This window comes from Bos indicus x Bos taurus, chromosome 2 (assembly GCF_003369695.1).
Source record: "Bos indicus x Bos taurus breed Angus x Brahman F1 hybrid chromosome 2, Bos_hybrid_MaternalHap_v2.0, whole genome shotgun sequence".
NCBI lineage: Eukaryota > Metazoa > Chordata > Mammalia > Artiodactyla > Bovidae > Bos > Bos indicus x Bos taurus.
This window is the reverse complement of record NC_040077.1, coordinates 95854893-95990645: the sequence shown is the minus strand read 5'-3', so window position 1 is coordinate 95990645 and position 135753 is coordinate 95854893. Positions and strand designations below refer to the sequence as shown.

Here is a 135753-nt window from a genome sequence, read left to right as displayed (position 1 = left end):
CAGAAACCCAAAGCCTGGGAACCTGCAAAGAAAGAGGGACACAGGATCCCAGCGGAGGGTGGCCTGGCCCGGACCACAGCAAACAAGGCGTCAAGCCTGAAATTCTGTTATCAAGTTCACTGAATCTCATCTCCTCTCTGTCCACTCTTACTTCTCCCATTCTCGTCCTCTCTCTCCCCAGGCCATTTCAGTGGCTTCTTAACCAGCCTTCCCACCAAGCCCTTCAGTGCTCAAGTCTGATCTTGCCCCAGCCCCACTTAAAAGTCTCTTAAGGCTCTCAGCTGCCTTGAGGACACAGTCCGAACACCACAGCCTGACCCAGAAGCCCTTGACGGTATAGGCCTGTCTTTCCCTTTAACTTCCTTTCCTGCCATCAGCATGGCCTCCTGGGCTCGTGAGCTGTGCTTTGGCACATTATGGATTTAATGCTCAGCTGTTGCTGTCTTGAAATTCTGAAGAATTTTTGAACAAGGGCCCTGTATTTGCCTTTTGCACCGTATGTGTTCTATGCTGTGCTCAGTCATGTCTGGCTCTTTGCAGCTTCATGGACTGTAGCCCGCCAAGCTCCTCTGTCCATGGGATTGTCTAGACAAGGATACTGGAGTGGGTTGCCACTTCCTTCTCCAGGGAATCTTCCTGACCCAGGGATCAAACCCACATCTTGCATGTCCTGCATTGGCAGGCGGATTCTTTACCACTGAGCCACCTGGGAAGCCTTCATTTTACATGGGACCCATAAAATGTGGCGACTGCTTCTCTCCTTCCTCCCCTTCACATTGCTCTGCCAGCTAACTTCTTACAGTTCTCCAGGTCTGTGCAGTTCCTTCTGTTTGGCACATTCTCCTTATCTATTTGCCAAGCTTTCTATCACTCATCAAATTTTGCTTGCGTGTCTCCTACTCTGCAAATCATCCTGCATTCCCCTGTCTGAAGATTGTAGTGACTCTGTATGATTGTTCACTTTTCAGTTTATCACAGCTTAGTCTGATTTATTTCCTGCTTCAACTTACAGGTTAGGCATGCGAAAATGACAGAACCAGTATCTTGCACAAGTACTGAGATTTCTGATGCTCGTTTGAGTGACGTTGACTCGAGTGCTATATTTAAGAAATAAATGTTTATTGAAAGTATCATTTTCACTCCAATGACCATACCTGTGCTCTGCGTACACCTTGATCTATATTCTCACTGTAGCCTCACTTGGGTCCCTCAGAAACCGTGCACTTAAACCGCTGCCTGGGACCAGTAAAGTGGCCTCTGTTAAGTGGTATGCCTTTGAGTGATGCTGTCCAATAGAACGTTCTACAGTGACAGAAATGTTCCGTACAGAAGCCACCAGCCACACAAGCTGCTGCTGCCGCTAAGTCACTTCAGTCGTGTCCGACTCTGTGTGACCCCATAGACGGCAGCCCACCAGGCTCCTCCATTCATGGGATTCTCCAGGCAAGAACACTGGAATGGGGTGCCATTGCCTTCTCCAGCCACACAAGCTACTGAGCATGTAAAACATAGCTAATGCAACTGAGAGACTGAATTTTTTTAACTTATTTTGTGTACTTGGGTCTTAGTTGTGGCATGCGTGGTCTTCTACTTGCAGATGTGGGATCTAGTTCCCCAACCAGGGATCAAACCCAGGCCCCCTGCATTGGGAGTGCAGAGTCTTAGCCACTTGACCACCACTGAGAGTTTGAATGATGAATTTTATTTCCCTTGAACTCATTTAAAAGTTGATAGCCACATTGAAGCTCCCACATTGGACAGCACAAACCCTTCACGATGTTACTGATCGATTCTCATCATGGCCAGGGAGCAAGTCTGCTCCCAAACCTTGCTGCTTCCAAAAGACCTCTGTGCAAATCACAAGCTTTTGAGCACTTCCTGAGGACAAAGATTTTCAGTGACAGGGGAATCAGTCTTTCCTGGCTTCCTTGAGTGAAACCAGCAACCTCTCTCCACACACAGCCTGCTGACGACCACAATTTGGGGCCCCCTGGTATAGACACATCCGGTCTTACCTGGGAAGTGAGAACAAAGAGCCTTCCACACCTGAGAGGGAAGTACCTGATAGAGTCAGGTATTTTGGTTGCCAAGGGCAATAAGACTAGTCTTCATTCCTTTCCTCCACAGTTGTCAAAGGTTCCTATTCACACTAATTATGGTTCTTCACAGGGCCTTTGAGTTCTGGGTACAGCACCAGTGGAGAGTCCTCTGGGTGCTGGATTGTTAAAGACTTGTAGTGAAGCGACGAGAGAAGGAGAGGATTCCATTATCAGGGTGCACCGTTTCTTTCAGTGAGAACTTCTATAATCAAAACAGGTATCAGTAGATCATCTGGGGACAGTTTCAAAGGTGAGAGCAGCTGGGTGAGTAGAACTCACAACAAAACTATATGGCTGAGATTCAGGATGGCACGGGCGGATCACATGACACAAGAGTGAGCTTCTTGGCTCTTCTGTGTTTAAAAATGATCCACAACCTTCAGCAAAGAGAAAGTCCCTATAGGATTTGGATCATAGTTCCAAATGCTTATAACCACGAAGTGGGGCTGGAGGATGGGTGAAGTAGATGAAGGGGATTAAGAGGTACAAACTACCAGTCACAAAATAAGTAAGTCACAGGGACACAATGTACAGCACAGGAGATACAGTCAGTAATATTGTGATAACTTTGTAATTTACAAAAATATTGAATCACTGTTGTATATGTGAAACCTCGACTGCAAGGTCAAACCAGCCATTCCTAAAGGAAATCAATCCTGAATATGCATCAGAAGGGAGCTAAAGCCCCAAAACTTTGACCACATGATGCGAAGAGCCAACTCACTGGAAAAGACCCTGATGTTGAGAAAGATTGAGGGCAAAAGGAGAAGGAGCCACAGAGGATGAGATGGTTAGATAGCATCACTGACTCAATGGACACAAATCTGAGCAAACTCTAGGAGAGAATGAAGGACAGAGGAGTCTGGCACGCCACTGTCCATGGGGTCGCAAAGAGTCAGCAACTGAACGACAACAACAATACCTGAAACAAATACGTCAATTATACTTCAATTAAAAAGTTATCATCAAAAGGATAGATTATAGGAATTCCCTGATGGTCCAGTCATTAGGACTTCATGTTTTCACTGCTGAAGGTCCGGGTTCAACCTCTGGTGAAAGAATAAAGATCTCACAAGCAGCATGGCATGACCAAAAAATAATAATATAATTATTGATAAATATTTTAGAAAAAGGAGAGATTAACTTTCAGGTCATCAAGTAAAATATGGATCCTTCCCCTCATCTCTACTGCCACCACCTCCACCACCACCATCTTGGGTTCCCTTGGGGCACTCTCCATTTTCACAGGCCCTAGAATAGACATTTCTGGAGAATTAGCTACACCTAAGCCTGGGAAGTTTGAAGTAAAGTTTGAAGTGAAAGTCGCTCAGTCATGTCCGACTCTTTACGACCCCATGGACTCGTCCATGGAATTCTGCAGGCCAGAATACTGGAGTGCATAGCCATTCCCTTCTCCAGGGGACCTTCCCAACTCAGGGATCAAACCCAGGTCTTCCACCTTACAGGTGGATTCTGTACCAGCTGAGCCACAAGGGAAGCCTGGGAAGTTAGATCAAATCAGTCAATCCTAAAGGTAATTAACCCTGAATATTCATTGGAAGGACTGATGCTGAAGCTCCAATACTTGGGCCACTTGATGTGAAGAGCTGACTCATTGGAAAAAAATCCTGATGCTTGGAAAGATTGAAGGCCAAAGGAGAAGGGGACAACAGAGGATGAGGTGGTTAGATACCAACACTGACTCCATAGACATGAGTTTGAGCAAACTCTGGGAGATAATGAAGGACAAGGAAGCCTGGTGTGCTGCAGTCCATGGGGTCGCAAAGACTCAGAGATGACTTAGCGACTGAACAACAACAAGAACCCTGGGAAGTCAAGATGAGAACTGGGAAAATAATAAATGATACTGTGGGGCTTCAGATACACAACTTTCTTCCCAGAAATATAAAATTCAAGTTGAAGCATTCTCCACATCTTTCTTCTGAGAAGTTGTTCATGCTAATTATTCTCAGCTGACTCTATGGTTACAGAGGATCTGAAATGGTTCACTGAAAATATACTTTATCAGTCACTATTTGGCTCTAGAGCTGTATTTAAAGGGAGTTGTGTACAAAAAAAAAACATAACGCAGATCTCTGACCCCAGAGGAATCACTATTTGTCTGCCTATGTGACAAGGAACAAAGTTTAGAGACCAATACAAGAATAAATGCAAGTCCATGTTAAGTTATGGGCTGAAAGCTCCCAGTATGGTCAGAGCTGGGAAATGCAGAGATCTCTGGGGGCTACAGTCAGGAGGCAGCATCCCCCAGGAGATAAGGAGAGCCATTCCCAAGGGATGATAAGTTGGAGCCTTCATGCTGGCTTTAGGAACCTCCTCCAGCCCCTGGATTTGGCAGGGTTTCAGGGAAGCAGTCCCAGGAAGAGGAGGGGCCCGATCAATGAAGCTGTAAACCTCAGAGGGTTAAGGACATGCAGTCACTCCAACCTGCATCCCCACATCCAATCCGGGACACCCAGCAAAACCATGATTCCTCTCCTGCCCGCCTTCCAGGGCAATACACTGCAAAGCCACCTTCTGGCCACGGTGCCTGTCAATAACTCAGATCCAGTGTTAGGGGACCATGAACACAGGGTAAGATAACAGTCAGGAAGATTTTAGTGCCTGTCGCTTATGGGACACGGATGAATTCCCAGCTCTGCTCTTTACCATGAGCTGTGTGACCTCCAGCAAGTGACTTCACCATCCTGAGCCTTTCCCATCTGTCAAATGGGGTGATAAAGTTTCCCTTGCAGGATTTTGATGAAGACCAAGTATGATTAAGAACCACTGGGAGGTGGGAGAGAGGTTCAAGAGGGAGGGGACATAGGTATACCGATGGCTGATGTTTGACAGAAACCAACACAATACTGCAAAGCAATTATCCTTCAATTAAAAACAAATTTTAAAAATTAATTAAAGATTAATAAAAATTAAGTGGAAAAACAAAGAACCACTGTTCCTTTTCTACTCTTTATTCTGGTCTGTGAGTTATTTGATCTCGAACTAGCCTCATTTTGGCAAAACTCATGGAAATACAGATTCCCTGGAGCGCTTATCAAACAGCAGAAATATGATTTACTTATTTCAGAGGCACTTGGCTTTTTTTTTTTCCTAAGACTGGTCAACAAAGTTAAACTTACGGAAAACTGTGCTCTGATGTATCAGTAAGAATTTAGTTCAGTTTCTGGATTTGACTGATCATAGTCATGGGCTGTTCAAAAGTATATTATTTAATCATTTGGTAAATATTTATGGAACACCTACGAAGAAACAGGCCCTGTGTTGCATCCAGATGGCTGCCTGTCTCCTTTTATTTTTATAACAATAAAAACTCTTATCAATAACTGTTCCTTAAATAATCAAAGAGATAAGGACAAGGTCTTGGATCTGAATGATGTAGAAACATGTTTAAATGTGTCTAAGTTGCCATATATACAACAGATAAAGACTACCCGGATTACATAAATACTGTTTAAAGTCCCACTAAAAATCAAACCAGAGAATGGGCAATTTACAGAAAAGAGAACTTGAATTGCCAATAAACATACGAAGTACACAGTGGAAGGTTGTGCAGTATTTAAAAAGAGTGAGTTAACGTAAAATTATCATATGATCCAGCAATTCCACTTCTGGTTATTTTCCCAAAAGAATTTAAAGCAGGGACTCAAAAACCTGCACCCCCATGTTCATGGCAGTGTTATTCCCAAGAGCAAAAAGGTACAACCACCCAAGTTTCCATTAACAGATGGATAGGTAAATAAATGCACACACGTACAATGGGCTATATAATTCAGACTTTGAGAAGAGGGAAATTCTATTACCTGCTACAACTCGGCTGAGCCTCAAAGACACGATTCGAAGTGCAATAAGCTGGACAAAGAGACAAATACTGTATGATTCCACTTATATGAGCTACCTAGAGTAGTCAAATTCACACAGACGGTGAGTAGAATAGAGGCTGCCGGGGGCTGAAGGGGAAGGAATGAGAGCTGGTGTTTCATGGGTACAGAGTTTAGTGGAAAACAAAGAGCCCTGGAAATGGACAGTGGTAATAATTGTACAACAACGTGAGTGGACTTAATATCACTGAATTGTAAACCTAATAATGGTTAAAATGGTAACTTTTATGTTATAGATATTAATCACAATCTTAAAACATTTCTAAATTTGGATTCCAAAGTAACTATTTTTTTAATCTTTAATTAGGTTTACTGGATATTCTTCCTCCCCCTCCCATCACTGAACTTCCTCAGTGAGCGTTTACTGTTAAAAATGCAAGAGGGGAAAAAAAAAAAAAGTACAAGGTAGACAAAGAAAGACGTCTAAGATAAATCATTTTGTGAAAAAGGGTGATTGCAAGTTTGATGTGTACAATATTGTCCCATGTGTATTAAGGAAAAGAAACGCATCATCTGTGCAAAAGCGTAAAGAAGTGTCTCCTAGGAAATACCCAATACTGGTCTCAAAGGTTACCTCTGAGGAGGAGAAGGGGAGATAAAGGAGAACTCCTGATTTATCTTTATTGCTGAATAATTAAAAATAGATCCACAATTTCCCAGTACCTGAGAGGAAGGCTGGGGTCTCCTGCCCAGAGGACTTGGCAAGTGAGGCCTCAGATTGCCCCATTTGACTTTGATAGCATCCTACAAAGTAAAAAACAGGCTACGGCATGCCAGGAGACCACGATGGCAAATATCATGAACCACTGTCTACAAAGATTGAAGCATATCTGTGATGTCACCACTTTCAGTTTTCAGTATGGAAAATACTCTCACCATGGTTCTACCTGGGTGGTAACAGCTCAGCTTTGAGCCAGAAATATAGGAATATAAATACACATTTTATTGGTATGAAGTAGGCAAACTTACTTAACCTCTTCAAGCATCAGTTTTCTCACCTGTAAAATGGTTATAACAAAAATATAGATTTGGGAAGGAGGTGAGGCTTAAAAGCATCTGGCATATACTAAGCACCCAATGAGTACCATTCATATAAAATAATGAGGTCTCATTTCTTTAAAAGAGTATTTAGAGTTCAGTTCAGTTGTTCAGTCATGTCCGACTCTTTGCAACCTCATGGACTGCAGCACATCAGGCCTCCCTGTCCATCACCACCTCCAGGAGTTTACTCAAACTCATGTCCATTGAGTCGGTGATGTCATCCAACCATTTCATCCTCTGTCGTCCCCTTCTCCTCTTGCCTTCAATCTTTCCCAGCATCAGGGTCTTTTCAAATGAGTCAGCTCTTTGCATCAGGTGGCCAAAGTATTGGAGTTTCAGCTTCAACATCAGTCCTTCCAATGAATATTCACGACTGATTTCCTTTAGGATGAATGGATTGGATCTCCTCGCAGGCCAAGGAACTCTCAAGAGTCTTCTCCAATACCACAGTTCAAAGGCATCAATTCTTCAGTGCTCAGCTTTCTTTATAGTCCAGCTCTCACATCCATACATGACTACTGGGAAAACCATCAGATCAAATCAGATCAGTCGCTCAGTCGTGTCCGACTCTTTGCAACCCCATGAATCACAGCACGCCAGGCCTCCCTGTCCATCACCAACTCCCGGAGTTCACTCAGACTCACGTCCATTGAGTCAATGATGCCATCCAGCCATCTCATCCTCTGACGTCCCCTTCTCCTCTTGCCCCCAACCCCTCACAGCATCAGAGTCTTTTCCAATGAGTCAACTCTTTGCATGAGGTGGCCAAAGTACTGGAGTTTCAGCTTTAGCATCATTCCTTCCAAAGAAATCCCAGGGCTGATCGCCTTCAGAATGGACTGGTTGGATCTCCCTGCAGTCCAAGGGACTCTCAAGAGTCTTCTCCAACACCACAGTTCAAAAGCATCAATTCTTCGGTGCTCAGCTTTCTTCACAGTCCAACTCTCACATCCATACATGACCACAGGAAAAACCATAGCCTTGACTAGATGGACCTTTGTTGGCAAAGTAATGTCTCTGCTTTTGAATATGCTATCTAGGTTGGTCATAACTTTCCTTCCAAGGAGTAAGCGTCTTTTAATTTCATGGCTGCAGTCACCATCTGCAGTGATTTTGGAGCCCCAAAACATAAAGTCTGACACTGTTTCCACTGTTTCCCATCTATTTCCCATGAAGTGATGGGACCAGATGCCATGATCTTCGTTTTCTGAATGTTGAGCTTTAAGCCAACTTTTTCACTCTCCACTTTCATGGTTCACGTATTGTTAAATTTAGAGTTATGACCTCTCAAAAGCCAAAGTCAAAGCTATTTCTCTCCCTTTCCCAGTAGCTGGCACTAGAAGTGTTAGTCTCTTAGTCTTATCTGACTCTTTTTGACTCCGTGGGGTATAGCCTGCCAGGCTCACCTGTCCATGGAATTCTCCAGGCAAGAATACTCGAGTGGGTTACCATTCCCTTCTCCAGGATCTTTCCAATCCAGGGATCAAGCCCAGTCTCCTGCATTGCAGGCAGATTTTCTACTGTCTGAGCCAACAGGGAAGCCCCATTTAGAAGGCAATCAATAAATAGGACCCTGTGCCTTACCCATAGGACCCGTGGTTTGCAAACCTCAGTGGGCATCCGAATGATCTGAGGAGCTTGTTAAAAATAACAGATTCACAGGGGGAATTCCCTGGCAGTCCAGTGGTTATGACTCTATACTTTCACTGGCAAGGGTGAAGGTTCAATTCTTTTCTTTAAAATAATTAATTAATTTTAATTGGAGGCTAATTACTTTACAATATTGTAGTGGTTTTTGCCATACATTGACATGAATCAGCCATAGGTGTACATGTGTTCCCCATCCTGAACCCCCCTCCCACCTCCCTCCCCATCCCATCCCTAAGAGTCATCCCAGTGCACCAGCCCTAAGTGCCCTGTCTCATGCATCGAACCTGGACTGGAAATCTATTTCACATATGGTAATATACATGTTAGGGTGAAGATTCAATTCTTGATCAGAGAACTAAGAAGCTGTAAACCTTGCAGCCAAAAGAAAAAAAAAAAAAAAAAACTTGAAAAACAAAACCAGATTCTCAGAGCCCATACTTAGAAACTGTGATCCAGTTGTGACCCCAGAATCTGCAATTTACCTTCGGTGATGCATGAAGCAAAGGTAAGAAACCCTGTTCTAAGAGTCATGTTTGAAAACGGTGGGGCAGAGCTCTCCACCAGAATGTTCTTTTCCCTACTCTGCCCTCTCCTCCTTCTCTATAAGAAAGTGCGCACTTCTTTTCTTCTTCCTTCTTCAGAGCTTTAGGAAGTACACTTTCTAGAAAAGATGCCCTTGCTATTTCTTCACCAAGTCTCAACAGGACAGTTTCTAAAAGAAAAAGAATGGGAAGGAAGGGAAGTGGGGAAGGAAAATAGATAGTTTCTTGGAGTGGGAGGAGGAAGCAGAGGATTTCCAACTTTTGGTATTTAAACCAAAAAGACTAAAAATCCTTACATATCCCATGTAATGGGACAGACAGACCCTTTCCATCCTCTGGGATAAAATCCAGAGTTTTCCAGTTGGGATAATAGTGGAAATGAGAGATACAGAAAAAAAAAGAAAAAAAAAACCACAGGCTGGAGGAAGAGGGCAGGATAGTGGGGGGTGGGGGTTTGTTTTTAATATAATTTATTTAATTATAGTTTATATATTTGTTTAATATTTATTTATTGGCTACTCTGGGTCTTCATTGCTACATGGATTTTTCTCTAGCTACTCCCTAATTGCAGGCAAACTGAGGACCACAGGATGCAGCCACATAACTGGGATGTGAATTCAGGCCAAGGCAAAAGTTCCCTTTTTCAGTATCTTTTAAACCAAAAAATAAATAAGTAAAAATAAAAACTCACCTAATGCTTTTTTTCGGTTTCCTGCTGCTAGGCAAACACCAACTAATGAATTCATCTGCCCAGGACAGCCCCTCCAGAGGGAGGTAAACAGTTCCAGGCTCTTAGACCCTATCTGCTAAGTAAACCAGAACTACAATGGGCTAGGAGTTAAGCAGCTTGTGTGGCAAGAGGCTGCATAAAGTTAATTAATTGTGTCTCGGCTGTAGCTGATAAAGCAGGTCTAGTGGGTGGCTATTTTACAGTCACACAGCTCTAGGTGAAAGTTGAAAATTAACGTAGCTGCTTCAGCAGGAGCCTTGAGGTTCCAGAGTCAACCCCTATTAACACTAGGGCTTCAAATGAAGGGGCGGGTTGATTAGAGAAACACAAGGAGTTGGGGTCAGGGATTGGCAGGGAGAGAAAGAGGGCCCTTTAAAATCAGTAGCTAAGGCAGCTGCTAACCTGGAGTTTTCATTCAAAAGACAAGAAAGACACATGCAGCAGTACAAGGCCTGGATTCTTCCAAGAGAATCCATTTTTCTCGTTCTACATCAGCAGCCATCCAGCTATGACCGACCCCTCCTTCATCATACCTACACCCCCCCCTTCATCCAATATGCTTAATTATTTTAAAAAACTTGTTATTATAGAAAATTTCACGCATGCATATAACCCCCACCCCATCCCTCCACTTCAACCTCAACAACTATGCACTCACGGAGAGTCTTGTTTCATCTAAACCAGTGGTTCTCAAACTTGAGTGGGCATCAAAGTCACCTGAGGAGCTTGTTAAACCACAGATTGCTGGGCCCTGCTCTCAGGATTTCTAATCCAGTAGCCTGGGGTAGGCCCTGAGAATTAGAATTTTTCAAGTTCCCAGGTGTTGCTGCTGTTCAGGCAAGCACATCTTGAGAACCATTTATCTTTATACCCTCTCACTTTTCCCTCCAGTATTATTATTGAAGCCAATCTCAGACAATGTTTCATTTCATCAGAAATATTCAGCACTCTAAAAGATAATGGTATTCTCACACCTAAAAAATAATGAAAACTCATTAATGTTATTAGATACCTAGTAAGAACTCAAATCTCCAATACCCCATAAATGTCATAATTTATTTTTTAGTTTGCTTACTTTAATCAGAATCCAAGTAAGATGTGCGTATTATGGTCATGTGATAAGTCTTTAAGTCTCTTTTAATCTTTAACCATTAACATTCCTTCAACTCTTTTATTCCTTGCAATTAACTTGTTAAGGGACCTCTATTATTTTTGGAGAGGTAGAAGAACATAGCGGTAACCCTCTCTGGAATCTTGGCTCCACCACAAGCCTTGTGACCTTGACCAAGTTAGTCAAGCCTCTGTCAGCACAGGGGTACTGGTAAATGTTTAACAACCAGTCTGGGCATGGGGCAGGGGTAGGGGCGTGGGCAGATTTCAAGCCCTAATTTGCACACTGGTCAATTTTTATGGTATAAATGCCCCCACCATGGTAGATTCAAGTCACCAACATGATGTTGCAAAATGGAAAGCTAGGACGAGACTGTGAAGTTACACATTATTACACAATACTTCCTTCATATGGGTACAACAGACATATACCACCTCCAAAGCACAGATGATAGTGAAAAGTAAAAAAATAATTAGGAAGTGATAAATTTGAGTATCTGTTACCTTTGTAATATAATTTACTTATAGTTTATTTAATTGTTTAATATTTGTTTATTGGCTACGCTGGGTCTTCATTGCTGCACGAGTTTTTCTCTAGCGACTCCCTAATTGCAGTGCATGGGCTTCTCATTGTGGTGGCTTCTCTTGTTGAGGAGCATCGGCTCTAGGGCGCACAGGCTTCAGTGGTTGTAGCACATGGACTCAGTAGCTATGGCCCCCAGGGTCTACAGCACATGCTCAACAGCTATGGCCCACGGGCTTAATTGCTCCACAGCATGTGCGATCTTCCTGGCCCAGGGATCAAATGTGTGTCTCCTGCATTGGCAGGAGGATTCTTCACCACTGAGGCATCAGGGAAGCCCTATATATTTAACAGTTATGTGTAACCACTAGCTTGCCAAACTCCTTAAGGTTTACCAGTCAACGCTGGTTCCTACACACAGCTGTCTCTAAGTCTTATCTTTCTTACCTGTGAAATGGAAGACATAATAGCAATGATGCTTAGTGGTGAGGATGGAAGGAGATGGTCCACTTGAGTGAACAATACAGATTCAGAGCATGCGCTTGGTCTGGTGGACATCAAATAGAGAATTACTCGCCCTGGCTGGTAGGGAAAGCAGCGATGTGGGGCTTGTGATCACTAGACACAGTTTTCAGAATTCTTAGCCACCGAGGCTCCAGGAATTGGCCCTTGGGCCTGCCTTGGTCACCACACAAATTTCAACTGCCCAGAAGAAATGCACTTTCAGCAAGCTGATTCAGGCCTGCTCCACCCTCCACTTTACACAGAGGCCACTTAAACTGTTTGCTAAAATCAAGACCCTTCTTTTGAGGTAGATCAGGTTACTGGCAAGGTGATTATTGCTTCTAATGGTCTGCAAACAGGTTCTCAACTGCTAACCCCTGCTAGCCTCTGGGGACACTGGGCCAAGCCGATGGGCAGAGCCAACAAAAGCACCAGAGCCTCAAGGGTTGAGAGATGCTAAAAGAAAGAGGCTGGAGTTAGGAAGGCCCATTTCTAGTTAACGAACTGAAGCTCAATTCCAAGCTGAGTGCTTAACACCCACAGTAGTTCCCCAAACAGCCTGTGGCCCACTCCTGGAGGTCTCAGATTCCTAGGAGGCCCAGAGTTTAAGCCAGGGGCAGGAAATTTCATAGGCACACCAATCATTGTCCACAGAATAAGTAAATAAAAGAGGCAGGAATGGAGTGGCACTAAATCTTCCAGTTGCCAGGCCACCACTTCCCATCTGTGAGTGTGAGCTTGGACAAGTTACTGAACCTCTCTGAGCCTCCATTTCCTCATCTATGCTATGGTTTGCACTCTGTAAGGTTGTGGGATGAGCAGAAGATAATGTGTACCCAGCACTTAGCAAAATACCTGGCACATAACAATAAATAGTAGCTGCTAGGGACTTCCCTGGTGGTCCAGTGGTTAAGACTCCATGCTTCCAGTGTAAGGGGCATGGGTTCAATTCCTAGTGGGGATCCCACATGCCATGAGATGTGGTCAAAAAGAAAAATAGTAGCTGCTAATAATTATTTAATGCTTATAGATTCTGTCATAATTAATAAAATACAAATCTGTTTAAAGATATTATATTTAATTAAAAGTAGCTTTTTCTTTCCATGTACTGTTTCATTCAAAAGATATTCAAGGGAATGTATATACAGGGAATGTCTTTGGGGTGTTTAGACTTTAAGAAAGGGTCCTTATTCCTGGAGAACCACTGATCTAGCCTCTGAGAGAGCGGCCCTTTCTCCATGCACTTCAGAAGGTCTCGAGCCCACGAAAAGTGACAATGTTTTTTGCACAGTTGACATGGGAAGAAAAAAAAAGCCATAGGGATTAAACAGCATGATCTTAGATATCGAGAAGACAGAGGCTGGGCTGAGGCTGGGAATGGAAAGATGTACCTCTCTTAAGAGAAAAACTGTTTAGAAAACATATCATCAGAGCATTCTTTTTCCCCTTAGTGCTGTCCACAAAATCTTTCTAAGCACTCTCACATGGAAATAATATTTAACATGAAAATAGGAATTTGCTGACACTCAGAAATGTCCATCCCTGTCTTGGTGTTCAAGGCACAAAATGCCTTCCTTTGGTTCTAAGCATTGCCATGAGCCAGGATACAGCCCTGTGGATGGGGTGAGCCCATTTATGTGGAAGTATATGCCCAGAAAGAGTCCATGGAAGGTTATTGCCTGAAATAGCAAACAGTGGTTAGCTCAGAGAAGCAAAATTCGGATATAAGAATAGCTTTTGCTTACTTCATTACTTCAGGATAGTCTTGTGACAGCCATGAACTATGTTTTCTACTTTTTAAGTTTAGCTATAACTTACAATGTAAAAGTGCACAGATACACAGACTATTCTAACAAATGCGTATACCCATGGAATCCACACCTGCATCGAGATATTGAACAATTTTAACACCCCCAAAAGTCCCCTCATGCCCCATCCCAGTTAATCCTCTTCTTCTATACCCCTTCTATCCCCCTGTTCTTCCAGCCCCTGCAAGCAAACACTGCTCTGATTTCTAGTTTTGCCTGATCTAGAACTTCATATAAACAGAACCATATGGAACGAACTCTTGTATCTGGGTTCTTCCACTCATCATAATGTCTGAGATTCATTATTCATACTGATACGTTTGTGGTGAAATTTATCAGTAATTGATTCCTTCTTGCCTAGAGAATCCCATGGACAGAGGAGCCTGGTGAGCTATAATCCATGGGGTCGCAAGAGTCGGACACAGCTTAGCGACCAAACCACACTGTATTGGTGAGTAATATTCCGTGGTATAAATCACAGTTTATGTAGCCACGTGTCAATGGCTACCTGGGTTGTATTCAGTTTTTTTTATTATTATGAATAAAGATGCAAAAAAATTCACATCAAGCCTTTTTGAAGGCATATGTTTTCTCTCTCAGGCAAATGTCTAGAAGTGGGATTGCTGGATTCAAGTTGACTGTTTTATGCATTCCTACTCAGGGCCTCATAAGCCACTGTCAGGATGAAATGGAGGCAAAGAGAGTTGGGGAGAAAAAAGTAAATCTGGAATGAGGAGAACGTGGCACTGTAAGGCAGAAGATACCATAGATGGTAATTTGGGAGACCTCTGATTTCAACCCCAAACTGGCTCTTTGTCTTTGGGCAAATCAGTTACTCAGGGGGACTTCCCTGGTGGTCCAGTGGTTAAGACTCCAAGCTTCCACTGCAGGGGGCACAGGTTTGATCCTTAGTTGGGGAACAAAGATTCCACATGCCGCAGTCAAGTTTAAAAAATAAAAGCAATTACTCAGGGTCCTGGGTTTCTTATTTGGAAAAGATGAGCAATAATGCTAGAGATGGAAGGTAGGAGCAGACCTTTTCAGGTAGACACACCAAGAATGCAGCGGGGATGGGGTCATTATCAGACCTCTTGCCCTTTGAGGTGGGAAAACATGGTCAGCATCCCCACTGCTGAGCATCCATGAGGAATAGACGTTGTTCATCACGGCTTTCTGGATGTGGCCAGGGAAGAAAGAAGGAAGGATGAGTCTAGCTCTGTGCAGTCTCCAGCTCACAGTGTACCAGGACCAATTTCCTGTCTTCTGAAACTCTTTTTCCTTCCTTCGCAACCCAGCGAAGGCAGGGGATTCAAGTCCAGATTTCACAGACCAATATCTAAATTCTCTGGTGGGATGAACTTGGTGCTGATGGGAGTGGTGTGCTATGTGGATGATCCAGGAAGGTCTGGGAAACACCCTTTAGTGCTTGTCCAGGGGAGCATTGCCGGTGAGACTTTAGCCCTGGCCCGGGGGCAGGCAGTGAGAGGATCCCTGGGGGTCATTGATCACTATCTACCAGGCCCTGTGGTTACTCCTGGGTTTGGTCTTCCCTGCTGCACTATGATCTCCTAGATGTCTGGAGAACTGTGTTTGCACTTCGTATCTCCACTAGTTCCCCGGAAATAGTGAGGGTCCTTTGAGTTGTGGGTTTTTTGTTTTGTTTTGTTGGTCCTACCACAGCACGGGGGTTTCCCAGAGCCATCAGCCAAAAAGAACCTGCCTGCCAATGCAGGAGACACCGGAGACACAGGTTCGATTCCTGGATCGGGAAGATCCCTTGGAGAAGGAAATGGCAACCCACTCCAGTGTTCTTGCCTGGAAAATTCCATGGACAATGGCGCCTGGCGGGCTACAGTCCATAGGGTCGCAGAGTTGGACACGACTGAGTGACTGAGCAGGCATGCACACAGCATGCAGGATCTTAGTTCCCTGACCAGGGATTGAACTCACACCCCCTTGAGTGGAAGTGCAGAGTTTTAACCCCTGGACTGCCAGGGAAGTCCCTCCATGGACTACTGAATAAATGAACAAACTATCCTGTTTGTGGCTTCAAGTTGGGAAGAAAAGAAGCTGAAGCAACATTTTTAAGGTCATGTAAGATGGCTGTCCCCCTGAGTGACCAAACACTGGGATCCTTCTTTCCTGAGCTCTAGATTTTCCTGCTGCTCATCCCAATATAAGTCTCAAAATTCTAAGTCCCTTTCCTGAAAATTTTCCCTTTGTTTACAGGCAGGAATATTTCCCCTCTGTGTTCCTGCCTCTGGCGAGATCTTAAACATCATCAGGGCAGAAAATTACACAAAGTAAATAGAACTTGGGGCAGTGGAGGGGGGAGAAGAGAGGTGGATGTGAGCCTTAGGATTTTACAGGTTCCCGCACCTGGCCCAGGGAGTGTCTGTGGCTCTGGTCACAGTAATTTCTCCTGGATCAATTAGCTCTTATTTTATCAAAATGACTTACCCTCGCTTTTCCCTCCTCACTCCTGAAGGCTTGGCCTTGGGAGGGAGATGACTTGGCAGCTGTACGAAAAGCAGGAGCAGGAGGGGAGGCAAGGGCCTGACACTAAAGCCCGCTGCAGCTCCTGCACCAAGGCTGAGGCCCCTCTGATGACAGCCCCCAGGGAGCAATGACAACGTGGACTTAGATTTTCGTTTCAAAAAAAAAAAAATCAGCAGAGCTTGGAAAGTAAGCTCAGGTTCTTTGGATTGCAGTCCTGGCCACTGCTAACCAGGGAAGCCTGGACAAGCCACTTCAAGTCCAGGCGCCGCAGGGAGCCTTCCTTCAGACACCCAAGGAGAGCAGCAAGATAAAACTGACAGAGAAGTATGTCCACAGAAATCATGAGAGGGGCTGAGGACCGGTGTTTAGGGGCATAGGAAAAAGCAACTCATGAAATTACCCCACACTCTGCTACTTCCTGTCTCTTCCCGTCTTAACTCTCAACCAGCCTTCTTGTTCCCTAGTCAAGTAGAACAGCCCTTCAGATGCGTACACATACACACATACACACACACCCACACTGTCATACTCATACTGCAATGATTTCCCACTGGGCTCCAGGAATGCTCTTCCCTCATCCCTGCAGACGTGAAGGCCTCAGGTCCTGGAGCTCCAGGATGAAGGGGGTGTAGACAGGCCTGGGGTGGGAGGCTGGCCCCATTCACTCCTGGGCCTATGTGATTGGGTGAATTACTTAATCTTACTTTCCCTGCGTGTGAAGTGGAGCCGGTATCACCTGCCTTGGAGAGTTCTTGTAAGGACTAAATTAGAAAATGTATATTAATATTTAGAATACTGCCCACACATAATAGGTGGTCAGAAAAATATATAAGTGAATAACACACATCATTTACATGGATCACTTACAGAATGATCCATGGGTGGCTGGGGGGCTGTGAAATCTTAGATATGAAAAGAATCTGAAATTGTGAGCTCTGTGAACTTAGGAATCCTGTCTTATTTACCTGATGCAGTGCCTGGCATATAGTTGGCACTTGGTCAGTGCTTGTCCAATGAGTTATTCATATAGAAGGTTGTTGGGGGGCAAACTAAAAAGTCTGGGGACTGTTTTATGTTTTCACTAAACTCACATTTATTAAGGACCAACTGTGTGCCAGGCAGATTCTGAGGAGAAAGGAAGACAGGCTCTGGCTTCCAGAGGGCTGCAGAAAAGCCAGGGCATAGGATCGAGTTGGGGGTGGGGCAGGAAGGGAGGAAGGCTGGATGAACTGGAGAAGAAAGACCAGGGAGGCTGGGAGCTGGGAGGCTGGCCTGCCAGAGCCCAGTCAGGCTTCGAGTCCACCAGAGGAGTTGGTGAGGGAGACAGTTCAGGGGAGAACTCTTAGCAGGTGGAGGGACAGGGAAGACCCAGGATAAAGTCAAGTTTTGGTTTCCCTGTTCTTGGCCATGGAAAAGTGGACCCTCATTTGCCCTATGGTGACAGGTTACTTGGCCTGGAGAAGGAGGCCTCTACTTCTAGAAGGGCAGCAGCTTTGTCAGAGACCTCAACGGACGGGACTCCAGAACCCCAAAAGCTTGTTTGAATCTGGAAAGCAGGGGTCTTCCCATTGCCCTGGGAGAAGACAGCACCCAACCCCACCCTTAACTAGAAACCCTGTCCTGCCCACAGCAAATGCAGGGAACAATACCCAGCATAACACAAAATGCCACCATCCAAGACCCAAGGCCTGGAGACTTTCAGAGAGGGAGTGGAGTTTGCGGTGGGCTCAGGAGGAGCTTGCGTGCGTGGGTGAATGCATGTTTAATCGCTTCAGTCATGTCCGACTATTTGGGACCCCATGGACTGTACCTGCCAGGCTCCTCTATCCATGAGATTCTCCAGGCAAGAATACTGGAGTGGGTTCATGCCGTCCTCCAGGGGATCTTCCTGACCTAGGGATCAAACCCGCCTCTCCTGCACTGCAGGTGTATTTTACCGCTGAGCCACCGGGGAAGCCCCAGGAGGAGTTTACCTGATTATTAAACAAACATCTTTCATTATACTAACCCAGGGTGTTTCAGACTGTGTCTCCTTTACGCGCAATTAACTGTTCCCACATTATTCCTCTCCCTCTGTCTCTCTGTCTCTCTCTCTTCCTCACTCTCTCAATGGTGTGAGATTTTTATGTACCCACTCATTTAACAATTAATTAGCCATGGAGTGCCAACATGCTGGAGATGAAAACAAGTTAGAATTCCAGCTTTCTAGCCTGCTGCTGCTGCTGCTGCTAAGTCACTTCAGTCGTGTCCGACTCTGTGCGACCCCACAGACGGCAGCCCACCAGGCTCCCCCGTCCCTGGGATTCTCCAGACAAGAACACTGGAGTGGGTTGCCATGGCCTTCTCCAATGCATGAAAGTGACAAGGGAAAGGGAAGTCGCTCAGTCATGTTCAACTCTTCCCAACCCCATGGACTGCAGCCTACCAGGCTCCTCTGTCCATGGGATTTTCCAGGCAAGAGGACTGGAGTGGCCTGGCAATAGTTATTAAAAAGTTAAATATTATCACAGCCTTTGACTCAGCAATTCAACTCCCAAGAATATATTTTAAAGATATACGCCCACCAGTGCCAACACTTCTATGTAAAAAGATAATCCCTGAACTATTTTAAATAACAATTCAAAATTAGGAACAATGCAAATGTCCATCAATAAGGAACTAATAAAATAGATTATGAAAAATTCAAACAATAATACTGTAACTGTAAAAAAAAAAAAACCGATAAATTTTGTGGAATGATAAGAAAAGATAGCCAGGTAAGATTATTCAGCAAAAGAGCTTGTATATTATACCACTTAATTTGTGTAATTATGTATATAAAAAATCTGTCTAGATTCTACAGTTGAGCTGTCCAATGTGGTAGCAATAGACATACATGGCTATTAAACACATGAAATGTGGCTGATCTGAATTCATCTATTAGTGCAAAATTTCACAGATAATTTCAAAGATTTAATATGAAAACAAGAATCTAAAACATTTCAATATTATTTGGATTATAGGTTGAAATGATAATATTTGTATATATTAAATAAAAGATAATGTTGAAACTGGTATTAGTTTTTTTTTTAAGAAAAACTGGATTTTTTTAAATGAATCTACAAGAAAATGTAACATTACATATATGGTTCTAATTATACTTCTATTAAACATCAAGTACCATTTTAGGTCAGGAGACAGCAAACAGAGGTCTCAGGGCCAAATTAGGATGAAGCCTATTTTTGCAAAGCTAGCATTATGGGCACACAGCTATTCCTGTTTATTTAGGTGTTGTTTATGGCTACTTCCCTGCTATAATGGAGTAGAATATGGCAACCCACTCCAGTATTCTTGCCTGGAAAAATCCAATGGACAGAGGATCCTGTCCATTGCAATTCCAATGGACAGAGGATCCTGTCCATTGTGGGCTACAGTCCATGGGATTGCAAGGAGTTGGACATAACTGGGCGACTAACCTTTCACTTCACTTTTTCTTGCTATAAAGATAACGTTGAGTACTTGTGACAATGATCATATGGCTACAAAGCCAAAAATATCTACTATCTGAACCATAGCAGAAAAGGGGTCTCAAAGTTTCCCCAACCTTTATTCTAGAGAAATCTATAGCAACCACAACCTATAGTGACTATCTTTACGGGCTGAGATGAAAGTCTATTTTTCAGATGTTTTTCTTCCTGGTAAGAAGAGGAGAAAACCAATTAAAATAACTTTAAAAGCCTTCTTTTGAGGGAGTACGCATTCTAGTAGGGGGTCAAGCAAGTAAATAACTAGAGAGTCAAGGAGAAGTATAAAGCCATTGTTAGGTGTTGAAATGTCAAGTAGACAATAACAATAATAATACCCAGCAATCACTAAACACCTAGCAGATACTGGCCACCATGAGGAAAGTAAGGCTTTGTATATCTTATTTCATTTTATTGTAACATCCTCACTTTACAGTTGAGGAAATTGAAGGCTGGAGACATAAATAACTTGCTCAACGAAACAAGTGCAAGCTTGTTTCACATTGGACTGAACTCTTCCACACTGGACTCTTCCAGGGAGTCAGCCTGGAGAAGCCATCTAGATGACCTTTATTATCGCTCTCCCTGCTTCTGTTTATTTCTCTAACTAACATTTCCCTCTGTTTTCCTATATAGGCTTGAAACTGAGGAAGGCAACGTGGGGTCCTTCTCTGGGGTGTGCTAAGTGCCTTTAAGAATCTTTTCATGATAAGCATTAACCTGCTGGTAAAACTCTGCAGCTATTCAAAAGCAAAAAGGATCTTTCCCAGACTGTGTACCATTCTTCCCACATCTCCTGTGCCCCAGCTGGAGGGTGACCTCCCAGACTTCATACTTAGAGCATATATAAAGCTTTTAGCAGAAGTAGTGCATAATGATACTATCAGTAAGCCTGCTTTTATTACTTAACAATAGAGCATGGACCCCTTTACATGAGAGCACTCATAATCTAGTTTTTTTTATTAATGGTGTTATTTTAGTAACCCCCTTTTCAATGAAAGCATCAATTAAAGTTCTGACTGAATACTTGAAAAATAACTTTAAAGAATCACTTTTGCCCTGTAGCCTTTGTTTTCAGGAAATGGATTTACCCATGTTTATGATTTCTCTGCCAACACAGCAGAAGGCTGGGCAGCTCTGGGTGTGCTGGAAAACAGCCTCCGTAACAGTTTGCAGTTTGCAGTAGCAATCTGCAGAGGAAGAGACGCAACAGAACACAACTGTCCATTGCCCTCGATGTGCTTACACGATCGACAGTGTCATACACCTGTAAAACCCAACACAGTAACTGTCACAATAATTACAACTTGCCAGGGGAACACCAAAGTCATGTCCAGGCAGGGTAGGGTGAGGAATAAGCCCTTAGTGCCTGCCTCTCTTTTTCTACTCTTCCAGCCACTGACCTAGGTTAGGCCTCTTCCCTTCGTCCCTGTACTCCTATCCAGGTCTCCCGGAGTCTCCTAACCTCAGATGTCCTCTGCTACAATCCACTTGTCAAATGGTGGCCAGATTACACTTCCCCAAACCCTGTCTTGTGCATGTTGCCCCTGGCCCAAATACCTGAGCAAAATTCCAGATCTTTATCTTGGCATCCAAGTTCCTCCTCAGTGTTGCCCCAATCTATTATTCTGATTTTAGCACTGAATTACTCTCTAAACCCATCTCCCTATCTCCAGTTAAAGTGGTCCTGTTGGCCCCCAACTCACCTTGCTCATTGCAGACTCTGCCTCTGCTTGAGTCTCCTGCCTAACTCCCACAATCCTCTTGTAAACTCAAATGAAATTCTCCGGAAGACTGCTGATCCCCTCAAGCCTAAATGTATTCCTCATCCTAACAGGTTGATTTCATGTTCATTCTCTGATCGTGTGATGGTTTCAATTGCTAGTTGTCTTTTATACATAAAGATCATGAACCTCCCCCATGTTTTTCCTTGAGTTTTTTTCAATAATTTGTTTCATAAACAAAATACTGCTAAGCTGCTAAGTCACTTCAGTCTTGTTTGACTCTGTGTGACCCCATAGACAGCAGTCTACCAGGCTCCCCATCCCTGGGATTCTCCAGGCAAGAACACTGGAGTGGGTTGCCATTTCCTTCTCCAACGCATGAAAGTGAAAAGTGAAAGTGAAGTTGCTCAGTCGTTTCTGACTCTTAGCGACCCCATGGACTGCAGCCTACCAGGCTCCTCCGTCCATGGGATTTTCCAGGCAAGAGTACTAGAGTGGGGTGCCATTGCCTTCTCCGAACAAAACACTAAACCACTTCAATTCATGGATTTGGGGATGGAAGACTTGATTTTAGCCCACTCTAAGAAAAGAAGCAGAAAGATCTATAATACTATATTCCCAATTTTAGATTTGTTGATGCTCAGCTACATGTGAAACTACTTGTTCTACTAAACATCATTCTACTATAAATATAATTCTTGATGAATTACTGTTCAGTGACTCAAAGTTCTGTGTTTGCATTGTCCTGCCATGTCTCTCAACAAGAAGCTGTACTTGTGACTAGGATTCCCCCAACTAGACTGTACTAGATGAAAGTACCTATCATTTTATATCTTTCTCATATCATTTTATATCTTTTACAGAACCTACCCGAGCACCTTTCATATGATACATTGTCCATAAAAGTGGCACAGATTGATTAAGAGGAAACTCACTGCTTCTGTGGGGCTTCCCTGGTGGCTCAGACAGTAAAGAATCTGCCCAAAATGCAGGAGACCCAAGGTGGGGAATATCTGCTGGAGAAGGCAATGGCAACCCACTCCAGTATTCTTGCCTGGAGAATCCTATGGACAGAGGAATCTGGTGGGCTACAGTCCATGGGCTCGAAAAAAGTCAGACATGACCGAGTGACTAACTTTCTTTTCTTTCTTTCTTTTCACTGCCTCTGATCCAGTAAGTCAAGCCAAGTGATCTTCTCTTCCTGGAATTTCAGAGACTCTGTCTGCCCTCTTTATGAGTGTTATGATATTATCATTACTTAGCAGGACATCTTGGAAATGTTCCATGTGAACCAGAAAGAGCCTCTTCTTCCCCCTCCTCCTCTCCCTTTTCCCCTTCTTCCTCCTCTTCTTCCTCTTTCTTCTCTTCTGCCTTCCTCATAGTTGCATGCTATTTTATTCTAAGGATGTACCATAATTTATTTAACTGTTTCCTATTGATAGTCATTTAGATTACTTCCAATATTTTACTAGGAATACAACACTGTTCTGAATAATTTTGTAACCTGTGGATAATTCTGTAGAACAAGTTCCTTATGTTAAAACTGTTAAAAACCAATGCATGTTCATTTGTAGTTTTGAAATATATTTTCAAATTGCCCTACTTGAGTGTAGTGTTGTAACAATCTACACTCCCACCTGTAAAGTTGGAGAGATAGTCATTGTATTTAATGTTTTTAAAGAATTCCACTGAGCAGAAAACCCATACTGATCAAGCCATCCCATTATTTCTGTACAGTTAAGCTCTTTTCCTATTCAATAGAGAGACCTACTTCCATAGTCCCAGAAATTGAGAACTTGATCCTTTGTCTTATAAATCATACAGCTTCTCCACAGAAAAACAATAAAATCCAAGCACTGGGCTTCCCTGGTGGTTCAGTGGTAAAGAATCTACCCGCCAATGCAGGAGACATGGGTTCAATCCCTGGTCCTGAAAAATCCTACATGCCACGGAGCAGCTAAGCCCACGTACTACAACTACTGAGCCTATGATCTAAAGCCCAGGAGCTACAACAACTGAGGCCATGAGCTGCCCTAGAGCACAGGCTCTGAAACAAGAGAAACCACTGCGATGAGAAGCCTATGCACCACAACGCAGAGTAACCCCAGCTCTCTGCAACTAGAGAAAGCCCACGCAGCAACGAAGACCCAGTGCAACCAAAAACAAATAAATTGTGTACATATACACAATGCAGTATTACTCAGCCATTAAAAAGAATACATTTGAATCAGTTTTAATGAGGTGGATGAAACTGGAGCCTATTATACACAGTGAAGTAAGCCAGAAAGAAAAACACCAATACAGTATACTAACACATATATATGGAATTTAGAAAGATGGTAACAATAACCCTGTATACGAGACAACAAAAGAGACACTGATGTATAGAACAGTCTTTTGGACTCTGTGGGAGAGGGAGAGGGTGGGATGATTTGGGAGAATGGCATTGAAACATGTATAATATCATATATGAAACGAGTTGCTAGTCCAGGTTCGATGCACAATACTGGATGCTTGGGGCTGGTGCACTGGGACGACCCACAGGGATGGTATGGGGAGGTAGGAGGGAGGAGGGTTCAGGATGGGGAACACGTGTATACCTGTAGCAGATGCATGTTGATATATGACAAAACCAATACAATATTGTAAAGTTAAAAAATAAAAAAAAAGAAATTAATTAAATTATTTAAAAAAAACCCAAGCACCCAACTCTGTTTTACTTTACATACACGGATGTCCTCCGAAAACATGTAAAAATTAATTTTTTTGTAAACTAAATCAAACAACAAGAAGATTCAGCATAATTCAGTAGAATCAACATAGATTTCAGGGTCAAAGGAGTAAGTTTTCATCTTTCTAAGTTGTATGATCTTGGACGAGACACTTAATCTCTCTGAGCTATAATTTTCCCCTCTGAAAAAGAATCTAGTATTACATGTTTTGACATGAATGACAATGTAAGGATAGACAGCTCAGGGAACAAGTCTTACTCACGGTTTCATTCCCTGGGTCCAGGGCACCTCCTGGGATGTTGCATCTATTCAATATGTAGTGGATGAATGAAGCATACTTCCACTTACCCTTAGGATAAGTGACCTGTCCAAGGTCATGTAACAAATGACCAAGAAAAGTTAAAGGCAGTGAAGGTAGGAGCTCACACAGGTATATCTGACTATTACCTTTCCATCTTTCTTTCTATCTGACCAAAGACTTCATAATTGTCCTCAGCTTTGCTTTATTTCAACTGAAGAGCTGTCAGGAAGGCACCTTCTATAAGAATTTTCACAGTCATTTGCTTCCCTTACTTATTCATGCATCTCACACTTTTAAGACAGTGTCTTTTTCTTTAGAGAAATGAGACTTGATTTTATATCTGGGCTCCAACTCTATCTCTTAGCCTTAAATCAAACCTGTTGCTTAAAATCAGCCAATACCCTATGGATCTGACCCTTTCCTTTGAGTATAATATGATGCATATGTGCTAAGTCACTTCAGTCGTGTTGGACTCTGTGTGACCCTATGGGCTGTAACCTGCCAGGCTCCTCTGTCCATGGGATTCTCCAAGCAAGAATACTAGAATAGGTTGTCATGCCCTCCTCAGGGATCTTCCCAACTCAGGGATCAAACCTGAGTCTCTTATGTCTCCTGCGTTGGCAGGCAGATTCTTTTCCACTAAGGCCACATACTTACACCTGAAGAAAATACCTTCTAAACTCTGTCCCATCTTCCATATGCCTTTCTTAACTCTTCACCAATGAGGTTCTGGGACCCATATTAATTTTCTGACATTATCTCAAGCTCTCATAGTTTGAGTCTGCAAACCAGCTCTGTAATTTGATGATAAGACCTAGAAATCTTACCTTTTTATTTTATTTTATTTTTTTTGAGTGTAGTTGATTTACAATGCTGTGTTAATTTCAAGTGTTCAGCAAAGTGAATCAGTTATACATATACATACCCAGAAAATTTAAATTAACTGTCCAAGTTTACAGAGTGAATTGAGGGCCTGGATGGACCCCATGATCTGGGTGGACTCAGATCTTCAGGTTCTAGATCCAGAGCTTGGTCAACAGTCTACCCCCTTATACTCACCCCCTACAATTTTAAGTTTGCAAAGTGCTTTTGTTTCTAGTTGGTTATGTAATCATCATAATAGTCTTGGAGGCATGGCCTCATTGCAATTGCTAGGGGGGCAAAACACCTCAAAATTCAGAGTCTTAAAACACCAAGCACTTCCTACTTCAGCTCCAGCATCTGCAGTTTATGTGAAGTTTCGTTAGGCAGACTTGCTCAACTTGGCTGGGTTTGTTCCTATATCTCTGGGTCAACTGGACAGCTCAGTGCTAGGCTAGGTTCAGCTGGGAAGGCTTCCTTGGGGTAGTTTTGATTTCATCCCCCCGGGACCAGTGGGTCAGCCCAGGGATGAACTTCCCATAGAAACAGAAAGATGCAAGAGGCCAAGGTCCAATGATATAAGCATACTTTCAAGCCTCTCCTAATATCCTATTGAACAAAGCAGGTGTCACAGTCAGAATCAGTAAATTGGAGAGGCTTCCCTGGCAGTCCAGTGGTTAAGAGTCTAAGCTCCCAACGCAGGAGGCATGGGTTCGATTCTTGTTCAGGGAAAATCCCACGTGACCAAAAAAGAAAAAGAAACAGTGGGTTGGAGAAGAGATTCATCTCTTTACAGGAAGAACTACAAAGTCACATGGAAGAGGGTAGAAATATAGGGAAGAATGAAGATTTGGGGCATTAAGACAATCTACTCAAATATCAAGCCATCTTGGCTTAAACTAATTTTTCTTCATGCCTCCAAGCACAAGCTGATGCTCTAAAGCATGGTCTCCACTCATAGATACCAGAGCACATAAGTGTATTTAGAATGGGTTCTGAGGGTACTTCCTTTGCTGAGAACTCCAGCACAAGGCCACGTTTTGGCCTGTTGCAGCAGCGTCAACAGAAAATAAGGGGGACAGACTGGCACTGGCTTCAACCTCCTGGCTCTGTATCCAGCTGTCCCCAGGCTAACAGCTTCTTGAAATGTGATTCACTGCTCTAGGAAGAGAAAAGTAATTGAGGGTGTAATTTATATTGGGGAAATCGCTCTGAAAAATAAAATTAGAGCAACAGACCAAACGCTCTGGCTTGAAGGGAGTCTTATACCAAAAGTCTAGGGGAATTGAACAAAGCAGGAAAAGGGATGCGATGAACTGGAAGGGTAGGTGGGTGCCCTGCAGAGGCGGAAGCTAGAGATGGGGGAGAGATCTAAAACCAGGAAGAACAATGAACAATACCAAGAAACTCTGAAATAATTGCAGAAGAGAAATATGGAAAAGCAACAAGTCTCACAGTTTCTGAGATTTGTTTTGCTTCTTAGAAGGGCTCAAGAAGGAAGACTTCCACGTATAACACCAAGTTTTTAAGAGAAATGTCTCCAATAGATTTCTTGCATATCCTATGCCTTCCATTGTCAAAATAAATACACTAGGAAGCTGATCACCTATGACACGAAATCCAAACAAACTGCTAAACTCAGGGAAACCTGGGAAGATCCAGTTTCCAACTCAGATAACTCTGTGATCATCAGTTCTCTGTCTGGTTTAGATTAGAAGCTCACTATGTTCCCTGGTGGCTCAGATGGTAAAGAATCTGCTGGAAATTTGGGAGATCTAGGTTTGATCCCTGGGTTGGGAAGATCCTCTGGAGAAGGAAATGGCAACCCACTCCAGTATTCTTGCCTGGATAATTCCACGGACAGAGGAGCCTGACAAGCTACAGTTCATGGGGTCACAGAGTCAGACATGACTAAGCGACTAACACACATAAAAAGACTTTCATAATTACACAAATAACAATATTCACATGTGAATATGCTGCTGCTGCTACATCGCTTCAGTCGTGTCCGACTCTGTTCAACCCCATAGACGGCAGCCCACCAGGCTCCCCCGTCCCTGGGATTCTCCAGGCAAGAACACTGGAGTGGGTTGCCATTTCCTTCTCCAATGCATGAAAGTGAAAAGTGAAAGTGAAGTCGCTCAGTCATGTCCGACCCTCAGCGACCCCATGGACTGCAGCCTACCAGGCTCCTCCATCCATGGGATTTTGTTAAATTAAATAATAATAATAATGTCACCAGTCACAAAGCTGTACTGACCAAGGCCACACACCTGTGCATCTGAGGACTGGAGGAATAGTTCAATGCCCACAGCTCCGCGATGAAAGCCTTCCCTAGCCTCTCCACTAAGAGTGTATGGACTTTATTTTTCCCTCATTCAGTTTTTTAAGCTATCCCAAATCTTTTTTCTTGGCCTGTTTCCTCATCTGTAAAAGAAGGAAATAAAAATACATGACCATTGGGCTTCCCTGGTGGTGCAGTGGATAAGAATTTACCTGCCAATGCATGAGACATGGGTTTGATCCCTGGTCTGGGAAGATCCCACATGCTGAGGAGCAGCTAAGCCTGGACACCGCAGCTACTGAGCCCATGTGCTCTGGAACCCATGTGCCACACCTAGAGTTCTCATACCACAACGAAAGATCTTGCACTACTCAATGAAGATTCCACGTGCCACGACCAAGACCCAGTGCAGCCAAATTAATTAATCAAAAAAGACAAAACTTTTTTCATCCTTGTATCTGGGTATTCCCTTTGGTGGGCCTTACCTAAGTCAAGCTAGCTTTGCGTCCCTTGAGAGAAGACTCTAATGTCTCGTCTGCGCTTTCTGCTTACCTCACCAAAGAAGACATACAGATGGCAAATAAACATATTAGATGTTCCATATCATGTCATTAGAGAACCGCAAGTTAAAACAAAATTAAAATTACATGCTTATTAGAATGGCCAAAATCCAAAATGCTTGCAACAACGAATATTGACTGAGATATAGAACAACAGAAATTCTCATTTGCTGTTGGTGGGAATAGGAAATGGTACAGCTACTTTGCGAAACAGTCTGGAAGCTTCTTACCAAACTAAGCGTACTCTTATCAGACATTCTAGCACTCCTTGGCATTTATTTCCCCAAAGGAGCTGAAAACTTCTGTCACACAAAAACTCAAATATAGTTGTTTTTGACAGCTTTATTCCTGTTTACCAAAACCTGGAAGCCACCAACATGTCATTCATTAGGTGACTGGATAAATAAACTCTGGTACATCTAGATAATGAAATGTCATTCAGTGCTAAACAAGAAAAGAGCTATCAAATCATGAACAGACATAGAGCATCCATAAAATGCTACTACTAAATGAACGAAGCCAATCTTAAAAGACTACTTACGCTGATTCCAATTATGACAATCTGGAAAAAGGCAAACTGGATCAGTGGTTACTAGAGGTTGAGAGGAGGAAGGGATTAATAAGTGGAACACAGAGGGTTTTTAAGGCAGTGAAAATATTTCTTATGATACTATAATGGTAGATACGTGTTATAACACATTTGTCAAAACCTATAGACTACAATACCAACAGTGAACCCTAATGTAATCTATGGTTGCTGGTGATAATAATGTGTCAGCGTAGGTCCATTTATTATAACAAATGGACCACTCTGGTGCAGGATGTTGGTAATGGGGAAGGCTGTGCAAGTGTGGGGGCAGGGGGAGTATATGGGAAATCTGTACTTTCTGAACATTTTTGCTAATGTGTTGTAATTTGTTCTTTAAAAAAAAAAAAAAGGCTTTTAAAAAAAAAGAAATGAGCTATCACACCATGAAAAGACATAAAGGAATCTTAAGTGCGTATTGCTAAGTAAAATAAGCCAATCTGAAAAGGCTAGATACTGGGTGACTCCAACTAGACAACATTCTAAAAAAGGCAAAACTATGAAAAGGGTAAAAAGATCAGTGATAGTCAAGGGTCAAGGGTCAAAGCAGGGTTGGGAAGTGATGATTAGGTAAAACACAGGAGATTTTTAGGGTGGTGAAACTCTTCTGTAGCATACTGTATTGAGGGATACATGACATTTTTTGTCAAAACTTATAGAACTGTACAACACAAAGAATGAATCCTAATGCAAACTATGGACTTTAGTTAATAATAGTAAATCAATATTGGTTCATCAAATGTAACTAGTTGTAACCACACTAAATGCAAAATGTTAATAACAGGAGAAATTGTGAGTGGAAAAAGGAGAGGATATACGGAAACTTTCTGTACTATCTGCTCATTTTTCTGTAAACCTAAAACCACCCTAAAAAATTGTCTACTAAGTTTTTAAAAAGTTCAACCCATTGCTTGACCAGTTTTGTATGCACTACTTTCTTAGACAGTAAATTATCTTTGCAGAGCACCTTTGGGCTACAAGCAACGGTGCAGCCTGGCCCATATAGGCAGAAGGTTTTCAAAGCCAACAAGCCTTCAGAATCATCCTCCTGCTAGAGCGTGAGCAGGAACAGCAGAAGGGGGAACAGAATATGGTGTGTGGAACACTGGGTCCCTCTTTTAGCTATGACCAAGGAGTCACTGAGCACAGGAAGATAGCCTACTATGGGTAGCACCTCTCTAAAAAACAAGCCACACTTCCAATTTGTTTCACGCAAATAATCTAAATAAGCAAATAACAAGCAAGTGAGTCAACCTGCATGATCTACCAACCTGCCACTGGTACACTCGACAGTGTTATTCATTGTAGATGCTGCTGTGATGTTTTCAAGTCTTCCTTGAAGGCCTTAACAAGGACCTCAAAACATTCTTGCATATTGGAGAAGGAAATGGCAACCCACTCCAGTATATTTGCCAGAAGAATTCCATGGACAGGAGCCTGGCAGGCTATGGACACAAAGAGTACCATGCGTGGGTCACAAAGAGTCAGACACGACTGAGTGACTAACGCGTTCACTTTCATTCTTGTGTATGAAAGATGGCGCTGATGAACCTATCTGCAGAGCAGCCGTAGAGACACAGACATTGAGAACAGACTTATGGACATGGCTGGTGGGGGAAGAAGGAGAGGGTGGGATGTATGGAGAGAAGAACATGGAAACATACATTACCATATGTAAAACAGATAACCAATGGGGATTTGCTGTATGACTCAGGGAATTCAAACCAGCTGGGTAACAACCTAGTGGGGGTGGGATGGGGAGGGAGGTGAGAGGGATGTTAAAGTGGGAGGGGACATGGGTAAACCTGTGGTTGATTCATGTTGGTGTTTGGGAGAAACCAACACAATACTGTAAAGCAATTAACCTTCAATTAAAAATAAGTAAATTTTTAAAAAGCTCTTGCATCTAATGCTGATGATAAGGAAGGAGACATGCATAATCATACATGACGTATCTTATTAAGGAAAGTGTGGGAGGATTCTTCTTCAGAATATTTCCAAAAAGTTCTTCTAAACACTAGATATATAGTTTTAATTACTTTCACTGATGTTATTCTCCTACTTGTTACCTGAAGTTTTGTCTAAATCTTTATCCTCCATGAATTACAAAGACCTCAGGGGTTTTGTTTTGTTTTTAACATTGCAAAGAGGTTTCTGTTGAGTAGGACCTTGTCATGCTACTTGTTGCTATTGATAGAGTTTGTTAATCCAACAGTAAAAGCAATCTGTTCTCCCAATGCATGGTAGCTCTTCAATAGTGGAAATTCTCTAATAAATTTTAAAATCAGAGATGAGAAGCCTTTCCACCACCTGGGATTGGAAAGTAAAACTTCAATAAGACAAAACTGAAGGCAGAGGGATTTCCCTGGTGGTCCAGTGGTTAAGATGCCATGCTCCCAGTGTGGGGGGCATGGGTTCAATCGTTGGTTGGGGAAGTAAGCCCCTGCATGCTGTGTGTGGCCAAAAAACAAACAACAATAACAAAACCAACCTGGATGCAGAGATTAAGAAGTGGGTTAGAGTCCATGAAGTTCTAAGAATCACAACTGTTGAAGAAATGTTAAGACCAGAAAATAAGCAAAATGAGTCTAGGCTGAGTGAGACTGAATGCTTTCAGCAAATCCACATGGTAAAAGCTTTTTTCCTTTTATATGGAGAAAAAGGGGCTTCCCTGGTGGCTCAGACTGTAAAGAATCTGTCTGCAATGCAGGAGACTCAGGTTCAATCCCTGGGTTGTGATTATCCCCTGGAAGAGGGGGATGGCAACCCACTCCAGTATTCTTGTCTGGAGAATTCCATGGACAGAGAAACCTGGTAGGCTACAGTCCATGGGGTCACAAAGAGTTGGACATGACTGAGCAATTAACACTTTCACTTTCATGGAGCAAAAGGATTGGGGAGAGATTTCAGATTTCTTGAGATTCACTTGAATGGTTCCTGCTGCATTGCTCACTGGGACAATATTCTTTTTCCTCCCCAAGGTGGCATGCAGAGGCAGTTCACCCTATCCATTCATTCTCATTCCTTAGCATGACGTTGTCCCCATGCAGACATCCAGCAAAGGCACCATAAGAACTGATAGGCTCAGGAAATGGGAGCCCTGGGGTGCACCACCAAACTAAAAGGACTCAGGTTGCAAGAACTGTCACTTAACAGTCACAGCAGGAATATATTTTTGGTAACTAAAGCCTAATTTGGATTCTGTTTTTGGAAAATAACATTTGTTTTCCAAAAACTAGGGAATATTTTTGTGGGGGAAGGAGGTTCTTTCCAGTCCTACTTTAGAGCTAAAAAGACAAACTGTTTAGAGGATAAACTTTTCCTTTCCAAGGATTTAGGTAGTAGATATGTACTGGCAAGTATACAGAATTCATAAAATGTTAGAGGGAAAGGGGGGCTCTGGGATCCTCTTGTTGAATCTCCTTACTCTACAGTTGAGGAAAATGAGCTCCAGAGAAGTGTTATGCCCAAGGGCACAGAGCTGGCTTACAAGATGAGACTTGAATCCAGATTGCCCACGTACTGGCCAATGCCCTTCCCACGATACTGTTCCATTTCCCTGCACCACAAGAAGATACCCATTGCATCTTGCAGAAATTAAGACTATTTAAAATTAGTCACAAATTAGACTTGTGATTAATTAGAATACAGTGTTCCACCACCTTTAAGTCACTAGCTAAAATCCACTGCTCCCCATCACAGCACACACAAGGCCTTCTGATCGACCAGAGAAAGAATTAATCTCAACTCAGTTCTCTGTGTCTAGGCACCCACAAAATGGAAATCGTTGTACTTGGGGAAGAACAAGAGGACAAGATGAGATGAAAAGGAAGTATGTTTAAAATGGATAAAAGGAGGTACTTTTTTCCCACTACACACAACTGACCTGGGGAACTCACTGCAGCAGGATATTAAGATCAATGGTGAAGATTTGTGTTTTAAAAGATTAGACATTTCACATGCATATCATCAACAGCCACACTCAATAGGATGAAAGTAAGATGGATGAAAGTTCTCAAGCTTCAGTGCAGAAGTTGATCACCAACTGGGTCAGGTGAAAAGAAAAAAGTTGTCTACTCAAGTAAGATTTCACACAAGGGCAGAACTGGGGGGATTCTAGGCATCGCCTCCGAGTAACAGACCACTCCAAAATAGTGGTGTAAACCAACAGGCATTTTATTATGCGCCTGGATACTGTGGGTCAGGAATTTGCAGAGAGCACAGTAGGGATGGATGATATCTGGGGCCTCAGTTGGGAAGACTTGAACAGCTGGCAGTGACTTGAGGCTGGGGGCTGGAATCATCTGGAAACTTCTTTACTCATATATCAGACACCTAACCTGGAATGACTTGAAAGCTCACTTGGCTGGGACTGTCAACTGGAGCCACATCTTATGCAGGTGTCAAGTGGATGTCCCAACCAAAGGCATGTCCAAAAACCAGGTGTCCCAAGGGAACCACGTAGAAGCTACACGGCCTTTTATGACCTATTTGTGAAAGTCCCATCGCATTACTTCCAACACAGTCTATAAGTCAAAGCCATCACAAGTCCATTGAGATTTAAGAGGAGGAGACTTAGGACCTTTTACATCCCTCTCCTATGGGGAACTGCAGAAAAATATGTCAGATGCGAAAGGTTTTTGCAGTCATCTTTAGAAAAGGCAATCTCCCAAGGAATGGTTGGGTGATGTGAGGTTGCAAGAACACAAAATCTAGTGGAAAAAACTGATGTACAAAGAGATAATCACAGTACAATAAAATAAATATCAAGGTAGTTATTTCCCTTCTTTAAAAGAATCCATTTTGTTTTGGTCCCTTTTATAAGAGTCATCACATTTAAATCTTCTCATTCATTTTCTGTCTTCCACTAGATTGGAATCTCCACGCATTTAGTTCCCTACCATAACCCCTGTGCCTAAAACATTACCAAGCCACAAACAGGTACTCAGTAAATATTTGTTGAAAGAGTAAGTGCTATAATAGAGAAGTAGTGGAAGGACTGAGAAAGGAAAGGCAACAACAAAGAACTCAGCTTGATGGAAATGACATTTGAGTGGGTCTTGAATGCTTTTGAAGGATAAATACAATTTTTCTGGTAAAAAAGGGGGGAATAAATTTTTGTCTTTAAATCTCCTCCAGAGACTTCCATCAGCCCAGTTAAGTGGGCAGATCCTCATCCTAAATGTACAGACTGCATGGAGTAGTTACAGTGTTCTTGGTTGAAAGTGAAAGAGGGACTCAAATGGATTAAAAACTTAGTAGTGTATTGTATCACATAACAAGAAGTTTGGAGGCCTGCAGTTCAGGCAGCCTCAATGCCATCCTTCCTCATGGGGTCAGCTTGGCCCTTTCACGTTTGCAAGCTGGCATCTACAGTGGTAGGCATCACAGGCAGACAAAACAATACCCAGCAGGGAGAGGACTGTTTCTCCTTTGGAATAACTCTTTCCCTTAATCCCCTGACAGATTACCTCACACTGGCCCCCATGGCATCCCGTATTGGCCAGAACTGTGTTCCATGCACATATGTCACCCAAACACTGATAAGAAAAAGGGGAGCAACATGAACAAATGGACTAGTCACACGTTACTCCTAGGGGTGTGCCAGAAGGTCCTGCCTCTCCTAAAACACAGGGCTGTTCAATAAAGGATGGACACCCCAAAAGAACAAAACAAATGATTGGGGTTTTGTTAGAAGAAGAAAAGAGAGATGACTCTTTAGCATGTAGTCAACCGTACATGGAAGTTTCCAAAACTTGAGCCTTGGAAGGTTAAGGTTTTGTTTTCTTTGTAGATAGAGATTATCTAACATTTCTATTTATTCTTTTTCATGCTTTTAGCTCCTTTCGTTTCTCCTTCTGTGTTAGTAATTAGTTGAATAAATCAAGTGCTGTATCACAAGGAAAGACTGTTATGTGTAGAGTGTATATACAAGTGGAATTAGTCAAAAATACGTTGATTAGACATGAGTGCACTTTCAGGTAAAAACCTTGATTCAGATGCTTCTGATGGCCTAGCCACGCCCAGCTGTTCACCCCTTATATCATACTCTTTCATGGCCTTGTGCCTTTTATTTGTACCAATTCTTCTGTCTAGGAAGTCCTTCCAGTTGCCTCACCTGTAGTGGATACTGGGGATTGCCTCTGTAGCCTCCATTCTATCCTTCTAGTAATATACTTAAAGAGATTGGGAATTGCAAAACTACTTTTTTCAGACTCCCTTGCAGCTAGGATCTGGCTCTGAAGTAAGTTCAGTCAATGAGGTACACTTGCGGGAGATTTGGAGACAGATGCAAGAAGAAGGTATCATTCTGCTGCTAGTGCTGCTGGCAAGCAAGGTTTGAGCAATAATTCTAAGGGCCATTTAATGCTGTTGGACTCCAAGTTCTGTTTTGGGGTCTAGTCACCAGTTTCGTGGGTGTGAAGAGCTGTGGCGGCAGAAGCACCATTCCGACTTCTGGAACATCGCTACTGTGGTGGGCCCTTGAACTCAATAGCCCATGAGTAGCCCCCTGACTTCTGCCCCTCCAGCCCATCAATTTTGTAAGCCTCTGCTTGATTCTCAGTTTTAAATCTTTCTCTGTTTGAAATACCTAGAGTGCTTTCTGTTTCCTGTGCTAAACCCTGACTCATAGATCACCTAATTCATGTTTAGCCTGCTAGGCACAAGATTGGGCCAGGTCCCTCCTCTGTTCTCCTTCCATGCTCTGCCTGGAGCCATGCCTCTTCACCTTTGTACCCCTAACACCAGTGCTTGGCTCACAGCATGTGCAGTGTCAATATTTACTGAATTGAAACTTCCTCTGCCAAGATACTAGGATGGTCCTGAAATCTAGACAAAGGTTTAGATTATGCCCGTCTCATGCCTGTTCTGCAAAGTCCAAAGGACAAGTTCATTCTAGACTACAACTGCATTCTAGAGGAATCCAGAGCCCTCAACAATTCCATACTTTAGCCCACCACATAAGAAGTCACACCAGCACTGAAGATCTGACCTGGTACCCATGAAAGGGATAAGGAGCAAGGGAAGCTGCTTATCTCAAGAACTATGATCTGGTGGTTCTCAGATGGTCACCAGACCACCATCTACTGCTGGGCCTACAACAAGGCCTGGAATTAGCAGCATAGGCTTTGGAGTGAGGAAAACCCAAGTTGGAAGGTATGTGCGCTTGTGAAGTAAGTTACTTAACCTGTCTGTACCTCAGATTCTTCCTCTATAAAGTCAGGTTGATAATATTAACCTCACAGGATTCTTGGGGGTAGAAGAGATTATATATGTAAAATGCTTAGCACAGTGTGTGAAACATTGGAAATGCCCAGTATCCATCCATCAGTTGCTATTATTATTGTCTCCACTGTTCTTGGCTGTGCCATCACTGTACAATTCTGTTACATATTTTTTACTTTGCATACATATATTTTCCTTCAGCCCAAACAGACACACACACAATCAGACTAGAATACACTTCTCTATATCCACTCCTGAGATGTTCCATTTTGTATTCTGTTGTGATTAACCCTTTTTTTTTTTTTTTTTTGCAGAAGATCCAGCTAGGCACAAGACTGGGGCTGTGCTGAGAAAAAACAAAAACCATCTTTGTCAGTGGCTCTCAACCCTAGCTGAAGTTCAGGATCACTTGAGAGTTAAGAACAAAAACAGCAACAAAAATAAACAAAGCCAAACCAAGAAACAACGTCTGGGTCCCTCAGCCAGAGATTCTGATTCAATAGGGCCCAAGCATCAGTATTTCTTAAGGCTCCCCACATGCTCGTAATGCGCACCTGAGAGCCACTGCTCAGTGTGGAAAAGATTAGTACGTCTGTCACCTCTGGGAAAAAAGATAGAAGCTCTTACTTTTCTATAATCTCCACCACAGTGGCAGAGGGGAGAGGACTGAAGATTATAGTTGCATGATTCCACTTATAATGTGAACAAGGCATTCTTATTATGAACCTGGATAAATGACTCATCATGTTAATCCTTTGGTTAGTGTCTTGGTTTCTCCTTTAGCGGTGTCTCATGAGAAGAGGAGTGATTAGAAATGCTCTAGTACATGAAAAAGGCTAGTCTGGAAACATCTAGTGAGGGATACATGTTGGCTTATAGGTATTTGTTCTGTGCCAGCCCTGTGCAAGCTTGCACACTTTCGGGCTGGTTGTTGATGTCAGGTGAATGTACTTTGTACTTTGATCCAGAGCAAGTGAAATGATCCCTGCTTTGGCATAAAATCTAGCTAATATCTAAAGACTAGAGATAGTTGGTGACAGCTGGGAGTGTGCTTGGACATAAAGTACAAGCCTACCTCATTTTACTGCACTTTGCAGATATTGCTTTTCTTACAAATTGAAGGTTTGTGAAAACTCTGAGTTGTCAGATGATGGCTAGTATTTTTTAGAGATATTTTTTAATTAAGGTATGTACATTTTTTAGACATAATGCTATTGCACACTTAAGAGACTGGAGAATAGTATAAACATCAGTTTAGACACTATTGGAAAAGCAAAGAATTTGTGTGATTCAGTTTATTGTGATATTTGTTTTATTGCAGTAGTCTGGAACCAAACCCATAATATCTCTGAGGTATGCCTGTACATCTAAAAACTAACTTTTTTCCCATTATTAAAGTGACACACAAAAGAAAATAAAGAAAACTGCTGTGGTAAGTCACTTCAGTCATGTCTGACTCTTTGTGGCCCTATGAGCCTGCTAGGCTCCTCTGTCCATGGGATTCTCCAGGCAAGAATACTAGAGTGGGTTGCCATGCCCTCCTCCAGGGGCTCTTCCAGACCCAGGGATCGAACCCACATCTCTTATGTCTCCTGCATTGCCAGGCGGGTTCTTTACCACTAGTGCTACCTGGGAAGCCCAAAGAAGAGTGGAAAAACAGAAAAATACAATAAACCCAGTAGAAACTAATAATAGAATTACATAGCGTTACAAGGTGCAAGGCATGGTTCTAACCCTTTACCATGTAAATGAATTTACTCCTCACTACAGCTCTACTAGGTAAATAATTATTTGTGACTCCACTTTACAGATGAAGGAAGAGGATCTAGTGCTGTTAGGTGACTTGTCCAAGGTGGCACAGCTCGTAAAGGGAGAGCCACGGTTTGGACTCGAGTTGCATTCAACTGGGCATGGTCAACCTGAGACAGCTCATAATATAAGCTTTATTCAAGGATTCAATACCATTTGCTAGAGTTTAAACAGTTACTCTCAGTTGCCATTCACTCATCCATTTATTTCACAAATATTTATGGAAGGCATCTCTGGGCAGCATACTGTTCCACACTGGATTATCAAGATATTGAAGAGTAACAGAGACTAATTGTCCAGTCATCCCTATAGCACTAAACTCTCAAGTATCTTCCCAGAATACACAGTTATAATCAACAAAAGTCTTAACATTAGAAACACAGTAACTATTCCCTGAATACAATATCCAACACTGATATTTCAAAACTTTTGGAGTGTTACTAGATGGAATGTTTAGCTTACTAGATGGAATGTTTAGCATGATCCTCCATATTTTCATCAATTAATAACTACACCTCAGATCAGATCAGATCGGATCAGTCGCTCAGTCGTGTCCGACTCTTTGCAACCCCATGAATCGCAGCACGCCAGGCCTCCCTGTCCATCACCAACTCCTGGAGTTCATTCAGACTCACGTCCATCGAGTCAGTGATGCCATCCAGCCATCTCATCCTCTGTCATCCCCTTATCCTCTTGCCCCCAATCCCTCCCAGCATCAGAGTCTTTTCCAATGAGTCAACTCTTTGCATGAGGTGGCCAAAGTACTGGAGTCTCAGCTTTAGCATCATTCCTTCTAAAGAAATCCCAGGGCTGATCTCCTTCAGAATGGACTGGTTGGATCTCCTTGCAGTCCAAGGGACTCTCAAGAGTCTTCTCCAACACCACAGTTCAAAAGCATCAATTCTTTGGCACTCAGCCTTCTTCACAGTCCAACTCTCACATCCATACATGACCACAGGGAAAACCATAGCCTTGACTAGATGAACCTTTGTTGGCAAAGTAATGTCTCTGCTTTTGAATATGCTATCTAGGTTGGTCATAACTTTCCTCCCAAGGAGTAAGCGTCTTTTAATTTCATGGCTGCAGTCACCATCTGCAGTGATTTTGGAGCCCAGAAAAATAAAGTCTGACACTGTTTCCACTGTTTCCCCATCTATTTCCCATGAAGTGATAGGACCAGATGCCATGATCTTAGTTTTCTGAATGTTGAGCTTTAAGCCAACTTTTTCACTCTCCACTTTCACTTTCATCAAGAGGCTTTTGAGTTCCTCTTCACTTTCTGCCATAAGGGTAGTGTCATCTGCATATCTGAGGTTATTGATATTTCTCACAGCAATCTTGATTCCAGCTTGTACTTCTTCCAGTCCAGCGTTTCTCATGATGTACTCTGCATAGAAGTTAAATAAGCAGGGTGACAATATACAGCCTTGACGTACTCCTTTTCCTATTTGGAACCAGTGTGTTGTTCCATGTCCAGTTCTAACTGTTGCTTCCTGACCTGCATACAAATTTCTCAAGAGGCATATCAGGTGGTCTGGTAGTCCCATCTCTTTCAGAATTTTCCACAGTTTATTGTGATCCACACAGTCAAAGGCTTTGGCATAGTCAATAAAGCAGAAATAGATGTTTTTCTGGAACTCTCTTGCTTTTTCCATGATCCAGCAGATGTTGGCAATCTGATCTCTGGTTCCTCTGCCTTTTCTAAAACCACCTTGAACATCAGGAAGTTCACGGTTCACATATTGCTGAAGCCTGGCTTGGAGAATTTTGAGCATTACTTTACTAGCATGTGAGATGAGTGCAATTGTGCAGTAGTTTGAGCATGCTTTGGCATTGCCTTTCTTTGGGATTGGAATGAAAACTGCCCTTTTCCAGTCCTGTGGCCACTGCTGAGTTTTCCAAATTTGCTGGCATATTGAGTGCAGCACTTCCACAGCATCATCTTTCAGGATTTGGAATAGCTCAACTGGAATTCCACCACCTCCACTAGCTTTGTTCGTAGTGATGCTTTCTAAGGCCCACTTGACTTCACATTCCAGGATGTCTGGCTCTAGGTGAGTGATCACACCATTGTGATTATCTGGGTCGTGAAGATCTTTTTTGTATAGTTCTTCTGTGTATTCTTGCCATCTCTTCTTAATATCTTCTGCTTCTGTTAGGTCCATACCATTTCTGTCCTTTATCGAGCCCATCTTTGCATGAAATGTTCCTTTGGTATCTCTGATTTTCTTGAAGAGATCTCTAGTCTTTCCCATTCTGTTGTTTTCCTCTATTTCTTTGCATTGATCGCTGAAGAAGGCTTTCTTATCTCTTCTTGCTATTCTTTGGAACTCTGCATTCAGATGCTTATATCTTTCCTTTTCTCCTTTGCTTTTCGCTTCTCTTCTTTTCACAGCTATTTGTAAGGCCTCCCCAGACAGTCATTTTGCTTTTTTGCATTTCTTTTCCATGGGGATGGTCTTGATCCCTGTCTCCTGTACAATGTCACAAACCTCATTCCATAGTTCATCAGGCAGTCTATCTATCATGTCTAGGCCCTTAAATCTATTTCTCACTTCCACTGTATAATCATAAGGGATTTGATTTAGGTCATACCTGAATGGTCTAGTGGTTTTCCCTACTTTCTTCGATTTAAGTCTGAATTTGGCAATAAGGAGTTCATGGTCTGAGCCACAGTCAGCTCCTGGTCTTGTTTTTGCTGACTGTATAGAGCTTCTCCATCTTTGGCTGCAAAGTACACCTGGGACAATAATTTAAGTTGAATCTCATAAATTTCACTTTGGAGTAACATGTTTAATATAGCAGTAGTGTCTTCAACTCAGAAATTTGATGCTTTTAAATGGATGGATAGATGGATGGATGGTTAGATGGAAGACAGATAAGTGAACTAATAGGTGAAAAGGCATGGCAGTGTTCTAGTTGCTTAAAAATTGCATCTTTAAAAATAATTTCATGTTTTCCAGTTTGTTAAACAATAACTATTACTCAGGAGAAAAAAATCAAGATTTCTGTTCTTTCCGTGGACTAAATACGTAATTTCAAGCAAGTCATTATGGTGCCAATTCCATCTGATTGTTGTGAGGATTAAATGAGCTAACTGAAATGAATTAGGTAGCACCTAACTCATGTTAAACAGCATATTTTAAACTGCCTTTAAAGTGAGGTAATATAGGTGAAAAAGCAAAAATTCAAATGACATGGAAAGCTATACAATGCAAAGTAACTTTCTTTTGGCAAAGTTTTCCCACTGTTACTACTATTACAATACTATTATTAGAGATCTCCAAGCAAAAATAACATTTCCCTGTTGACTGAGAAGGGAAAAGTTTACAGACTAGGAGATAACATCCTTTGAGTCAGAACCAAGTGAAATAACACATGTATTCTGGCCAAATTCCAGCATGAGTGATTAACATTCTCCAACTTCAAATAATTTTTATTATTAGCCAACACTTGTCCATCCCCAATAATACACACGTTGCATAAAGGCCACAGAATGAGGCAGCCTCTCTTGGCATGTTCACAATCTGTGCATACTTTCCACTGAGGTTTCCCTTTCTTTTTGATTGCTATTCCATAGCTGAAAACTCCCACTGCTTTCAACCCTGGGATGTTTGCCGACATTGACTGCCAAGTAGTTCCCCAAAACAAACAAACAAACAAAATATAAGCACAGGTACAATCACAGGGAATGAAATAAGTAATATACATTTTAAACGTATTTATTAATAGTTTTGATGTTTGTGAAGCGATTGATATTTAACTTTGAGGCTGGAATTAATACACATATTCTTCATTACAAGTCTTGTTGATAAGCAGGGAGGAGAGGACTGTTCTGCAATTTAGTTTCCCAGTCTATGTAAGTGGGATCCAGGACACAAGAACGACAATAGCCGCGGTGTGTCTCGGTCCTTTAGTCCAGTTCTGAGTACTTTGAGAACTCAGGCCCTCCTGCCTTTTTTTTCCGCCTTCTTCCCAGTAGAAGGAAGGGGTCGGGGAAAGGGAAACAATTCAAACCCTCTTTGTAAGCGTGTGAATGAATTTCAAGAATGCTAAACACCTCAGTCTTCCAACCTAATTAGAACACGTAGAAAAGAGGCATTTTTAGGACATTTAAAACTTGCAGCATAATAACCCATCTGGAGAGCGCCACAGTGCGTCCCAGTGGTTGGGGGAGCCCAGCAGGTCTTCCCGTGGGCTCCCGCTGCTTCGTATGCCCCAGATCCCCGGCGGCGGTCGGCCGCACCGCGAAGCAGTGGGTAGCCCGGGGGAGCGACGGGGGCGGGTCGAGGGGGAGGGGGTACAGCCCCTGCCCATTACACTGCCCGGAGCCAGTGTTGCTTTTCTCTGCAGGCAGCTTCGGAACTGCCTGGATTTTTAACCCGATAAACTGATAAAGGACTAACATGTTTGGAGTCTTCCAAAGACGGAAAGAAAATTACTTTCTTGTTGCAACAGTAAGATTTTGTTACGAAATGCAAAAGTAAAGGTTAAAGCCTGGGAGATAACCGGTAGAATATGGGGGCGGGGAGGGGAAAGAGGTGGTAAAAATTGTGGATGTCGCGACCCAACTATCTGGATTCGAATCCCGGGTTTCCCATTTGAGTGCCTACTCTGCGCCAGGCGCTCGGAATACCGCGCTGAACAACATTTCTTTGTGGTTTTCTTGGGGGTCATTAACATTAGTTCGGTTGCCTTGGTCAAGTTTCTAAACTCTGTTCTTCACCTGTAAGGAGTGTCTGATTCATAGAATTATTTTAAAGATCTGAGACGTCCTGTATTAAGATGTGAATGACTAACGCGCTGTCCGACACAGTAGGGACTCGGTAAGCATTTGTTCCTCTAAATCTGAGCTCACCTGGTGTGAGGGCGGCGCAGAGCGGAGACAGGTGCCACGGTTAAGAGTGAGTCTTTGAGCAGTCTTTTAAACAAGCGCTGGACTTTAAGGGTACTTAGCTGCAGAGAAGAGATCTGGTAGGTGCCCTGGAAGCAAGGGTTCATAAGCTAGAACATTACGGGAAAGTGAGCCCCGCGTAAGTGGGGATCAGCAGAGAACTCGGGAGGGACTTCTAGCCAGGGTTTCCCGCTCAGGGTCTCAAGAAGGCGTGATTAGCATTCGCCCCGCCCTCCACAGCTTCCCGGCCGGCGATTGGCCCGCGCTCCTCGGCTACCCGCTCCGGGCTGGACCCAAGGGCGCCTGGGGAGAGGCCGAGCCGGCGGGGCAGTGGGCGGGGACGCATGGAGAGTGTGGCGGGGCGGCCCACCAACCGAGCCCCGGCGCGAAGGGGCGGGGCTGGGGCGGAGTCTCCCGGCGGGCATTAGAAGCAGGTGACCCGGGCGGGGCGGGAGAGGCCAGTCCGCCCGCGACCGTGACTCTGCTGTGGCCACCGCCGCCGCGTGCAGTTCAATACCCGGCGGAGGTGGGCGAAAGGGTGTTAGAGTGCGGGGGAGGAGCCGAGCCCTGCTCGTCCGGGGAGCGCCGCCACCGCCCCCAGGAGTCCGCTTGGAGCGCGGAGCCCCCTGCAGGGGAGGAGGCGAGCGGCGGGCGGGCGGGACGCGGCGGCGGGCGCGCACCGTGCGGTCCCGGCAGGGCCAGCGCTGGCTGCTCGCGGTGCTGTGAGGCGGCAGGATCCGCCAGTCGCCTTCTTCTCGCCCAGGTGCAGCCAGGCGCACTCGCCCCTCCGTCCGGCTCCCGGACCCTGGTGGAACGCACGGCCTGTCCCCGCCCTACTCCCGCCCGGATCATGCGGGGGGCCCCGGAGGAGGAGAGGGCGAGTGACCAGTCTGCGGCGACCTCGTTCAGGGGGCGACCCCCTCTCTGAGACGCCCCCACCTGCTGCCATGTGCTGCTTCCTCGGATACCCAGCCTCTTGCCAAACTTTCCTGATGCCAGTCCGTCTCTGAGAAACGTGGAGTGTCCCAGAGACGGGGGACCCAGGCTGGCTACGGACTCTGCTTCTCTCGGGATTCTCGGAGGTGAGAGCCCGCGTCTTCCCCTTCTCCCCGTCCTTTCCCTGTCCCTCAGCCCTTTTCCTGGGGGGCTGAGCGCTGTGCCTTCGGGGTGCAGCCTGGAAGGCCCAGGGAAAAAGGAGGCAGGGTGAGGGACGGGGAGTCTGTAGTTGTGTTCCAGGAGGTGGAGGGGAGGGAAAGGAGAAAGGTTAACTTAGAGATTTGGAGACCGCTTGAGGGGATTGTACCGTTGACGCCCCTCTAATTGGGAGTGGTTGCCATTTTTCTTCTCCCCCACTTTTTTTTTTTTCTTAAAGAGTTTTTTCCCCAGAATCGGAGCCTAATCGTCCCTCTCCAGCCCTGTCCAGCGAAGAGCTGAGCGCTCCTGCGGAGGCAGCGCCTTCCCGAAACAGTTGGTCTTTGGACGGATTTCTTGAAAAAGAAACCAACAGGTTGCCAGCCCAGGCGCCACACAAGTCCGCGGAGAGGGAAGCTCCGATCCCGGTTTCCTCCTGCCAGAGCTGGCCCCGCGCGGGCTGCGGGAGACGCGGGGAGGGAGGGGGCTATGGCTCGGCCTGACCCGTCCGCGCCGCCTTCGCTGCTGCTGCTGCTCCTGGCGCAGCTGGCGGGCAGGGCGGCCGCCGCCTCCAAGGCCCCGGCGTGCCAGGAGATCACAGTGCCCATGTGCCGCGGCATCGGCTACAACCTGACGCACATGCCCAACCAGTTCAACCACGACACGCAGGACGAGGCGGGCCTGGAGGTGCACCAGTTTTGGCCGCTGGTGGAGATCCACTGCTCTCCGGACCTGCGTTTTTTCCTGTGCTCCATGTACACGCCCATCTGCCTGCCGGACTACCACAAGCCGCTGCCGCCCTGCCGCTCGGTGTGCGAGCGCGCCAAAGCCGGCTGCTCCCCGCTCATGCGCCAGTACGGCTTTGCCTGGCCGGAACGCATGAGCTGCGACCGCCTTCCGGTGCTGGGCCGCGACGCCGAGGTCCTGTGCATGGATTACAACCGCAGCGAGGCCACCACGGCTCCCCCCAGGCCCTTCCCGGTCAAGCCCACACTCTCGGGCCTGCCGGGGTCGCCGGCCTCGGGGAACGACTGCGCCGCCGGGGGCCCGTCGGTGTGCAAGTGCCGCGAGCCCTTCGTGCCCATTCTGAAGGAGTCACACCCGCTTTACAACAAGGTGCGGACGGGCCAGGTACCCAACTGCGCGGTGCCCTGCTACCAGCCGTCCTTCAGCCCCGACGAGCGCACGTTCGCCACCTTCTGGATCGGCCTGTGGTCTGTGCTGTGCTTCATCTCCACCTCCACCACGGTGGCCACCTTCCTCATAGACATGGAACGCTTCCGCTACCCGGAGCGCCCCATCATTTTCCTGTCAGCCTGCTACCTTTGCGTGTCGCTGGGCTTCCTGGTGCGCCTGGTCGTGGGCCATGCTAGCGTCGCCTGCAGCCGCGAGCACAGCCACATCCACTACGAGACAACGGGCCCTGCGCTATGCACTGTCGTCTTCCTGCTGGTCTACTTCTTTGGCATGGCCAGCTCCATCTGGTGGGTCATCCTATCGCTCACCTGGTTCTTGGCGGCCGGCATGAAGTGGGGCAACGAGGCCATCGCGGGCTACGCGCAGTACTTCCACCTGGCCGCGTGGCTCATCCCCAGCGTCAAGTCCATCACCGCGCTGGCCCTGAGCTCCGTGGACGGGGACCCGGTGGCCGGCATCTGCTACGTGGGGAACCAGAACCTGAACTCGCTGCGCGGCTTCGTGCTGGGCCCGCTGGTGCTGTACCTGCTGGTGGGCACGCTCTTCCTCCTGGCGGGCTTCGTGTCACTCTTCCGCATCCGCAGCGTCATCAAGCAGGGCGGCACCAAGACGGACAAGCTGGAGAAGCTCATGATCCGCATCGGCATCTTCACGCTGCTCTACACGGTGCCCGCCAGCATCGTGGTGGCCTGCTACCTGTACGAACAGCACTATCGCGAGAGCTGGGAGGCCGCGCTCACGTGCGCGTGCCCGGGCCCGGACTCCGGCCAGCCGCGCGCCAAGCCCGAGTACTGGGTGCTCATGCTTAAGTATTTCATGTGCCTCGTGGTGGGCATCACGTCAGGCGTATGGATTTGGTCCGGCAAGACTGTGGAGTCATGGCGACGCTTCACCAGCCGCTGCTGCTGCCGTCCGCGGCGGGGCCACAAGAGCGGCGGCGCCACGGCCGCGGGGGACTACGCCGAGGCAAGCGCCGCGCTCACGGGCAGGACCGGGCCCCCCGGCCCCGCCGCCGCCTACCACAAGCAGGTGTCACTGTCGCACGTGTAGGAGGAGGAGGAGGCCAAGGGACCGGGAGCCGGGCGGGAGTTGAGGGAGCTAGGTTGTTTTTGTTTGGTAGCTTTGCCAAGGTCACTTCCGTTTACCTTCATGGTGCTGACGCCCCCTCCTGGGGCAACTTGGAGAGAGGAGGGAAGAGGCTGTTTCCAGGGGGGCACCTGTCCCAGGACTTCTCAGAGGGGCTCAGCTGATGTCTGCTCTATCTTCCTGCCTTTTCGAGGGAAACCCTGTTTTTAATTTATATGTCGTTTTCTTAATTTTTAACTTTGTTGCATTTTGGCAGCAAAATTTACCTTTGCTTTGTGGGGGCTTTACAATCCTAAGGTTGGCATTATAATGAAGTTCCGCTTGGTTCAGGTTTCTCTGAACTGTGTGGTCTCAATTGGGAAAATGTATTTCCTATACTTGTGTCTTTAAAAATAATGTGAACAGTGAAAGTTCAGGTTGCTGTGACCGGGAAGTTGTCCCGTGGGCTTCTCCAGCTTACTTCTCCTTCCACTGCTTAAAGTGTCCCAGATGCTTTACGGTGAGCTGCTTGACCCTTTCCCTAACTTAGGGGGGGACACCCTAAGTCACACTGAGGAGAGGAAGCATAATGGGTCTGGGGCCTCCGGAAAGTGACAAGGTTAGGAAGTGTTCAGAGTTTCTGTGTGTGTCCTAGCTTTGTTTAGCAAGCTTGGGTTTCTTTTCTGTAGTACTTGTAATCATTCTCATTCTTAACAGTGCCAGCTTTGCTTGAATGACTTAGAGGTAGCATTGTAAGTGTCCAGAATAAATGTTTGGAATAGTGCTAACCTAAGGGATGGTGATTGGTTGAACTTCAATACTAGACTGTTAAGATGGCAGCTTTGTGCTGGAGGAGTGGGTGGTTGTTAATAGACTCCAGTGATCTTACTTTTAAAAAAAAACAACTTGTGTTATATTTTGGTAAAAATGAACCCACTTCCTTCTTCTGAGAGTACTTACTGATAGAGCTGAAGGGGGCTCCTTTTTACATTTAAGGACTAAACTGGATATACCTCCTGTAATTAAGTAAATTTCCAGCACTTCTCTTATCTGCTCCACCCCCATCCCACCTCCTTTATCATGTTAAACAGTCCTTTGGCTTTTCTTATTCCTCCTCTCCTGGAGAGCTGTGATTAGAAACCACACCCATCCTTGAATGAGGTGCTTGAAAGGGGGGTGGGGTAGGAGGGAGGCTGGCTACCTGTGAACAAACATTGGCAGCAATGAGGGAAAATGAGTGTCCCTGGACTTTGGACTAGATTACAGCCAGATATTTCAAAAGCAGCGAGACACTGCTCTCTGCAGCCTCTGACAACAACTGAGACCATAACACACTTGCTTAAGCTTTAGAAACGTGGATCGGTGTAGCAAAAGGAAAGCTGTTTTCCCCACCCCACCTCAATATATGTTTCTTTTCCTCCTCTTCTGAGAAAGCCTATATATTGGTGAGCACACCCTCACACACTTTACTGTTAGAGAATTCTGTTTGCTTTTCTAATCTGTTGAACCATTCCCTCATTCATATATGAAAGCCTGCGTATTGTTGAATACACACGTACACACACTACACACACACACACTTTACTGTTAAAAATGCTGTTTGCTCTCCTAATCTGTTTAACCATTCATTCATTCAAGAAGAGTGTGAGGCTATAGCTGGGGAAGGGAGTGAAAGTGCATTTTACAGTAAAATACTCGGGACTAAATTTAAGAAGCTAAAATGGCAAATGTAATTAAAATTTGGGAGTAAAGATTTGCTCTTCATTTATACCAAAGTTGGAAAAGTAAGATTTAAGCCCAGGTCAGGTTTTACTTTATGGATATTAAGTAAAGACGTATATATTTTCCACAGTGGATTTAAGTGCTATGCTGGTGGAAAGAAACATGATGTTAACAGTTTTCATGAACTTTCAAAGGCTCTTCATGTTTATAAAAATGCACTGCTCTTACACACTCATCTAAATCAAAATTAAATTTCAGTATATTTGACAAAACCTGGTACACCTAGCTACAGAACTTTTTGCACATGTAATTCCTCTACTTATTCTGCAGCTTCTTAGAACCTTGAAATAGATCCCCTGCCTGAGGGCCAGGTCCTCTCCTGTTTTTCAAATGAGGACCTTTTCTGATCATCTTGACCTCTTCCCAGAAAGTACATAGATTATTCTGCTGCCTTCAGTCATTGTGTCTAATTTGGGTTGTTCCTCTTTCTCTTTTTTTGTGTGTGGAAGAATGTAAAGATGATGCAGAATTTATCTAAAAGTTGTGAGAGGATGTGGTTGAAGTGATTTAATTCTTACTTTTAAAACAATTATTTTATTTTGGCAACATACCAAACCTAAAAAGAACAACCAATTTACTTTAAAAAAGAATGTAAGACGGTTAAGAGAAAGGATACTAAGGCAAAGAGCAAGAATAGAGGTAATGCACTGGAGGTTTTTTAGGTTCATCCCAGTTCTTGGCGTTGCCTGTTTTCAAGTCTCTCTCTCTAACCCCTGCTCTCCCTTCTCTCAAAGATTAAGCCCACCTGCTTCCTGAAGTCTTGCATCAACCACCCCTCCCCCTACCCAGGCAGAGAAATCCATGTATTTATGCTCACCCTGTTTCCATCCCGTACTCGATTTTCTCCTGATTTTTATTTTCATTAGGCAGACAATCCATACTCATGAAAACAATTATAAAATGAAAGGTTGTGAGGTAGTTTAGCAACTTCTTCAGAGCTAGCTCTGATTTTAATGAGGATTTAAGGCCCAGTTTAGTCTCATTCATATACCGCTTTTGGGCTGTCCCTTTCACGGTTCAATTTTAAGGAATGTCTCTCATCATAGATAGGAGGGTAAAGGTTTAGAAGGAACTAATATGTGACCTATCAGTGAATCAGTTGACAAAGAGACTTAGGAAGTCTTTTTAATATGTATTATTAACCTCACATTTTGAAGCTGTCTAAATTGACTGGAAGAAAGTTCTCTTGGTGCCTTATCGGTTTATCCTTGCAAACCTTGGTCATATTTTCTTGCGGTCATTTCCAACGACGGGCCCGTGTGTGTGTTGTGTGTCACGTGCGCATGTACAGGCTTAAATAATGTGCCAACAGCACTGTTTCCAAGTTGGTATTCATTAGGCCCTTTCCTCCTGGGTTAGGGCTGCACTAATCCTGACACCGGCTGCCAGGAGGAAACCTCATGGATCCCACACCGAACCTTAATAACAGCATCCGTGACCTGCAGTCTCAAGTACAGAATGGGAACCCCAGAGCTAGGAAATGTAGTTGTATATTTTAATGAACTGCCACCCCTGCTAAAGAGGCTTCTTTCACTTTTGTGCTCTACAGAAAGACCAAGGGGGGTAGGAGGGACAAAGCTTTGAATCACTGCTTTCTAACACCGAATGGGGCCAACAGGACAGAGAACATCACAAATCGAGGCAGGTGTGAGGTGCAGTGGCTGAGAATTGCCTGCTCCCTCTGCGTGCCCTTTCTTGCCTCCAAAGTCCAATCAAGTGATCCTGGGAAAGAAATCTGCCTGGGTTGAGGAGGGTGGTTCTGAAAGAAAAAGCTACCAACACATGAAAGCAGGGTGAAGGGTAGGCAGGATGAAAGTAACTAAGTAACCTGACTCAGAACTCTCAAAAGCTTCTAGCAGCTTGATGACAATTACAGGATTTATTTCAGCCAGGATAATGTCTGTGGTACATTATTTGAAGACAATATTACTTCATGTTGTTACAAACTGTATGTATAGTGTGTATGTGTTGTGGGTGTATATAAATAATATATATTATATATATGGGAGATTTAGTGACTTTTGATACGGGTTTGGTGCAGGTGAATTTATTACTGAGCCAAATGAGGCACATACCGAGTCAGCAGTTTGAGCGCAGGGCATTCATTACTTTTTCTGATTTCCACACATGTGTACTGCCTGTCCCATGAGGTATCGTCGATGTCATGTCAAATCCAGAACTCATAAAGCAACGCCAGTGGTATTTTATTTGTAGACAATCAACTCAAATCTATAAATTATTACTGGCAGATGATTATAATTCTGAATCTCTTAACACTAACAAAAGGAAACCCAGAGCATCTTGATACGAAGTTTTTTGTTTTTGTTTTGTTCCTGGAAGTCAGAAGAACAGCAGTTGTATGTGGTTGTTAGTTTCAAGGTACTTAATTTGCTGACACTATTTCAGAAAAAAAATCTGTATGTATTATATTTGTGGGAAGCTAAAATAATGGTTTGAGATTTTTATCAAATATGGAGAGTAGTTATTTATGAAAAACAAAGAAATGTCTATTTTTGTTTCTTTGTTCCCAATTAATGTAGATAAATTTTAAAGTGCATTAAAGCAATGGTAAAGTAAATAAAAAGATGCTATACAAGTATTTTTCTCCTCATGCTTTTACAAAGAGACACACTGCTTTCTAAGTGATTCCCTGGAGTAGGAAATGGCAAACCATTCCAGTATTCTTGCCTGAAAAATTCCAAGGACAGAGGAGCCTGGTGGGCTACACAGTCCAGGGCATCTCAGAGTTGGACATGAATGAGCATGTGCTGGCTGAAGGTGCTATGTGGATTCTAACTATCATATTTCTCAGATATGAGTGGCAACCTTTTTATTGATAATAAAATCAAACAAATTCCAATCACAGAAGCAGAACTAATGAAAACATGTTTTACTTGAATATACTTCTTAGGTTTCTCCTGCCAATCCTGTGATTGTTTTATGATTCACTTGAAGAAATGAAAGGAAATACACAAGAACAGAGACACTACCTGACATTGTGTTCTGTCAGCTCTGTCTAGACTCTGCTGAAGCAATTTGGATGGAAGTGGTGCTGTTCTGTGTGCCTGCTTGGCAGTCGTAAGCTCCCCAAACTTTATCATTAGATTTACAACTTGGTATTCAGGCTTCCCAGGTGGCTCAGGGGGTAAAGTATCTGCCTGCAATGCTGGAGACCTGGGTTCAATCCCTGGGTCTGGAAGATCCCCTGGAGAAGGAAATGGCAACCTACTCCAGTATTCTTGCCTGGAGAATTCCATGGACAGAGGAGCCTCTCGGGCTATAGTCCATGGGGTCACAAAGAGTTGGACATGACTGAGCAACTAACACTTTCATTAAGGTCTAAACACCAGTCAGGGAGCTCAGATAAACAGATATATATTCTCCCTCTGTATTTGTGGAGAATTGGTTCCAGGAACTTTCCCTCCCTCAAATACCAAAATCCACAGATGCTTAAGTCCTTTATATAAAATGGTACAATATTTCCATATAACCTACACACAGCCCTTCCATCTTCCCCCTGCCTCCTCCCGTATACTTTAAATCATGTCTGCTGCTGCTGCTAAGTCGCTTCAGTCGTGTCCGATTCTGTGTGACCCCAAAGATGGCAGCCCACCAGGCTCCCCCGTCTCTGGGATTCTCCAGGCAAGAACACGAGTGGGTTGCCATTTCCTTCTCCAATGCATGAAAGTGAAAAGTGAAAGTGAAGTTGCTCAGTCGTGTCCGACTCTTCGTGACCCCATGGACTGCAGCCTACCAGGCTCCTCCGTCCATGGGATTTTCCAGACAAGAGTACTGGAGTGGGGTGCCATTGGCTTCTCCGAAATCTAGATTACTTCTAATACCTAATACAAATCCTCAGTAAGGAGCTATTTTAAGTATAATGCAAATGGTTGGTGGTATGCAGCAAATTAAAGTTTTGTTCTTCGGAACTTTCTGATATTTTTTCCCCAAGTATTTCCAACCTGTGGTTGATTGAATCCACTGATCAGAACCTGTGGATACAGAGGACCTATTGTAAGTTGATTTAAAGTTGCCACTTCCCTGACAATATGGACAGATGCTTAGCAAACCTGAGAGAATGTAGTGTCAAAGTGAGTATGATGAGCATTGTTAGATTGGTACACATTAGGGCATTTGAGAGAATAGAAAATACAGCAGTTGAGCTGGATCCTGGTAGAAAAGCCACTGTGCCTTCCCCATACAGGTCTCCATAGTTGACACATCTTCCCAGTGCTTTCTCGTTGCTTATTCCCCAGCAGTAGAAAAGGGGCCTGTTAGGTGGCTAGAGAAATAGGTCATAATGCTTTAGTGGTTTAGTTTCAGAGCTCTTTAATTGGTCATGTTCAACAGAATGAGAGGCAGTAGAATTGTTCTATGCATAGATTTGGGAGCTAGACTGACAAGGGACTCAAATTCCAGCTCCATCCATCATGGGCTGCTTGATCCTAGACAGATTACTTAACCTTTTAGTACTCTCATCTTAGTACTTTCTCATCTGTGAAAGGGGGATAATGATAGTATTTATATTTTAGAGTTGAGAGGATCTGAATGATTAAACCAGGTTAAGGTAAGTATCAATAAAAGGAGGAAGCAGCCATTCAGGCATGGAATGGAAGAGAAAAAGACTAGTTTTCAAGTTTGGGTCTGTGTGAGAATCATTGGGGGTTCCTATTAGAAATGTAGATTTCCTGGCTTTGCTCCAGAAATTGAGATTTGTTTAGTCTAGGGTCCAGGAAGTGGGTCTTTTTGTTTTGTTTGCTTTTTAGTAGAATTATTTTAGGTTTACAGAGAAGTTGCAAAAATATATACATCTTGCCCTAATATTAACATATTATCATAGCACTTTTGTTAAACTGAAGTCAAGATTCTCATATTAACTAGACTTCATTTGGATCTCACCAGATTTTCCAGTTTCTTTATCTGTTCCAGGATTCTACTCATTTCTTACAGGCTTTCAGCCCATGAGGCAGATGGTCTGGGGACCACACCTTGTGAAATACTAGGACACGTAAAGGACCAAGCAAGGTCAAATTGCCCTATCCTCATGTTGGGAAGATGAATGCAATTTTGAAGCGGAATAAATTGGTGAGGGGAGGGGATGGGGTTGGATATAGAAGTTTGATTTTAAGAGTTGGGATGGAATTGCCTCCGTTGGATGAGGGGTTACTTTAAGAGTGAGGCATCTGTTCCTAACGCAAGTTAAAAGAAGTTGTGGGGTTTGGAACGTGGGGTTGCTGCTTAGCCTGAGGAGATGCATCTAGAATTGTGGGCAGGTCAGGGGACTGAGTGCAGCAAGTGGGGCACCAGCACCTTGAGGAGGGCCCACGTAGTTGATTAAAGGGGATCACAGGGACGAGTTGGCCTGTGAGCCACATAAATCCTGTATTTCCTGGAACCTGCTGCTAAGGCTTTGGAAATGGATCATAGTAGTAACCAGCATCAAGCACTGCCACATTGGGCACTAGCAGAAAGTCAGAGGGTGAAGCTGAGATGATCCTCTTGAGAGAGGCCAGTGGGAGGTGACCAAACACTGAATCTCTGCCTTTGGAAGAGTCAGTTCCCACAGTGAGGAAATACAGGGCCACTGTCTGGGGAGCTACAAGGTTGGAAATGAGAATGCTATGATGAAGGAATAGATGTTTTAAGAGAAAGAACAATCTGAGTAGACATGGACACATTCTTGAGGACCTTAGGTTCTGAGGCTGTCACTGGATTTTTCTAATATTCAAATTACTAGCTCCCTTCACACTTAGAATAATCACCTAACCTGGGCCTTTTTTAAAGAATGTTAACCACTTTTCATTTGACTCTGGATTCCTCTTAATTTCTATTTCACTTTCCTAGTTCTTTCTGCATCCTAGAGATCCTAAACCACAAACTGGTATTCTTAAAATTTGTTTCACATTAAGTAAATGTTCTCTCATCTGCCAAACCCATTTAAAATAGACTAGTGTAAACTGCCTCAGGAACCATACAGACTGCACCTGTGTACAAGCGACCAGACTGCTGAAGCGCTCCTGGATTTATATTTTCCTGGCAGTCAGGATGGCCAGGTTGCTAAGCTGACAGTTAAGATTTTAGGTGATCTAATCCTTGATAGATGCTAGGTATAATCTACAAATTCTGCATAGAAACTAGTACTTGCCTGAGAGAGGCTCTGCCAGCTGTCGAGTGCTTTACCAAGTAGCTCTGTACTCAAAGATGACAGCTTCTGGGTGAGGAAACAGTCCTAGTCACTTTACATGTGGTTAGAAGGCTTGTGTGATCAAAGAGTTCAGGTAACCTACATGCTGTAGGTAAACACTTCCAAAAACATTGTATAACCTAAAATATAGTGAATTATTTTCCAGTAAATACTGACTTCAGCACTTTAAAAAAAATCAAGTAATGGTATATTTTATAGAATGGGAAAACTAACAAATGAAACCAGCTGTTATAAAACCAGGATTTAGTAATGTTGAGTTTCAATAATGGGCATACAGGGTGCTTTAGGAGTAGACGTGGTAGAATAGGGTCATGACAGAATCTAATACAGGATGGAAAAAACGTCTCAGAAGCACTGGGCCCTAAGTGGTCTTAGGGTGAACCACGTGAGTTTAATGTAGAAAAATGACAGTTTCATTTAGTTCAAACATAGATTTGAAACCTTTTTGTCTTTTCCTTATAAAGTTCAGTTCACAGTATTCCAGTTAAAATTGCACTGTCAGTATATTCCAAAAACTAAAAATGAAAATAAATTTGAGTTGAGGTTTTCTTTTATAGTCTTAGTACTTTAGGGAATAAACCCTTCCTAGTATCTCAAAGCTACCCTATTGCCCCTAGGAACTAGTTTCCATACCCTGTAGTATTTGAGAACCTACTTTCAGTGGTTTAAATCTTTAAGTTTCCCCCATTTATCAAAATGGCTGTTATTGTCTCTAGAATTAACACTGAAAGAGCAATTTTTAGTGATTCTACTAACTTGTCTTGAAGCTACAGTCGTGTCCAAGCAATGTTCCCACCCCCACTTTTTTTTAACCTTTGACCACTCCAGGTATGTCAGCATTTCTACTTAGTAACTGGCATATTATTACACGGTACAAACTATCTTAGTGATTTGCAATAGTTTTTCTCTCCTTCTGCACTAATTCAGATCATTTCTCCTAATCAACAGCCTATCAAGAATAAAGTTAAAAGATCTGACCTTAAGTAGTGAATTAAGGTGGATGAAAACACAGCAATACTATCAGGAGTGATGGAATACTGCTCGAGGGCGGTGACTAGGGTCTTAAAGAAACCTTATGGTGATTTTGTATATTACATGGCTTGTTTAAAAGTCACCCTCTTTATAACAACCGCAAATCTACTTCCTCTTCTTCCATTTTCTTTCCTGTTCAATGGCTTTATATCCTCAAATAACTCATGTTCTGATTCAACAGTATTTCTTTAATTCCTTTCTTTCTGTGTTTTACCTTTTATCTTGCAAAGTGCTTTTTCCTTTTGGTACAATAACACACAATTCCAAAGTGCCATCTAATGCACTATGCCACGGAGCACTACAGCCAGTGATTTTAAGTGTACTAAATTATCTTCTGGTTGAAAAGAACATAAGCCAAAGAAATAAATGCCTGCCTCTTAACTAAAGGCAACGGTCAAAACAACTTTTGAATGGTCAGTCGGAAAATGCTTCAAGGCCTGACTATCAGAGCTGATTGAAAACATTTGAGCTAGGCAGAACCACAATGTTATATGAACAGTGAGAAGTTACACAGCAGCCATGTATTTTAATTAAAATAGAGTTTATTAGCTTTTCTTTTAATATAAACATGAGGAAGAAAAACCACGTAAGTTGTAGCATTCTTTTCAAAATAAAACTGCAATCAATACTTGAATCTCCAAGCTCCATAAACAATATTTTTTGAGGTGGTAGATTGTAATATTTTTATATCTATTATTTATCATTTATGTCTGTGTCCTTTAAAAATGATGGAACCTGTGGCATTCAATATAATGTGAAGCCTTGCTATAAAGAGAGAAAGTATTTCTGGCCCAGAAATGCTTTGTTGACAGGCAAAATTCCTAGGATTACATTTGAGAAGGTAGGAGGAGAAAGATTTTACATAGTTGAGAACACTTTTTTTTTTTAATGTTTCAAGTTTAGGTGACATCATTACCAATTTCCTAAAAGACTGATTACTGGACATCCCTGTCTTTTAATGGGCTTCCTGGTGGCTAAGTGGTACCCTGTGTTTTAAAAAGCCTGAGGTAAGGGTTCCTAAGATTTATCTTTCCTCAAATAACACAACACACCTACAGCCAGGTCAACACACAGGATAGAAAAGCTGTTTCATATCACTTACTTTCCTATCGCTGCTGCTGCTGCGTCACTTCAGTTTGTCCAACTCTGTGTGACCCCAGAGACGGCAGCCCACCAGTCTCCCCCGTCCCTGGGATTCTCCAGGCAAGAACACTGGAGTGGGTTGCCATTTCCTTCTCCAATGCATGAAAGTGAAAGGTGAAAGAGAAGTTGCTCAGTTGTGTCCGATTAGGGTCCAATTCCTTTCAATTTATTACAGGAGAATTAATGCTGTTGTTCATAATTCCTTTACCAAATCTAGAAAAAAGAAACTTCGGTGCTCAAGCAGATAAACAGCCCACGGAGGCAAAGGACTATTTTCAAAAGAGGCGCCAGGTCTATAAAGACACAAGATATCCTCCTGAAGTCTGTGTGCAATCTGAAGCTCTGATACTTGTAGAAGTATAAATGCTACAAACTTACAAAACATCACCTGAGAGTCCACTTGAATTTCTTCTAAATTCATTCAGTTTTGTAAATTTTAAACATTAAGCTCTTAATTTTACTTTTTTGTTTCAGCCCATTGTTTGCCATCTTCAAGAGGGGTTGAAACAAAAAATTAAAATTAAAAGCTTAACATCTAAGATTTATAAAATTAAATGAGTTTAGAAGAAATTCAAGTAAACTTTCAAGTGATGCTTTGTGTCTGTAGCATTTATACTTCTGCGGCAGTGTCCTGGAGTGTCCACACACACTGTATTAAAGCTTAAAATTGCACCAAGACTTTTGGGACACCTATTTCACTATCTGCTTATTCCTGGACTAACAGGTCGGCTGGAATTATGAAAATATCCTTTAATACAAGTATTTAACAAAGAGGAAAATCGTCAGAAAATGAGAAGCACCATTAGAGTTAACAAGAAACACAGCACGGACCCAATAGAAGTAGGTAACAACATACTTTCTCTGCTTATGATCCCAAACATGCTAATATGCTAATAAGTAGTGTTTGCAAAAAATTTGAATGACAAGTGTTATTCAGCAGCTTTTTGGTTTAAACTGATTGCCAAAAATGACTAGCAGCTTCAATGAAATAGTAGGGAGGAAGAATCCTTCAAAACCTAACAATGCTACAACAGTCTGTTCCTAAGTGGCTTTATGAGTTGTTAGGAGTCCCATGTTCGAATAGTAATACTGCATTGATTCTAAAGGAATATGCAGCAATATGGGCGAGAAAAATAGGAAAAAGTAAGTTATATAGTTAGTGTCTTTAAAGTCTAAAAATTTAAACTATTTAAAAAAACCTCACATAGTTCACAGTTATTGGCCTACATAGTAAGCAAATATCTGTGGGTGGGTGGGGAGCTTTTGGCTTTGGAGTGGTTTTTGTAACTCTGTTTACATTAAAAAGGACAGAAGAGTGTGTTGCATTTGACAAGTCCAGTTTTTTCCTATGACCATAATCCTTGCTGTCGTGAGTCTTGAATTCAGTGTCTTTCTGTTAGGTGAAAATACTAACTGCTGGTTTCTGAGCAGGAGAGGTGGTATTTCTCCAGTCCTTGTTACGAGGGGTTCATGGTGTTACAACCCCTCACCTCTCTCTGTTTATGAGAGGATGGCGTTGGAGCGCTGAATACCAATGAAATTATCAGCGCTGAAAGACCTTCTCACAGCAACTCTGCACAAGTCTTTGTATTTGTCTTCACACAATCTGGAGATGGCCTAAGAAAGTCAATCAGATAGAACATAGGTATATTTAGGGAAAAAAAAAAAGTTCCAACCTTAAAAAAAGAAAGCATCATTGATAAGCCACACATCTGCATTCATTTAGGTTCACAGTTACTGCTACTTTGGATAGCTCATATCTACACTGCTGATTCCCTAAGGTAATATCCTTGAAGGGCTATGATGAGATTGCTGGGGCAGGGGGGAACTTATTTAAAAACTGGGTTCCCAAAATAGGCCCCGTCTAACAGCAATATGATGTTACCTACATACTAGATCCTTAAACATAATGAACACACCTGAGCAAAATCAGTCTTTACCCAGCTATTCAACTTCTATTCAGTCTTCATTATTTACTACACACTCTAAGAAAATTTTAATGAGGTAGGTGTGTTAAAGGCAAGAGAGGTCTAATGATGAAGCACTACAAGGTGCTCATATGCATGTAAATTACCATGGAAAAACGTCTTATTCCAAAGTACCAAGATACCAGAAAAGTGTCAGTTTTATATGTATTCATTTCAGTTGTAAATTTTGCTGTATACCCACCAGAAATCACAAGCTACTTCAAATCACCACTACAAATTACTTCATCCCATGTATGTTACCATTTCCATTAAAAACCCATGTACTTTCTACATCCTGTTTCTGAACCCACATTGTAATTTCCAAGTACAGGTCTCGCAGGTTAGCAACCGATGCTTCTGGTCTAATAAACTCACGGGACACACACTGCAAGCTAAGACAGTTAAGAGTGGTAAGTAGATTATCAATGTACATATGATTTAAGGATACAATTATAAAGAAATTATGCCTGTATGGTTATATGTAAATGAAAGTTAAGTTGCTCAGTCATGTCAGACTCTTTGTGACCCCGTGGACTGTAGCCCACCAGGCTTCTCCGTCCATGGGATTCTCCAGGCAAGAATACTGGAGTGGGTTGCCATTTCCTTCTCTAGTTAAGTGTGGAAGTTCAAATGGAAAACCATTAAGAACAGATTAAATCTGATTTAAAATATTCTGAATTATGGTTCCAGAAGACAGAATATCTGTAATTTTTTAAAAAAAATAATGTGAGATCCCTAACCCATAAAAGACACAGGGAATAAGATGCCAACGGGTTAATAAGCTCTTCAAACTGTTAATTTAACAGCTTTTCATTTTCCTAGTCACTGCTTAGTGTAAGTTAGCCACAGATGTTGGCTTTGGTGGCTGACAGAAAACCCAGTGAGTGATTCCACAGTCTTACCTCTAGGTTCTGTGCTCTTTCTTTGCTAAGAGGAGCAAATAGAAAATTCAGGTTGTTGTCATCTGCTAAGGAGCGAAGGTCAAAGTAGTATTTGGCATAAACACTGGCGGGAACATTAATATTAAACTGAAGGAGCTCCAGAAAGTGCCTTTCCATCTCATTCCTGGGGGAGGAGGACAAGACAAAACCAACATAGGACAATTTTAGTCAACTGGGCTATCTTCAGAAACCCCATTCTGAGCCACTACAACAGCTCTAAATACTGTTTTGAAACAAATAATGGCTCCCCAGCTGGATTAATACACTAATGTTCCGACAAGGTACAGCTATTTGTGGTTCTTTCTGCGTCCTGGCACTTTGAGTTTGGGACAGGGGGGAGAGGTTATGGCCCTCTTATGCACCCGTGCTGCTGACTCGGGGGCTCATTCTTCAGAGTTCCATTAGTGCCGCCGTGCATTCATGCTCCACGCTCACTCACAAGGCCCCGCTATAGTCATCAGATGAAAGGAATGATGTATGCTGTTTATTAGCTCTGGAGAACTTGCAGACATTTTCACCGGGCCGATAACAGGAAGGGGCTTATTGAAGTAGAGACACGCCAACAAAAGGAGTAAGCACATCACCACGGCAACAAATGGAGCCATGGAGAGCCACTGCTATTATCTCTGAGGGGAGAAGACTCTTGAGGCAACAAGGATTCATCTCAGATAAATAAATAAATAAGCTACACTCGATGGGAAAGGGAATCCCCTCCCCCTGCCCCAGTACAGGGGACTGTGGCAAAGGGCAGAATGCAAGTTTCTGTTCCTCTTAACCCCAGTAGGATGAGAAGGTGTTCCTGGGACAGGATGGGATACACTTTTTAAGCTATGGGAGGCAGCAGGATTAAGGGTAGACGTCTGGGCTAGACTAAATGCATTGAGCATATGACCTCTGATGGAGCAGTTTCCCCTGTGCTCCATCCGCCCCTAGCTAAGACAGAAGGTGCACACACACACAGGGGGCGAATTCAATGAAGTGGGAAAGTAGGGTGCTGGGGGCAGGTCTTTGCTATGGGACCATACACAGTCATTTGCTTGTCTAATGTTTAAGTAAAGAAAATCAGAGTAAGTCTTACCACTTTCACAGCAATCACTTTAAAGAGTTAATTATATAAAAATGACAAATACCCAGACAAATGAGAGTGACTTATTTTTCAATATATTTGTTTCCTGGTTTTAAAGTGTTAATATTTTATCCATTGGATAAGTCATCAAATGCTTGATGTTCTCCTGTGTGGAGAGCACAGTGTGAGCAGAAATGAGGTTTCTCATTTGTTTAACTTTAAACCTAACTGAACCTACCTCCAAAATTAATTTCCTGTTCAAATGGCCATAAGTCTATAGAAATGTAAATCAGATAATGTTTTGATAATCAGCTAATCAGGACTTAATTTACTACAGGAATAAATGCACTTCACTATCCCTTTTATATTCTCTTCTCCTAATACATTTTAATTGTGTGGAAATACAGTACTTCATAGGATTAACATGTCTATTAACAGAGCTTTACTTACTGAAGAAAAAAGCATTAGGCCTACAGAATACGTATCTTCTGCATTTTTTTTTTTTTTTGGCTGTTGTTTTTTAAATGACTAGATGACTGAAGAGCATGCCATTTATAGGCGCAGCAAATTTTCTGAACAGCAGCTGCTCAGTTTAACTTATTCTTTTGAAGGGAAATATATTCAAACAAGATACATGGATGTTTGAAAACTTTTAAGGAAAAGCTGACAGATGCCAATTTTTCAATTTAGACTCAAAATGAGACCATTACAAACAGCAGGGGGATGAGACAAATGTGACTTGAACACTTGGTTGTAATGCTTTCCAGTTTCCAAAGATCGTAAACAAAAGCAGCCTATTACAAACACAGCTCCTGGTGATTCTGTTTTACACAGAAAAGTGCTGTTTGCAATTAGCTTCTTCCTGTAGCTAGACACTGCCATCAGTGCTACTGGGCTCACATCTATGAACACCCACACACTTCCCTGCATGTTCTCTGATGCTCTAATTGGACCCAGAGCCCCCATCAGCTTAGTTGTAGGTTCTGAGAAAATTTTAGCTGCCATCATGGCAGGCCTGGTGTTTATGATTACACATTTCCCTTCCTTCAAGGAACCAGTTTAGAGATGGATGATAGTGGTGCTCGATGTCACTTTCGTTTCTACAACTTCCAAAAGTACTTGTACTCATCTCGAATTATCTGCCATAACACTACGGTGGCTACCAGCAACATCACCATGACACTTTTTACCACCAAAGTGGACATTTTCACCAAAAGTCACTTTGACAGCTACCAACAATCACTGGTCCCTTCTCTTAGTCACAAGCTTCTTTGCTTCAGTGTAAATATGCACTTTGGTAATTCTGAATTGAGAGTCAGGGGCAAAGGTAACAAAAACAAACTCTTGCCACTGCCTGCCGTGACCTTGATCGTCCTCTGCTGTTCACTATAATAAAGAGGTACACCTTTACGTTTTCCTAAATGCCACCCACAAGGACATTTTCGCTGTCAAGTGAGCACTTCTAGAGTCTTCTGCAAATACCTCTCTGGTTCCTGCTGCCTCCCACCTTCGGGGCCTTCCCCTCAGCCAGACTGGAAGCCTGATGTTTCATGCCCATGTGAGCATGCCATCTGTGAGGAACCCCCCAAGTTAACTCAAGGCCCCATCAAGTGCTGCTGTGGTTGCTGAGTGCTCCGGGTGAGGCCCCAGTGACACTTCCTGGGCTACCTGAACAAAGGAGTTTCCTAACTCAGCAGACCTCTATTTCTAAACATGGGGAACACTCCTAACAGCGGAGGAGAGAGAACACAGAGATCTGAAACCTGTGTGGTTATCTGTACATCATGGTTTCTGTAACAATAGAACCTTAGATACAACCTCAGATTACAAAAGAAGAAAAGACCTGCAAAAACAAACGTACAACGTGTGACTCAAGTTGAAGTTATAACCTCTCAGTAGTCTGGAGGTGCTAAGACCTCAGCAGTGACCACTTAACTTCCAAGGCCAGACATGTGCCTCTTAAAAACGGACTGGACCGGTAGACAGCTTTAAGAAAGACGTGAAATTATTTACTGCATCATGTTGTTCTGGTAGTGAGCTTGTAAAATGTTTGGCAAAAACCATCAAAAAGTAATTTCAATTTATCAAGCAGAATATTACAATAACACACCAAGATTTAACTAATTAATGATGGGAAATACAAATGGTTATACTACAGCTAGACAAGAGTCTAATTTTATATTTATACCTAACTCAGCTCTCTGCACAATGTAACCTTTCTTAAAATGTAACATTTCTTAAGATGTAAACTTTATGGGAGCAAATGAGGTATTGGAAAATGGTTAGACAGTTCACCGTAACCTTACAAACTCACATGTCCTCAACTGTAATGTCCTTGAGGATCTGGCAGTAGTCCACATTCCAAACAGCCTGATCGTCCCAAACCTTGGAGGCAAGAAGAATGGCTCCCAAAACAATTCTTTTCCAGTTAGTGGGGCAAATGTCGATCTCAGCATAAGTTAAAAGCCTTTCTAAGTAAACCTGCAAAAGTAGAGGACTGATCTTTGATTTTAGTTCAGTTTAAGGGCTGTGATAAGATTTATTAGGAATGATAGATTTCATCTGTTTTAACATGTCTTTTATTCTTTGGTTCTACAGAGACTTTTGCTCGGCCAGCCAAGGCCAAAGGCCAGGTCACAGTTGTAAGGCAGGTATTTCTGTTAGTCCGGTATTTCTACTCTGCCCATGTGAATTTCCAACCCAATTTTGGTCGCAGGAATGAAAGGACATCTCAGCAAAGGGCATTCTAAAGACAGGCATTGTGTTATTACTTTCCCACTTGCAAAAGGCAGCACATATAGCCCAGCATCAATTCAACCGTTCAGTAAATGCTTGAGCGCCTACCGTGCGCAATGTACCTACCATACTGGTGGTGGGTACGTGGCAATTTTACATAAAGCTTGAGTATGTAAAACTCTGGTAAGACTGAGCAGTTCTTTATCTTCTCTTCAGAGGATGAACTTGAAGATGATAACTGGTGGTCAAGAGAGCCTCCCAGTGGCTGCTGTGTGGCACAGCAGGACAGGCAGTACAAAGCAGCTTTACATTACCACATTTAGTGCCTTTTTAAGGAAGACTCATGCATACAAAGAGCATTTTTTTTCATATCCCCCATTTTTCACATCTCCATTATTTCATAATTCGTCTTACATATTCTGCAACTTAGTCAATTTGTTTGGTTCTGAGGTGGTTAAGAGCTGCCAGTGTCTGAATCCCTGGGGCTCCTCTAAATCTGCCAGGTAGTTTGTGGGATGACTTCATGGCTTCTTTTATGTGTGTCAAATGGCTATTCGATAAAGAACCGGACCAAGTTAACAGCTGAGTAAAGTTTAAAGACAGTTGTTGGTGATGGTGTTACCTCTGCAGAAGAGAATATATGCCATTTGACAAAAAGAAAAACGTCCAGTTTTTATCAGAGTATGTTATCAGATTGACAGCTCAAATCTGCCAAAGCTCTCCAAACTCAACTGTTTCAAACACAGTTACTGAGATTATATACCCTTAGTGAAATTCTGCCCCTGTTCCCCAGAGAACTCAGCATGCTCCAGTATTAAGAACGAATCTCCCTACAGGGTCCACCTCTCTACTTTATGGCACTAATAGAGGCAGTTCAACCTTAGGGGCAATCCCTCAGTTTCCTCTCACCTTTACTAAAGGCAAACTTGGTCTCATTTATACCACTTGCCCTCCCGTCTCAGTGGAAGTGACATCTTTCTTTTTCCTGAAGCTAACTCTTCTATGAACGCAGTCAGTCCCATTTCTCATTTCTGCAGAACACTGTTCCCACAATTCATCTCTTCTTGAACAACCCCCTCTCTGTCAGAGATTTTCTCCAATGTTCTCTTACATATTCTCAGCCCATCCCCTCACCACCCCTTAGAACACTTCCCTCAGGAAATGTCCTGAGGCTGGCTCCTCATGACCCATCCTCTCCTCATCCAACTTTAGTCTGCCCCTGGCCACCACTGCTCCACTGAAACTACTCAGGCAGAGTCACTGCTGCCTTCCTACCACCAGAGCTCTTCATCACAATGCCCCACTCCCCAAGCCTGCCCTCAGAGCTGAAGACACTGCCACATGCCTGGCTGCTGGGACCAAAAACCTCCACTTGAGTTATCTCACTCCAATCTGTTCGGAATTCTTATCTCCGTTTCACTGGTCACCTGATGGCTCTGCTCTTCTGTCCATCACTTCTGACTTGTATCACTACCATTGCCTCCTAACTTCTCTGCTTCCACTGACTGCCAACCACAGTCTGTTCTCCCCAGAGCAGCCAGGACAGACTATAGGTTATCTGCCAGGGCTTTCCCATCAAATAGATAATTTCTGTGGCCTGCAAGTTACGAGGCCCTGTGTGAGATGCCATCGTCCTTCTGTGAGCTCATCACCTGTGCTCTTTCCCTCACTCCCTACTCTGATCACAGTGGCCACCTTGCTGATCCTGTCTCAGTGCCTTGTGGTCTACCCCTCTGCCTGTGGGATCAGTGCCCCTCATCTTCCTCAGTCCAGCCAGGTCCTGGTTCAAATCTCAGCTCTGTAAAGAAGCTCTTTCTGGTCTTTCTAGCGTGCACGCGTTAAGTCAGTCAGTCGTGTCTGACTGTGTGACCCCATGGACCCGTCTGGCTCTTCTGTCCATGGGGAATTCTCCAAGCAAGAATATTACAGTGGGTTGCCACTCCCTTCTCCAGGGGATCTTCCCAAACCAGGGATTCCAAACCAGGAACCCTGGTCTCCTGCACTGCAGGCAGATTGTTTCCTGTCTGAGCCACCAGGGAAGCCTCTCTAATCTCTTTATCCCTTTACCTTGCTTTCTCTTTCTAGCTTTCACTACTACTTGAAATAGTCATCTTTTAAAAAATACTCATTTAAAAAGTCTTATGCTCTGCTGTACACAACACTATAAATCAACCATACTCCAATAAAAACTTAATACAAAAAAACACAAACACCCTTTGTTTATGTCTGCTATACTTACTTCATAAAGGCAAGAACTCTCCTCTATCCCCAGCACTTAGAACCGTGACACAGGTAGGTATTTGGTGTGTGTGTATGCCCTGAGGAACTCCTTGGCAGCACTCAGCATGTGCATCACGCTCTCCTCCTTCAATCTCTCCTGGCACCTCTTGTGATTCTCTCCTGGGTTTCCTACCACTCTGGCCACTCCTCTGGGGATGTGTCCATAAGTGCTGATAGTCCCCACAGATCTATCTTCTCCTCAATTTTTATTTAACGTACTTTCTCTGCATTTGAACAGCTATACGTAATTCCCTGCCTCTCGCTCAGCTTCAGGCTACAATCCCATACAGTCAAATGACTGCTAGACACTGTCACTCTGCTGTTTCACAGGTCCATCGGGCTTAACTTGTCTACAAAGAAATGCCCCTCTTCCAACCCTTACTCTCCTGCCTGCATTTCCCAGCTCTGCATGTGCCAGCGCCACCCTGCCTCTCTCAAGCACATGCTAACTAAGCACTGCAAGTGGCTTGCAGCTCCAAGAAAAGGCCTGTGTCTGACCCGGTGCCCACTGAGGGGTCTCTTTGCACAAGGAGAAGCCTCCTCTCCTACACTGCCTGGAGGGGAGCAGGCAGAGGTGGACGTACTCCTTCCCTCCAGACGATCCAGTTGACTTTCCCCTATAGGTCTGCTATACGGAGGAGTTAGGCAATCCCAACTGCCTCTCAGCTGAATATGATTTATTATTCAAATGATAAAATCTTACCATAGGAATTCAGTATGGATGACACAAAGGTCCTTACACAGCTGGAGCTTGGCAGGCTAACTTGAGTCAAGCCTTTCCAAGCACCACTGACACCCAATCCTGGGTACCTTCACATGCAGGCACCAGAGGACAGTAGAGATGGTTAACATTATCGTCCAAGGACAGGGAGTTGAAGGCAGTCAGTCTCAATCAAGACACACATTAGAACTGCCTAGGCAACACAGCCTGAGACTCAGAAACACACTGAATCTGCGCCTGCCGTGGACCAGAAAGTTGAGTGATCACCTCCATCCTACCGCCCAACACACTGTCAGTGTGCACCTGTGTGCACTGTGTGTGCACGTGCCCTGACGTGTGGAAGGAGAAACCAGAAGTCTCTCCTGCTGCCCTTAACACCAACTGTTTTGCGATGAGAAAAGCAATGGCAACATTTTAAATCATTATGATTACTAAAGCTCAAATCTGTACAGTTTACTTCCTTTTGATACATTTCTCTTTAATAAAGTTCCGATGATCATTTCAGGAACCTACTTTCATTTGGAAAACAGGCCCATACCTTCTGTACAAGAAAAAAAATGTCTAAAGATGCTTCTATTAGAGAAAAATATATTACCAAAGTCACTATTGCACATTCGGCAGTCAGCTGTGCGGCACTGAAAAGAGTACGAACAAATCTGTAAATGAATTTGTGTTCAGGGTCGTGCTTAAAGTACTCCTCTGGAACCTTTTCTCGCTGAAAGAAGAAAAAACACAATGTAAGTATCCACTGAAGAAAAATACTTAAAAGTACCCTCAAGACAGCAATCTTCACACGTGTGCCCACGTGCTACTTAAACACCTTTCCAGTGTCCTGTAACCAGAAGGCGCTAAGAGTTTGCTGTCTTACACAGCAGTCACCAGTCACACGTCTACTGAGCACCTTAAGAAGTGAATTTTAAAACCCTGTCATTTTAATTAGTTTAAAATTTAAACACTATTTTAATGTTCTCCTTAGAGGTCTTACATATTTGTTAGGAAATGTTTATATTATGTGATGCTATGGAAAATCATCCTTTAAAAAGCTACATTTTCTGTTACTTGATGTTTACTTACCCACTCACTCGTCATACAAAGCGCAACTCGGTTCTTATCAGTCACACCCCTGACACAACATGCCTTTGGTAAAATGACTAGACATAACATGGGGTGGGGGAAGAAGACTTAAAAGGAAGACAATCTTGGCTTCGAGCTGGAGGCAGTAATTTTCTTCTAGTAATTAATTTCAAAGCAAATAAGCATGAAATAAATACAACTGTACTTATTTATTTAAATAAATACAACTGCAGCTTATTTATTTAAAAAAAATCAACCTTATACATAAATATAATAAAATCAATAACTCTATAAACAATCACAAACGTCTCTACAAAATAATAAATATCATGGAAGTTAAAACATACATATAAAACGTTACTGTTAACTACTCTATATCTCCTGTGTATCTTTATACCCTGCTCCCCAACAAAAGGATAGTGTCACATGCTCAAACCTCCTAAGTCTTGCAGTGTAGTTACCTCTGCTGTAACTGCTACATTCTACCCATAAGGTTCTCACTGTGTTTTCTTACACCGAAATAAAAAATAGCTAGGAAGTGCACTTCTATGATCCAAATTCTGGTGCAGTTATGATCAAATCTGTAACTGCTATAATATACAGCAGAAAGCTACCTCTCAATCCACCAAAATAAGAAATATCTTTTGGTTACGGTACCTGCACTAAATGTATAAGATATTTAATACTTACAGTTCAAGTTAGATACTGGCATACTAAGTACTTTAATATTTTTTCAGTAAAGTCAAGGAAGTAACCACACAATATTAAAGTCTAAATCGAGAACTCCTCATAGGAGATCCTTTACACAAATCAAAAGGAGTAAAACACAAAGCTAGTCATTCATATTCTAGAGCAGTTCAAGTTCTACAATCATTAAAATACACATTGGACACCTACAATAAAAGCACAATAAAAACACAACTTCAATCAAAAGTGACACTTACTGTGAGTGGATGTGATCTCTCATCAAAAATATCCAAGGATCTATTGGCATCTCTATAAAATAAGAATATATATTTTAAAAATTAATTCAGGAGTTACTAGCTTAGTAAAGTATCTGCTAAGAGTAGAGAAAGGAGTAGAGGAAGATTAACCTTCAATAAAGCAAACAGTTTTACATATTCTCCTAGATTCTGCCCTTAGAAAGGTTTTCTGACCTATTTTATACTCAGCACACCAAGTTGCTTGAAATCTTTTCTACAACCAGCCAGAGTTGCCTTTACCTGCACAGACCCCTTCTAACAGGCAATGTTAGTAGACCAATACATTTTCACTGCACTAACCTCACACTGGAATACACAAGAACATTTTATAAAGTGGCAGTAGTGGGCAATAAAGTCTTCTAACTTCAATGAATGTAAATATGAGATTCATGCTTTTTTCTTGTTTTTTTCCCCTCTTTTGTTCTTTATATTATATTCTTATTATAACATATATAATATATAACATATATTATATATAAATATAATCTAATTCTATAACTATATATTTATATTGTTATTTCTTGTCTCTTTTAAATAGTCTGAGTTAAAAATGTTAATTGTCTTTTAAGAGAAACCAGGCTTTTTATTTCAAATTCCACCACACTACTACTCTGTGCCCATTTAAACAGCAGTTCTGCAAATGTGGTCTATAGGCCTCTGGGATTCTCCCCTGGCCCCTCTTCAGAAAGCCTAAAAGTCTAAGAGGTCAAAACTGTGTTTTATAAGAATACCAAGACATCACCTGCCTTTACACTGTATGACACTTAACTATGATTGTATAAAAGCAAAAGTGGGTAAAATTGCTTGTTTCTGAGTGTGAATCAAGGCAGTGGTATGAAACTAAATTAGAAGTAACTCAGTTATTCCTGGCCAAATGCATGTAAAAAGTCTGCTTCACTTAAGAACATCCTTGATGAAAGAGTAAAAATTAAGTATTCTTAAACCTTTACTCTTCTTTTTCATATTCTAAGTGGAAAGTATGCATTAAGCACTTGCATGTACTGAAATATGGCTCTGTTAAGGAAGAGCACTTGTAACTTACTGGTAAGTCACTTTTTTCCCCTAGAACATCATATTTAAACCACTTTTTTCATGAAACACCAACTGACAGTCATTTTTTCAAAAAATGAATAAAGTGAGCCTGTCACTTCAAAGAAAACTCACAACTATTTATTACCAATGATAAAATTCAAACCATCAAGCTAAAAATATCAGGATTTTTGGAAAACGTGTACCTTCTAGTGTGAGCTTTATTTATGGTGAGCTTGATTTCTCAATACTTAAAGACTTTTCTGATAACATTGGTGGTGATACTAACAAGAGTGAGTTTTTGACACTGTCTAAAGAAATGTGAGCCAATACTTTGCAAATGACAATGTATAATATTATAAAATCATGTACAGATAAACAGATCCACTCAGTATGCAGGACAGATCAATGGGCATTAATTTAACATAGTACCTACTTCAAGTTCACTGATAATGACTTGGAACTCCATTTTAACTAATTTAATGAACTAGCACATGTGGATTTTGGGGACAGTATCAAAGAACATGCCAAATTATCTCAAGGCTTTAAAAATTCACCTTTTCCCAACTATATGTCTACATGTGGCTGGATCTTCATATTGCTTCTTCAAAGCAAATGACTGAAGACAGTGTTGATATGAGAATCAACTGTCTCCTATTAATGAGATACTTTTCTCTCCACTATTTTGTTGTGGAAAATGGTTATTTTTCATTAAAAAAAAAAAGACTTATTTAAACACTGGAGTCCCCAACCAGATGGTGATCTCATCCCTCAGGTGACAGTTTTTGTTGTCCTACTGTGGACAGAAGCAGAATGTGCTACTGGCACCTAGAGGGTAGAGGCCAGGGGTGCTGTGAAGTGCTCGACAACGCACAGGACAGCACCCCACAACAAAGCTTCATCCAGCTCAAAATTTCAGTACTGCTAAGGAAAGCCTGTTTAACATACAATGGATTTAATTTTTTAAATTTTCAATTTCAATTTCTAATACAGTAAATATCCATATAAACCACATAAGAGTGGTTAAAGAATTAAGAGTCCCAAAATAAAAATAAATGACTTACTTCCATACTCTAATAAAAGCACTCTAACAGTAAAAACTTACTCTAAATACTGTCTATAGTTATTACTTAACACTAAACTTTATACTGTGTAAATTAATTAGCTGGAATAACAAAATAGGTTTTAAAAGAGCTCACCTGTTCTTTATGTGGTAATATATTGCTAAGGTCACACTGTGGAGGAAAAAAATATATTGTAATAATTGATTTTTATCACATTAGGCCTGAAGACATTTAAAAAGGGTTGGCAGAGAGGTAAGACCTTCCAGATGCCCAGTGGCCCCCACATCCTCTAATTCAGAGCAGTACCCACAGGTGCTATCCCCCATGTTTTAGGTTCTTTGGCTTTTAGCAAAATTAGGAGACCCAAAATGCTAGATGTGCTCTTAGAAGACATGTTTGGGTTGATTATTATAATATATGTTGTTATATATTTCCCCAGTCATTTGTCCTTCTATGCACCAAATCTTTCGTCCCATACAAGTTATATCATCTATCCACATGGTTAAATTTAAGCCACACATGGCTTTTTGTTAGGCACTGCATTTCAGCTGATTTAGTTCAGTATCCCTCTAACATGTCTATTTTCCATTATTTCTCTAAAAGTAAGTAATACAAGTGCTCCATACCAAATAAAATGGATTTAAAATCACTTTCACACATAATTATTAGACAATTTAATAGCAAAGTTTTATAGTCACAAAATTGATGATAAGCCTAGTTATCCTGAAATAAGCACTGCTAATAAGGCAGCACAATACAGCACAGTACACTATTAATGACAGGTATTTCCAAATTATTTTAAATAAAGTATTAACTAACCAATAGATACAAGTCCTCAGATACTTTTTACATTACTATAGCCCTAAGTTATTCACAGATGCTGTGTATTAGGCCATTAAGGGGTTCTCTGGTTAAGTTATTTGTTTCCCTCTGTTCTCAGTATCTAAAATGAAACTCAAAATAATTGAGAGAAGGCAAATCTGAATTTTGTAACTAGTCTATAGAATCTTAGCATTTGCAGAAAGGCCAGTAACACTGTTAGCATCAAAGATGGATACTTCTATAGTGCTTCAAAGTTTCTTCAAATTGACCTTAAAGTCACAGAATTAAAAGTTACATAATAAAAAGGGCAACTGAACCTTATATGACACTTATCCCATTTTACAAATAAGGGAATCAAGGCTAAAAACTGACTTACTCAAGGTCCCACCAATTATCAGAAGTAGTTCTCTTTCTCCTACCCTTGAAGCAGAGAGTGGTTCCCAAGCTCAGCTGCATCCTGGGATCACCCGGGACACTTTAAACACTGCCTGGCTTCTGCTTCAAAATGTTCTGATTTAACTCCATTAGGTACGACCTGGGCATCAGGATTGTATTTAAAGCTCCCCAGGTGACTGCAACGTGCAGCCAAGTTTAGGAATGAATGAGTTAGGGTTAAGATCAGAATCTCTCAGGATGCTTTTGTCTATAAAATCATGCCTCAAACACATCATTCCTCAGCTTGTCAAAAGGGGTGTGTGTGTGAGAAAGAGACAGAGAGCCAGACAGACCCACAGACTCTGCGTCTTGGAGGCAGGGAGGAAAGGTGGAATCCATGTGTTCAGAGATACACATCTTGAAAAAGTTGCACAGGTGATTCTAATAAGGCTCACCTACCCCACTGAAAACTAATCCCATGGTACTTTTCAGAATCATTCCTAAAAGCCAATTTGCCCTAATTTTCTCAGTAAACCTTTATTTCACCAATAATGAATGTGCTGAATGGTCATTTTTAAAACTTAATCAGAGAAAAATTTACTGTATTTCCAAACATTAAGACTAGGTTGAGAATAAAAAGCATGAAACCTACTCATCTGAGCAAGGTTAATCTTTAAAACTACTTCTGAATTATATACTGGAACATCAGGCTCTTTTGAATTGAAAAGAAGCTGTGACTCTAGCCACAGTGAGAGTAGTTTTTTAACCCACAGATTTAGTGTCTTGGCTGAATAAAAACACTGATTTCGAGAGAAGTGCCAAAACTCAGGACTTTAAAGAGCAATGGGGCTCAGTTTTTGTTGAAACACGATTTGACCAAAACTAATAAGAAAGTTACATTATTATGATTGTGAACTGGTTGTTTTTAATTAAAGTTAGAAGTATACTCATCATTTAAACAGCTAAAAAATAAAAAGCCTTGCACATTAAAAATGAAATTAAATGTATAAGCTAATTATATTTTTAAGACAGAAAACTAAAATTAATGATAAGGATACTAATATTTTCAAGTAGCATTTCCCAAACTGTTCTGGAAAGTTAACATTCATATGCTAAGGAGACACTAGTTAATGTTCCTGGACAACTCCAACAGAGGCATGGAGGTCTGCATCCTGTTTGGTTTTTAATTCTCTCTTAAATAAACTTGAACATTCCCATCATTAGGGCGTTCTGAATTGTGCATCTCCAATTGTGGACTATGAGGGGCTTCCAGAAATGGAGGAATAGTTTTTGTCATCGTAACACTGTTCGTGTCTTCTTAAGTATAAGCCTGACCACAGCCTTGTTTCTGAAACTTCATCTCTTTTATTGTTCTCTGCTTTGATTGATACAGTGTGTTGGAGATACACATATATAAACAAAAATTAAATGTGTCTATTAAGTTAAAATCTTAGTTGAACAAATTTCATCTATGGAGAAATTAAGCTTGAGAGTACGCCCCTTGAAACAGTTTTGATATATTTTCCCCCTCTTTGGGGGAGAGGAAGGAGAAGTAAAATTTCATACAGAAATACTGCAGGAAAAAAATGCAGGGTGTGATAAATCTGACGAAGTCCAATTAAATTTAACTGCAGATTCGCTTTGGTGCCAGTAGGGGACACGCTGTTCCTTCTTCTAACGGTAGCTTCCAAACTAGTATACATTGTTGTAGGACACTCCCAACTCATAAAGAAATACTTTTTTCTAGAAACATACAATAAAAAGGTACCCCTCTCTTTCTCATTATGTTCAATATTATCTTAACAATAGAAATCATCAAATAAGATTTACATTTTTCCTGGGATTTCTTACTTGCTAACTGACTTTCCCTTCTATCATGTACTCTATAATAAAAATGGAAACTGAAGACTCATATTTAGGTCCTTGAAACCAACATATAGTTGACACCAGTTTCTTAACCTGATCACTGAAAAGGACAAATCAAATGAATGAAATTACGTATGGCTAGAATGGTTTCAGCAAGAAGGGGGTCTGTCACTCAGCCCTTGGCAACCTAGTTGTACTCACCATTTTATTGTGGTTCTAAGATTAGGCTGGCTGACTGTGCTGTCATCTAGAAATATGGTTGAGCATGAGCTATACTTTTTAGTAAGCTGCCCTGGAGATACCTGAAGGGGAAGGGAGATAGAAGAAAATGTCACAGTAAGTTAAACCTATAAAAGTGTGTTTTTTCCTTGGTTAAAATGTCAAACGATAAAGCATTAAGATTTTCCTTACACTCCATGAACTGCTGAGTGCTGCATCACGTGCAGCTCCATGGGAAACCTCTGTACTCTAACTTCCACAGGCAAGATCTGAGAAATGTGGTATAAACTGCTGCCCTTGATACAGGACCCATAAATGAACCTGGCAAGCACCTATTATAAATTGCCTTTATAATAATGTAGAAAGCATATAGTAAGATTTCAGTGTTTCTTCCTTAAGCAATGAAATGCAGCGGAGATTTCTATTTCTATTCATTTACTACAATAAAACGCACTGCTTTATGTAATATCGATGTGAGAGCATTCCATTGCAGTAAATGAACGCCAATCATAAGTGTATTAGCTTGGGAGACAGTGTGAGGAAACAAGCGTTTTTGAGTCAGAGGCTGGGCATGCCAGGGCTGCTCTATCACTCGCAACCTGGAGGCCATAGATCTCTCTGGGCCTCAGTTTCCTTATCTGGAGGACAAAAGGGTACAGCTTTAAGATTCTCTCACAGCCAAGAAACAGATAAAAGCAGCTCTGAGAATTTAACTTCTCATTTCATGTTTAAGTAAGACTGCCATATATTAGACAAGTGAGAGCCTTAGAGAATACTTCCCACTCATTGCAGTTTTATTAATTCTTCTCTCCATGCTATCTGACGCTCATCATGGCACTCTGGTGCCTTGCACACGCTGCTCTCTGCCTGCACTGGCTTCTTCTTCCTTCTTGTCCCAGCAAACTTGACCCCATGACCTCCAGCATACCTCGGCCAGCAGCCACACCACTGAACTTCTCCCTTTCTGCACACTTACACATCTAATTCACCACCAGTTACATGGTCTCAATTGCTTGCCTGGTATCTCCCTCCTAAGTAAGCAAGCAAGCTCCTCCAGGTTACAGAAGATTCTTACTCCTCCTACTCCAGTTGCTGAGCACAGAATCTGGGACAAATTAGGATTCAACAAGCCTTTGACAAATTATTTAAGATCAATTACAACTGGAAGGTAAATCATACTAATGATACACATTAGAACTATCTGCAGTGGTGCTGGATAGGTGACAAAGAACTTTATGAGACCCTCTAGAGAATAAACTGTCTTTAAAACACTTTAGAAGTATCCATTTATTTGTGAAGAGCCCAAGAACAAGCCATAGTCAAATACTAAAATAGCCTAAACTATGTTAGGACAATTCTCTTCCTTTAAGTAAAGGCCAATACTCAAATCCCAGTCACTGTCAGTAGCTCAAAGTAATAGCATTCTTTAATACCACAGAACACAAACAATTTCAACACTTGGTTCTGTTGGTTTTTGTTTACTAATTCAGATGAGCCTTCCTTCCTCCTATTAATATAAAGTAGTTTTCACCATGCTGTCACACTCTATCAGTGTCCTCCACAAATACATCAAAGGTGAAACAAGGAGAAAATCTAGTCGATGTTTTTTTAAAATACAGACCATTTAAATAAACAGTGCCAATAGCCAATAATAAGAACTATCCAAATGGTGTATAAACCACCATTTTGCTTCTTCCAGATATTTTATGGCAAGGCCACTTACTCCTTTATTAACAAAAAGTTCTAGACAAAACATACCTGAAAAGTACCACTATTTGGAGGAATTTCTCCTTCAAGCTAGAAATGATTTAAACTGAAACTTACATATTTCTTAAGCTATCTGGTTAATGTGTAATTTTAGAATCTCAAAGGAGACACAGCATGAAAACTGAACATTTATTCAAATGCTTATATTCTAAATGAAGTTATCTTTTACAAGGTCACTACTATTAAGAGTATGATGCACTACACATAGTAAAAGTCAGTTCTGACTATAAAATCTATCTATGAGGGGAACAAACATAGTAAGAAAATGCACCAAAATATAGACTCGTTGGTAGAGCTTTGGCTTTGGGTGATATTTATCCCATTTTTCTCTATTAAAACTTTTTCTCTATTATGAATTATATCTGTTTATCTTTGGAAATATTAGTGCTGAAATATTTAAGAAGTTTAATTAGACGTGGCACTACAGACCAAGGCGGGGTGGGGCTCATTTTAGTCTATCAGCAACCTACAGACTACTAGCTAGATCCTACCAAGAAACAGTGAACACTTCTCCAGGCCTACTCCTGAAGTGATTCAAACTTTTGGCATCTACTATTCACTAAAGGATGGCAGAATTAAAGTTTCTGAGCAAAGCCTGGATATATTAGCTGCCAACAGCTCACTTTCCCCTCATCTCACTTTAAAATTTAAGGTAACTGTCCTTTATGATTAAAGCCTTATCATCGCTGGCTCAAAACCTCAATAAACTACACTGACAAAGATTAATGATATAAAATGCAAATATAAAAATCAAACAGCAAAACCCACCACTGATACTTTAATGTTCACTGAAGAAGAGTATTTACTGTCATTCAGAGCTAAGGACAGAACCGATGGACTTTTACAATCTTTACAAGAAGGGAAAAGGCTTACTTAGTAGACCTCAGGTTTAATGGCAGAGACTAGAAAATAATCATACTGGAAGACTAATAAGTAACAATCGCCCGCAAAACTTATCATTAAAAGTCAAGCACCTGTTGAAATTCTGCCCCCACCCAGTGAATCTTCCCATCCTGCCTATTGCCTCTGAGTTTAACCCATCAAAAAAAATTAAGCTGAAATTCACTTTTTTCCTCCCCTTTCCACAAGTTTTAGATGTGTTTATTAGTAATTATTAAGACTTTTACTTAAAATTTTGTAATACTCAATGCATTAGTGTGGGGCTTCCCTGGTGGCTCAGTGGGTAAAGAATCCACCTGCCAAAGCAGGAGACGTGGGTTTGATTCCTCAGTCAGGAAGATCCCCTGGAGAAGGAAATAGCAACCCACTCCAGTATTCTTGCCTGGAAAAGTCCACAGACAGGCGAGCCTGGTGGGCTACTACAGTCCATAGGGTTGTAAAAGAGTCATGTCTGACTTAGCAATAAAACAACAAGAAGTGCCTTAGTGTAAACTACTCCCTACATTACTACACATTAACGGACAATGTGGCAGGATAAGTAGTTTGAATAGGATTCTTAATCAAGGTCTTAGTAGAAATGTACAGTATTCTAATTATAGATATAATAGAAAGTATTGTCTGAATCAGTACCATTAATTATACTGAATTAAAACTTTTAAACTTAGAATTTATATTCAAAGTATAAATCCAACTTAGAGTGGACTAACCACAAATCTACTTCCTTTCCCCCTTCTTTCAGAGATATCATCTCATTAGAATTAAAAGTATTTTTTAAAAAAGCTATACCCAAGACAGGATAAACAGCAGATGATTTTTGATGTTTGAAAGAAGAAAAAACTAGATAAAGGAGTGGTAACGGACATGGCAGAACAGAGGAAGCACAACCTTGGAACCTACAGAGTGACTGGGATGGGAACAACAAAACCAATTTGTCTTACAGAACCTGAGGCAGGTTCAGAATTCAGAGGCATGGTCACCAAATCCTTGCAGTGAGGTCTATCAGTTAATGAGTTCGCAAAGTGATGCTTCCAATTAGATCTTAACAGTGAGGGAGAATCACATATTTGAGGGAAACCTCCAAGAAGTCAGAGATCAAAACAGGAAGAAGGCATCGACAGGAAAGATAAAAATGCAGGAGCAAATAAAAACTTAAAAAAAAAAAATCTTCAACATCTACAGAAAGATGAGAAATTGCATCAGTGAAAAAAGAATAAAAGGATGGAAGAGAACTCTATAAAAATAAGGTAGACAAAACAATATATTCAATAGAAGGATTAGAGCAGTCAAGGAAACCCCCAGGAAGTAGGACAAGAAGCCAAAACGGAAAACAGGAGGGGAAAAAAAATCTGTGCAGAAATATGCTCTAAAATTTTCAACATCTGACTAACAGGAATCCAAAAAAAAAAGAGAAAATACCAAAGACGCACATAAAAAAATTCACTAGAAGAGATGTTCTGTATGTTTAAAGGCCCCAATAGAGTGACAAGGTCTATATCAAACCATGTTATGAAATTTCAAAACCCCACAAAGACAGAAGGTACTACAAGGTTCCACAGGAGGAAGGAATGGAGAAATGACTAATTTGGTAAGATACAATGTACCAAATTCAACAGATTTAAGAGCAACACTGTAAATGAGAACACGAGAGAAACATCTCTAGAACTGCAAAAATTAGTTTCAACCTAGAATTCTACACTTTATCAAATATAAGGAGTTTCATAGAGGCTAGGTCTTTAAAAAATTTTTGCCCATGTGCCTTTTTCCAGGAAAATGTGCTCCAGTAAAACAAGGGAGTATAACAAGACAGAGGGAAACAGAATCTAGGACATAGGGGATCCAACATCAGAGAGTAGTGATGTGAGATCCCAGGTGACTTCACACAGATATCCCAGGAAAATAGGCACAGAGCCCATCTAGGAAACACTAGTATGTAGAGGGTAGGAAGACAAAAGGTTGGCAAAAAGTGTCTCCAAGAAAAAATGGAACAGATGTGGTTTTGTGGACGGAAAATATTTTTGATGGGTATGTGACAAATGTTACAACATTTGGGGGAAAAAATAGCTGTTAAAAAACAGGCAAGTGAATATAGTCAGGAAATTAATTCCACAGAAAAAAATGAAGAATGTGAAAATAGGGAGATTGGCCAGGGAGCTACTCAACTGTGTTTGGCTGTGTGAGATCATGCTTGCTAGAAAAAGCAGAATTGGATTATCCTGAGAAGTGCAGAAGTGCTGAGATTTCATTAACATTGAAGAAAAAGAATGAAAGGTGCACAAGGAGGCAGCACGGAGAACCACACGGCTCAGCGACGGACAACACTTGGTAGTCGGAGTGATGTAGACAGTGATTCTGATTTAATAAAAACTGATGCACGCAAAGGGAACAGAAGGAGGGAGATAAAATCATGGTGGACAAGGAAGTTAAGATTTCACCTGCTGTGCCAAGAAGTCAATGGACAGTGCTAAAAATTAAATTACCTATTACACTTTTATTACTTTGGTTAAAAACTAAGATCAAAAATTTAAGGCAAAAGAGCTGAAGCTCGATCTTTATATTATAACCATATTATTGAAATTTAACTTAAATGTCAGGACCCTTAAAAAAAAAAAGGGAACTACTAAGTCAAAAACCTTTCTGAATTATACTTGATAATTAGGAACTAGACATTCAGAAAATTTATAAATAAGAGGTCAATGCTAACAGTATTGGATCCATCATACTTTTTAGGAAATCATGGCAGACATGCTTTTAATTGAACTATTGATTTCTTAACTTTTCAACTATTTACTTACATGGTTTAAATGGTTGCTCTTCCTCTTTTCTCGCACTAAGAATAAAAAAAATTAACTGATGAATTCCGATACAAATACCATAGAAAAATAAGTCACTAGTTATCTGATGGATTACCAATATACACAATGAGTTAAAATTTCATTCTATTTTTAAAAATAATTTCCAACAAAACATATAACTTAAATCACCCAGCAAAATGAATCCTATAAATAATATCTAAAAACTTAGTTTTACTATTTGACCTAACAGATACTCTGTATTAGGTACAAATCAAAGACTCTCCATTTACAAAAGAAAAGGACAAAGCAAATTAGGCCAGGTGAGATATTTAGCTAATAAAAAAATTTACCAGCTGCACAGTATGTAGTATTTTCTAGTTCTACATGTACATTAGTCACCAGGATTAACAGATGACAACTCTAAGAACCAGTTTCTGGTCAAGCAACCATGTCTCTGGAAGCATCCTGAACCACTTATTGGTCACCTACTCAAACACCCAAGTTAAAAAATACAGGGCCTTTACACACTGGAAAGCTCTATAAACTTTAACATGTGTGCTGACCTCACTAACATGCATTGACAGAACATAGAACTGTTTTGCTCCAACAAAGACCAGAAGAATATAAGCTCAAAGAGAGTCTCAGGCCACACTCGTTCCCATGGCATCACAAGCATGAATTCCTTTAGACTGAAGAGAGACAGGGGCATGAGGTTGTGTTTCTTTTACTCTCTCCACTGTCTCTCTACAGTGTGAGCAGCTCATGAGTCTGGAAAAGACTGAGAAATACAGTAATCCTAACTAGAAATAACTGCCTCAAGACAAAGAACACACACTTTAAGAAAATGCAGGCGCCCTCAGGCTGGAGAACACATGGTGCACTCCGAGAGGGCGTGAGCGCTCTGTGCCCCACCCCCACGCCTGGCCCTCTTCTGGCTGGCCGTTTCTGAGACAGACCCTTTGATAAAAACCGGTAATCTAATGAAAATAAAAGAAAAAGAACCCTCTATTTTTTATTGTGCTGCATTACTTCAAATATTGTAGAACGTTCACTTGTATTCCTGCTCTCATAAACAACCGAAAAACTTGATCATGTGTGGCTTTTTAGCAAATAAACTAGGATTTAACATATATTAAGGAAGACAAGCAGGCAAGACAACAAGCAGGAGTGCAAAAACTTCCAGTTCTGATTCTCATCTTAAAACAAGCAGGACACCAGAAATTTACACAAGGTTTCCCTTACTGAGGATAACTTTCTGGAAAACCCCATATGGCAGGCATGCTGCTCTGATTACCCTGGCCCAGCACCACATTAGGATGAGAGAACTTTGAAGAGCTAAAAGTTCTTATAAGAACTTTTAAAAGAACTTAAAAATTTACATGAATCTGGATGTGAGAAAGGTTCATCTGGTTGAGCACTGTGCAAAATGGTGCCAAAATCACAAGACTCAATTCCCATACATAACAACTGATTTTTTTTTTATCAAATGAAAACCTAACTGTGACCTAAACCCTATCATTCATCTTTAACTCATGTGCTCTTGGAGCAAGAGGAAAAGGACAAAGTAGCATGGAAAAACAGACCACAACTAAATCATGTGGCAAGCTGACTGTGTTGATAAAGAAGTAGCAGAGTGTATAAACAGATGGTCTAAGTGTTTCTCATTAAAATAGTGACACCTAAAGTAAAAATGTATCATCACATATTAAAATATCAAATATTAAAATATTATCACATATTAAAAAATAAAATATTTAAACTATTCCAAGTGTTTTTCTGTATCTTCCTAAAATACACAAAACAAAAACAGTTTTCAATCTTTTTCTCAGGGGGGGAAAAACACTGTCTTACCGTCCGTTTGAGATTTGCTCAGAAAAATTGTGCTTGCCCTTGGGTGGTCAGAAGGGTTTGATTCCAAAGCTAAGTCTGCACAGGAAGAAGAGAGAAAGGTGTGACAATTAGTTGAGTAGAAAAAGACATGACTTTTAAAACAGCTACACATTGATTTTAATCACGTTTAATAGCCTTAAGAAGAGCTTTTAGTAATGACAAGAAGGAAACTGTAGTAAAGGCAACAACATAAAAATTCTATTGGTAAACAGAAAAACTGTAGAAATTCTCCAAACATGTGGAATAAAACCAGGGCTATGTCTTAGGCTTTTTTTTTTTTTTTAAACTTGCACCTAATCTATGCCTCCCCTCCTATTTATTGATTAAAAATTCAGTCACCTCTCTTTAAGCTGATATTACTAGCAAATTTCAGGAAGTCTCAAGAAGCAAGTTATGCTGTAGTCAATTACTGTCAGATACCAGCTCAATCTATCAAATATGCTATAAACAAATGAGCTGCTTTTGGCAAGTGTTCTTCAGACAATCCAATAGCTAATTCTAACTCCACTCAACAGTTGGCTGCCGTTTATCTAGGGGCTATTCATCATGGCAGATTTAAGAGGAATACATAAGAGTTCAATGTTCTGATCCATAGGAACACTTCCAAGATGGTGATTTTTAACTCTGCCCTCTATTTCCAAAGCTAAACTCTCACTTTTTCCTTTCATGGTGCATGATTAATAGAAGGCTTCAATAAGAGTACTTCCTGGAGCACATCAAAGGGCTGCTTGAAAAAAATTTTGCCCATACCTACGTAAAAAAGGTGGGTCTGCTGGCAGTTCACTTTGCACCAAGGTGGGAGAGTCTTCTATTTAGGCAGAAATATCAAGCAAGCACAAGCTGCCACATTGGACAGTAAGGTTGTTGTTTAAAACAAACATAAAAGCCCTATGGGCACTTACTCAGTGAAGTCCACCTCAAACCAATTAAACAATCTTTTAAGAAACTAGACCAAGATTTTTAAAGAGTAATAGTTAAGGCAATATTTCCCAAACCACATAATAATTGGCCTATTTTTAAAGGGGTGTTTGGTGGTCAAAGTGATTTACATGTTATCCCTGAGAATCAAAAAGCTATATACATTGATATATTAAAAACCAACCAGTCCAGTAGTGAATTCCGTCTAACCCAGCATTTCACAAATGTTATCTACCTAGAACCCTTTTCTTCCTCAAAGAAAGAATTTTGCATGAACAGTAATTTGGGATTTCCTGGTTTAATGGGAATTTTAATGTTACTGCCAGCATTATAAATTTACATATGTAAACCAACTGCTTTGTTCTTCATGAAAATTCCTTCACTGCATTTGGAGTTTATTAAGCTATTTTTGGAGAAAATATTCTATTCAACAGTTTTATGTAAAAGACCCATAAAATTATTTTAAAGTTTTTTACCCCCTACATATTTGAAAAATTCGACACCGAGAAAATAAATTATTTCAGTTGTACACAAAGTTGACAGGCAGAGACTTTCGACCTAAGGCTTCTGAAAGGATTCATGACTACTTATCTGTACCAGAAAGTAAACAGGCTACACTGGAATCTAAAAAATAAGCAGAAATGCTTGCAAAGTAGCCATATTTTTCATCAGGGTTTATGGCATGGTAAAATTTAACAAGAGTCAATGGAAGTCCAGGAAAAGTAAGTGTCAGGATCAAAGAGAAGCAAGCTTTAACATACACACACACACCCTGTACATACACACACCCTGCACACGCACACACACCCTGCCAAACCAGGGTGTGCTAGTGGTATGCTATGATGTGCTACTACAGATCTATATAGAGAAAGCAAGAAGGCTGGGATAAAAGAAATGACATGCAGGAAAAAGGTAAACTTGCCCAAGTGATCAGAAAAGAGCTGGCACTCCCCCTACCCTACTCTAGAGGTTTCAAGGGTGGGCACATGACCCAGAACTGGCTAATAGACTGCAGCTTTCCTGGGACTTTCCAAGAAGCAGAAAAAGGCAGAGGGGTACCCTAGGCTCCTTAGCTAATCTGGAGCTGCTTGGACACTCCTCTTGCCATCAAGAGGGGAAAAGCTTTTCGGGAGAGATCAACAGAGGAGAACAGAACTGAGACAGGCTGTGAGGTCACTGAACTCCTGGGTCAAGTACTGCTTAATTTACTCTATCAACTCCAGTTATATAAAAGTCAATATATATGTATTTTTAATTTAAGCTATTCTGAGACATTTTCTCAAACTTGCAACAGAAAGAGACCTGGTTAACCAGCAGAACTGATGATCACATTGAAGGTGGGGAAAGGTAAAAGTCATTTGCTCATTGCTTTAACAAATGTCATGAACAAAAATTTGCATGCGCCAAAATGACACTATTTAAAAATTAACCCACAGATTCACAACCCTTACTTTTAGTTGTTTTCCTTACACATTAGAAAAAGCTCTAATTAGTGTAGAATTTATGTCTTCTTGTTATTAACAACCCTTCTACATCTGACTGTTGCATATTTACTGTTTAATGAATACACAACAGCCCATCAAGCGTTATTCCTATACTGTACTTAGCCAATTCCCTATTGCTGGGGTTTAGGTACTTAAAACATTCTATTCTTTGATGAGGAAACTTTTCATCTATTGTTATACAGCTTTTTAAATAAATAATGGTTTTATCTCCTTAGCAAAGATCTTCAAAAGTGGGATGTCTAAGCCAAAAGGTTAGATCATTTTCCTGGCTCAAGGTACAGTGCTAAACTGCTTCCTGAAGAAGGTGGGGCCACATTAATGTATAATGCTACCAATCATGGCAGTTTTAGTTCCTCCCCCTGCTCTGCAGAGTTGTGGAGGAAAAAGTCCTACTAACAGAAATAAGGAATAACACTGTAGATCTAATCTGTATTTCTTTTGATTACATAGTTTTGACCACTTTCCCATAATTATCAGTGTCATTTCCACTGTGGTGAGCTGCCTATCATTTATAGGTACTAAACATACTAGGGCCCTACTGCTGTCAATCTGCATGAGGTTTTCAGAAAATACTAATCTTCTGTTTACAGCCTATAGAACAATTTTCTATACAACTTGCACTTTTTGCCAGTGAAAACTACATCACTATTTTAGACTTGACAGGTAAGCCATTAGACAATAAACTCATACATACACACAATATTTCTGCACACTCCATTAACTGTTTTGCCAAGAGTCTAAGGAGACGATGAAAAACATGTACCATACTCTTCACTGTCACAAAGGTAAGACTGTCAACTAGGAAGCAAAGCATTACCACCCACCCTTCCCCTCATCCCCTCTCCCGCAACCAGCACACACAATAATGTTAGAGGTATTCTGAGAAATTACTGTGCATTTTATATGCGAATTCTTTCTAAAATTACTTCTTTAGCAATCTTTAAGAATGTTTTAACCCAGGAGAAATATTCTTGAGCTCTTGATTAGGGGTTATCATTAAAGTTATATTTTAAGAGCCATCACTTTTATATTATCAATTTAAATTGCAACTCATTTGACAGCATGATAGACTTATGAAGAAAAAGGATGACTAGAAAAAATTAAGCTCAGGTCTTAATATAAACACTCCCAGGAGGAAACCTGTATACCAGATCACTGAACGCTGCTTTTCCTCCAACCTAACATTCTATCAATCGTGAGATCCATCTTAATTGCAGATGTTAAAAATGTGAAAATAAAGGCAACTTAGAACATTCAAAATGCATTACCAAAGCCTAAGTGTTAAAATTATGCTGTCAAACTGTCAATAAATGATTTTTCCCTGTCAAAATATCAGAGAAAGTAGTGACCAAGAAATCATCTGACAGGAGACTAATGCCAACATATTGACTTCAGTTCAGTTCAGTCACTCAGTCGAGTTCGACTCTTTGCGACTCCATGAACCGCAGCAAGCCAGGCCTCCCTGTCCATCACCAACTCCCGGAGTCCACCCAAACCCATGTCCATTGTGTCAGAGATGCTATCCAACCATCTTATCCTCTGTCGTTCCCTTCTGCTCCTTCCCTCAATCTTTCCCAGCATCAGGGTCTTTTCAAATGAGTCAGCTCTCTGCATCAGGTGGCCAAAGTATTGGAGTTTCAGCTTCAACATCAGTCCCTCCAATGAACACCCAGGACTGATCTCCTTTAGGATGGACTGGCTGGATCTCCTTGCAGTCCAAGGGACTCGCAAGAATCTTCTCCAACACCACAGTTCAAAACCATCAATTCTTCAGTGCTCAGCTTTCTTTATAGTCTAACTCTAACACCCATACATGACCACTGGAAAAAACATAGCCTTGACTAGACGGACCTTTGTTGGCAAAGTAATGTCTCTGCTTTTTAATACACTGTCTAGGTTGCTCATAACTTTGCTTCCAAGGAGCAACCGTCTTTTAATTTCATGGCTGCCATCACCATCCGCAGTGATTTTGGAGCCCAGAAAAATAAAGTTAGCCATTGTTTCCCCATCTATTTGCCACAAAGTGATGGGCCTGGATGCCATGATTTTAGTTTTCTGAATGTTGAGCTTTAAGCCAACTTTTTCACCCTCCTCTTTCATTTTCATCAAGAGGCTCTTTAGTTCTTCTTCACTTCAGTTCAGTTGCTCAGTCGTGTCCGACTTCTTGCAACCCCATGGACTGCAGCACGCCAGGCCTCCCTGTCCATCACCAACTCCTGGAGTTTACCCAAACTCATGTCCATTGAGTCGGTGATGCCATCCAGCCATCTCATCCTTTGTCGTCCCCTTCTCCTCCTGCCCCCAATCCCTCCCAGCATCAGTCTTTTCCAATGAGTCAACTTTTCGCATGAGGTGATCAAAGTATTGGAGTTTCAGCTTCAGCATCAGTCCTTCCAAAGAACAACCAGGACTGATCTCCTTTAGAATGGACTGGTTGGATCTCCTTGCGGTCCAAGGGACTCTCAAGAATCTTCTCCAACACCACAGTTCAAAAGCATCAATTCTTTGGCGCTCAGCTTTCTTCACAGTCCAACTCTCACATCCATACGTGACCACTGGAAAAACCATAGCCTTGACTAGACAGACCTTTGTTGGCAAAGTAATGTCTCTGCTTTTTAATATGCTATCTAGGTTGCTTTTTATCTCATGCTTTTTAATATGCTATCTTCACTTAATATATTGCAATTAAACAGGATTGTCAGCATTTTCTGGGCCAACTTCTGGGCTCCAGTTTACTTAAAGGTTTACTCCATTTACTGAACTGCCCTATCACCCCTCAGTTCAGTTCAGTCGCTCAGTTGTGTCCGACTCTTTGCAACCCCATGAATCGCAGCACGCAGGCCTCCCTGTCCATCACCAACTCTCAGACTCACGTCCATCATGTCAGTGATGCCATCCAGCCACAGTAGTATAATATATTAGTTTTATGGCTAATAATACATCTCACGTCTTACGATCATCTGGTGTTTCATCTGAGTCCACACTTTGCACCCTAGCCAAGTGGTTCTTGCCCGCCGATGCTGAACTGGGCTGTCTCACCAGAGGGCACACAGCATGCTCCTGCAAGCCCCTCTACTGCTACTACTTCCCTAGCTTCTGACCATCCTGGCTTCCAAACTGCTTCTGAACTTGCCTCTAACTGGGTTCTCAGTTCTGCCTTACCTTAATCCTCAATCAATGTTGTAATAATCATGACTAAGAGATGATATACAGGTAAATATACCTGGCTTTATGTATTTCTAAAGAGTACTTAGGCTTCTTGGACTTTTAAGAACCTTTCTGGGTTGCAAGCTACGGTGATTTCATTTCACATTATGCAATGTTACTGTTTTAACTCTTAAAGTTTTATTACTTTAATACCCTAAAAATAAACAATTTTTTAAAAAGGGGTGAGAAAAAAGGTAGTATTGCAAAGCAGAGCACAAAATGACATCAATAAATTCTGTTCCTGTACATCATGTATTTGGAATTTACAGTCCTCATCTATCAAGGTTTTAAAAATGAATAAAACCTTGGACAACTCTGTACCTCAGAGAACAACCCCTACACTGCCTAACTCAGAACATGATGAGAATCCAATGAAATTCAAGAGTAATGTATACACCATAGCTTCACTGAGTTACATAAGCCCCTTCGCCATGACAAGGCTGCGATCCATGAAGGGGATATACTATATAAAGCATAATAAATGACACATGAAAGCTTTCACAAATTAACTAAAAGCCAAAAGTGAACATTTAGCATTTCACAGGAAAATTTATCTCCACTCATCACCCTCAGCCAAATAATATCTTAAACAAACAATGCTCTGTTGCTGTTCAGTCACTAAGTTGTGTCCGACTCTTTGCAACTTCATGGATTGCACCACGCCAGGCTTCCCAGTCCTACACGATTCTGAGTTTGTGCAAACTCATGTCATTGAGTCAGGCTACCCACTAAAGGAAAGAGGATAAGAGTGTAGAAGGGCAGGCATTTCTCCTAGTGTTCTTCCTTTTTCTTCTTTAATAAGCAAATACATACCATTTTTCCTGCTTCTGTCATGGAGATTAGTGTATATTCTCTCCCCATTTTTTTTCAGGTTAACATCCCCTGGAGATGAAGTCATTAACAGTGGAGAGAGCTCTTTCACAGTCCCTAATTCTTCACTGTCTGGATGTGCTAGTTTACCAGTCCCTTACTGGACATCTGAATTATTTCCAGTATTTTGCTACTGAAGATAATGCAACATATGCGGCCTATACCTTCAGAATAAATTCCTTTAGTACGATCTCTGGATTAAGTGAGACTGTGCCAACTTCCCCTTCAAGGGGTTGATCGATTTCCCATTTCTACCAGCAATATACGAATGTAGCTTTCTTCAGTGTCACCAAAGAATGCAGTGCCAAGTTTCTGAATTTTCTCCCAACAGAAGCTACAGTAGTTGTATTTTCATTTCTCTTATGTGTGAGGATATGTTTAAAAGCCATCTGCATTTCTTTTTCTGTGACTTGTCCCATTCATATTGTGGTTAGCCTACTTTTAGATTCACTCAGTTTCTTCAAGTCGGCCTATTTCAGGCCCTTATTAATACTGCTTTTTTGTTCATACCACTGTTGGCTCTCAGCTGAGCAACTACACCAGCCTCCTAGCTGGTCTCCCTGCTTCATTCTACCCCTGCCCACATTAGAGTAGCTGGTCTGCTCTCCTGCCCTCCTCCCCTTCTTTAAGAATTATTATTCCCTTGCATATAACCTTTCAATGGTTTCCCATTACAATTAGACTAAAATCTGTATTTTTTCTTGTCAAGGCCTTAATCCCCTGATATTCCTCCTGGCATTCTTTCACTCAGCTGCAGCCACCCTTTCTGTCCTCTGCCTACCCCAAGCATATTCCCTTCTAAGGACCTCACATGGCTCCCCCTCACTCCTAGGATGCTCACTGGTCACTTAAGGAAACCACCCTCAGTAAAACTCCTCCCCAGTCTGTGATCATCATTTTCTTTCTTCTCAAGTGTCTCGCTACTTAACATTATTCCTGTGTCATCAGCCCCCCCGGCACCTCTAGGAAGTAAAGACCAGAGTTAGGGTTTGGGTTTTGTCTGTATAACCTCTGTCTGTCCTGCTCCTAAATGGTGCCCAATAATCATCCATTTCAGTGTACCCCAGATCATTTATGCTTCTCCTTAATTTTCCTTCATCATCTAGGATTCCTTCTAATGCTGTCCTTTGATGTGTCTGTCACCTAAGACCAGCATTAATTTCAGATCTCTGAGAGTGGTAGTTTAGTTACTCAGAATCAAAGACACCGACAGGTTTCCAAGAACCACAAAAACCTAAGAGAGGAAATCTACTCTTCACTGAAAAATCAACGGTAACTTTAATTTGGGGAAAGAACATTTAATGTTAAAATACCTTAACTACAAAATGACTCACCCTATGAATTTAATTAAGTCATAAGACAAAGTGTACTACCAGAATTCTACAGGGAAGTACATCACATCACTTTTTATGTCGATGCCCAGAATAAAGCAATATAATGGGATTATAAAAGACAACCATAAAGGGTGGGTAAATGAATGATGCTCCAACCATTAAACAGGCGATAAAAAGCAGACTGTACAGCTACATGCAGCTGCATGGAAATACATCCTGGAGCGTGCTTCAGGTGTCAGCATGATTCCAGGAGCTTCCCTTCTTCACTTTACAAGAGAAAGTTACAAAGTGGCACACAAAGAACAATTTCATACAACACAACGTTCTATTTATATGTATACAAAAGGTTCAGGAAGAATCAACACCAAAGTATTAATAAAAATTCTTGATATTCTGAGTATGAGTGAACTACTTTTCAGTATTTTGTAAATCTTTTACCTCAAATGTTTATTGTTATCAAAAAAGTAAAAAAAAAAAAAAAAAAGTGTTTATAATAGCTACTGAAAAGAGGGAAGACCTGTTGCTCTGAGGTTTTTTCCCCATTACATCGTCAATTCCTTCCCTATCCACTCTTTGGAGGATGGAAGGAAGGAATCATTTGAGAGCACACCTTGTACCAGAAAATGAGCAAAGTTCCTAAGGGCACAATATAAAGGCTGTTTGAAAAGCAGATGCATAATAATAAAATCAGATAATAGGACCATAGCATCTTATTTTCTATTATTGACACTAATATCACAGTTACATTAGATAACACTGTTAAAGGCAAGGTAGCAACAAAATTCTTTTAAGTCTGATATTTATACTAGGTTCTTTAGGAGTTAACTGAAACAGCTTGAAGAAATCATGTTCTTCTCAAAGGTTTCTGAAGAACAAGACACAGCATCATTTATGTTTGATTTTGTCTAAGTAACCAAATAATTCTTCACTGCAGAAAAGCCAAAATGTTTTATATCAATGTATTTCTCAGTTTCCAGGGAAACTGATATAAAATTGTCTGAAATAAAAACATTAAGAGCAAACTTCCAATGTGCTTGCACTTTACATTCGGTGTTCTGACCTTGTTTCTATGGAAACTTAATAATAGGCAAATGCTGAAACTGAGGTTTCTCTTATCACTTTATTGAATGCCAAAAAAAAGAGAGACAAATTTAAGTAAAATTTTAACAATCATGTCAAACATAAAAAGGTAAATTCTGTACTCATGAACTCTCTTTTTCTAGTTCCCGACTTAGCACTCCTCCTCACTAAATGCTTTGTACCTTACCTGCCTGCTTACCAGCTTCTCCTAATGTCCCTCTGTCCAGGGCATTCTCGGCTTCAATTCGAGGTCAGCAGAACAAACTCTTTCGAATATACCAACATGTTTACCTGACTGGTAAATTTAGGCTATTTCACGACTTCTTTTATTCCTATCCATTGTAATAAATGTACAGACATAGAATGGAGAGGTAAATGTTGCTTCTGAGTTGTGAACAATAAACTCAAATGGAAATAATCAAAACTGAAGTTGAGATAGGCCTATCTTACAGATAAATTATAAAATAAAAAGTGCATTCCAAATAGTTTTTTTTAAGCACCCAACAACTGAATTTGGTGTATCTACCACTCTCAAGTCTGTCTCTTCTGTTCAGCAGCTATGTTACACAGTTATTTCAGATCTCTAAGTCTTGGTTTCTTCATTGGCAACACATGGAGAATATTCACAGGTCTTATTTATAGATGGAAGGGTCAAGTGAAATACACCCGAAAATACATTGTAAATCTTAAAAGAATTATACAAAAGTCCAACTACACTAGCCTACATATTGTTTTTTAAAATCCCTTAGAGGCTTACCTTATAGCAACAAACTGAACCATTTTCACAACTATGCACAAGTTTTGTTTTTAAAGCTACAATTAATTTACATAATTTATTCTTTCACAGTATCTGACTAGTATCTGACAGTATCTGAAAAGGGAGTACTTTCCACTTACAAAGCCATGTCCATCATATGGGTGAGTTCACAGGCTTACCTATTCTAACTTTGAAAGAAATTAAGTAAACGCAAATAAAATTTAAATAGAAAAGCTACAAGACATTTTCTCTATGAAATAAAGAAATACTCTCTGGCATTTAAACGCAACAATTGGGCCAATGGGGCTTTAACATCTTCATCACACAATGTTTTCTACTTTAAAGAACAGTCTTTATTAATGAGCCAGTGTTATCCAGAATCTTTAAAAACAAAAACAAAAAAACAAAAAACCTAGAGCCGTCCAGTTTCAAAATTCTAGAGGAAAAAATTCAAACATTTCCTCTCCTCTCTTTTCTCTTCTCCATGACAACCCACCCCCACCCCCAGCCATTTGGTCTTCAGAATTTTACCTGAACATTCTGAAAGTTGAATAGGATTCCACTGGCAGGAGGGGGTTGGAAGGAGAGGTAGTCATGGAGACAACTTTTCTGCAGGATCTGCCATCTTAACTGCCAAATCTTTGTATTACAAATAAAAGTCTGAATTTCTTTTTTCTCCTTTGAAACTTTTGACCAACAGTCTCAGGAACCACCCCCATCCCTCCCTTAGAAGAGGCAACATGCAAGTGAAGTTGGTTAAAGCTGAAGACATTTTTGTGTCAAAGTGGGACTCTTAATCAGAGCTCCGTGGGGTCGTCTCTGGGTAAAAAAAAAAAATCTATTCCCTGCAGCCGTTGCAGTAACGTTTCACTCCGTTCAGTTATTTTAAGCCCCACTCTCACCTTTTTCTTTGCTATCGTGTTCAGATTATAGTTAGAATAAGGTCGCTTCAATCAGGACAACTCTAGACAGAATTCTACTTAACGCCACACTAACTCTGTCGATCTCAGTTTTGATATTAAATAACAAATCCTAAAATCTGTCTTAATTGTCCCGAGTATCAACTATCCTAACGAGTGGAAGTGTATCTAGATCCTTACCTCGTTCCTTCACTTAGGTACCATCTGGATACGTAAGGATAGGGAGATGGGATGGATATCGCCGAAGTTGGGAGTATTTAAGTTTTCATTGAGAAGACAGAGAATACATCAGAAAGTCTTCACAAAGTCCCACGAGATGTTAAATAGAATCACGAACAGGAGGGGCCTCAGACTTGAGGGTCTCGGGTCGGGTTGCGAAATGGGAATAGGGGAAGAATTGGGCGTTCGGGTAGAGAAGAGGGAGAGAGACTGGCCGGACGCGACAGGGAAAGAATAAGGGGTGGGGACGCCAGGCAGGGCCAGCCTCCGTCCCCGGTGCCCAGCCCCGAGAGAGCCAACTCCAGGCAGGAAGGAGCCCTAGGCGGCGGCTCCCTCCCGCGGGACCCGGGGGTCGGCGGAGGCCAGAGGTAAGCTCGAGAGCAGACGGCGCCGGCCCCGCGAGGGGCGAGGCGCGCCGGCCGCTTTCTTACCTTCGGGCATCTCCCGGTCGCTGATGTGCTGCAGGTGGTGGCCTTCACCCGCTCCGAAATCCAACTCGGTGGGTTCCACGGTAGCCGGCGCCGGTGCTACTGCCACCGCGTCTCCGGCCGCCGCCTCGTAGACCTCAGACTCATAGTCTGGCTCCGCCGGCCCCGCGCGCCGGCCCAACTTGGGGCTGGCACTGGGGGACACGCAACAGGTCAGCGTGTTCCCCATGGGGCGCCTCCGCTCCTCGCTGCCGTCGCCTCCGCTCGGCCCCGACTCCGCCGAGCTCAGAAGCCGCCCCCTCCCCCAACAATGGCGCGGCGGGCACGGGCAGCCCCGGGCTATGCCGGGGCTGCGCCGCGCATGTAGACGCGGCCTCGCCTGCCTCTCGCCTGTCCGCCCCGCCGCCGGGCCCGGGGCAGGGCTCCGGCCCCGGCCGCACCCCCGCTGTCTCGCCGCCGCCGCCTCCCCGGAGTCAACTAGTCTGTGAAGGCGGCGACCAGCCCGGCTTATTTAAAAGGGGTGGGGACCCGACAAGCGCTGAGACGCGCAGCCACTGCCGGGAGAGAGCGCGGTCAGAGCTCCTCCTCCTTCCGCCGCCGCCTCCCGACTGAAAGGCGCTGGCCTGGCCGGCCCTTGCCAACCGGAACGCGTCCTTCGGTCACCTGGTTACGACGGACCAATCACACACAGAGTTTCCACCCAGAGCCCGCCTCCGAGAGCAGGCACGTGACTCACAATGCCCCGCCCCCACCCCGCGGCTGCTCCGCCCCTCGAGTGGCGCGCCCTGGACTCCTGTTTCCATTCATCTTGCGGCACTCGGAGCTTTCGGGTCCTTCGGGAAGCATTGAGGGAGTTTGTGAATCGAAGCTGTTCTGAGTCAGTGGGCTCTATAGAAGGCTTGTTAGTAAAGAGTCAGTTCTGTTAGCAACTCGGTTTCATCGGATCTGACAGATGACTCATTTGATGCATTGCTCAACAAACTTAGTTACACCCGAATCGTTGAGTTTTTTGTAACTAAATACTCCTCTCTAACTGACTTCGAAAGAGTGTAGGTTTCCGCCTTCAGTTTAACCATAGCAACCCCCCGGGTCCTCAATAAAGAGCTGTGTCTGTGTCTTGAATGAGACTTGAGGACACGTCACCCCTCCACTTCCTCATCGGTAAATTAGGGACCGAACTCCTCCCTCCCAACTCTGAAACGCTGGGATTCAGCAACTCGATTTTCTCGCTGTTTCTCTCTTCCACGGCACGAGTCTCCAGGTTTCCCTACTTTCACCAGTAACATAAAGCACAAAGCATGATTCTCTCATACAAAACTGAGAGTCACAAAGTGAAGTACCACGGTTTTGATTTAATAAAGATGATGGTAAAGATATGTTCCCAAGGTCACATGATTGCTCAGGGGGATGGCCAGGATTTGGTCTCCGATTGTGTGGATCCCCAAAGGCACCTTATTGTGATTATCCGAAAATAAATGTAGAAGTCAAATTTGATTGGAAGTGGCATAGGATTTTCTCTAAGGGAGAACAATTTTTTGAAGTGAATTTAAAAATACTTTCCCTTCTTTCAACATTGGTTAGTCCCTCCCACTTTCCTGCAATAGCCCTGCCCTCGATGAGCTCAGTCAGGCACATGAGAAAATAAAGGCTTAGAAAGTCCAGTTGTCTGAGGTCAGTCACACTGCTGCCAAGTACTTGAACCTGAAATTCAAACCTAGATCTATCTAACCCCAAAGTAGGTTCTGGGGTAAAGAGCTTGATTTTCCCCCCAGAAACATGAAAGCCTTTGAATATTGTGATGTTAAGGAGTCACAATCAGGTGGCTTCTAGTGAGGTCACTTTGGACAATAAAGAGGATTGATGGAAGAAACAAGACCGACTTTATATTCATCTAAGAGGGGAGTGAGAGTTCAAACTAAAGGCAGTGGCAGAGACTGGTGTGGTGGGAAAGGATTTGAGGTCATTTAGTGACTAGATATGGAGCAAGAAGGGGAAAAGAGAGGCAAAACTGGCTGCTAGGGTTCTGACTTAGGGAACCAGGGAGAGCACAGTGAGTTTTTCCTAGATAATGCAGAAAGAGGAAGAGGTTTGAGGAGGAAGATCATTTGGTGCTCTGTTAATGGGAGCATGGAAGTAGAGTGCTCAGGTTGAAAGTTTGATGTAAGTTTCTGTAGGCTAAGCCCATTTTGTGATATCCCATCTTATGTTTTTGAAAATAATACATATTAAATCAATTTTTAAATGTAATTGTGGAAATCCCCTAATGCTGACAGTTAAGACTATAATATTTTTCATGGAGCAACTTGGAATCTATGGTTTTAGTAAATGACATGTCCTATGTAAAATAAAACTGTTAAATTAGAACAATATTAAAATTGTCATTGGAGTACAAAGTAGTTGAAGCTGTGGGTGAAGTGATTGCCTTGAGAAGACGTGTATAATAAGGAAAGGAAGGAGGGAGGGAGGAAGAGGGAGAGGGGAACTTCAAAAATAGGGAAATTTAAATGGCATTTAAGTAAAGCTGCCAAAGGGAGTAGTGGAAATCAAGGGACCTGTGTATTAATCAGAAATGGCTGATCAGCTCAGTTCCATGAGAAATCACATCTGCTTCTCTTTTCTGAAACAGAGCACCCAGCATAGTACCTGGCCAGTAGAAGCTCTATTTGTAATTCCATAAAGAGAGTCCAATGTTGTCCAGAGGGCAGGAAAATTACAAATAATATGGTACATGGGTGACAGGATGGGTGCAAACTGGAAGGCAAGCAGTGATTAAAAGAAATAAATAGGAGGTGATAAAGTGGACACAAAGATTTTCTTCCCAAACATTTGGCTGAGAAGAAAGACTTGCCAGTCATTACAAGGAAATGTACAGTTAATAATTTTTTTAAGATGGAAAAATGTGAGTATATTTATATGTTAAAGGGTATAAGCCTATGGAGAAAAAAGTTTGGAGTTTGAGGTTAGAGGAGATGGGAAAATTGACAGAGCAAGGTCCTCAAGAAGGCAGAAGTGGATGTACTCCAGGGCAGGCATAGGTTAGCTTTGGATTGAGAGAAAAGCAAGGAAGGAAACAGGACCTGAGTGACAGATGCCTATTCTGGGTCTGTTAGAATAGAGACATTTCTGATAGAGAAGAGGTTTAGGAAGAGCTCATCTGATGACGTGAGAAAAGAGCTCTATTTTTCTCTGTTATAATAGGCTTCTGTTTGGAAAGCTACTCCAGGAAAGTGAGGATAATGTGTAAAGAAGTTTAAACATTAGAAAAGCTTGATATACCTAATAAAAAGCAAATGATAGCTTCCCTCAAAATTGGGAAAGTTGAAAATAAATTTGAGCAAAAAACCAAGGAGCTCAGGTATAAAACAGGTATGTCACAAAAGTGGATGATGGGAACATTTGTTCCTCCAAATAGTAAAAAGAAATAGCAACAACTTTGGAGGGGGAAGAGTTTAAAAAATTAAGAAATGACATGTAATTGCAAAACATGTGAACTTTTACAAACCCTTTAATCACACATGAGACCAAAAGGAAAGGGAAAAAAACCCAGAGGGAGTATTCTTCTTTGCTAAAAGAATACCAGGACGGAATTCAAAAATCAAGGAAGCAAAGATAATATTTAATTTAATTGTTTAAAAGATATAAATAAGGTTTGGATACAAAAACAGGCAATACATTGAAATGTGGGAAACCATGGTAGAATGAGAAAGGATTCAAGGAAGTTCAGTTTCAGTGAACACATCTCATTAAATCCTTAGGAACTAGTGACTACATTCCATGACAATAATAATATTGTCTGAAGTCCTAGGAATGTCATCAGCTACCATTTTGGATGATTCTTATAGACTTGAGACAACGCCTAAGATTAAGTTTCAAAATAGTGCCTGCATTTAACATCAGGGACATACAAAAATAGATATGCATGACCTTGAAAATTAAAGAATTTTAAACTTGCTAAGCAGAAAAAATATTCAGAAGCACCATTACGAAAGTATTAATAGATTTGAGAATATTTTGTTTTAAAAGAACATCGGAGGGCAGTGAGAAAAAACCTTATCCTTTTATGACAGTGGCAAATCTGGGAGAGAAAAGGGAGGCAGAGGAGTAATGACGTTTGAATTCAGCTAGAATTTGATTCTGTGATAGAACCTGACATTTGCAAATGCCAACTGATGTATGAACATTCCCTGTTTTACATGGATCTGGAGTAAACGCATTCATTAATTCAACTTATTCATTTAATGGCTGTTCAATACCCTGATGACTCAGAAGGTAAAGAATCTGCCTGCAATGTGGGAGACCTGGGTTTGATCCCTGGGTTGGGGCAAAGAACCCATTCCAGTATTCTTGCCTGGAGAATCCCCATGGACAGAAGAGCCTGGCAGGCTATAGTCCATGGAGTCTCAAAGAGTCAGGCACGACTGAGCAATTAAGCACAGCATCTGAACTCTTCGGCTTCCCAGGTTGCACTAGTGGTAAAGAACCTGCCTGCCAATGCAGGAGATGCAGGTTCAATCCCTGGGTCATGAAGATACCCTGGAGGAGGGCATGGCAACTCACTCCAGTATTCTTGCCTGGAGAATCCCCATGGACAGAGGAGCCTGGCAGGCTACAGTCCATATGGTCCCACAGAGTGAGATACAATTGAAGAGATAGCATGCACGCTCCTGAGCTCTTACTAGAGGCCACACTTTATAGGTTCAGGTTTAGGTTGCTTTGACCAAGAAAAACAAGGTCCCTGTTCTCACGAAATTTATCTTCCAATAAGGGAGTCCACAAACCAGTCTTATCCAGCACCCCTCAAACTCATGGCCCAGGATGTCTATTTGTCTCCAGCTATTGTGTCTTCATTCTAGACAGTAGGGTGGAGAAAGAGAAGGGAGATTTTTTCAGAAATCCACATAGCACAGTGCTTACGTATCATTGGCTTAAAGCTTAGTCCTATGGCTATACATAGCTGCAAGGGAGGCTAGAAAATGTAATTATATACCTGAGTAACTAATGCAGAAGGGTGAACTAGACATTGAAATTGGATATTGAAAGCACTCTGTAAGGAACAATCTGTAAGGAAAGATTAGAGAAATTTCAACTTAAAGCAAGAATGATCATGATAAAATTTCATAGCCTTTTCCAAGCATATTTGAAAAAGTTATACAAGGAGTTCTGTAACGATCTTTTCTTAAGCTAAAAGGACAAAAAAAAGTGGAGAAAGACAAACTGTAGAATGAAACTAGGTCAGATGCAAGAAAGTGTCTACAATGGTCAAATAAACAGGATTATATATTATATGTGTGTTGTGAGTAATTGGATTCCCTTGCAGCTATGTATGGCCATGGGACTAAGCTTTACGCCAATGATATGTAAGCATTGTGCTATGTGGATTTCTGAAAAAATCTCCCTTCTCTTCCTCCACCCTACTGTCCTGAGTATTACAACTAGTTGGTCTTACAGAAGAGGATTTTGTGTGTAATAGGTACATTTTTTTTCTGGATGTAGAGTCTACCCTTATCATCATATTCTCAGTGGCATATGTGAACAAAAAAGTTGAGAATTACTATTATACCTGATTTCATGTGGAACAATTTGACTTCTCTAATTCCCGACTTCAGAACATTATAATCCAGATTTTGGAGTAAGTGGGGCATTAGACAGTACTGGGAGTCATATTGTAATAAACGACCCCATGTCTTTTCCAACTGTCTTCCTTCCCTACTCCTTCTGAATTGTTCTCCCAACTTCTTTCTCTTCTCACACCATCTAGTTTTCCTTCTGCGAAGTGAGTCTGTTGAGATGAGAATGTGAATTTAGTTGAAATGATGCTCTAAAAAAATGAAAAAGTTGTTAGTTTACCATACCATCAGGGCAATGAATGCTCACTGGACAAGTCACTGTGGCTACAATCCCAAATATTGAGGCATTTTCTCAGACAAGTTCTAGGAAAAGTCTGCAGTTCTAGAAGAGTCGAGGGGTTTCCTTCTGCCTTCTTGGGGCCATTATTTTTCTCTGCCATTTAATGGTTTATTTACTTCCAGTTCCATTTGTCTAAGTATGATAGGAAATCTAAAATCTTTCTCAGCCCACCAGAGCTTCCTCTGATCACCTCCAAGTGAAGGTAGAGGAGCCGTTGTCTTCTGGGAGTGCCTTGTTCAGGCTGCTGGTTTTCTAAAGCAGGTGCCAGCTCTGCTCCCAGCTCCAAAGACAGTAACAGTATGTGGTCTATACTTAACTAGTCTCATAAGAGAGCTCCTCCCCTCTATACTTACCCAGGAAATAACTCACTGCCAAATCCACTTACAACAAGGCAGAGTGTTTTTTAAAAACACATTAAAAACACATATTAGATGCTTTCTGTTGTTTGTTCTTAATCATGCCAATGCTCCTTCCCCCCCAGCATTTCCAAATTTCACTATTTCCACTTGCTTCCCTTGTGTGTTATCTTAGGGTATTTAAGATGTTTATTCTCTGCACTTCCATTTAATTTTATACTCCTAAAATGGAATCCTTGGCCAAGTTGCCTTATTGAAGTTAGAACCATTTTCTTGCAGTGGTTCACCATGTTCCCCTCAGTTTTTCCTAGCCTTTTTGACAACGGCCTCCTGAAACCAAGTTGGTGTTAAAAACGCTGCAGAAAAAGGAGTTTCATTAAACTTGGCAGTAGGGAAAAGTTTGAAGATGCCTTTTTCACCAAGTTTGTCTGCTAGAAACAAAGCTCATAGATTTTTAGGACATGAAATTTTTCTCATATAATCAATTTTTATCCTCATAGCATGGCATTCACCCTGAAGTACTTCTAGAACTTTTCTATCAAAAGGGATTAAGACAGCAAACTGGAAGGAAGTAGGGGCCAGGGAACTTGTCCTAAGAGTCAGATTTGAATAGACAGCACACTCGGGGAAAAAAAAAAAAAAAAAACAATAACACAGGTTACTTTGGGGGTGGGGGTGTGGAGGGGGGCTAAAGCCTTGTCCCCTCTGGTGAGTAAGTTTCGCTTATGTAGGGCATTTGTTTGACAAGCCTAGGTTGAGTATGGCCATACACCCCATGAGTTGTGTTTTTCCAGTCATACTTACCATGCAGATAAAATCAAATACTCATCTGAAAGTAATACTCTGGTTATGCAATCAATGCTTTGCCCAGGAGAGGCAAGGAAAAATCAAGACCACAGGAGCAGCTGAAGCTACTGTCCAAAAAAAGAATCCACTACTCTTTGTAGTCATAGAATTTGCCCAGTCCCACCTTGGCCATCTGGTAAACCTCTACTCATTCTTTTGAGGCTTATCTCACCTCTTCTGCAATGTTCTCTGACTCTTAAAGCTAGGAAACTCTGCATCTTCAGTGCAATCAGTTCCTCCTCTAAAGCAGCCTTGTATCCCGTTGTATGGTAATTGCTTGACATCCTCATTAAACCAGCCTTTCCCCTGAGGACAGAGCTATTTTATTCAGCTTTTTGGTATCCCCAGCACAAAGTATAATGCCTGGCTTGCAACAGTCTCAATATGTTTTTTCTTGAATAAATAAATGAATGATAAAAGTTGGAAAAATGAAAAAGTTGGACTGAGAGTACCAGCAATCACAGTTTGAGAACTGATACAATTATTCTTTACTTTTCAGCCTTCTCTATTTTTTTTTTTTTTTTGTGCCTCTGCTTCTAGTTTCTGTTCCTCTACAGCATTTTTAAAAAAACAATAGTCATTTTCTAATGGTATAGATGACTATATTTACAAGGCAAAAATAGAGATACAGACATAGAGAACAAATGTAGGGACACGAAGGGGGAAGGGGAGGTGGTGGGATGGATTGGGAGATTGGGACTGACATATATATACTACTATGTATAAAATAGATAAATAATGAGAACCTACTGTATAGCACAGGGGAATCTACTCAATGCTCTGTGGTGACCTAAATAGGAAGGCAGTCCAAAAATGAGGGGATATATGTATGCATATAACTGATTCACTTTGCTGTACAGTAGAAACTAACATGGAGAAGGCAATGGCACCCTACTCCAGTGTTCTTGCCTGGAGAATCCCAGGGACGAGGGAGCCTGGTGGGCTGCCGTCTATGGGGTTGCACAGAGTCAGACACGACTAAAGAGACTTAGCAGCAGCAGCAGAAACTAATGTAACATTGTAAAGCAACTGTACTCCAATAAAAATCTATTTAAAAACTAGTCATTTTCTAATGCTCACAATTTTGTGGGTCCCCATGGGCAGGGCACAGTGGGGACCTCTCCTCTCTGACCCAGAACAGTTCGGGCCTCATTTGAAGTGGATCTAGCAACTGGACATGGTTCGTGCAGGGCCACAAAGCCGGAGTGTCTGTTCTGGCTGTCAGCTGGCTTCCTCACTCTCCTGTCAGGTGCCTAGTCTATGAAGGCTGGGACATCTGGAGCCAGCTGGACGTGCATCAGCACATGGTGGTCTAAGGAGAGTCAGACTGCTTATTGGATGCAGGTATGTAATCCCAGTGTATTTTGCTTCCCTAGTAAGCGTATTAATCTAAAAATATGGAGGAGGAAGGGAGAGGTATAGTGAGCAACATTCCTTAAATCAGAGAGAAAAAAAAACAAACCTCAAAGTTAACTTATTCACCAAAGTTCATCAACCTCTGAAGTTCATCCAGACCATCACCTTATAATGTATTATGCTAAACTTATACTGTAACCAAATCTAAGTCTTATGCACTACCTGCCATTCAAACAGTTCCTTTCCCTGCTCGGTCTCTGAGTTTTTTGGTGGCTAGAAAGAACACAGATTTGCGCAGAAACAAATCTGCCATAGGTTATGTTCATCTTGTGATATCTCACATGATGTGCTTGAAATCAACGTGGTGGTGGTAGTTAGTCGCTCAGTCGTGTCTGACTCTTGCAACCCCATGGACTGTAGCCTGCCAGTCTCCTCTGTCCATGGGATTCTTCAGGCAAGAATACTGGATTGGGTACCCATTTCCTTCTCCAGGGGATCTTTCCGACCCAGGAATCGAACCTGGGTCTCCTGCATTGCAGGCAGATTCTTTCTTGAAAACAACATATAGTGCATTAAATGGAGAAGAGTAATAGAAATTTCCTAAAGTTTATATGCTGCTGCTGCTATTGCTGCTGCTAAGGCGCTTCAGTCGTGTCCAACTCTGTGCGACCCCATAGATGGCAGCCCACCAGGCTCCACCCTCCCTGGGATTCTCCAGGCAAGAACACTGGAGTGGGTTGCCATTTCCCTCTCCAATGCATGAAAAGTGAAAGTGAAATCGCTCAGTCGTGTCCAACTCTTCGTGACCCCATGGACTGCAGCCTACCAGGCTCCTCTGTCCATGGGATTTTCCAGGCAAGAGAATATCTTATTTTTCTAGTGATTACCTTGACAGAGCAACTTAGAATCTACGGTTTCAGCAAAAAAAAAAAATGTCCTGTAAAATGAAACCACTGATGAAAACAAAACTCCAAACATTATTGTTGCTGCTACTTTTTTTTCCTTTATTTACTTCTGACTGTGCTGGATCTTTATTGCTGCACAGGCATTCTATAATTGTGGCTAAGAGGGCTACTCTTCGTTGTGGTGCATGGGCTTCTCTTTGTGGTGGCTTCTCTTGTCGTGGAGCACAGGCTCTGGGCACACGGGCTTCGGTAGCTGTGGCTCCCCTGCTGTAGAGTACAGGCTCAATAGTTGTGGCACACAGGCTTAGTTGCCCCATGGCATGTGGTATCCTCTGGGGCCAGGGATCAAACTCCTGTCTCTTGCATTGGCAGGTGGATTCTTTACCACTGAGCCACTGGGGAAGCTCTACAGCTGCTACATTTAACTAACGATTTCCATGTGAATGTATACTGTGAAGCGTTTGATATGCAGAAACAAATATCCACAAACCACCGCCGTAATACAGTAATATGAAAGCCCTTCAGGAAAACTCCACTTGAGACCAATGGCCCATCTGATCCCACCTCATAAGGATCTTCCCTTCTCCAGAGAAGTAGGTGGAATGAACACACTGTTTACTATTGCCTGCTTTTGAAACAAGGTGTATGCCAAGGTCTGTGTGCCCTTCCCCAGAAGCACCAGGGGAGGAGTTTGCAACATCTGCAAATTTTGTTTGGCCCTCTTTTAGGTAGAAATTCTGCTTTGCTGGCATTTTATGTTTCTGTAAAACAATAGGAAGAAACTTGCCCCTCAGGGTCTTCAACAAGATGAGGTTGTGTCTAGGTAGCAATTGTGATCAGGTATCTACTGAGGAGAAAGAAATAAATAGGATCAGAAAAATATGCATTCCCTACCTTAGAGTCACAAAGAATCAGACACAACTGAGTGACTGAACACACACACACACACAGGTATCCTTACACGGCCTTGACTGAGGGCCAAACAATCACAGAAACAGCAATGCTCATTCTGAGACTCAGGACAATTTAGATAATTAATTATAGTTAAGTAGCAATTAATAATGATTTGAATAATTGAAGGTTCCCCACCTTCAGTCTGTGGGCTGGGAGCAGTGCCACGCTGAGCCGTAATGGAGCCTGAAACAAAGGAGGAATTAGTAATGCTTATCTGTGTCTATTTAAGTTGTTGACATTTTGTTCATTATAGATTTTTAAACATGTATTTATTAAAAATATCCCATCCAAATATTATTTCTCCTGATCAGTGAGCGTTTTGAGGTCCCCTTAAAACTTCGGCACTTGCAGCAAGTGCCTCATTATTTCCTGCTGCGTATCCTTGCCCAGGCCCAGAAGCAATGCATGGGGTGCTCTGGATGTTGCCTGGCCTGTTCTTGACCAGAGACTAAAGAAGAGTCAGATCCTTGGATTGGTCCTTGACCTTTGGTGTCTAATCACTGAGCTCAAAAGAATCAAATTCCAGCCTGGGCCAGAGATAGAAGGTAGCCCCAAGCCCCATGTGTACCACTGTTAGCCCATTGTACAGACAAGAAACTGAGACTCAGTACAGTTGGCAAGTATGCCTGAGATGATAAATCTAGAAAGTGACACATAAGGGCTTGAATTCAGGCTGGGCAGATTCCATGGGCTGTGCTCTTAGTCACTGGGCTCCAAGAGACTGCCCATTCACTGTATTTCCTACCGTTCCCCAGTGAAAAGGACAAATAATGTATTTTTTTCTCTCTTAACATAACAGTCAGTTACAAATTATGGGAAAATATGTTCTATTAACTTTTGATACATATATTGTCTTTTTCCTCTTACAGAGGTGATACATATTCACTAAAGAGAAATTAGAAAATGAACATATAAGAGAAATCAAAATCTCACCTCCAGAGCCACCCACTGTTAGTATTTTGTTACGTATCTCTCCAAGATTTATTTATTTTTGTTCTCTAAGCTTTCTTTTAATAAAGATAAATTATATGTGTATGATTTAAAAATGAAACCATGCTAAGCAGGCAGCTTTTTAAAGTGTGCTTTCTTCATTTAACATACCTTGAACATCATTCTCTGTCATTGTTCTTTGCAGAGTAATTTGTAATGTCTTCATAATACACATTCATCCTTTCATGAATATTTACTGGGGGCCTGCTACTTTCCGACTAGGCACTAGAGATACATCAATTAACAAAACAAAGAATTTGGCCCTCTAGGGTTGACACTGAGGTAGAAGATGATCTTTAAAAAAAAAGGACAATAAATGTATGCTACTTAGTAGGGACACTATTTTGGATGTATCAGGGAGGCTTGTGCGGATGCATACTAAGTCACTTCAGTCCTGTCTGACTGTGTGTGATCCCATGGACTATAGTTCCCCAGGCTCCTCTGTCCATGGGATTCTCCAGACAAGAATACTGGAGTGGGTTCCCATTCCCGCCTCCAGGGGATCTTCTTGACCTAGTGATCAAACTTGTAAGTCTCTGACATCTCCTGCATTGGCAGACGGGTCCTTTACCACTAGTGCCACCTGGGAAGCCCACGTATTTGCTTATTAAAGAACAACAACAAAAAAAACTGGGAGAAATGCTTCTGGTTGTATATTCTTATCCTGCATTGCAGGCAGATTCTTTAATGCTTAACAGTTCCATAAAACTGTCCCTCTAAAATCTGTACGTTGAAGTCCTGACTGCCAGTACCTCAAAACGTGACCATATTTAGAGATAGGGTCTTTAGAGTGGTGATAAGCTACGATGAGATCCTAAGTGTAACCCCTAATCCATTACGACTGGGATCTTTTCAAGAAGAGGAAATAAGGAGGTCACTGGGAGAAGATGGCCACGTGTAAGCCAAGGAGAGAGAACAGGAGCTGATCCTTCCCTCACAGCTCTCAGAAGAAACCAACCTGCTGGCATCTTCAGCTTAGACTTTCAGCCTCCAGAATGGTGAGGAAACTAATTTCCATTATTTAAGCCACCGGGTCTGTGGAATTTTGTCATGGCTGCCCCTGGAAACCAATAAATTTGGAGAAAGAGGCCAGGATGAAGTGGGAGGGTACAAGCCCTGTGAAGTCTGGGGACCACAAGGCCCAAGGCTTGGGAGCTTGAATTGGAGAAAAGCAAAGGCTTTTGGGGTCCTGAGGGAGGCTGAGGGAGAAAGGAGGTCAGAAGAGGCAGCAGGGCACCGCTGGGTCCTAAAGCTCCCCGCAGATCTCAGAAAGAACTTCAGATTACACTTTGGGGAAACAGGAAAGCACTGGAGGACAGTTGGACCTGACATTTTAACAAAGGTCTTGGCTCCTGAGTGGAATCCAGATAAGATGTATCAAAAAGTTTGTAACGCTTTTATTTTTTAAAGTTTTTGTGTGTGTGTGTGTGTGTGGACCATTTTTAAAGTCTTTATTGAATTTGTTACGATATTGCTTCTTTTCATGTTTTGGTTTTTTGGCCCCTAGGCATTGTGGGATCTTTGCTCCAACCACTAAGGATGGAACCCTTGCCCCCTGTCTTGGAAGGCAAAATCTTAACCATTGGACCACCAGGGATGTCCTTGTAACCCTTTTATGAGTTCATAAAATGTTTTATTACTGCATCTTAATAAGAGGAAGGAGAAGCACGGGGGGGAGCTTCTCAGACATTGGCCCCAAGCCCTAAGTCTTCTTTGCACCCCTAGCACCTCACTCCCCAATCTGACAAACTGTATCAACTGTCATTGTAAACCAGCCTCAGATTTTGCCATGAGTCTTTCTCTACAGGGTCATAGTGTGGGGCCTCTCCTCCCCCAAGCTGAGGCTAGCTGGTTGCTGGTTGCTTCCTTCACTTATGTCTGTTCCTGCTCACCAGGTCTCACACTCAGGATCCCAATCCTCAGGCTCCCTGCACCAACTCAAACCTCTTAACTCATGGGCACCAACTGCCATCTGCTAAGATTCCATCTTACTCTTCTCTCTGTCTCTCTTCCTCCTCCTTCTTTCCCTCATTCCTACTTTTTTCTGGGAAAAGGAGACAGGGAAGCCACCTCTGATATCTGCAAATGAAATTTCATGGAAGTGGACAATCACCAGGTGAAGTCACAGCTACTCAACCCAGTTGGAAACTTAGGGCTTTTCTAACAAACCAGAGGTAACAGCTGCGTGGGCAATAACAGTGCAGCTTGGACCGAACTTTGATCAGTGTGCTGAGCACTCTCAGGAGGTTTTCATCAGTTTCCAGACTCCTCTTACGCTATTGAGAGGTCCTCTCTCATAGAAAAAGCCCCCATCGGTAACTTCCTTTAAGAATATGTGTTTATTGTTAGCTTCTGCTCAAAGTTTTTCCATATACTCCACTGCCTCCCACCCAAGGCCTGTTGAGTCCATCAGTGTACACTTGTCATTCTATTTTGGCTGCATTTTGACTGTTATTCATTGAAAATAAAGGATCAAACGGATCACCTTTCTTAAAGCACAATAAATGCATGAAACTGGAAAAAAACAGATTCCATTAGCAAGTGTGCCTGTGCAGCCCAGACATGAAGGTTAATCCCCTCTTTGACCACAGGAGAGAGTTGACATTAACAGGTGGATATATAAGCTGGATATTCACCAGTGCAGATGCCCTGGGCCTGTAGGGAAGGGAAACACCAGGAGAGTCACTGGCCCTGGTCATCTCTGTCACAAAGAGCCACAATGCCACCCAGTTATACCTGATTACAGAGAAGCATTGGTAGGTTTGAAGAAAGAAGACATAACTGCTCAACCTACCTCTGTGTCTCATTACTGGGCCACATCTGTTGTGTATCATGAATCAATATTTTTAATAAATCCCCTAATAACTCCTTTAATCATCTTGGGAATGGCATAATTATATTGAACTGAATAAATACACGGGAGCATGTGTGGGTTGAAACAGTTCACTCCTTAGATACTGACTTTCAAAATATATCACAACTTTTGTAACTCTGTTTTGCATTTCTTTCCCTTCTTTTTCTTCCTTTTTTATTTTGTTTTGATTTAATATGGAAGTGGCCTGTGCCTGTCTTGACCTCTGACAGGCCCCATGAAAACCTGAAACCAAGGCGAGGTGACAAAGTCTGGTCCTTCAGCACTAAGGGCCTCCTCATGTTACTTCTTTACTTAGAAAAATAAAACGTTATCACAGAAGACCCAGAGCCACAAATATTCTTCCGAGGCGAATTTGTTTCCAGAATTCTTAGCTTTTTAGTTAAATTTAGCCATCAGGGAATTATCTAGACTGGAAATATCTAGGCAAGACCAAAACAAAATCTCAAGTGTACATCCATCTTCTCCAAGTTGAGTTAGAATCCGATATGCCTTTGGGAGGAAGCAGGTGAGGGAACTCTTCCCACCACACACAGTCACCTCAAAATCAGATGGAAGGTGAGTAAACAGTTATGTGTCTGTTTGCATGTCTTACCAGAGTCCCATTTCTACTTTTTCGAGCAAAATAGCAAAAAGTATCTAATACATATCATTAAGTATGTTTGCAAAACTATAATCTTTGTAACTACCATTGCTAACCAGACACTAGCATGCCTTTATGCTCAGTATTAGAAATGACAGCATGAAACTTTTTAGCAACTCCTTCTATTTCATAATGATACTGGGTCATCTTGAGTGTGAGGGATCATGACACCGTCTGTATGTAGTTTTAGATTCCCTAGTGATGCCAAATATATTCATGTCAACAGACACCGTTCCAAAATACTCGAGTTCAATTTAGCTGAATACCAGAGGACTGACTCGAATTACTGCGGAGGAAATAAATATATCTTTAACTCAGATGGCTAAACATTAAAAGCTCAGAAAATCTATCTCGCAAAGAGCTGGAAAGTAGTAAAGTAAGACTTTTCCAGAAAGGCCAATCAATTTTGTTCTTTCCTTAACTATATTCTTATAACCCTTTTCAATTCACATCTTTTCTTAGCCATGTGTAAAAAACTGCTTTTTTTTTTACTGACTTATGATAGCACCTAATTCAGTTCAATTCAGTCACTCAGTCATGTCTGATTCTTTGTGACCCCATGAACTGCAGCCCGCCAGGCCTCCCTATCACCAACTTCCGGAATTTACCCAAATTCATCTCCATTGAGCTGGTGATGCTATGAATAATAAATCATTAGAAATGTACAAATCTTTTTTTTAAACTACTCGATACAGTGGTGGTTGTGGTGGTTTAGTAGCTAAGTCGTGTCCAACTTTTGTGACCCCATGGACTGTAGCCTGCCAGGCTCCTCTGTCCATAGAATTCTCCGGGGGAGAACACTGGAATGTACTCAGTATAGTACAATACCAATAATCATAGTAATAATAATCATTGAAGTAATACGCAACTCTGATTGAGTACTTAGCATGAGCAAGAAGCTTTGGTAAGTACCTTTATGGGTGGTCTTATACTAACCTTTCAACAACCTTGAAAGATAGGTAAAATAATTTACTAATTCCTAGTGTGTATGTGTGTGTGTGTGTGTGTGTGTGTGCGTGTGCACGCACAGAGGCGTGCACGCACTCAGACATATTCTGTGCTTTGCAACACTTTGGACGGTAGCCTGTCAGGCTTCTCTGTGCATGAGATTTTCCAGGCAAGAATACTCGAGTGGATTGCCATTTCCTCCTCCAGGAGATCTTCCCGACCCAGGGATCAAACTCATGTTTCCTGTGTCTCCTATGTCTCCTGCATTGCAGACAGATTCTTTACCTGCTGAGCCACCAGGGGCTCACTGCAATGAATAGCTAAGAGTTTTATTGAGAATTTATGGTGTGTCAGGCACTGTACATGTATTAGGTGTTTTTAAGTATAGTGTTAGTTGCTCAGTCTTATCTGACTCTTTGCGACCCAGTGGACTGTAGCTTTCCATGCTCCTCTGTCCATGGGATTTCCAGGCAAGAATACTGGAGTGGGTTGCCATTTCCTCCTCCAGGGGATCTTCCCAACCCAAGCTTTGAGCCTGGGTCTCCCACATTACAGGCAGATTCTTTACTGTCAGCCACCAGGGAAGTTTATTTCTCACAGTTTCCCACAAAGTACCTTATGGGGAAACTGAGGTACAGAGTTGAAGTGACGCGCCCAGGGCTACTAAGCTGTAGGTGGCATAACCAAGCCTCCAACTCCATCTGTCTAGCAGCAGGTCTTCCTTACTAAGCAGCTGCTCAGCACCTGCTATATTTTCTTTTTGTGTGCCAGCCACTGTATCAAATTGTCTTCATGTGTTAACTGTCTCTCCTTGAGGAGCTCATTGTTTGCTCATTTTTCAGATGAAGAAAGGAAGGCACTTGCTCAGGGCTTAAAACCCAGTCTTACCTCCCACTTAGCAAGGAAAGTGCTGGCTCCAGAAACAGAAAGTAAAGAGGCTGTCATCTTCAGCTGCCAGCGTTCCATAGCACCGGTCAGGCTCGAGGCAAACCGGACTTTTTATGGCCATGCTTAGGCTGAGAGACACAGGGTCAGAATCTATCCTCGTGGGTCCTGATTCCACTCCTTTCTCTGATTTTTTGAGTTGGTTGTTTAGGCCAGTGGGTTTGAAAAGATTCAAGTCACAGGTGGGGAGCAGAAGCACAAGCGAAACTATTCTTGTCGAGTGAAAACCTTCAGCTTGTAGTTTTTCCTGTTATTCATTTTGAGCTTCCTCTTCCTTACCATTGAACATTGTTTGAGGAAATATTTCAGTACTAAATTGCAGTAATTTCTATTTTCTTAAATGTCTTCTGACATAGGTTCATAGCCTCGAGCTATTTTTTAAAATATCTTGTGCTCTTCTACCGTATGTATTCTTATATGCTTATATTCCAAATCAACTCTAAGCTACATGTATTCAAGGTCTATATCTTACTCATGCTTTTAATCCTTATAGAACCTCACATCTTATACTGCGCAAAGTGGGTGTTTGAGAAATATTTGGTAATCAATATGAGCAGCATCTTTGGAACTTCATGATGCCACCTAAAACCATCCTAAAGGGCGAGCATCTACATTCCCAGCACGTAAAATCACACATATAAAGATACAGAATCCATCTTTTTGATACATAGCTTTAGCTTTTAACAGCCACTGTTGAAAAATTTGGTGATGGTTCCAGCTCAGCCTGGTGCACTGTGGAAAAGACACTTCCCTTGCAAAAAGGTGTTTCACTTTCCTGAACTGTGTGCAGAACTGTCACTTTTCTTTGTTTTTTCAGAAATAAGTCCCTTCATACAATAAACCATTGTCATTTCTTCTGTCTGAAGTCATCTCAGTCTGTAATATTGGATAAATAAATATGTATTCACAAATTGATGTAATATAAAAATGTTGTTTTTATGTGTAGATAGATACATAGATGTGTGCATGCTAAGTAGCTCCAGTCTTGTTCGACTCTTTGCAACCCCATGGACTGTAGCCCACCAGCCTCCTCTGTCCATGGGATTCTTCAGGCAAGAATATTGGACTGGGTTGCCATGCCCTCCTCCAGGGGATCTTAATGACCCAGGGATTGAATCCAGGTCTGCTGTGGCTCCTGAACTGCAGGTGGGATTGTTTACCACTGAGCCACCAGGGAAACCCAGATACATAGACAGACAGACACAAATAGACTTAGAGAGCTTGAGTCCTCAACCAGAGCTCACTGTGAATGGCACTGCCTAGGAATATTCAGTGCACAAATGCATAACTACATGCAGTGCCCCTGAAGTTAGAGCTCTGTGCTAGAAGAATTCTGGCTTCCCTGATGGCTCAGCAAGTAAAAAGAATCCTCCTGTAATGCAGGATACACAAGAAACGTGAATTTAATCTCTGGCTGGGGAGGGTCCTCTGGAGAAGAAAATAGCAAGTCACTCCGGTATTCTTGCCTGGGAAAGTCCATGAACAGAGGAACCTGCTGCGCTACAATCCATAGCATCCCAAAAAGTCAAACACGACTGACCAATTAAACACTAGAAAAATCCAGCACTAGAACAGAGAATTTAATAATAGGAATTTACTGTCCTTTGACTTTTTCCCCTTGCTCTATCTACATAATCCTTTACCTTAATTCCAAATTTTAGCATTCTGACTTTTAAATTCTTTTCTCTGCAATGCAGAACCTGAGCAGACAAGCAAAACAATATATTTACCTATGTGTAAGACAGAAATTCAGGTGTTGGCCTATTTGAAAGAGATTCAACTTAATTTTTTTAATTTGGATTTTTCAGGAAGTCCTTGCTCTGGGATAAAGTTGATTCATTTGATCACATTAGGTTAGTGTTGCTTCTCTGAGTTGAAATGTAATGAAAAGCTTAGAGTTTGTATATGTGGCTCTGATGGGTGTATGCTTCAGATGAACAGATATCTTGGTAAGCTAATATCATTTTTGAAGGTAGCTACAAAAGTTTTCATCAAATCCTAGAGTTCTGATGGGAGAAATTCTGGGAAGGAAGTAATCTAACTTCCCTGTTGTAGTACAGATATATTCTAAAGATTGGGGTTTCCCAGGTGGCACAGTGGTAAAGAATTCACCTGCCAATGTAGGAGTCACAGGAGACTCGGGTTCGATTTCTGGGTGGGGAAGATCCCCTAGAGTATGAAATGGCAACTCATTCCTGTATTCTTGCCTGGAAAATTCCATGGGCAGAGGAACCTGGCGGGCTACAGTTCACGGGGCTGCAAAGAGTTGAACACGACTGAGCAACTGAGCAAATGTTCTTCTAACTGGAGTTTTCTCTTTGCTGGCTTGGATGCAGAGAAGTAGGTGAATTCCCTTATACATCCTCTTTCCTACTTTGTCCTTTTACACACACACACACACACACACACACACACACTTGCACATGTGTGTACAATTGCCAAATTTTCTACAGTGCATGTGATAATTTTGACAATTAGGAAAAAAACATAGTAATTAAGTGTATGGTTATCTGGCACACAGTAGATATTCAGTAAGTTTTGTTGAATGTAAAAAATACATTTGAAAACATTAATTATGAAATCAAGACTTGTCCCTTGATTCAAAAAAATCATAGATATAGCCTCAGGACATAACCCCATAAAGCAAGATTCATGCACAAATGTTTATTTGAGAGTTACAGCAATAAATTGCAAGCAATCTAATAGGGCAATAATAAGAGAATTAGAATATAAATGGTATATCCGTGAGGAACTATTACGCAAGTCTTTAAGCTATATTTATAACAACTTTAAAGAACATGCGCAAATGCTTATGATATAATGTTTAGTTTATAAAACCAAGGGCCTGCTAAGTTATATTTCAGTACAAATATTTTCAGGATAGTGAGACTATTAGAATGTGGTGGGGGTTTTTTTGCCTCTTTTCCATATTTCAGAATTTGTCTCAAATATGAAGATGAATTGTTTTGTGATAGTGAGAAGAGAGTTAAAAACTAGCAAAACATTTATATGAAAGAAAATTTATTCATATACCAACTCAAAAGTCAATGAAAAGCTTATGTAATTACAATCTAAACTAAACCTATTTGATGATTTTAATATAATTCTATAAGAGTCACATAATTAAGTTTCTATTATCCCTGTAGGTAATCTATTCTGAAGTATAATGATCAAAATATGTCAAATTTACTTTTAATTCTTTGGCTTCCATTTGGATCCTTTATGACCTAGTGACTTTATAGGAATATGTGTGCTTATTTCACATTCTAACATATTTCTTTTACTAAATAATCTATTCATCTCATCTTCTTTCCTTGATTATTTTATTCTCTGTTATCTCAAATTCCTCAAGTGCTAATTCTCCCATTTATTGTCTCCTGACTCTCTCCTTTGTCAACAAAGTTCTGTCTAGTCAAAGCTATGGTTTTTCCAGTAGTCGTATATGGATGTGAGAGTTGGACTATAAAGAAATCTGAGCACCGAAGAATTGATGCTTTTGAACTGTGGTGTTGAAGAAGACTCTTCAGAGTCGCTTGGATCGCAAGGAGATCCAACCAGTAAATCCTAAAGGAAATCAGTCCTGAATATTCATTGGAAGGACTGATGTTGAAGCTGAAACTCCAATACTTTGGCCACCTGATGTGAAGAGCTGACTCATTAGAAAAGACCCTGATGCTGGGAAAGATTGAACGTGGGAGGAGAAGGGGATGACATCACCTTCATGTCAGAGAAAGGTAGATGGCATCACCGATTTGATGGACATGAGTTTGAGTAAGTTCCAGGAGTTGATGATGGACAAGGAAGCCTGGTATGCTGCAGTCCATGGGGTTGCAAAGAGTCAGACACAACTGAGTGACTGAACTGAACTGACTGACTTTCCCTTACAGTGGATCATTTCCTCACATGGTCTGTAATTTTTAATTGTGGGCATGTCTTTAGCAGGTACATTGGTTCTTTAGATGGTCCACGTGCTTTACATTATAAAAGTGCCTCAGAGAAAGATTTTGCGTTTGCTTCTGGTCTATCTCTCAGAGATTCCATCCCACTCATGATACATTTTCATACTGGTTTCTGGGCTTGGGATTCTCATACCTCATGGACAATATCAATTCAGATCTTACATCTCTGCTTGGGGTTTTAATTTCTCCGTGGAGACTCCTCTTTATGCACAAAGTGCCGAGGGCACTAGCTTCCTTGAGGCCACTGGTGTGTTGTGTCTAATACTCTCTTCACAGAGGGACCAGACCTCTAGGACTCTGCTCTGAAGCAGCAATCTTGGTTCCAGTTCCCCACCTGCTGCGAGCCCTCAATCATGACCTTTATTCCTATATGGTTGCTAAAATGCCAGCCCACAGCCCTTAGGACATGCATCTGGCCCCAGTGCCCCAGGGGCTTGGATGTCATCCCATACACATATTGCTCTAGTTTTGATTTCTATCTTCTGTTCTGATGCCTCAGTATTTCCTTTCCAAGCTTATATGTATTTTAAAGTTTTTTGCATCTTATCCAGAAATCCTATGGTTTGTAAGAGTTCTATGGGATTCTTGGAACTCTAAAAGGGGAAGAGTTGTCTTAGCTGGATCTCTCAAGAGATTTTCTGGACAAGATCATCTCAGATTATTAACACACCTGGTGCATCGCCTTCATTTTGAGGAGAGTCACTAGAGATTCGTCATTAACAATAGTTAGAGCATCTAACTTTTTCAATTTTCACAGCGCTTCGTGTATGATTACATGACCTTCATTTCCTTAAATTCTTTCAGTTCAGTTCAATCGCTCAGTCATGTCTGACTCTTTGTGACCCCATGGACTGCAGCATGTCAGGCTTCCTTGTCCATCGCTAACTCCCGAAGCTTTCTCAGACTCATGTCCATCGAGTTTAAATTCTTTAGTAGGTAGAAATGCTCTAAGTAGGTCACTTTTGTATGTTGAAGTAGGCAAAAAAGCTAAGAAATTACTCTGAACTGTATTCACCATTCTCTTAGGCATCATCTGAAAACACCCTCAACACCAAACCATGGTTAAGGTAATTCTTTAAAACTAAATATAATGACCAGAAGAAAACTAGATATACTTCTTTGTGTCTTTCCCAAGATTTTTCTTATGATAAATGCCAAAGCGAAGTTTCATCCAAATTAAACATAATTGGTTAAGTATATGCTATAGTTGCTCAGTTACCATAATAGGGAAATGATCTGAGCTTCTTCCATCACCACAAGTCTAGTCCTGAGCTTAGGCAAAGAGCCCCAAAGAGGAAAATGAAAGCTACCATAATGGGGCACCTCTCACCCACACCTCTGTGCTCGTGGCCACTAGCCACTCTCACTCCTGAGATTTCTGCCATTTGCACCCATGCTCTCCTTGTTGTTGATGAAAAATTTGAGAGGGCTGGATAGAGATAAGCACAACCCAAGGGTAATTGACTAGTAGGTTCTGATTTTTAGCTACATCACTAAAATGAATGAAATGAAAGTCACTCAGTCATGTCTGACTCTTTGCAACACCATGGACTATACACTCCATGGAATTCTCCAGGCCAGAATACTGGAGTTGGTAGGTGTTCCCTTCTCCAGGGGATCTTTCCAACCCAGGGATGGAACCCAGGTCTCCCGCATCACAGGCAGATTCTTTACCAGCTGAGCCACAGGGGATCACTAAAATGAGTTTTCCTTAATTATATGATGCCTCAACAGAGAGTAATGGTAGGAATTATCTTTTTTAAAAAAGATATAAAATTTGTTTCCTATTGTATAGGACATCACCAAGATTTGTGTAAGCTCTTTTTGTCAAGTGTCATCTCATTGGCTTTAAGAGACTCCTCTGAGAAAAGGAAAGAGAGTTATTATTCATCTCACAGCAGAAGCTGCCTGAAGACCTTCTGGTGTCCCCCAGGCAAACCTGGGGCATCTAGGTTAGCACTGACCTGACACCTTCCTTGACTCAAGTTGTCCTTTGCAGCTGTGATCTGGATTCAGCAGTTCTTTCTAAACTTTACTTCTCTCAGCCCAATAGCTGGGTTTCACCCTCTCATTCTGATCCCTCTGCATCTCAGCTCCACAGCAGCTGAAATTCCCACACATATCATTGCCTTCTCACCATAAATCTTCCCCGTTACTTCTGAAATGAACCCACATGGGCTTTCACACAAGCCAACTGCACATTTATCATTTCGATTATATTGACCATTGGCTGCAATCTTCTCAGTCATAACAGATGAGCCAGGGTGATTCATGCAGGAATGGTAGGAATGACTGTGACAAATCTTTGGAAAGACAAACATTACATGGTATCTCACTCGTGATGGGAAAATATCCCAGCATATAAAAGCCATCTGAGTTTGTTAGCTTGGTAAAGCTATAATGTAGCCACTAATATATGGGATTTTTTTTCTCACAGTCTGATAACAGCTTTATTGCATGTGAGTCTTCATCATTTATTGCTTCCTATGACTGTAAAAAGGGGAAAGAGCATGCTATGACTTGACTGGCTGACTTAGATTCATGATTCGTTTGATCAGAAATGTGCCCTCTAACTATAGCGCTTCAATTTATGGTCGCCGTTGGTTTGACAATAAATGAAAAACATAATTAGAGAGCATTTAGGAAATTGAGCTGCTTCCTTAAATTAGAGCTTCTAGTTTGGTCATTATTTTAGCCCCAAACTCTGCTTGAGGTTTTATTTTTGCCCTACAACTTTATAAAAATGATACAAATAAATCAAAAGGGCTAACTAGGTGATGAAAAGTCTTCTCTGGTGGCTCAGTGGTAAAGAATTTGCCTGCCAATGCAGGAGACGCAGGTTTGATCCCTGGGTCAGGAATATCCTCTAGAGAAGGAAATGGCAATCCACTCCAGTATTCTTGCCTGGGAAATCCCGTGGACAGAAGAGCCTGGCGGGTTACAGTCCATGGGGTTGCAAAGAGTCAGACATGACTTAGCGACTAAACAACGACAACCACAGATGATGAAAAGACCATGAAGTCTCTTTACGTTGCTTCAGGCTGAAGAGGAGGATCTGTCCAGGGTCACACATTTGTGTGTGAGAAGCAGGAAAACAACAGGGAGACAAAAGGCAAGGGGCCGCAAGCAACAAGTCTGTGGCACAAAGATGAAACACCAGATTTCTTTAAAATCTTCCCCACTTCTTCTTTTTTAAATCAAAGGATTGGTTTAAGAGACGATGACAGTTGTCAGAAAAGGTGGGAAATTTAGAGTTTGGCACTTATGGGTTCTTATTTAGAATCTTGTAAAAATCCACAGGAGACACATATAAAGAGATGAGAGGCATTAACAAAGACAGTAGTGTCAAGCCCATGAGATCAAGAAAAGGCTGAAGCAACATTCCAGTATGTAGGACAGGATGGAGGCAAGACAACTGCATATAATAGCTCACTCTGAAGTGGAAACTTGCTCTAAAGCAGTTATTAGAACAATTGGCCGACTTGAATGGGTACTATGAATTATTGGATGGTAGTAGTGTATCAAAGTTAAATTCTGGACTTGGGTTTTTATTTTATGGTTAAGTGGGAGAATGTTCTTATTTTTAGGAAAGCACACATAGAAATATTCAGGCATCAGGTAGATAACTGACTCTCAAATGATTAAAGAAAGTAAAATTCTTTGAACTGTACTTAAAACTTTTCTGTAATTGTTTCAAAATTTAAATCTATTTCAAAAATTCCAAAAATTAAAAGTACAGTCAGAAAGGTCAAATCTGTGTTCATATCTGTCCATTGCAGCATGATTTATCTCAGAAAACTAAAAACAATGAAAATGTGTAACAAATTGTATATGATGATCTCAACTGTGTTTAAAAATATGGAAGAAATGATTATAAGGAAATCTGTGAAAGTGTTATGGTTATGTATACTATGTGGAAAAACTATGATTTTGTGTTTTTTGGAGGGGCATGTATTATCTACAGAGGAATGTTATGGTTCACTAGGACTAGATGGTAGAATTTAATTATAAAGTAACAGAAGTTAGGAAAGGGATTAGATGACGTAGTATGAAGTAAATAGTAGAATTGAATCATACAGAGAAATTGCGTATATATGTCTTTTGTTTCTGACAAGTCAACTGTGCATATTCAAATTGTAGTTTTCATATGACCTAGGCCTGAAATGCAAGCCAACAACTTTATCTGTTGCCTAACAAGAGAAACAGCGAAGGACTCCAATCCTGTGGGAAGAACTGGCAGTGCTGGATTCATTAAGAAATGGTAAAGACTAAACTAATACTGAATATTACTGTATCCTGGGCAATTCATGGACTTTTCCAGAGTAATTTTCATTTGATATGCTGGGTAGGATGTAACCTTTGGTTAAAAAGTGACTCTAGCTTTGATTTTAGGTTAAGTTCATAATATTTACTTTAATTCCTTCTAGGGATCTTAGCTAAATCATCTAATTTTTTTTTTTTTTTTAATTGACAGTAAAGAATCCACCTGCAATATGGAAGACCTGAGTTTGATCACTGGGTTGGGAAGATCCTCTGGAGGAGGGCATGGTAACCCATTCTAGTATTCTTGCCTGGAGAATCCCCATGGACAGAAGAGCCTGGCTGGCTACCGTCCAGGGGGTCACACAGAGTCAGACACAGCTGAGTGACTAAGCACAGGGCAGCATATAATTTACAAAGCATAAAAACTTCATTTCAATGATCCATTTTTAACATGGTACAGTTCAGTTCACTTCAGTTCAGTCACTCAGTTGTGTCTGACTCTTTGCAACCCCATGAATTGCAGCACGCCAGGCCTCCCTGTCCATCACCAACTCCCAGAGTTCACTCAGACTCACATCCATCGAGTCAGTGATGCCATCCAACCATCTCATCCTCTGTCATCCCCTTCTCCTCCTGCCCTCAATCTTTCCCAGTATCAGGGTCTTTTCAAATGAGTCAGCTCTTCACATCAGGTGGCCAAAGTATTGGAGTTTCAGCTTCAATATCAGTCCATCCAATGAATACCCAGGACTGATCTGCTTTAGGATGGACTGGTTGGATCTCCTTGCAGTCCAAGGGACTCTCAAGAGTCTTCTCCAACACCACAGTTCAAAAGCATCAATTCTTCAGTGCTCAGCTTTCTTCATAGTCCAACTCTCACATGACTACTGGAAAAACCATAGCCTTGACTAGACGGACCTTTGTTGGCAAAATAATGTCTCTGCTTTTTAATATGCTGTCTAGGTTGGTCATAACTTTCCTTCCAAGGAGTAAGCGTCTTTTAATTTCATGGCTGCAATCACCATCTGCAGTGATTTTGGAGCCCAGAAAAATAAAGTCAGCCACTGTTTCCCCATCTATTTCCCATGAAGTTATGGGACCGGATGCCATGATCTTAGTTTTCTAAATGTTGAGCTTTCAGCCAACTTTTTCACTCTTCTCTTTCACTTTCATCAAGAGGCTTTTTAGTTCTTCTTCACTTTCTGCCATAAGGGTGGTGTCATCTGCATATCTGAGGTTATTGATATTTCTCCTGGCAATCTTGATTCCAGCTTGTGCTTCCTCCAGCCAAACGTTTCTCCTGATGTACTCTGCGTATAAGTTAACATGGTACTGGACAGTGAAAAAAGAATTTTCATTTTCAATAGTTCTACAGATTTGTTTAAAAGAAAAGGAAACTCAACATTTAACATTTGGAGAGAAAAGTGATTAGATCAAATCACTGGGGCAAGGCCCTTCAGTAATGGCAATCAAGGTAGGGACCCATCTGAGCCTGGCTGCTGTAGCCAAAGTAGAAGTAAAGACTTTCTTTAGAGTCAAGAGGCATCCCTCCTGAAGAGACTAGGTAAAATAGTATGAAAACGCACACAGAGATACACCTCCACACTGACATACTCCTTCCCCCGCCCCCCGCCACACCCGTTTGTCTTTCTCTCTCTTTAGCGAAACCTTTCTTTTTCCCTGGGTGCCTGCATTCATGCTCAGTCGTGCTGACTCTTTGGGACTGCGTGGACTGCAGCCTGCCAGGCTCCTCTGCCCATGGAATTTTCCAGGCAGGAATACTGGAATGAGTTGCCAATTCATACTCCAGGGGATCTTCCCCAACCAGGAACTGAACCAGTGTCTCCCGTGTCTCCTGCACTGGCAGGCAAATTCTTTACCACTGAGCCACCTGGGAAGCCCCTTTTCTTTTTCCCTACGTATGGACAAATTCCCTTTCCCCATTCAGAATCCTTCCTGGGGCGAAGTTGTAGTTTACTGTGTATGAGACTCTCGTAGCATTTTCACAGCCTCTCCAAGCCTCACTTTCCTCCTGGTAAAATAACTATAAGAGTAGTTCCAGCTTTGTTAGGATGTTGTGAATATTTTTTAAAGGATTCATGTGAAGTGCTTTAATGCTACTTCTCTTCTGTATTAGTTTCCTGTTGTTGCTGTAACAAATAACCACAGAGTTAGTGGCCTAAAACAACACGCTTTGGTAACTCGAAGCTGTGAATGTTAGGAGTCTAACGAGGGTCTCCCTGAGCTAAGATCAAAGGTGTGGGCAGAGCTGTATTCTCTTTGACTCCGGTGTTAGTTGCTTCAGTTCAGTTCAGTCGCTCAGTCATATCCAACTCTTTGCGACCCCATAAATCGCAGCACGCCAGGCCTCCCTGTCCATCACCAACTCCCGGAGTTCACTCAAACTCGCACCCATCGAGTTGGTGATGCCATCCAGCCATCTCATCCTCTGTCGTCCCCTTCTTCTCCTGCCCCCAAGCCCTCCTAGCATCAGAGTCTTTTCTAATGAGTCAACTCTTCGCATGAGGTGACCAAAGTACTGGAGTTTCAGCTTTAGCATCATTCCTTCCAAAGAACACCCATGACTCCAGTCTCCTTTAGATTGGACTGGTTGGATATCCTTGCAGTCCAAGGGACTCTCAAGAGTCCTCTCCAACACCACAGTTCAAAAGTATCAATTCTTCGGCGCTCAGCTTTCTTCACAGTCCAACTCTCACATTGCTTCAGTCATGTCCAACTCTTTGCGACCCCATAAGCTGTAGCCCCTCAGGCTCCTCTGACCATGGGATTCTCCAGGCAAGAATACTGGAGTGGGTTGCTATGCCCTCCTCCAGGGAGGCTGGAGGAGATCAATTTCCTTGCATTTTCAACTTCTGGAGGTTGCCTGCCTTCCACGGTTCATGGCCCCATTCTTTCTATCCCTCCGAGTTCTGCTTCCATGATCAGATCGTCTTTTGACTCTCCTGCCTTCTTCTTCTGGATCCCATTGTACCCACCCAGATAAACCAGGACTATCTTCTCATCTCAACATCCATAACTAACATCTGTAGAGTCCCTTTTGCCATGTAAAGTGACATATATGGCCATGGATGTCTTGGGGTCAACATGGATTATTCTGCCTACCACACTTTCCCTTTTTTGCCCATATTTTTTAACCCCTAGGTGTTCTTCAATCTGGCCTAAACCTCCCTTTCTTGCTTGAATTCTCTCAGGTCTCCTACTCATTCATCCCGCTTCCAGCTGTTAATTTCTCCTTCTCTTCCAATTCAAATCCTACCCATTCCACAAGTCCCAGTAAAGCCTGTCCAGGCCATCAACTTATAAGGATAGCTTCCTAAACCCCATTGCATGTAGTAGCTGTACCATTCATTTGGCAGATACTCTGCCTTCTTGTCACATATTCGTGGCACATGTGAAAGTTGTTGTGTCCGACTCTTTGTGACCCCATGGACTTTCCAGCCCACAGAATTCTCTAGGCCAAAATACTGGAGTGGGTAGCCTTTCCCTTTTCTAGAGGATCTTCCCAACCCAGGGATCGAACCCAGGTCTCCCTCATTGCAGGCAGATTTTTTACCAGCTGAGCCACCAAGGAATCCCATCATGGCACGTAGGTGCTGCATATGCATTGAATAAGTAAATGAATCTCCACCACCAGACTTTAAGAAATTGAGTCTTTTTGTCTTTTTTCCCCAGCTTTATTGAGATATAATTAACATATAATATTGTGTTAGTTTAAGGTATACAATATGATGATATGATATACCTATATATTGGAAAATGGTTACTATAGTAAGTTTAATTAACACATTGATTGCCTAACCTAATTAATATTTTTTGGTATGGAAACATTTAAGATCAACTCTGTTAACAATTTTCAAGTACACAATACAGTTTTGCTAACTGGGGACATAAGAAACCCAGAACTTATTCGTGTATTACTGGAAGTTTGTATTCTTTGGCCAACATCTCCCCATTTCCCCGCCCCAATCCCTGGCAACCACCAACCTACTTATAGAACCATGTGTTATGCTACTTTCTAATTCAGCACTCAAGGGTGGTTGAGGGGAGATACATGGCAATGATGAAAAGATAAATCATGTCCAGGAGCTCCAGGGAGGGAATATTTCCAGAGTCCCATCTGTTTCCTTAATTTAGAGCAATACCAGCTTACCTCCTACAAAAACGTCTAGGGCAACGAGTCTTTATTCTCTTTGAGCTAGTGTCTATGACAACCTTTAGTAACAATTTTTCCTAAACTCTTCCTGCCCAACTTCTCATGCTTTCTTAATATGGTACCCATGTGTATGGCCAATAGAAGCTCTTACAGAAGCACAGTGTCACTGCTGAGAAGTGCTCCAGAGGCCACCATTGCCTGTGCAGGGCAGGGCAGAAGTGAGACGTGGGAAGACTCAAACCCTCTCATTCTACCTAAGGATGACATTCTTAAGAATCTGTGACCTCCATTAATTTGCATATCACTAGCATTGGAGGAGGAAACAGCAACCCACTTCAGTGTTCTTGCCTGGAGAATCCCAGGGACGGTGGGGCCTGGTGGGCTTCTGTCTATGGGGTCGCACAGAGTCGGACACGACTGAAGTGACTTAGCAGCAGCAGCAGCAGCAGTATATTATTTATTGGCTGATAGTTTTCATTGTTTAAAGAGTTTTGGAGAGGAGGCATTTGTTATTCTATTTCACCCCCAAAGATAGATATCACTGCTTCATGTGTAATTTTGTCTTTCCAGTTTATGATGACCACTTTCTGTAAGTAAGTAGTTTTACTTTTCTACTAATATTTTGAAAAAAATATCTTTAACGGAACTTTCTTCGTCAGCTCATAGCATTTATTGAGCAGTTTTCTCAGTCAAGGAAAAGGGAAAAGAAAATTTGGTTTCTTTTGTCCTTATGGCTCTAACCACCAGCCTAAAGTTCATATGAAAAAACACATCACACAGTGCTATTTGTTGAGACAAAAATTTGTCTCACATTTTTGAGAGATGAGTTGAAAACTTTTTATATAATTCAGCAAATGATTAACACATGAACACTTCACTGGCCTTTTGTGAAACAAATAGATGAACAAGAAACAGTTCTGGCCATCATGGAAGATCAGGCATGAGCATAAAGAGCTGCCCATGAACTATTTCAGGCATCCATTCTTGCTCACCACTCGTGATAGATTGGGCACTAGACCAAGAAAAATTAAACCCTAGATGTAAAAAAAAAAAAAAGTTCCTTTCAACTTACTGGGCAAACACCAAGACTGCAGACCTTTCAGGTTTCAGAAAACATTACAGAGAATCTTTACTGATGGTAAATGTGCTCTTCCAGCAATATACAACTTTTTCTGTATCCGTAGTAATTGTGCCATTTCTGTGACTGTGTTTCACAGTTGGGCACAGATGTGGAATTTCGCTTGTATGCAACTGTAGAAGATTAATTTGTAACTTTCCCCCCTCCCTTTGGGGAAAAAAATCAGGAAGGAACTTAAATACAAGGCTTTTCCTCCTATTTTACATTCAAACATGTCTTGCAGGAAATGAACAAATAGTGATTCTCAAATATAACATTGTGCTTCTATGTGCTGCAGTACAAAAAGAGCTTTACTGGAATTTTCTGTGTTCCGGAAGTTGAGATTTTTTAAGGACAAATGTGGGACTTGCATTTTTTCACTTCCTGTAGAATATAAATGCCAAATTCCTTAGCCTAACACTCAAGATCTCCAAAAGCTCATCCCAGCTCACTTCCAATCTTATCTAGGTCCATCCTGATTCCATGAACCCAGCAACATCTTGTGAGCCATGCTAAAGATTTTTACTTCCAAACTGTTTTTTCCTCTGGATTATCCTTTTATCTTTCCTTCCCTCACCTCCCAATCCCACTGTCGAATTATTTATTCAGGGTACGTCTTCAGAGAAAAGGCATCCATAAAGCAACCCATACATCATCTCCAAGTTAGAATTTCCTCCTTTCTTGGGTTTTCATAATTTTGCATAACTAAGGATTACAGCTTTTGTAATGAGGAATAAAAACTAAAAAGTACTTAACAACTTACCAAATAAAACTTGAACATAGTTTTTTTTTTTTAAAGGGCAAGAAATTCTTTCAGAACCAAAGAGTTACATTCATGCCTTTAAATGCTCTCCCTAATAAGCAAAAAGAAAGAAATGCCAACCAACATAGGAAGCAGTAACAAGATAGAATTGCCCTAGAGGTCAAATGTTACTATTTTTAAAAATAATGGAAAGGTGGGGAGAAAGCAATTAAAAGGCTAAAATAAAAAAAAATTGAATGTGACCTACAAGAAGAAAGTCAATAACATTTTAATGGGAGATTTTAAAATGATAAATGAATACAGGCATACTCCTGCAAAATTTCTTCAATTAATGTGTGGGTTTAATGCAAATACTAATAAAAATTCCAATGTGATTTTTTTAACTAAAAAAAGGAAGTGAAGTTTATCGGGAAAAACTAAACAGACATGATTTAAAACATATATTGGAAAAAGAATAATGCAGTGACATTCGTTCTGCTTGATACCAAAACATAAAAGGTACACTAAAGTAGAATGCTGTTGGAAGATGACTAGAGAGGTAACTTAACAGAACAGATAGCCTAGAAATAAATCTTATTATATGTAATACACTAGGAAATGATAGAGAGAAAAGAAAGGACTTTTCAATAACTGGTGTTGAAGATTTTAGCTCTTTAAAAAGAATTTTCTGGTTCCAAACTTCAGAATAAAATGTGTTCTAAGTAGAATTTTAAAACTAATGATTGAAATAGTAAAATCTTCAGACAAAGAGGAAGAGGTGAATATTTTTTAATGTCTGGAGGAGAGAGTTCTTTAAGGTTATAAGTAGGAAGAGGAAGAAAAAGAGGAATGAAGTAATATTTGATCACATAAGTCCCAAAGGTTTGCGTATTAAATATAAACAAGTAACTGATTGATGTCTGGTCAGTTGGTGAAGCAGCTTCAGGCTCTGATAAAATGCTCCCTTCCACCTTTAGTGCCTACATCTATTCCAAACACATAGTAATAATAAATAGCATATGAAAAGGAAAAATCAAAATGATATAATTGAGTTCAAGAAAGGAGACCAAATAATAATAATAAAGAAAGGAGACAAAAGCAAAAATAAACAAGTGGGATTTAATTAAACTTTTTTGCACAGCAAAGGAAGCTGTCAACAAAATATAAAAGAGAACCTACTGAATGGGAGAAAACATTTTCAAATGATATGACTAATAAGGAGTTAATATCCAAAATATATAAACAGCTCTTACAACTCAGTATCCAAAAAAACAAACAACCCAATTTTAAAAAAGGGCAGAAAACCGAGTAGACATTTTTCCAAAGATATACAGATTGTTATCAGGCACATGAAAAGCTACTCAGCATTCCTAATCATCAGAGAAATGCAAATCAAAACCACAGTGAGATATACCTCACATCTGTCAGAAAGGCTATCATCAAGAAGAACATAAATAAAAAATTTTGGCAAGAATCTGAAGAAAAGGGAACTCTTGTACATTTCTTGGGGGAATATAATTAGTGCAGCTATTGTGGAAAAGAGTATGGAGGTTCCTTAGAAAAACTAAAAATAGACCTACCATATGACCCAGCAATTCCACCCCTGGGTATATATCTGAAAAAACAAAAACACCAATTCAAAAAGATACAGGCATCCTAGTGTTCACAGAAGCATTATTTACAATCGCCAAGACATGGAAGCAACCTAAGTGTCCACCACAGATGATCGAATAAAGAAGATGTGGTATATATAAACAATGGAATACTACTCAGCCATAAAGAAGGATGAAATTTTGCCTTTTGCAAAAACAGATGGGCCTGGAGGGTATCATGCTTAGTGAAATAAGTGAGATAGATAAAAACAAATAGTATATGTCACTACTGATATGTAGAATCTAAATAAAACAAACAAATGTAGCCAAACAGAAAAACTTTCAGTTATAAAGAACAAACTATTGGTCACTAGTGGGGAGAGGGAAAGGGTTTGTAGTAAGAAAAATGTAGGAGATTAAGGAATACAATTACTATGTATAAAATAACTAAGATACAAAGATATAGTATACAGCACAGGGAGTATTACATAAAAATTTAAATGGAACATAATATATAAAAAATTTGAATCACTATATTATACACCTTTATTTTCTTGAGCTCCAAAATCACTCCAGATAGTGACTGCAGACATAAAATTAAAAGATGCTCATTGAAAGAAAAGCTATGACAAACATAGGCAGAGTGTTAAAAAGCAGAGACATCACTTTGCTGACAAAGGTCTGTATAGTCAAATCTATAGCTTTTCCAGTAGTCAAGTACGGATGTGAGAGTTGGACCATAAAGAAGGCTGAGCACCAAAGAATTGATGCTTTCAAATTGTGGTGCTGGAGAAGACTCTTGAGAGTCTCTTGGACTGCAAAGAATTCAAACCAGTCAAACCTAAAGGAAATCAACCCTGAATATTCATTGGAAGGACTGATGCTAAAGCTGAAGCTCCAATATTTTGGCCAAAGGCAGCAGGACAAGGTGAAAACAGAGGATGAGATGGTTGCATGGCATCACCAACTCAACGGTCATGAGTTTGAGTAAACTCTGGGAGATGGTGAAGGACAGGAAAGCCTTGCATGCTGCAGTCCATGGGGTCACAAAGAGTTGGACACGACTTAGCGACTGAACAATTGTGTATTGTAACTATACCTCAATGAACAAATTTAAAAAACATAAATATAAATACCACCATGGAACTGAAGCAAACAAAACCCACCACAGTTGAGGAGAGCAGAATTTCAGCTGTATACCTTCCCATCTTCCATTCCCATCTGTCCAAGGCTGTAGCTCGTACAGATACAGCCTCATACAGAGAACACTGAGGACAAAGATTAGGGCTGAGACTCCCTCTACTCATATGAAACTGAACGGAAAAGTTGGCTTACCCATACCTTAGAGGTGTGGGTTCATAGGAAGCTGCAGATGTTGGGAAGTAGAAATTCAAAGACACAATCTGAGGCGTGAAAGAATTTATGATATCTACAATGTCTCCTATCCTGGTACTAACCAGATTCGACCCTACTTAGCCTCCACGATCAGAGGAGATCAGGGGTGTTCAGGGTGGCAAGGCATGCTGGGATCTCCAGTTCAGAACTGGGTATGTAGTAGAGGTTTGATGTTCCTGACTTACTCTGATATTGTAGGTTTCAGTCTACAGCCATACCATTTAAAACAAAACCATATGAAATTTGAAAGAAAAAGAGGATGGAAAAGTGTGGTATATGCCAAAAGCAATGTTGTCATATAGGAAGGAGTGAACTTGGAGGGAAAGGGAAAGAGAAGAAATAAATAAAAGACTAAAAACCTTTCTACTAAAAATGAGCCACAGTGTTCTCATGTCAGTAGACCAGGTTGAGGCCTTGACTTAGAGGGAAAGTCAGCTTCGAGGTGACAGCCAGGTTCACTTCTGAGCAGGGAGGGAAAAGGGGAGACAGAACACACTCACATGGAAGACAGAGTATCTTTAAAGTCATACTATGCCATTGTAGATGAGAGTAACTACAGCCTCCCTTGGGATAAAATGTGGATGCCGAATGGCTCCAATAATTCAGGACAAAGCAGCAAATCAAAGGACCCTAAAAGGATGTTAATTACTGGAAGAGTACAGAATCTCTTAGAACAGACACTGTTTCTGAAAAGATAGCAATCCTAGTCCTGAAGGGGTAAATTTAATACTGAGACCACACAGAAAAGTAAGATTGCAAAGGAGATCTAAATAACTTTAAATAAGGATTTTCCATAGAAAGCATCTCCTTCAAAGAAAATATTTTAAAATATGTTGGCCTATTTTACAAACACATCCTAGACATCCCAAAGTTCTCCCTAAAGAGAGACAGCATCTCCAAGACAAGAAATAAGATTTTGCAAGTTTTTGAAAAAAACACATCTACGAATTGAACATTTGTTTTGTCTCAATGGTTGAAATAGGTTCCAGTTCTACAAAGGTGGATTTGGTCCTCCTACAGAATAAAGCACTTTTTGATTATTAAAGGATTTGCCAATGTAGCTACAGTCAGAAAAGAACATGTCTACTTACGGGATTTATCCTTCTTCTCTCTTTCTTCATCTTTCCTGTCTTTTTTGAATTGCAAATTCCCACGTCCCTAAGGGCCAGGCAAGTTGTCTAAATAAACACAAGTTGTGGATGTGAGTGTGGGAAGTCTGGGGCAATGGTGGGCTGGAGAACCCAGGCTCCACAGGAATGGGCAAAGTTACTGGCCAGCAAGAGCCAGCAGGTACCTTCCAGGAATGCAGGCCCAGTGCTAAGAGATAGTCCCATTTTTGCAATAAGCCAGAATTACAGATATTCATATGAAATCCATCAGGTTTTGAAATGGCTACTGTTGATTCAAATATTTGCTTAAATTGGGCAGGCCAACTTTGGCCTTTTCGGCCACTTTGCAGTCTCTGATTTAACCTATTTAAGGCTAACGGTCTCATCTACCTCACAGGAATATTATTGATACATTTATTTTTTTAAATAACAAAAGCTATACTCATTGAGCCTTTACTTTTTGCTAGTCAATACTTGAACTGCTTTATAGATATTAATTCATTTTTACCTTATGTCAACTCCATGATAAAAGGACCTTATAACCTCATTTTGTGGATGAGAAACAGAGGTACATAAAAAACAGATGAGATGATGCACAATTAGCATGCTAGTAACACTTTACATGCTACCAGAACACAAGGCAGTATTATAATTATTAATGAAGGATGGGACTTTCCTGGTTGTACAGTATCTTAAGACTCCATGCTCCCAGTGCAGGGGTGTGGATTCTAGCCCTGGTCAGGGAACTACATCCTGTATGCCACAATGAGGATCAAAGATTCTGAGAGCTCCAACTAAGGCCCAGTGCAGCAAAATAAATTTTCAAAAAAATTGTAATGGTGGAACAAGGGAACTCTTTTGAAACTGGAAGAAAAAGTTGCACAACAGTCTTCTGAAGAGCTGGGAGTCTAGATGTGTTCTAGTTATCTTGCTGTGTAACAAATCACCTCAAAACTTATTGGATCAAAACAATAATTTACTGTCATTTTTCATGGTTTGGGGGTTAATGGGTTCATCTGGGCAGCTCTTATAGGGGCCAGTCATGCAGCTGTAGTCAGATGGCTTCTGAAGCTGGGGTCACGTGAAGGCTTCTTCATTCACGTGTTAGGCACTTGGGCCAGGATGGCTGGAACCACTGGGTGCTGGCTGGACATGGGTTTCTTTGCAGGACCTCTCAATGTGGCTAGCTTTGGCTTCCTTACAGCATGGTGGACTCAGGGTAATTGAACTTAAAGGGTGCCTCAGAGCTCCAAGAGCAAACCTGCTAAGGGACAAAAAGTGGAAGAGGTCTGTGAGAGCTAGGCACTGAAACCGGCAGTCACGTTCACTTGTTCTTGGTCAGAGCAGTCACAGAACCTACCCAGACTGAAGGGGCGGGTCACAGGCTCCACCTCTTAGTGGGAGAAGAGACTGATAATGGATAGCCGTCTTTAATCTGCCAAAGGATGGCCGACCAAATGGATAATCTCCATTGTCCTAGCTGACAGGCTATCGCCAGAGTGAATCACTGTCAATTTTTGTCCTTGTTTTGCCTGAGTTCCGTCTCCATGACAGCGAGATTGTCTAGGCCAAGGGGACATGCAACAGGGGAGTCACAGTTCTCCAAAGGAAGATCATGTAGTCCTCACTACAAAAAAAAAAAGATGAATGGATGCTATAGAGGTAAAAAGCAATGTCTGCTTCAGACATTTATTATTTGATTTAAATCCATTTTTGATCAACATGAGAATCTTCACATAAACCCTTGCCCCTCCTTCCATGCCCTTCACACCCAAACACTGTCTGTGTCCCTCCTTTTATTCAAATAACAGGTGTTCACCAGTGGCAACGCTAGGCAGGCCTAGGCTAGGCTCTGTGTGGGGGATCAAAGAAGAATCGGCACTGGAGCTTGCCCGCCAGTCATTCACTCTTGAGTAGGGGGAAAACCCAGGAACAACAGTAACATAAGAGAGGAGAAAGGAGGTGCCATAAGAAGCACAGACAAAGTGCTCTGGAAGTTTAGAGGAAAGGCAGATTTCTCCCAGCTGCACGCTAATCACATACTGCCTAGCATCTCTTCTATTGTTGTCTTGTCTGGTTGCTGATTCCTGTGTTGTTGAACAACAGCAAACCAGTCACACTGAATAATTCACAGGGCCGCTCCTTCCTCTGCCTCCAGACCATCAGCTCCTCCGAGGCAGGGCTGGAGAACTCCGATAGGCATGTTGCAGGGGCTCATGTCTATAGACTGAAGAATGCCGCTCCAACAGAAGAGAACATCAATAAGATGCTATCTGAATATGCAATATATGCTCATAAATATAGACCTTTATTAGCTTCCTCATATTTCTTCAATGCACTAAATAGGAGATTAAGAGGAGATTAAAGGCCACCTTACCTTGTCCTCTCCACTCCCCTCACCCCTTCCCCTTCCCCCTCCCACCCCCTGGAATGATTTATCTTTCTAATGGCGCCTCCTGCTTCCAATGACTGACATCTCACTTGGGTGTGTCCTCCACTGCAGCTATGGAGAGATGTCAAATAAAGGTAATTGACTGTCATAGTAAAACACACCTTGGTCATGGCTCTACAAGGACTTTTACACATAGCAATCTCAGATTGCTTCATGTAAAGTTCTTTTGTGTGTGTCCCATTAGAGTGTTACCTTTTGGCATCCCTTCCAAGTCTTTCTGAAAAATATACTATATATTTTCTTTTTTGTTTCTTATTTTTAAATGACAGATGGTTAGGAAATATCTCCTTCTCTCGTATAATTATTTTCCTCAGTTTTTCTCCATTAAACAGCAATTACCCTCATGCATAATCTTTCTAAGCAGTTATTTTCTAGCTCCCAAAGAGAATAATCACATTGCAGGCATTCATCTTACGTACTTCATGGTTTTTCTCAGCAGGAAACTTTTAGTGAATATAATTTGTACCACAGTAACTAACATAGACACTTAAACATGTTTGGTAGTTAATTTTTTTTTGAGTGGGACCAAATTTACAGATAAAACATTCATCGGTTTCACAAAGGGTGGTTTTCCTGGATTCTCTCCAAAAATACCTTCAAGGAAAATTAGATATGTGACCACTGTACTTTAGATATTTTCCAAGGGAGAGATGGAGTGAAAAAAAATTGTTTCCTCTGGCTTAAATTACCTCATTTTTGTACTGTGCTAAGCACTTTACAAAAGATGCAAATTGTCTGCCTTATGGAGAAGTAAAACCCCTCCAGGATTTATTTCTTGATGCCGGCAATATTGAAAAACAATTTAATTCACATTATACAAAAAAAAATTCTTAGATAGATTTAACAATTAAACATATAAATCAAGTCACAGCTAAGTAGTAGAAAGCAGAAATAAGCAGTTATGACATTAAAAGAATTATAACTTATCCAAGCTAGGAAACAGTGAGTGAAATATCAAAGGACAAAAACAAGAGATTTGATGTTTTGTAAATTGTAACATTAAAGATGATTTTAACAAGCAACACTATTTTACCAAAGATCATTCATGATTAATTTAGAAGAAATTATTATTGGCTTTTGGCATTCAGTGATGGTCACATTTCGTAAGCAATCCCCAAAGCCAATGACATAGAGAACCATGTTATTTTGAGTCAAAATTTGAATAATGCTGAGACCATGGTATGTCTGATAGAGTCCCTCACGTGAAAGTATCCTATATGACCCCTCAGCACCTGAATTTCAAGGAGGCCTTGTTCTTTTTACCAGGTTATTGTGACATACTATTCTCCAGAAGCCACATGTTAATATATTAATATTTGTACAAAGGAAAACATTCACTGCAATAGTTTTTCTCAAATGTGGGGATTCAGAAAGGTTTCATTATGGAGAATGATATCATCGCTGAGAAATTCCATTGAATGGTGATAACAGAAAGATCAGTGGAAAGTTGCTGAATTTCTAGAGATATTAGCTGAATCAGGACTCAAATTGGCTTTAGAAAAATTGCAACTTTGAATGACAGTATACAAGGGAATCAATTAATACAAGGGATCAATTTTTAACAATCACTGATTATAAAAAGGAAAAAGAAAGGGAAAAAAAAAGAAAAATACCCATAACACACACTAAAGATTCTTGTCCCCATCATACAGAACAAGAATCACAAGTGGTTAATGTGATTTCTAACAAGGACACCTCTTGAATTAAATGATCTCTCCCGGCAGTATTAACAGCACGCCCAGCTGGACAAGTCCCAAGGTTATACACCTCAGGAACGACAACAGCGGTTCCCAGCCACACCTGCATTCCTGCGTGCTGTTATATCGCCTTCCTGTTTCTCTCTGAGCTGGTCACACTATCATTAACCCACATCTGGACCATGGGCTTCCCAGGTGGTACTAGGGGTAAAGAATCCACCTGCCAATCAAGACCTTGGTTCCATTCCTGTGTCGGGAAGACCCCCTGGAGGAGGAAATGGCAACCCACTCCAGCATTCTCGCCTGGGAAATTCCATGGATAGAGGAGCCTGGTGGGCTATATATATATAGTCCATGGAGTCGAAAAAGAGTCAGACACAACTGAGCACAAAGCCCAGTAGCATAATTGGGCCATGGCAAGCCCTCCAATTGTCCCTCTGGCTCCAGCCCATTTCATGGTCAATCCATCAGACACATTCCCAAGAGGTTGCTGTCTAAAATGCAAGTGTAGCCTTGTCCCTCCCAGCTTTAATATACTTCAGGGAATGGCCCATTGCCTTCAAGAGACTTCCCAATTCTTTCTTTCTTATTCTGGTTAAAAAAAACAACAACATGAAGTTTACTACCGTAACCATTTTTAAGTATACCGTACATTCATGTTAATTAACTATAAGCACACTGTTGTGCTGAACAGATCTCTTGAACTTCTTCGTCTTGCAGAACTGAAATTCTATACCCACTGAACAATTCCCCATTTCCCCTCTCCTAGTTCTTGATAATCACTCTTCTGCTTCCTGTCTCTCTGAGTTTAAGAACTTTAGAGACTGCATGTAAGTGGAATCATAGAGCATCTGTCCTCTTGTGACTGGCTTATTTTATTTAGCACAATATCCTCAAGGTTCATCCACACTGTGGCAGGCAACAGATAATATTAATATTCCACCCTACATGAAGATCACCACATTTTATTCAGCCATTCATCCATTGATGGACGTTTGGGTTGTTGCCATCTCTTGGCTATTGTGAATAATGCTACTTTGAGCAAAAGTGGACAAACACCTCTCTCTTCAAGATCTTGCTTTCAATCCTTTCGGATACATACCAAGAAATGGGATTATTGGATCACACGATAATTCTATTTTTTGAGGAACTTTCATACCATTTTCTATAGTGGCTACACTATTTTACATTCCCACCAACAGTGCACAAGGGTTCTAATTTTTCTATATCTTCACCAGTACTTATTACATTAGTCCCCTCTTACCTGTGGTTTCACTTTCCACGGTTTCAGTTAGCCATGGTTCAAAAATATTACGTAGAAAAATTCCAGAAAGAAAAAATTCATAACTTTTAAACTGTGGGCCATTCTGAAGCATGATGAAATCGCGAGGCATCCTACTCCAACCCACACAGGACGTGAATCATCCCTTTGTCCAACGGATCCGCCCTGTAGTCAGTCACTTAACAGCCGTCTTGATTATCAGCTCAACTGTCATGCTATCTCAGTACTTGTGTTCAAGTAACCCTTATTTTACTTAATAATGGTCCCAAAGTGTAAACGTAGTGATGCTGGAAGAGACTACTATATTGTTATTATTTTACAGTGGTCAACCCCTTGTGATTAGTGAAGTGGAACATCTTTTCATGTTTGTGGGCCATTTGCACATCTTTTTTCTTTTTTGGAGACATGTCTAGTGAAGTCCTTTTTTTTTTTTTTTTTAAATCTGGGGTCTTTTTGCTGTTGTTATTTTGTTTTGTTTTTCTATTGTGGCGTTCTTAATTCTTAAGCATGGTCTACACCCTTCCTGATCTTATTTGGACATCAGCCCCATTTCCGTCCTCTCCTTACCTCCTACACTTCTCTGTGGCAGGCTCAGTTCATAGAAGTTCTCTACTAGAGGAGCTGGGGCTATTGATGTCTCCAAGTGTAGCTCCTGCCAGGGTGCTCCCCTCCCTACTCCAAAAACATCTTGACCAAAAAAAAAAAAATCTTGACCATTGGAGAAAAATTCTACTTCTGTTATAAAGAACAATTACCTTGGGGGGATTACCTCTGAGAGGCCTTCTCCCACCATGTCCTGTAGCCCATCCATTATCTGTTGCAAAGAGAACCAAGTTCACCCTCTTCTGGACCATCAATCGACCCTATGTTCAGGGCTGATCACGTGGGCCTGTGATTTTTATGAGTATCTGACTCCCCTATGGGAGAAGGCAATGGCAGCCCACTGCAGTACTCTTGCCTGGGAAATTCCATGGAGGAGGAGCCTGGTAGACTGCAGTCCATGGGGTCGCTAAGAGTCGGACACACCTGAGTGACTTCACTTTCACTTTTCACTTTCATACATCGGAGAAGGAAATGTCAACCCACTCCAGTGTTCTTGCCTGGAGAATCCCAGGGATTGGGGAGCCTGGTGGGCTGCCGTCTATGGGGTCGCACAGAGTCGGACACGACTAAAGCGACTTAGCAGCAGCAGCAGCAGCAGACTCGCCTATAAGCTCCTTAAGGTAAGCACCAATCTTACTTAATATTCAGACTCTGATGCCAAGCATGGAGACTGCCATGGAATCTATATTGTTAATTTTCTGAAGGAAGGGAGGGGAGAAGGAAGAAAGACCGTGGACAGGTGAGCAAGCAGGAGCAAAGGGAAATACATAGCCAGGCTTCTTCTCTGTGCCACCTGGTTCTCCTCACCCAGGACTAGAGAACCCTGAAGACCTGATCACTAGGATCCCACCAGTACCCACGTCTCAACTTCACCAAGTTGAAATGGCTTAGTCCTCACAAGTGTCACTCTCCACATCCAGCTGCAGGGTTCAAAATGGGAGTTTAGATCCAGGGAATGGAAATGACAGTCGTGGGCAATCTGGCAAATATACTGATTAAGTCTTGGATTATTGAGAAAACAATCATTTACTCCATGCCAGCCAACAATGTTCGAAGACCTTCAGATTTGTTATCACATTTCACACATTTCAATTCTTTTTCAGTTCTTTGGGAACTTTGGTATTATCCCCACTTTTGAGACCCAGCCAGGATTCTTATCAAGTTTCTTTAAGGCTGTGTTCTGATTATTGTATCATGACACCCAAGGTTGGAGTCCTTTTAGAATTACAATAGATTTGGTCCATTTCTTTCATATTTATTAGGTACTGGGGCTATAGAGTTCATAGACTGAGAGTCTTTTAGGCCTGGTAAATACCTTAGCGAACATCTAGCCTAATCCCCTTAATTTACAAATGAGGACGCTGACAACTTGACATGATTTAAAACCATACAGTGAATGCTGTTGTTTAGTCACTAAGTCATGTCTGACTCTGCAACCCCATGGACTGTAGCCAACCAGGCTCCTCTATCCATGGAATTTTTCAGGCAAGAATACTGAAATGGGTTGCCATTTCCTTCTCCAGGGGATCTTCCTGACCTGAGGATCAAATTTGCATCTCCTTTGTCTTCTGCATCTTCTGCATTGGCAGCTGGATTCTTTACTACTGAGCCACCTGGGATGATATAATCATGCTCTGTAAAGATTTTTTTTTTCCATTTGATTTTAAGGTGTTTTTTTTTTTAATATGAAATCAATACAAGCTCAGGAAAATTAAAAATTAAATAAAATTAAAAATAATCCATAATTCATATTCCAGTAATCCTAACACATTAATAAACATGGTTTTAGACTTAGTTCATTTGTACCCCGTTTTAGGCCTTAGAAAACAGATGAATTTATTCAGTGAATGGTTGTGTCACATGAGTGTATGTTCCTCGGTTCTTTGTTTCGTCACAACAAAGATTTGGAGTGATGGACATTAAAGCCCCCTCAGCATGTCACAGCTCTCAGGTCTTGGATAGACCGTGTTATAGCTCTCAGGTCTCGAATGGACCATGTTATAGCTCTTAGACAAATCAGTGTTACAGCTCAGTGTTACAGCTCTATTTTATTTAGGAGATAGCAGGGAAGTCCATCTTCGAGGCGTGAGAGCACGTGGATCCAAAGACAAGAGGAGAAGAGCGCCCCAGCGCGTGGGAGAGAGAAAGAGAGAGAGAGCGCGCACACGCACTAGCTTTGGCTCCTCTTTTGATATGTTTTCCTCTCCCTGGGCCTGTCCTATGTAAATTGGACCAGCCAGGAGTGTTGTTTGTTTTACCTGAGGTCCTCACTCTGGTCCTCGGACCTTCTTTTGTTCTATTTTTGCGGGTTTTTCCCTTCCTTGTCTTTTAGCTATCGCCATTTTGGACTCCTTTTCCCTATTCTATCTACCTAACAGTTGTATATTTATACATAAGCACACAAGTACATATAGAATTAGTTTATATTATATTCTTTATAAAATATGGTATTCTTGCTGAATACTATGAATA

The 135753-nt window shown here is 41.6% G+C and overlaps 2 protein-coding genes and 1 long non-coding RNA gene across 5 annotated transcripts; 2 read left to right on the top strand and 1 right to left on the bottom strand.

Moving 5' to 3' along the window:
* Positions 1 to 35629: 35629 nt before the first annotated feature.
* Positions 35630 to 36937, top strand: LOC113906964. The gene is made up of 2 exons (XR_003515050.1): positions 35630 to 36117; positions 36501 to 36937. It is a non-coding gene; the product is annotated as an uncharacterized LOC113906964 (long non-coding RNA).
* Positions 36938 to 43333: 6396 nt separating this feature from the next.
* On the top strand, positions 43334 to 50663 carry FZD5 (frizzled class receptor 5). 2 transcript variants are annotated; one of them, XM_027565791.1, is made up of 3 exons: positions 43334 to 43415; positions 43653 to 43971; positions 44262 to 50663. In XM_027565791.1, exon 3 carries the CDS (start codon positions 44510 to 44512, stop codon positions 46265 to 46267), a length of 1758 nt encoding a protein of 585 aa, XP_027421592.1. In that variant the 5' UTR covers positions 43334 to 43415; positions 43653 to 43971; positions 44262 to 44509; the 3' UTR covers positions 46268 to 50663. The 2 variants fall into 2 exon arrangements, with proteins under 2 accessions (XP_027421592.1, XP_027421602.1); XM_027565801.1 differs by lacking the exon at positions 43334 to 43415 and having other exon boundaries at positions 43575 to 43971; positions 44276 to 50663.
* Positions 50664 to 55821: 5158 nt separating this feature from the next.
* On the bottom strand, positions 55822 to 92757 carry CCNYL1 (cyclin Y like 1). Of its 2 annotated transcripts, XM_027565756.1 has the most exons (10): positions 92178 to 92754; positions 80898 to 80972; positions 79047 to 79081; positions 73570 to 73670; positions 70441 to 70476; positions 68174 to 68225; positions 66751 to 66870; positions 62733 to 62899; positions 59314 to 59476; positions 55822 to 58061 (listed from the first exon to the last, which is right to left on the bottom strand). In XM_027565756.1, exons 1-10 carry the CDS (start codon positions 92401 to 92403, stop codon positions 57945 to 57947), a joined length of 1092 nt encoding a protein of 363 aa, XP_027421557.1. In that variant the 5' UTR covers positions 92404 to 92754; the 3' UTR covers positions 55822 to 57944. The 2 variants fall into 2 exon arrangements, with proteins under 2 accessions (XP_027421557.1, XP_027421566.1); XM_027565765.1 differs by lacking the exons at positions 68174 to 68225; positions 73570 to 73670 and having other exon boundaries at positions 92178 to 92757.
* Positions 92758 to 135753: the final 42996 nt, after the last annotated feature.

Excerpts from the sequence above, each read along its gene's own strand:
- FZD5 (XM_027565791.1), top strand. The coding sequence starts at position 44,510 with ATGGCTCGGCCTGACCCGTCCGCGCCGCCTTCGCTGCTGCTGCTGCTC.
- CCNYL1 (XM_027565756.1), bottom strand. The coding sequence starts at position 92,403 with ATGGGGAACACGCTGACCTGTTGCGTGTCCCCCAGTGCCAGCCCCAAG. Across the intron at positions 73,671-79,046 it reads AGAGCAACCATTTAAACCAT|GTATCTCCAGGGCAGCTTAC; the intron begins GTAAGTAAATAG and ends CTTCCCCTTCAG. Across the intron at positions 59,477-62,732 it reads GACATTACAGTTGAGGACAT|GAATGAGATGGAAAGGCACT; the intron begins GTGAGTTTGTAA and ends CTCCTCCCCCAG.